Here is a 144,179-nt window from a genome sequence, read left to right as displayed (position 1 = left end):
TGTCCCCTGGGCTTAGGACAGTGCTTGGCACACGGCAGATGCTCCATAAGAATGAGTTTCGTGAATGATGCAGCCATGCTGTGTGGTCGGCCGCTGTTCTTATTCTTGTTTCCCGAGGTCCCGTGTCACATGTTGTTTAGTGTGTGCTGACAGAGCCGCGTCCTCCTTTTGACTCAGAAAAATACACAAGACAATGTGGATCTTAGTTCTGGAAGTTTCATCACAAAAGTTCCATTTTTAAGTTAAAACCAGGCCTAATCTGCCCATGTTATGGACTCTCCTTTACAAAAACTATGAAATGAGTTTAAACATGAGGGCCAGGTTTCAAAGTAAAAAGTTTAATATTTATAATCAGGATTTTCTCAAGGCAGTGAGAATTTTGTGTACATGCACATGTAGTTGCTGCTTGAGGTCGTTTTATGTGGCTACGTGAGCTTTCAATTTACATGTAAAATATTACCAAACTGTCTACATCCGTGGATTTCTGACCTGCAGTGGATTTCGCCGTGTGGGCACAGAAAAGACCCACCTTTATTCCAGATTTTAACTCATGCGCAGAAGTAAGTTATTAAAGGAGTCAGGAGAGAAGAAAAAAAGAAATAGCTGTGCTTCTAATAGAAGAAAGCAAGCAAACGTTGATTCAATCAATTGATTTACTTTTAAGTAAGAGAACAGATGTTTTCCGTTAGGTCCCTGGTGGAAATTCAGTAGGCGCCAGTGATACTTTGGGACCAGTGGCTTCTGATAAAATGCGAAGCGAGGATCTGGGCTGTGCTTGCCGGACGGGCTTTTGCACCGCAGGCCTGTCCCTGTGCTGCGATCTTCCCTCCACCGGGAGCCAGCGCTCCCTTCTGTGTGCCCTGACGTTCTCTCTCGCTGCCCACTCACAGCTGCCCTGTATTTCTTACAGCAGGACATTTTGGTACTTTTGTGTTATTTTAAAATATCAATTGTAAAGAGTTCAATTCTCTACTCAGAGATGGCCGAGTCCCACAATTTCTGGCCCGGCAGAAACACCGGTGGTGTCTTCTGACCTTACTTGGGCTGCGGCCTCCTCTCTGAGCAGTTGAGCTCGAAGGGGGGTGAGGTGTTTGTCCCCTGATGCTGCCTTTATATCCTACCCCCAGCCTTGCCGTGGAAACATTAACCAGAGCCCCACTCACTAAAACTTCAAAGGCTTCCTCCAAAGGTTTCCAAGAGTCTACGTTCTCTAAAATGCCAGCTTTTCTTTTTCAGCTTCTTAAAAATCACTTGCGGTAATATGAGTCTCTTCCTTCTCATAAACACTCCCATTATGTTCGTATCCTTGGAATTGATTTGCCAAACATAATTTGTTCTAACGTTTTCAAATAATACCTCATCTTCTTTGCCATTCCTTTTTCCAAGTTAGCCACCCTCTCACCCATCATTTGACAAACAACTCTGCCAAAATGTAAACTCCTTACGATCGGGGAATGTATGTTCTGATTTTAGAGCCTGTGCAGAGAGTGGTTCCTAGCACATAGTGGGTGTGCAGTAAATTTTTGTTAAATGAAGTCAGATGTCTCTTCTATAATCACTTATTAGAACCCATGTTTAGGCAAGCCTGGCCCATCATAAATGTCCCACTGAGGAAATCAAGATAGCCAAATAGCCAAAGAAAATTTTTCCTTAGTCATATTTTCCGCAGTGAATTTTCCTCTTACCACCTAGGCATTTTTGTGCTGATAATCTTGGTCTGTATATCCGTTTGCTTACAATCAGTCTGTATTGGATGATAACAGCGCTGATAATCTCTAGAACTGCTGGCTATGTTTGTGTGGCGCTGGCAGGCAGAGGAAGCGTTTCACCATCCATCAGTTCTCACCCCATGGGGGGTAGAAGGAGTGACCACTTTCTGATGCCTCCCCAGAATAGGCTGCCACCTCCTAGGACCGCATCTCATTGTTTTACTACAGTATGCTTAATACCATTACGGGTGGTATTAAGACACACGGAAGCTCTTCCACGGTTCCTTTCCCAATGCAGCTACATTGGGTTTCTTCTGATCTTCACCGCCTGGTGTCATCCTTTAGCCTGTCCCCCAAACTAAAACATCTGCACTAGGAGCAGGAGAGCATTCCCGGAGCAGGAGCCTGAGGAATGCTTGTTTGAATGGAGCTAACTGCTTACCCTCCCCAAGGGGCAGAGGTGTTGATGGTTTCCATCAGTAATGACCTCATAGGAAAGCTGTGTGCGTCGCAAAAGCCACCACCACACCTGGGACCGATTCAGGGAGAAGCTGGAGTCTGGGTCTAAGTGACCGCTGAGACGGAACTACCCTGTCTCCAATCTGGGCTGTCTGTCGGCTCCTAGCAGATTGGGGAACAACATGGAAGAGTCTGTTTAAACCAAACCTTCCCTCTGCAAACAAAGAGCACCTGATTCCCCAGCCTTAAAATATTTTATGTGTATAATTCAGACATGTTAAAATAACTTTCCTCCTTAAAAAATCCCCACAATTAATTACTTATTAACTTATGCATGCATTCACTCATTAATCAACCCATGCTTGGCGACTGCGCGCTGTGAGGTAAACACTGAGAGGCAGCAGTGCCGGGGAGAGCAAGCCCAGACTCACCCCTGCCCACATGAAGCTTCTAGTCCATGAGAGAGAGAGACCTCAATCAAATAATCACACAGTTGGACAGAGATACATACTGTGAAGGGAGAGGATGTCATTCTTAGAAAGGATATAACAGAACAAATTTCACATAGGTTGGGTGGGGTCAGGGAAGGATTGTGTGAGCTACAACATTTGAAGGAAGAATGGACATTAACCAGGTGAAGGGGGTAGGGAGAACTTTCCAGGCACAGAGACCAGTGTGGGCAACGGGACCCTCTTGCAGGAGACAACGTGAAATATTCAGGAAATGTGCAAACAAGGTTCAGGGCAAATATGACTCAGATGAATCTTGAAGGGTCGGTAGGTGTAGACCAGGAAGATACTTTCTCTCTATCTTCCTCTTACGACCAGGCTGTTGTTTCAACTCCATTCCAGGGTCCCACTAAAATCCAACCCCAAGTGGAGGATGGGGAGACTCGATGAGCACACGACCATGGCTGAGCTTTTGCCTCTGCTTAGCACAGTGTAGGTAACAGTCCTTGATCTTATGAACCTCCAAAAGCAACAATAAACCCTTTCTCAGAATTGAGGAATACTAACTAGGTAGAGAGGAAATGTAGCCAGTTGGCTTATCAACTGTCTTCTTGTCATTGGGCTGGATCCTCAGCCCTTCATTATCTGGCTTGTCTCTGTGATTTATCCGTACTTTCTTCCACTCTTGCATGCTAACGTGCATTTCATCTCCAGCCTGAGCTACTTCCTGGTCTCAGAACCCTCCATGATATTCCAGTGCCAGCGTGTGCTGATGTCAGAGGTGAGCTGCCACTTGTCTCTTCCAGGTGAACCTCTTTCCACTGGCAAAGACTCAGTTTCACCACTGCTTGTTCTGTAAAGCCATCTCTGTCTCAGGGTTACCTATTTTCATCTCTATTTATGGACTTTCAAAGCACAGCCTAAGAAAATACGATTTGTTGAGCTGACTTCTCTGTGTGTCTTCCTCCACTGGATTCAGAACGGAGTAATATTGTTAGTGTCCTTAGCAAATCACATGGTACCGTCTACGTGACTTTGGCTCAGTAAATGCTTGTTGAAGAAACAAATATACAAATGAATTGAAGAAATAACGGTGGTCTCTGTGGCGTAGAAAACACTTGCCTAAAGACAGAAACAACGGGAAAGTTGTGCTCCTTATAGAAACTCTAGAATGGTACAGGTTTACTCTGGAACTCTGTACAATTTCTATGGGGATAGATACTTGTAAGTAAAATATACCTGCAATAAATTGATTACAGCATTATTCCTAAATGTTTACCCCTCCCTGTGTACACACACTTTACAATAAAACCTCGCGGCTCCTGTCATCAAGAGGTCAGGTGTATTTCCCCATCCTTTGGATCTGGGCGGCCTCATGACTTTCTTTACCAACAGAATTCTACTGAGCGCTGAGCCGAGACTTCCAGGAGCCTTGCACAGTTCTGCCTTGTCTCTTGGAATCCTGCACTCAGTGAGAGCAAACCGTATTGAGAAGGAATCCGGGCTATTCTGATGGAGGGTGAGAGACCATGTGGAACAGAGATCAACCATCCCAGCTGGGATCCCCCTGGACCAGCCAGTCCTCGGTGGACCTGCCAGCTGATGGCATGTGCAGGTGCCAGCCACGACCACTGGCGAGTTTGGCCCACGTCGCAACCAGCATCATCAGGAGCTAAATAAATGAATCTTTCAGGCCGCTAGACTATGGAGTAAAATTATGCAGAAAAATATTTCCCAGTGATTACCCATTTTTACCTTAACAGTTTATTTTTTAAATTTACAAAGTATTTATTGAGTACCTTCTATATGCAAACCACTGCTTTAGGCTTTAATGGGATACACGGGTAAGTACATATAGTCCCTGTCTGCAAAGAAACGTGATAAAACTCCTACGAGGAAGTGAACAAATGTATACGCAAGGTGAAGTGCTAAATTTGGGACAAGGTTCAGTGCAGCTTCAAGATGCTGCTACCTAATTGGTCGATGGTAGATTATCCACAGGAGGAAAGAGGGTGGAGTGACCCGAGAGCAGTGGAAGCTTCTTTGGAATCCGTTTCCAGCAGTGTGGTCCGAGGGCCTTCACTGCGAGCCGCAGCCGTCTCAGCCACCCAGTGTCCCCTACCGCTGAAGCCCTAAGTAGGACGAACTAACCAGACGTTGTCTATCATGTTTCGTAATCAGAAACAGTTCTCTCACAGTACAGATAAAATCATAATGCCTACTGATTTTTTATACACTGAAGAAATTTTTGTAAAAGTCCCACCACGATAAATTTCATTTCCAGTTGCTTCAAATACAAGTTCTAAGACTTTTTGCCTGAGGAAATATTGACTGATATAAAAAAAAAAAATGACTCTAATTTTGCAACAGATGCCAAATAGCTCAGAATTTCCACACACACTGGTATTCCAAGACTTGTTTTCAGTGAACAATATTTGTTCCCAGAATAATGGTGAACACGCAGTAGGGACTCCAAAATAGTTATTGACTTGAGTTAAAAACTTGCCCTTTTATCAGAAATGAAAGGGTGAACGTTTGACTGATTTCTTGTTTGTTTTGTGTTTCAGTAATTTTGTATGTATCCAGATGGATAAGGAATGGAATAGTCTGGCTTGATTAAATAGTCTGACTAATGAAATATTAATATTTATTTTATGCATTTTAGTTTACCTAATAAAGATAATGAGAATTCAGCAGAAATGCCAACTCTAAAACAATGGTTGAGCTTGACTTTTTGTACTAGCCATCAGGTTTCACTGCATAGTACTGCAGGCAATATACAGTACTAGGGATTTCTGGGTGTTTGAGTTCCATGTGAGTTTCCTACAAAAGATGTCACCTGTAATATTACACCTGTACAACAGGAAATCAAATTATAAGCAATCTTGAGATTTTTGCTTTTATTTTATTGTTTTCCATAGTAGCACAGGGTGCTTGATTGTCAAAATGGGAAGTTAATATGTAATGCAGAATGTCTCTTCCTGCACTGAAAAGAATTTATTTTCTCCAGATGTGTAACAAACCTTTTATATGTTTTTCTACTTTGTCTGTAACCATGTAGTCATACATACCACAAATATCAGGTTTTTTGAAAAGATTCATTTGGAATTAAAATGATCTAACAGAGAGAGAGTTCAAATGTAACTTAGCAGAAAGTCAAGTCAAATTATACACAGCCAGCTTAAAATTCAGGCCAAAGTAAAGGGATTTCTACCATTACAACATGGATTTGCAATAAGGGCATTTTGGTGAGTTGGAGGAAGGCAGGAAATCAAGAGCTATTTATATTATTTTGTGCAAAACATTTAAGATAAAAAATGTGAGTGCTGTACTGAAGTTAGGTAGACAGAGTGAGCCTTCAGGCACACCAGGTTGAAAAAATGCACAATGATCGTAATTACCTCTATGCTCAAGTTCGCGTAAGTAGAGGCAGCTGGAAACTTCACTCATCCAACCAGCTAACCAAGCAACCGCTCAATGCGGTATGTTCCCGAGGCGTTTAACACCCTGCGTGTCCCTAGCTTGCTCCCAGCCCACGACAGGTTAGTACAAAGCCAGAGGCCTTCGAGTACTCCGTTCGTGCATTTGAGTTCAGCTGAATTAAATGGTATATATGACCGAGCCACAAGTAGATGTGTGTCTTTAAGTCATTTCTTTAGCCTCTCTGGGGCTCTAAAATATGACAGCATTTTGATTTATAAAATTATAAATCTGTTTGAGTTCTGTAAATCATCAAAGTCAAAACATGGTCTTTGTTTTCTTTGGGATCAAGCATCCTTTTGAGTCAACAAAGGAAATAACCTGTACACTACCCAGGCTGTGCAGTTGTTCCATTTATTAGTGTATCACCTGGTATACCTTGAGGACAGGTAAGTCTTTAAAAAACTGAGTGTTGATTATTTGATACCTTGTGATTTCTTTCTCTCAGCATTTAAAGAGCATTATCAAGCATGGCCTCGACCATCTAGAAGGGCTTATTTGACTTTTGCTTTTCTTGAGAGGTCCCGTGATCTATACAGTAAGAGCCAATACTGACTGCTGTGATTGTTTGTGGATACGGTGCCTCATGGTTTTAATTAGAGTTATTTTATAGGTGTACTTTTTGGTGCATACAATGTGACCTTACCCTTTTTTAAAAAAAAATTCCTAGGAAGCTTTTGGAACAGAATGCTGGTAACATTAGCATGACTTGGAAGAAACTGCGCAGGACTCCCACATGCTATGAGAAGTGAACGGGGGATTAATGAAGTGACAGCATTTAAGATATGAGTGTTTTCTTAACGTGTTATCTAATCTGATGTGTGTGATAAACTTATAAGATAGATATAAATATCCCCATTCTGCAGGGGAGAAAAAATTCAGAGAGCTCTTGCTCATTCATCCATATATTCAGTATGTATTTATTAAATATCCACTCTAGGCCAGGCACTGCTCTAGGTATTGAAGAAAAAGCAGTAGGATGGTGGAAAGGGAATAAGATCCTTATTTCCCTAAAGTTGCTGTCTTGGGAGTGGTGATGGAAGGAGATAGGAGCATTAGAGAAGTAACAAATGCATGAACAAATCATTTCAGGTACTGTCAAGTGTTACAAAGACAGTATAGTGTAAGGTGAGACTGGCTGGGCAGGGGGTGGGGGCAATGCACATCAGAGGAGGCCTTGCTGAAGGGGTGACTTTTGAGTTGAGCTCTAACTTGTCTAAGTGAAATAACTAGGATTTAAACTTACTGTCTTAGTGTTCAATTCTTTAATAATCACATTTATTTTAATATTTGTATGGACATTAAAATATTAAAATGTCTATATTAATAACAGAAAAAAATTAAACACATTTATGAGTACCTATATCTGCCTCCTCTTGAGATTGTTATTGAGGTCAACTATGAAATGAAAGGAATGTAAAAACTACAAAGAATTATGTACACTAAAGCTTTCTCCTTTTTGTGAGCCACTGTAGTCTGGCGTGAGATGCATGATGAGAGAGATAAAAAATAAAAGGAATGAAATATGCATGCAATTTCCACAAAAAAATAAGGAGTGTAGTGATTTAGTTATAGAAAAAATATAATAAATAACATTTGTTGTTTTTCTACCCAAAACTGTCTCAAAGAGACAGGCTTCTAAAGATAAAAGTTAAAACCAATAATCTGCTACCCAATTAAAATGATGGTTAATATTTTATCATATATCTTTCTAAAATTTTTATGTTTATTTTCATAATCTAAATTCAGATTTATACATATAGACTTTTTTACTCAACGTTTTATTATGAGTCTTTCCCCATTTTGTTTAAGTTTCATGAAACATAATTTGTAATGGCCACAAAAGGGTCCATCATATGGCTATATACTATCGTATTTAATCATTCCACATGCTGAATATTTAGTTTCATTCAATTTTTTTGGCATTTTAAGTATTCTGAAATGATCTTCACACGTTTTCTTACGCTTGCTTGCCGCATAATGTTCTTAGGATAGATTTCTAGAAGTAAGATGACTGCCAAAAACCAGGAAATCCTCCTAGTCAAAAATAAGAACATTTCATTCACAAAGTTTCTGTGCAAAAGTTGCTGGGTAGTTTCAGGTTCTTTTGCAAAGCCAAGTTTGACATCCTGCTTTATCCTGGGCAACTTCGAAGTGATAGAATTACAAGTGACAGTCTCTGCCCAGTGGGATCTGACAGTCTAAACTTATCAAGTCTGTTGGTTATTTGTCCAATATTTAACACTTTTAAACCAACATTTGAGTCCATGTCCAATGATAATTGATATTCTAGAGTAATACTGAGACATGGCAAATCCTGATCAGTCATCAAAAATGAATAAATTATGTTCAATAGAATTTTTGTATTATGTCTTGGTAATAGTGTATACTATTTATTTAGAATTGTATTTATAATTTTCTAACTTTTTAAAAATAATGGTTCCTTTGTGTCTGTATGATACCTTTGATTATTCGTAATAGTCATTTGATCATAAAAGCCTAGGCCCTAAATTGAGGTTTAACAAGAGTTTATTACATAGTATAATGCATTTTATTCCTACTTAATGAAAAAGAAGTATTAGATGAGTCATACCTCCATTCTATGCCATTTTACTTTTCCCCGAATGAACTGTTTTCAACTTTATTTAAAACATTCTTTATTTATATTGAAGTCTGTCAGAATAGCTGTGGAGGCTGTCAAATGGCCTTAAGGGATCAGCAAATTATAATTTAGCTGAAAAATGACAATTTTAGCAGATCAGTCTTCCCTCTGGAGGCTAAAAAATATGCATCAACTACACTAAGAAGAGGGATGTTTATTTGAAACCTATCCAAACAGTGTGAAACCCTAGATGGAATCTTGAAGAAAAGGGATTTTTCCACAGATTTCTACTCTTTTCTTTTTCACTTTTAGATGTTCTAGGAACACAGTATTAAACAGCCCATTTGGTTTTCCTGCCTAGGGTGAAAACAGAGAAACAAATGGTGTTAATAAGGGAAAGAAAAATAAACAGGGAAGACTTTATTAGAAATAATTTGAATTTGGCTGATATTTATATTTAGGAGAGATAGGCAAGAGAGAGTATTGTATCTTACATGAGGTCTATTTAGAATCATTTTTGATGTATAAAAGAATTAAAATACATGAAATTTAACTTTACACAGAAGATGAAATAAAGCAAGTGCAAATTGTCCCATATAATCTTTATTCTTTATCAGTTTTCATTAGGTGGTGGTAAATGCGTAATTCACTCAACAAGCTTATCTCCAAGTGTAGCTAGAGGAGAAATAATTTCCTTTAAAAGAGCCTATTTTACATTCCAGATTTCTTTCAAAGTCCAAATTGAACAGAAGCTTAGTTCTTAAAAGTAAGCCACGTCGCGTGATGGAACAGCTACCGAAGTGGGATTTTGAATTGCAGTTTTCCACTTACTGATTTGGGACATCAGGAAAGTAAAATCATGTGTCTGGAGCCATTATCTCCCTCTCTTTATAAAATGATACGGTTGGAGTGCATAATTTACCTTAAAGATCACTTCTATTTTCCCCTTAAAAAATTTAGACCCTAAAATGTATAGTCACTGGCTACATCTTTTTCCCATCTCCTTATTCTTTCTCTCTCCTTTCCCCAATTTTTTAAAATTTACAATTGTGATTGTGTTTGATGCCTCAAAAAAAGGTAGAAAAATTAATTAAACTGAAGTCCTCTCTTCCCTGTTGATTCTCCTTATACCAGAAAGTAGAGACTGTCTTTTGTCTCATTTGCACCTTCGCACAAGGGCAGTTGTTTTTGTGCCTAAGGGGATTCCCAGCCCTGTTTTTAACTGACCGACCCATGTCTTTACAGGCCGGAACACTGTAGAGAGAACAGACAGATGCAGTGAAGGATCACCGAGTCTCTGCTGCTTCATCTGTAGGTGCGGGGGGCTTCTGAGGTCGTTCGTCCAGATTCTAAATCTTAGGTCAGAATCCTCATTCTCAGTGTTTCACATATTTCTAATCAGATTTCCACTAGGAACTGGGAAAAATAAATAAATAAAAACGAAGATGTGACTGTGATCCTGCGGGGCACCTGGAGCTGCCAGCATCCCCAGTCGTCCTTCCGCGCACCTGTCCCCTGGGGCTCCGCCCGGGTCCCCAGACAGCGCTGCGGGTCGTCACTTGCCGCTAGAGGGCGGTGCCGGCCTCCCGCAGCGAAGGCCAGGAGGGTCTCGGGGCGTGTCCCGCCCGCAGTTCGTGCTGTTGGGTGCAACTAACTGCACACTGGGGAGTTATGAATTGTCCACTACGTGCGGGCTCTGTTAGGAGCGACCCGAACGCAGCTGATGATGCTATGCACGGGAATTATTTAGCATGACCTCCCATTCCTGGATTTAAATCAGCTGCTCCACAGACACACAGATTCCTGCTTTTGGGGCATAGCTCAGTAGGTCCAAGTTTCCCCGCTGTCTCCTCTTTAAAGACGTTGCAGTCAGCGTCGGTCTGTAAGTGCAGAGGGCAAACGTAGAAAATAGGGTGATGGTATTTGAGGTGCTTTGTTCAGGCTCTTCTATTCCCACAGAGCCTGCAACTCTTCTTCAGTTTTCTGTCATGGGGACTCGTGCTCTCGTTAGGCATTAGGCCTTCTAAACCACACCACTGAGCTATAGTTTTTTCTTTTTCTTTATTTTCTTTCTTTTTTTTTTTTTTTGAGACAGAGTGTCGCTTTGTTGCCTGGGCTAGAGTGAGTGCCCTGGCATCAGCCTCGCTCACAGCAACCTCAAACTCCTGGGCTCAAGCCATCCTCCTGCCTCAGCCTCCCGAGTAGCTGGGACTACAGGCATGCGCCACAGTGCCCAGCTAATTTTTTTTTTCTATATATATTTTAGTTGGCCAGATAATTTCTTTCTGTTTTTAGTAGAGACAGGGTCTCGCTCTTGCTCAGCCTGGTCTCGAACTCCTGACCTCGAGCAATCCTCCCTCCTCGGCCTCCCAGAGTGCTAGGATTATAGGCATGAACCACCGCGCCCGGCCAGCTGTAGTTTTTTCTACTAAAAATATTTATTGTTTGCACATAGTATGAAAGGTACTGTGTTTTGATTTTGAGCTTCAAGAATTCACTTATTTTAAATATTACCTGAAAGAGGTCATGCTAGAGTATGGATTCCAATTCATATTTGTTTGTTGGGGCTCATGTGCCTTTTTGATTGTAGCTCAATGAACTATTTTTCTTGGATCAGCTTTGGCTGTGCAGGCAGAAAGAGCTAACATTTGTTGAACACCTACTGTATACAAGGGTTTTGTGTATGTATTTGATGTTCACAGCAACCCCTGAGGTAGGAATTGCTTGTCATCTCCATTTTACTGATGAGGAAGCTGAGGTTCAGAGCTTAAATAACTTGCTCAAGGCCACGTGGCTTACAGGAGAGAGAGAGGGCTGGGGTTAGAATTTCCGTCTGCGTTTCCCCGAAGCCTGTGTTTTTTCCTAGGTATCCGCTTGCCTGTGTGGTATACATACTAGAATCGCTGCCTCCTTCTCTCGCCCCTCCTAGTTCTCTTTCCCCTGCCTGGCATCCTTGCATCAGATACTTTCAGAAGGTGATGACTTCTGATTTTTACTATTTTAGTCTGCTGTTTGGATGAGAAAGCAGCCTGACCCCAGTGCATTCGCTAGCGTGGTCGAATGTCCGTTACACAAGGTCTGGCACCGAGTCCGTGTTTGGCCGTTAGTGTGCCCTCCACGCCTGCTTCCAGCTACCGGAAACTCTGAAGCTAAAGGGCCCTCGGATTACTCTGCTCCGGCTGCGGCTGGCATTCCGCATCCTTTCTGCTCGGGGGTGAGCGACCCAGAAATCCAACCAGCCCCTGGGTTTTCAGGACGCCAGAGCCTCAGCATCAGGGCTGTCAAGTCGTGATCATTTCCATGGCATCTGCCATGGGAGAAGAGGAAAGGGACAAAAGTGAGAAAACTGGGGGCAGGAGGAGAACAACAGTTGGTCTCATTTCTCAGTGTGTCTGTCGTGCCCATTCTGCTTGGTGAAAGTGCCTGATGTTTAGACGAGATCGGGCGCGTTCAGGGTGGTATGGCCGTAGACAAGTGCCCGATGCTTAATGCTCCTTTCCATCTGCCCTCTGTGCGGGTTAGGAGGACTCAGGTAAGCTTTTCCGCGTCACTGTTTTCTCTAGCTGGCTCAAAGGCATGTGGAACAGGACCGCAATGAGAAGCCTTGCTACTGAGTTTTGGTATGTTTTTCTAAAAGAACATTCTGGGCTTCAGTTGTTACTCTGAGAGAATGTTTTGGATTTCATTTGTTACTTTAAGAGAACATTCTGGATTTGGACACCGGGCAAATAAAAAGTTCTTCAACTGTGTTGACTTTCATTACCATGTCACGATTTTTTCATGGAGAGAAACGTGGAGTAATGAGAAAACATGACATAATAGGAAAAGCACAGAAAACTTGAGTCATGGCTCTGATAATAGCTGTATGAGTTTTAATAATTCTGGGGCTTAGTTTCCTTACGTGTAAGTGAGGTTGCACTGATACCTCTGTGGAAGTAGGTTCAGTGAGAAGGTGAAAATTAAAGGAAATATGGTCTAAATATGTGGTTCTTTCCTTTCAAGCATACTCACGTTTTACTTCTGTCCAGTGCTGTGTCGGTTGAGTGTCAGCGTGGTCTTAGGATTGTTGTCCCCTTGAACACTCCTTCTCTGTCATCACCATTCATCTCTGAAGCCTAACACGACCCACACACCCATCGCTTCCCTGCATTTCCACTCATCTGATTCTACTTGCAGGGAAGAAGAAAAGAAATGCGTATGGTGAAAATAAATGACAAGATCATTTAGAGGATTATAATGGTAGTGAAATCCCAAAACTCTACTGGCTGGGTGGGGGCATGCTCCTGTTTCTCTGTCAAATAGCAATTTGTTTAGTAATCTCTCTGAACTCTGGGGTGGGGGGTGTATAAAACACACTTGCACATGGCTTTCTAAACAAAAACTGGGAGGAGAACTGAACAAATTCAGGGTGTTCTGCAGCACAGCTTCAGAAAACAGCACCCCAGAAGCTGGAAAGAACCTGCCTGTGTATTTGGAACTTGTTGCCTAGAAGGGAAAAGAGGGATAATTTAGCAAAAGGGGAGGCTTCATCGTTATGCTTGACTTTCATTCGACCATTTCTTTCCTTTTGCATGAAGTCAGAATAATGTTAGCTTTTAACATGCTAGTTCTGTGCTCTGTCATGCAAATAAATACAGTAATACAGTATTTAGCATAAGCTAGTTGCCTGACACTCATTATGAAATCATTACACTTGCAGTTACCAAAGTGTAGCTTTCCTTTTTGAAAAACATGGAGATTTTTTTTTAACCCATTTCAGACCGGAGAGACACCTCAGTTTTTATATCTGTTGCTGGCTTTTGTCCAGATGTCGTGTGAAGAATTTATTAATATTACTATAATACTTCTGAGGACTGTGGAATGCACATTCTCGGCAGATTTTTTAAGCTCTGTGGGAGGAAGGGGAAAAAGCAGAGAAGACGGTGTGATGGAATTCTGGTCTCTGCAGGAGGGAGGAAGGGAACTTTCTTTATGCCACTCTTTCATGCTGAGACTCTCCACCGCAGGGTCGGGGCATCCTGACACGGTATTAAATCCCTGGATCCTCATACAGGCTACTCATATCTTGCCAATGGCTTAGAATTTAATAAGAATTTTAAAAATGTATTTGTGACAATGAAAAAGTAGAGACTAATATATTTCATAAATACATTTCTTGGGGGAGCCAGTATTCTTTTGGTAAAGTACTTTTATAATGCACATCATTTCTTTTTTTGTTACAGATATTTTGGAATGTTACTTATCATCCCCTCTAAATATAATAAAAGTTATGTTTCCTATTTTTTTAAGTTCTTAAAGTAATGGTAAGACAGATATAACTAGTAAATAGAAGACATTGGGAGTAGTTTCCAAAGTTTTTAATGAGAATTTGCTACCATGCTTACCCATCTAAGAATTTTTCATTCGGAACTTAATCACCAAATTCTAAAGTCTTTGCCTAGTCCTTTCTCTTTGACTTATTGCCAGCATTTGTTGGAGTTTTCCTCCTCTTTCTTATGAAAACCTCACTTTTCCTTTGGCTTCTGTAGCATGTTCCTCTCTAGATGTGCTGATCATTTAGCTGCTGCATCTCACCTCCCAGAGGGCCTTTCCTACTCTGTCCTGTGAGGCTGGGCATGGAGCTCTAGTCTCCTAGATTCCCTTATCCTCTGGCTCCGTGAGGTTCTGCCAGGAGGGGGCACCAAGGAGAGATTGGAAGGGAGAGAAGAGAGAGAGGACTTCCTTCCTGTTTTTCCAGTTTCTAGCAGCATTGCTGCAGCAACTGCAGGCAGTTGTCTCTAGGCTTCAGCTTCTTTTGCCACCACCAGCCTCAGCCTCTCTGGGTAACCGGAGCATGGTCCCTTGAAGGCTGGAGTGTGAGATGCCCCAGGGTTCTCTCACTCCCTGGACATACCCTCCTGGCATCTGCTGCACAATGTCCCCTCCACACCATTCCTGTCACCTGTCAGAGCAGCTCCACCATCCCCAGCCTGCAGATCTGAGGACCAGCTTGAAGCAGCTCTGCCCGCAAGACTGAGCCCCAACTCCTTGGGCCCCTCCTCCAACTCCTAGGTGCTGGCAATGCAACCTCTGCTTTGTTCTCCCAGCCCCAGGGACAGTGGCTGCTTCCTGTGGTTACTGATCTCTGGGTAGCCTGAGCATCCTCTTCTGTCCTTGCAGCTATCTAATACCTATTAACCAATTTCCTGTACGAGATCCCACTTTAGAAATACCTAACGCATTTTCTGTTTTCCTCAGTGGACCAGTAGTTCTCTCCTTGCTCTACCTCCTTTACTGGATCTTTTTGCTTCTGACACCCAGGTTTCTCTTCTTTCTATTTGGCTATTTGTATACACTTTCTGCATCAGAGAGGTGATACATTTCCTCAGCTTCAAACATCGCATCTCCGCCAGCTTATACGATCAGCTGTTTACTCGGCATTTCTGCTGAGATTTCCTATCAACGCATCACATTTAATATGCCCCAACTAGAACCCTCTTCTGTATACATTTCCATGCTTCACCATGTGTCCCCCTTCAGACTAGCTTTTTTCCATCAGTGGCACCTCAGTAGTCCCAGCTAGGGACACTCATAACTGTAGAATTTTTGAATTCCTCTTCTTATTAGACCCTCATATTCAATAATAATAGTGTCATCTAGATTATTCTTTTACACTATATTTTGCATTTGTCCTTTCCTTCCCCTCTACCAACCACTACCACCACCCTACTTGAGATCCTCATCAGCCCCACTCTCTGATGACTAAAATACAGTCCGTATGGTTTACACGTTTCCACGATTATTCTCATCTATACACTGCTGCTAGACCACTTTTCATAGACCCTGAAGTCCCTTTCTACAAACCCTCAGTGATTCCCTCGGCCCACAAGATAAAGTCCAAGCCCCTCAGCTGGAAATCCCCCCTAAATAAAATGTTTGGCTTTCTCTGTCACCATTCCCCACAATTACAGCCATTCCCCCTTATCCAAGGTTTTGCTTTCCTTGCTTTCAGTTACTTGCGGTCAACTGCGGTCCAAAAATATCAAATGGAAATTCCAGAAATAACCAATTCACACATTTAAAACTGTGCTCTGTCCTGAGTAGTGTGATGAAGCAGTGTGCTGGGCTGCCCCTTTCCCCCTGGGGTGAGGACCGTCGTTGTCGGCGTATCCACACTGCACGCTGCTCACCCGCTGGTCACTTGGTAGCCGGCCGTGTTACCACACTGACCCTAGCATGTCGCAGTGCTCTTGTCCACATAACTCGTATTTTCCTTAATAGCCCCGAACCGCAAGAGTAGTGATGCTGGCAATTCAGATACGCCAGAGAAAGCTGATCAAGTACTTTCTTTAAGTCAAAAGGGAAAAGTTCCAGACTTAAGAAAAAGATCGTATGCTGAGGTTGCTAAGACCCATGGTAAGAACAAATCTTCAGTCCATATAGCTCTGAAGACGGGAAAAGAGATTCAAGCCAGTTTCACTGTCGCACCTCAGACTGCGAGAGTGACGGCCACAGCGCGTGGCAAGTGCTCAGTTACGACGGGAGAGGCATTAAACCTGGGAGCTGCAGGCAGGAAGAGCAAATGTGGGCAGAGGACGGCACTCAGGTTCGGTGCGGCTCGAGGTTCCAGGCATCCACGGGGGTCTTGGAACCTATCGCTGAGGATAAGGGGGACTGCCGTAGATCTCTAGGAAAATTGGTTTGCTCTGTGACTTCCTACTTTCTCTCTCCTCACCTCTCTGTATAATACAGTGCACTCAATTCAGCAAAGCTCTGCTTCGTGAATCCTTCCAAGGACATGCTGGACAGAACTAATCTCTCCCACGAGGGGCTTTTTTGTATCACTTACTTGGCACTAATGTGAGCTGTGTGCAGTATTACAGTGAGAGAAGAGGAAAGTGCGTATTGAACAGCCACCCGAGTATTGCCCAGCCAGTCATGTCTGATCCTTAGACCTATCTATCCAGTGTTAGGTCAGTTGACTGACAGCCAGAAAGACCTCTGACCTAACAGTTTGGTTAGGATTCTTGACCCTGATACAACTTTTTTTAAAAATCCTGAAATCACTGAACTGATCAGCTATGTTATTTTAATGTTTTCTCAGAAGTGTAACTTATTAGTAACCCATGTTATTTCTCATTTCTGACGTTATGGAAGTTTGTGCTCTATCCTTCATAATTCTAAAATTTTTTTCTTTTATCAAGAGTTCTGGATTAAATAAGAAAACATAACAAAAGCCGATGTTAATTTTAGTACTTCTTAAAGACATAAAATATTTTCGGGAAGTCTTGTCTTAGAAAATTTCTCTGCCATATGTCTCCCTCTCCTTCCCTCCCCCCTCTCCTCCTTTCTTCCTTGTCTCCTTCTATCCTATCTTCCTACCCCCTTTCCTTCCTTCTTTCCACATATTTTGTAGTAATTCTTGCTTTTGAAAGCCAAGACTCTGACTGTCGGATTTCATGATTAAATCTGATAATGTCAAATTTCATAATTCACACATTGACTGCCACACTAGAGCAAAAAGTTTTTCCTTGGGGCCACAGTGTTTTATTACAAAAATAGAATAAGAACTTCTAAAACAAAATGATCCTTTCTAATTTAATGAAAAAATTTATTGTTTTTTATTGTTTTCTGTGCGTGAGTTATATGCAACTTGAAAAATAGCTCACGGGGCTCCCGACATGTGAGTTACATATGATTCACAAGGCCTCAGGCCCAAAACTAGCATGAGTTAAATACAACTCACATGGCAGTTAATGTGTTAAATTTGACCTATCAGATAAATGTCAGGTTTAACAGCATACAGAGACCCTTAGTGCTTCAAAGAATAAAGGTCTACAGAGAACAGTTGTGAGAATATATTATAGAAAGAACACCAACAAAAATACTGCTTTGCCCATACATTCTTGAATGGCTTTTTATAATCAAACCCTCAGCATTGTACACACAAGCAGAGGGAATACTTACATAGGGAAGGCTTCTAAGTAACAGGAAGGAAATCTTGAACTCTGTAGATTAGGGAGAAATATGGAAATAACATTTTAGTATTTTTCTTTCATAGAGCTGTATAATTGTAGAATTTTAATACAATTCACAAAAACTACTTGAACTCCCGTTATGTATAAGGATAGTTAGAGCAGAGGCAGTAGTCCTCATGGATGGCAACTCTACACCTCCCATAGTATCTATTTTTACAATTAATATTTTGAAAGTCAGGATGATCTAAGTATGTCTAATAACTGGGTAATATAATTGTTAACTTATATAAACATGTTTAATAATTAATGAGCCCAATGATACCAGAATCCTCAATAAATATATAAATGAACAAAAAAACTGTCATGTTTTTCTGTTTGATTTTCCTTGGATAAGGAGAGTAAATGATAAATAGTTTTCTCAATAAAACCTTTCATATACTTGAAATTAACCCATAAGTCTATTCATAGAGTGAACATATTCCCTGTTTTCCTGCCAAGCGTACTGTGGGCCTGTCGTCTTGGCAAAATGTGTAACAGCCGCTCTCTGCTTTCTGCCTGAAAAGTTTTTCAGATTTAAAAATCTGGAAATTATGTGGTTAACCTGTCTCTTAATCTTCTCTCATTCAAGCCAAATAATCCAATATTTAATCCCATCTTTTTAGCACCATCTTCATTGTTTTTCTCTAAATCATCTCTACTGATTCTGAGGCAGGTTGTAATTTTCAGCCCGTAACATCAAAGCTAAAACTACCTGCTTTCAAAGATAGAGTCAGATCCAATATTGAAATCTGTCATCAAGGAGCAATTGCACGAGCGGGAGTGGTTTTAAGAGTGACAGTACCTGGAGGGATATAGAAAGCATGCTGCCGCCACGTTTATGATAAGCAAATGAATTCTAGTTTAAGAAACCAAATACCACCCATTTCAATTCCCATCAGAGGTTCAATTAGAAATAGAATAATTCTTTGCTTCCTGCCCTGTGCTGTCATGTTGTTATGGGCCATGCACTGTTTAAACAGCTGCAGTTTCACCTCAGGGGTGACTAAATTGCATGGGTGATGTTGATCTCTGTATGGAGCTAAAGCTGAGAAGAAACTTGATCATTTGCAGAATGACTTAGGAACTGGGAGTAAGTGATGCTGTCTGTTTGAGGATAATGAGTTAGGAAAGTCTAGAGACCATGAAGTCTTCGTACCATTTTGCTCAGTAAACTTAATGTCGGATTTTCTCTTTTCAGTACAAACCAAGAATGAAAACCAGCATAGACGCAAATGTACAAATAGTAAATTTTCAAAAAACACGAAGAAAACAAAAATAAAATATGAACACTCAGACTCACATTTGAGTCTCTGGTACGAGGAAGTGGGAAGATGTCACTTGTTTTCTTTTTCTGCAGTTTTCCATTTTTCTTTTCTAACCCTGCCTCTGTTCCTGTCACGCACGTTCACTACACTTGTGCATGACCCAACGCTGGCTCCTCATCTTCGTGTTTCTTTAGCCCTGCAGTTCTGACATTTTACGGTGCGTGACACAGCTGGAGGGCTTGCGAGACACAGATTGCAGGGCCCCCCTCCCCGAATGTTTGAGTCCTCAAGCCTGGAGTGGAGCCCCAGGTAATACTGATCCCGCCGGTCTGAGCAACCACACTTTGAAAACCAGTGGTTTAGCAGTTTGGCGACCTACTGAACGCCACCTGCAAAAGTGAGCTGTTCAGAAGAAGCAGGAATGAATTATTTGGGAAGTGCGAATGAAAGAGAAGCACTGGCTCCCTCCATCGGGCCCACGACAGGCTGGTCACCACCTTTCCCTCCATAACCTCCTCCATGGAACCTGTCTCCTCCTTCCAAACGCAGGGGCTAGGGCGTCAGGACTCGAAGCATCTGGGAGCAAAGCTGTGTTCCTGTTGTCTGGGTTTGTTGATCTACCAAGTAAATTCGTGGATTCGAGACTATTAAATCAGAGTAACTTTGTAACGGTTGGAGTTTAAATGTCTGGTGATGGAATAAAAACTGTTGTGAATGTAACAAAGATTAACCCAACCTTTGTAGGTGATGGTACAGAAGATGGTTTTTCCGAGAATACCGCGTAGATAAGGCACAGGAACCGTGTTCCTGCTTCAGCCGGCATATTACTTGAAGGTTTTGCTGCGGTGTGTGTTTCAAAGTGTTCACTTTATTCCTGCCTACGGACTCTGCCTTTGGTTTATGTTTCTTTTTATTTGCTACATTCTACTCTGTATTTCTCTTCTTTTGGTCAGTCTCCTTTCATCTCAGTATGTAATAATCTCCACATTTTTTACTTATAAATTTTTTACTTATGCTACCTCTATTTTATTTACCTTCAGTGCTCAATGATTCTTTCATCATCACTCTGTCTCTTCTCTTTCTTCTCCTCCACTCATATCTATTTCAGAATCTTTTTACAATATAATGGATACCTAGCTTTATTTTTCTTTCTTTTTAGCTGCAATTCATCTTGTTCAATAAAATGTTTCGGGACGTCTTTCAATGAGATACACAAAACCCAGACATAGATGTATAAATTAGAAAGTCAAAGCCATGAAAAACATAAAAGAAAAAAACAAATTCTGGGTAAATGTAGAACAAAAAATATGTATTGTAAAAACTTAAATAGTTATAAACTTTTAATTAATAAATTTAACTCTGAATTTCTTGGTAGTTGAAGCAGAAGGAGCGACGACACACTAATTGTTTAGAAGGTCAAGTGCAAAGGCCCATGTCTTGAATGGGTCTTCATCTAGGGGACTCTGGGTGATGCAGGGGATTGCATTTTAATAGCATTATTAAGTAACCATAATTGCCATTTCATAAACCTTTTTTAGGGCATCCATTAATGTAAGCTGAGGGCCAAGTACAACCAAGTAAATATCTTGTCAGAGGGTAGGAGGGTAAGAAAATATGGTCTAAATAGGAAACATCTTGATAGCACATCATGATTTAGGGGTTAAAAGCATGGATGTCTAACGAGAGACATGCATTTCACTTTTCAAAAACAACTTCCAGAAATAAAATTCCTTTCAAATGGCTTCTGATGGAAGTTATCTGGCAAACAGTTTGGAAGTATGTTCTCTGGCAAGGAACAGTTTTTTGTTACTGATTAAGGACAGACTCTGTATTTTAAAAATCAACCAACTGAGCAGGAGAGTTGGCAACCTCTTGTGAAAATTAGACCAAAAATCAACACCACTTCTTGAACAGATGGTCATCCGCTCTCTACTTTGAGGTGGGCCAGTAGGGTAGGCAGTTCTAAGAGTTCACTGAGGAAACAGCTTCTGTCTTCTTTTAGCATGTGAATGAGTGAATCATTGCCTCTAAAGTTCTTCACCATACCATGTGACAGAGATTATTTAGACTGGAACATTCTCAAAGCATAAGTTACCAGCCTATGGCTATAGAAAAAAAATCTCATCAAATGCACCAATAGAACATTGCTTTTTAAGAAATTAATTTCCTTGGTGAATCTGCCAGGATAAATTCATGAGAAATGTACACTTAAGTAACCAAATAAGTTGATTATCTTGTTATATGCTGTTGCTGTTACCAGTTACATTTGGAAACATAACCTATCCAAATAATAATTTTTTAAGTGAATGATTTTAAGCAAGTCTTTCTGGTAATAGTTGGCAAACAGAACCAATTTTTCCTTGAGAGCCCTGATAGTTCGTGACATATAGTCATGTCATAAGCATATACAAGAAACTTTCTATTTTTAATATTGGACATATTTGTGCTAATTGAAGAAATAAATGAAATATGTAAAACCAAGTGGGTAGAATAAAAATACAGAAAGCTTTAGTGCCCTTTAAAGTTGTTATATGACTAGTGAGTAGGCTACTGCTCCCAACTGTTACTCTCCCAGCAGAGCTATGGCTCTTGCAGTAGATCTTATACAGAGTACCAGGACTGGTTCCAGGGTATCAGTTAGCTGGTATTGACATCGGTTTTTGCCCAGAGTAAAAGGCTGAATAAAAGTCAACAAAAATATGTTATTCTGGACAGACTTTGTTACAAATGAACTTAGGCAAGCAAATGATTCAACCAACTTTATAACATTGGTCCTTAATAGAATAATCTTGCCCCAGATCTGTTATTTCTGTTATAAAATATTGATCCAAGAAGTAACGTATTTGTAATTTGTTAAGGAGAAAACTGGAGTGGCATTTGAGACAAAATGCATATTATAATGATATCTCATTTCAGAAATACTATGACTTGCACCTCTTTTGCTGCAATTCTCTGCCTCTCTCTCTCTCTCTCTCTCTCTTTCTCTCTCTCTCTCTCTATATATATATACACACACACATACATACGTATTTTACTTTTCTAATCTAAGAAAAGTATTGTTCTGTTAATGGAACAAGGAATTCTTGATTATAAGGGAGTTAAAGAGTTCGATTGACGGTGCCTAAGAAGTGGAATGCTTCTCCTTTCTTCTTTTCCACTGTAGTGCAAAAGAAAATTCCACTGCACTCATTTAATGATAACCAAATGTCACTGAAGCTTTGGATATATGTGAATTATACCCAAATACTCGTGCATAGAGGGAAATAAATTTTAGCATATTTTAAGAACATGACACACACACAGAGACATCATGAAAATTACTGGGATCAACGCTGAGGTAGGTACACTTATTTTCAAAACAAGACCAAAGATGGAAGAGCTGAAAAATAATGTTTTGCTCAATAGAAAAACTATAAAAGATACAAAATGTATTAAGTTTTTCGACTCTGAATGTACCCTCTTGTGCTCTTTATACACATTTTATATATATTGCTACTTTAGTAATTTACACAAAACATGTTTTTTCTTTTGAGCAATTGTAAGTATCCTCTTTTCCCCATAAGATGACTTGAGTAGTTAATTTAACTTAAGAATAAATGATGTGTACTTAGTGCAAATAAACTTTTCCCTGCCTTTATGTATCTGTCTCAGATGAGCCTAAGGAGGACTGCACATGAGTGAGACTCAAAAAAAAAAAAAAAAAAAGTCTTGCATCAATGTCTTCTCCAAAGGTGATGTATAAATAAGTAAATAAAAAGCAAAGTCTCTCCTTCTGTATTGACTAGATGTAGAATGGGCTATCCGGGTTCTAGAGACCCCAAGAGATCTACAGAGTCAGCAGATTTACTAATCAGATTGAGAATTCCTCATCCCAGCCCCTTCATTGCCTCCTTCCTAGCTCTGTAACAAATCTGTATGTGCAGACGAACATTTGTGCGATCGTCTTCTGCAAACTTGGAAAGACTCAGAAACTCTCCCTTTCTCTGAGGTCGTCTCTTGGGATGCGTTTCTTTTCCTCTCCTGTCTCTGAGATGTGAATTTCCTGCATAATCCTACCTACCACTTGATCCTTCCCTCCTTGAATTGAAACCCAAGCACGCGCTAGCAGACTAAAGATTTGATTTGGCATGTAGCCCATGTACTGGTGTTGTGAGTGACATTTCTCCTAGAGCTCGCTGGCTTCGAAACCATTCGTTACATACCAGAGTACACAGCTCACACTGCATCGTTTTTATCTAGGAAATTCTGTTGTTTATATCTGCAGGTAAGTGAGCCCATCATGCTCGTGTTCGTCTACAGTACACCGTGTGCTTTCGTGCAGAAATGCCCTGGAATGCGTTGGATTCAAATACAGTTTTTCATTGTTACGTTGACAAATATGCCTTACCATTAAAGCCAGAGATCTTAGTAACTTATGTCACTCTCTAGAGTTTAAAAAGGTCAAATAATCTTGTATGCATCTGAAAGGAAGGAAGATCACATTAGCACGTTTATTTACTTTATTTTGGACTACATATACATATAATATTTACATGTGAACTAGCATTAATTTGGATGGAATTTTTTTTCATAGGATACTCATTTAAAATCAACTAGTTTTATAAAATTATTGGTTCTATTCATAATTTAAAGTATGTTTTAAAAGAGTGATGGCCAAAGAATACAAGGTCTCTTTTTGGGGTAATGAAAATGTTCTAAAATTGATTGTGGTGGTGGTTGAACAACTATGAATATACTGAAAATCATTGAATTGTATACTTCAAAGGGATGAATTGTATGATATGTGACTTATAAATCAATAAAGCTGTCACAAAGAAATAAAAATAAAAAAATAAAAGAATGATTCAGATATAAAGTCACAACCACTATCATGCAATTCTCTCTGATGGGATGTCTAAAATTGATTTGTTTGGCCTTAAGGAGCCACTTAAAAGTTTTAAATTATATGATTTGTAGCTTTGAGCTCTTAGAAACATCTGTGTGCCTCAGAGAAATTACGGTGAAGAAGGTTAATCTTGTTTCACTGTCTAAATCCATCAGTCTCTAAGAGGCACATGTATAAGTCATAGTTTCTATATTGCTAATTGTGTACCACATTATTTAGAACTGAGACCTTCAATATAAATGCTAGAGCTGGGTAAATATTTCATTTTGTATGATGTAAACCTCAGAAGAGTATAAAGTATTTCTTAACAGGCAGTATGGAATAGTAGTAAGCACCGGGGTTTCTATTTAAATCAGATTTCAGCATAACGACTGTATCAGATATAGAACTTCATTACCGATACCTATTTTTTCCCCCTTTGCCTTCGATTACAAAAAGATCCAAGTCGAGACCCTTATGTTCTGTGAATGCTCGTACACTACTGATTGCCAAACTCTTAATTTTGAAAAAAATAGTGGATTCTTTAAGTATCCGTGTCTAATTTCTTTTAATTCAACAAGTGGTCACTATCTTTGTTTTGTGTGGTTTGTAACAGAATAACCGAAACTGGGTAATTTATAAAATAATGGAATTTATACCTCACAGTGGTGAAGGCTGAGGCGGCCAGGGTTGAGGGGCAGGGTCTGGGGACGGCCTTGCTGGTGGGACCTAAAGAATCCCGAAGTGGTGCAGGGCTGAGCGTGTTGAGGGCAATCTCAGATCTCTCTCTCTTGTGTTGTAAAGCCACAGTTCCCCTCCCATGATAACCAGTTGATCCATTGGCCCATAAAGCCACTACTCCGTGAGTGGATTAATCCGTTTATGAGGGCAGGGCCCTCATGATCCGATCACCCCTTAAAGGGCCCACCTCTTCATGCTGCCCCCTTGGGGATCACACTTCAACATGAGTTTTGGAGGAGACATTCAAACCATCGCAGTCATTGAGTTCATTCCATATTCCAGGCAACATTCTCAGTTTGTGAGTTACAGACAGGAGTAAGTCGTGGTCCCTGACATCCCATAAAAGAAACAAACATGTATTCAACTAATTAATGCAATAAGGACTCTACTGAAGATATTAATAAATCACTGTAGGAGCATGTGGGAGAAAGTATTCATTTTCTTAGGTACTGAGTATTTAAGATGATTCTTAAAGGATAAAATGTGTGAGCTTCATTTTGTTAGGAATTAGAACTTTCTTTGGTCAGATGAGCAAATGTAAAGCCGTTCTAGTAAAACTGGATAAGAAAAGATATGAAAAACTTTTAAGTCCATTATCTTGTACAAGCAATATTAAGCATCTCGGTATGGTTAGAGTGTAGGGAATGTGGTAGGGAGAGGTGTTTGTTGAATAAATTAATTAATTAATAAGGAGTGACATAAATTGGGGAATGCGAATGAACGGATACTTCAGTTAATCCAGTGAAGACTACATGGATCCACTAAAGATTGTAACTAAGATAATGAAAGGACCAGATTGTGTTTTGGAAACCCTAGTAGGCTATCTGGAGGCAACTTGGAGAAGAAAGATACAAGGGAACTGGAAACTAAGTGATACAATTTGTTTTTGCCAAAATTATCAAAATAAATAAAATGTGTAGTTTCTGTCTAGATTAAGCACATAGTTGTGGTTAGAGGCATTTTGGTAGATTTATATGGTGCCTTTTTACAAAGAGAAGCTACTTCTCTTGTCTTTTAATCTTTTCAGATTTTATGTCAATGCAGTAAGGAGAATGGTATTTGCCCCCTTATCTGCCTCCCATCATTGGAATGGCTCAGAACATATTATTTATCAGAGGCTTTGAAGTCTTTGAAGGGGAATGCCATAAGGTTCATAGAGTGTTACTGTCCCTTTTGATCAGAGACTCGCCACGTTTGTATTATTTATGTTACTTCTGAACGAGGTCCTACAAGATACCAGCTATTGCCTCATAGTTTATATAGAAGTTTTTCTTTCTTAAGTGAATTAGAAGGTCATTTCCTGGGATCTAGTCTAGCAGCAAATGTTGCCTATAGGCAAAATTTCTTAGATGTCAGTAAGACCATCAATTCCTGTAATAACAATCTACTGGCAAATTCCTGGCTCTTGGTGGTGTTTTACCATGAGCATATAAATATTCTCCTACAGTGGAAAATGTTATCTTTCTGGAAAAGTGTTTTGGCTTTAGTAAGGATTTATATTTCCTTCTAGAATGCTTATTAACCATACTGTCCTGAACATCCCTGCTGTTCACACCTTTCAAATCATAATCTGTCGTAATGAAGCCGTGTTTCTGGGCCCATCCTATATGTCCTGGCTTTTAAATGAAGCAGATCACAGTCACTTTGGCCTGTTAAAGTAAGGCATCTTTGATTTGCTGGAAGGAAAAACTGGAGAGAGTCAAGAGGGTTTGGTTCTGTTTTTAATGTGACAACACTTTGGCTAGAATTTCTTCTTTTCCATTTCTGACTCAAATAAAAATATCCTTCCTTTCAATACCCAAAGTTTGAAGAAATTTTAAGAATGAAATATTATAACCAGGCACTTTTGCTCTGCAGCAGCCCTAAAATTGTTTGTTTTTACTCTGCTCCAAGTCATTTAAAAACTCTAAAAATGAAGGCATAAAGTTTTAATTTATTGTTTAGGTATGTGTCGTTCAGAAGTGCAGTGTTTCCTCAAACATTACAAGTTCAGTGTTATAAATTACAACACGTTGTTATGAAGTAAGATTTTAAGCTTCAGACGGTTTGATTTTATGTTGTAACTAAATACATCTCAACAAGTATTTAACTCTTTAGAACTAAGTTTGAAAAGAAATATTTATACGTCTGTGCACATGCCTCTATTTAGATGTGTATGTAGATGTACGTGGGATTTCAAAGTATGTCAACAAGGTGCACCACTTTCCCACAGTGTAAGCTTGAACTAAGCTAAAATAAGGAATCATTGTATAGCATTAGCCCTCTGCTTTGGCTGCTTTTTATTCACTTCTTTATTTAATAAACATTTTTGAGCCCCCACTTCCTACCGTGCGCTATTCTGTACTTAAGCAATGATAAGTTAGGGGGATAGTAGAAAATACCGTTGAAATTTTTCATTAAACTTTTTTTTTCAAAATTTATTCATTTTTAGTTGACAAAAATTATATATATTTATCATAATTGAGCTAATTAACATATGTATCACCTCACATATGTGTTAAACCATTTTTAAGTCTACACAGTTTATAGTAAACCAAAATACATCAAAACTCAAGTTACTCTGTATCTGTCAAACTGTAAACCAATGGAAAATAAGAAACCATTAAGCATTTGTTTTGGAGTATTGATTCAACATTAGGTATTCAATGGAATTTTCATGACAAGATGACTATGATATAATGAGTTTATCTACAAATAAAAAATTACTTACACCCAATAAGGTAATGTTCTGATTGTACTGATATTTGTTATAACCAAGACTTTGCTGCATTTTGAACATTTTGTCATAAATATTGTCAGACATAAACAAAAGTAGGTAGAATAGTAAAACGAACTCCCTGTACTCACAAGCTACGCATCACTGATTTAAACATCAGTTTTTCCCAAGGTGTGTGTGTTGTGGGGGAGAGGGGAGTGGGTGTCATAGTATATCTATGTGCATAGTATAATACTCCATCTGGGGTTCTTGGGGCGGCATCTAACATTTACTAGCTTAAACCTTGTTGGCTCAAAGCATCTGAAAAAATTTTTTGAATTTAGGTTGCAAATGCAACCGCCCAGTGGGGATTAGTCCTCTGGTTGATAATGACCTTCAGCGCTTACATCACCACCAACACTTGAATAGGCAAAGCAAAGCAGGAAGGGGAGTGTGCTTAGTCCAGGATTAGTGTGATTAAAGCAAACCTGTTCTGCTTGTTTTATTCATCTGGTTGTTTGTAGATGCACAAGGAAAGTGAAAAATAGCTCCCATTATGAACAACAAAAGCACATTTACCCACTACCCCACTCTCTTCCATGTTAGTGCTGAGTGTCCTAACTGTAGTACTGGTGTGTGATTGGAATGCCACCATTTCCACACCATTTCAGGACAGAGTAGGAGTTTGAGTTGCTCTGTTCCTGTATTCTCCCCGGAGCTCCTTGTCACCAAACACAGGCATGTAAATGACATTTGGGCATAGGGGAGGGCATCCTCTACTGGCCTTTGACAGACACGGCCCCATTCACCCCACCCCTAGCCTGTGACAGCCACCATTCTACCCTGTGTTCCTGTGAGTTTCACTTTTTTTGAAATCTCTATATGAGATCATATGGCACTTGTCTTTTCTCTCTGATTTTTTTTTTACTTAGTACATTCCCCTTAAGTTTCATCCATGTTGTCCTAAATGGCTGAGTAAGATTCCATTGTGTGTCTACAGGTAGACAGATGTGGACATAGATGTCTATATATAGATATCACATTTTTTAATGTATTCGTTCATAGATAAACACTTAGGTTGTTTCCATTTCATGGCCGCTGTTAGAAATGCTGCAATAGATACAGGAGTGCAGTTATTTCTTTGAGATATTGATTTTGTTTTTCTAGGATATGTACCCAGAAATAGTATTGCTAGATATTTTAGTAGTTCCATTTTTAATGTTTAAGGAAGCTCTATACTGTTTTTTATAATGGAAATCATTCCCAGCAACAGTGCACAAGGGTTCTCTTTTCTCCACATCCTTGCCTACACTGTCTCGTCTTTTCGATAATACCATTCTAACAGGTGTGAGATAATATCTCTTTGTAGTTTTGATTTACATTTTCTTGATGAGTTGAGCACCTTTTCATGTACCTGTTGGCCATTTATATTATTCCCCTAGAAAAGTATGTATTCATGTTATTTTCTCATTTTTTAAAATAGGATTATTTATCTTGCTATTGAGTGTTACGAGTTTCTTATATATTTTGGATATTAACTTCTTATCAGATATGTGGTTTGCAAAATATTTTCTCCCATTCTGTGTTCTATAGATGAGATTTTCATTTTCTTAATTGTTTCCATTGCTGTGCAGAAGGTTTTCAGTTTGATGTAGTTTTGCTTAATTTGCTTTCTTTACCTGTGTTTTTCGTGTCACATCCAAAAATCATTGCCATGAGCAATGTCACAGAGCTTTTTCCCTATGCTTTCTTCTAGGACTTTTACTGTTTTAGGTTTTACATTTAGGTCTTTTATTCATTTTGAGTTTATTTTTGTGTATGATGTAAAAATTTCAAATGTAAATAGTAAGCAAATATTCAGAAATGGTTTGGAAACTTCTTTCACGATACTGGGAGTTAAAGGAGGTGCATCCAGATCTGATTCAGCATAGACAGTGACGCTGATTTCATTTAAAATGTCTCTTTTGGAGTAAATGTATCAAAATTGGAAAGGTAGAGGGCACAAGAGAATATTATCCTGCGGTCTTAAGAACTGTTGCAGTTAGCAAACAAGGGAGATTTAGCCACCGAATCTCACAGAGAAAATTGCTCAAATACTGATACCATTATTAAAAATTCTCTTCTTGAATCTTCTGTTAGGAATCCAAAGAATAAAATAAGAAAAGTAGTTTCTAATAAAAGTCATCACAGCTTTATTCCGAGTCTGTCAGTTGCTTAGAGTTGTTTAGAAAGTCGTCGTCACCTCAGCGGATGCTGCTGGGTACCTCGAGGTACTTCCTTGTACAAGACTGGCTTTGAAAACTGTGACTGCCACTCACTCATCAATTAAAGCAATCCACATAATGGCAAAGCACACAAGGCGAATACTACAGTATTCTCAGAAACAATGACTAACAATTGCAGGATGTAAGTGGGAAAAGTGCCATTGATGATAATGCAGGAGCTTTTAATCCTTGGAAGAGAGGACAATTATAGTATCTCCCGCTACCTTCCGCCTTTCCGCGTGACCCCGCCACCCGTGCATGGGAACACTATGGCTTCCTCCAGAACAGTTGCATTCGGTTTGATCACGAAGAAAACCTCTCCCATGCAGATCCCCCACTTCCTCCCCTCTGATGTGCAGACCTTTCACAGCGTTTCTGTGCATTGTTGCCTCCTCCTCACCGAGGCTGTTGGGACACACTTCAAACACCCGGTTCCGAGGGGCCCAAAACTGGCGAGGGGGTCGGGGGAAGGAAGGGAAATCAAGTCAACGCCAGCCACACAAGAAAACACTGTGGGAGGTGGCGGTAGTGCTGCTGGAGGAGGAGTAATTTTCACTGAGCCAAATGAAATGGTACCCGAAAGAAATGTTTCGTTCATTATAAAGAGAAAAACTGATTCAGGAGTTAGACTAAGACTTTAAATTTGTGAAAGTGCATAAATAAAAAAAGTGTTAAGAGAATAATTTGGGGTGTGAAAGTGAAGGCTAAAAAGATGTGGAGATGCCATTAACTTCCCTGAGGTTTTCAGAGGCTCTGAATTTGCAATTTTAACCCACCCAGACGGTAGACGTTTAGTATTAGGACAAGAGACAGCAGTGGCTGGGACTCTCATGTGGCTGTATTCATTCTGCTGTAAAAACCTACGTATGAAATTTCTCTCAGTGACATATTCTCTGTAATTAAAACAACATATTAAATATGTACAGCATAATGGCAGATTGTTTTTAAACAGGAGGCTTTTCAAGGTTGACTGCAGGGCGTCAGCTACTCTTTAAGTTAAAATAATGTTTGACAGGTCAGTAATGAGACATAAAAGGTTTTTTTTTTAAACCAGACAATTTTGTACAAATAAAGGGGCAGAAGCAGAAACATCAAAGCTCAGGAACTGTATACATTGCACCAAAGCATTAGCAGTTTCTGTTCTCTTTAAAATTTCGACATATGTTGTGTAGTGTGGTTAGAGCTATTAAGGAAATACAACTGCTTTCCGGGCAGTTCTTTTACCACTCACATCTTCCCAGGTCACGTGAAGGCTGCTTTGAAGTTTCCCAGGAGTAAGGCAAGGTGTTGCTGTGCTTTGCTGGGCAGGGTAAGTGCCAGCAGAGACTGCTCATTAAGGCATGCAACATCTCTCAATTAGCGATCTATCAATTAAGTGGTATTTGTTCTTCATTTAAATGGCATTTTGATTTTTTAATACCGGAATTCCAAGAGAAATCTTATGTCCTCTGTAGTCTTCTCAGTTCTCTGGCTGAGAACTTCTGTCAGAGTTGAGGAGCGTTGCAAGTTCGTATTGGCAGGTTGACCGTCCAATTTAAAAATACCTGGGAAGTACCTCCCAGTTAGGAGGTGAAACTCCACAGAGAGTTGGAAGAAATTTCTCATGACTGTTACGTTTTTCTGATTGATCCTTTATTATTTGATGGGAAGTTTTTCATCTAGCTTCAGCAAGTGATCTGAAGGAGCTCTTGGATGAAATAAGATAGGCGTGATCATTTCTGAAATTAAGTTTGAACACATGGCGGAAACGCTTCTGTAGAGGAATGCTTCTTAAAGTATGGTATTGCTTAAGGGACAGGGAGACCCTTCGGTTTTCCCATAATTTTAACTATTTTCCTGAGCCTGATTTCTGGAACCAAGATGTTCCTTGAATAGTTAACATCCATCATCATGTAGCAGAAGGAGCATGGACTTTAAAACCAGACAGATGCCGATGTGTCCCCACCCTCCACCCCTCACCACCTGGGAGACTCTGAGAAAGTCTGTTAACTTCTCTGGGCCTTGGGTTTCTCATCTGCAAAATTGGAATAATGATACCAATTTATGGAGGTTTGTTATAGAAATTAAAGTGCAATTTATATAAACTTTTAATATTAAACAAGTACCAGTTTCTCTATTCCATCTTCACCAGAAGGAGGACTGATTGGAACGTCATCCCTTTGGAGCCAGAAAGGAGCATGTTCAAGATTATGAAAAGGCCAGCGATCCTTTCTCTTTATATTAGATGTTTATTTTAGTAGTTTGAAAACCTGTCATTCCAAAGGCTTGAATGTTGGAATCAGAACAAATGAGTAAAGGGATTATGTGGACTCATCTCTTTCTGCTGCTTCTTGCTATTTCTAACCCCCACTCCCACCACGGTCTAAAAGTGAGCTATTTCTGGGATCAATGTGAGCACATCAAAGGTGAGCACAGATTCTTTAAGTTCAGCGTGTCCAGAGCTGCACTTAGGATCTTTGGCTGCCATCACCAGATGCCCAACGCCTAATAAAAAGCTGGGATTTATCCTAGCCATCCTTTCTGACACTCCCTACAATCAACCCTCCTCCGAGAACTTTTACTGGTACCTTTAAATAGTACTGGTTGTTCCTTTCTCTCCTCTTTAGGCTCTATTTAGGCTTTGGTGCTCTTCAGTTCTTTCCTAGGTTAGTGTCAAGGCCTTTTGATGATGTCTTTTGTTCTGGTCTCAATATCACCCAAATGCAAGGCTAAGTACGTAACTCCCCTGCTTAGCACACTAGATGTCTGTCCATAGCATTAAAAAGTCAAGTCTGAATTCCTCAGTGTGGCGAATCAGGCCCTCGGTGATGTGGCCCCAGCCGGCTGCAGCAGTATTTCCTGCCAGGCCTCCCCTTGTTTCCCGACCTTCACCCCCACTGAATAACTGCTCGTCCTGCTATGAAATCTACAGCTCTGCACAGGATGTTCCCTGTACTTGGATCTCACTTCAGCCTGTCCTGACTGTCACTGTTTACCACTCCCTGATCTTCAAAACCAGGAAGAATTAATCATTCCCTTCTCTGGACTCTCTGAATCCTGTACAGACCTCTGTGATTGCAGTCACCCTATTGGATTAGATGTACGTCCCTTCCCTGGACTGTGTGTGAGCTCCATGAACAGTGAACGTATCTGTTCATCTCTGTGCTCTCAGGCTGTTGTGCTACTAAGGTGTTACGGGTATTACTGAAGGCTGGTTGAACAGCTGAATTCAGGATACAGAATCAGGTTACTTGGATGTTGTGGCAGCAGAAGAAAGAGATAGATGTGATGAGCTCAAGCCACATTTGCAACAAACTAGATACTATTCAGGGTGATTTTGGTGTGGTAATTTTATATCATGAAAACCCATCAGTAGTTTAAAAAGAATAGCGAGAAAATTTAATGGCAATCATATATATTGCTTCAAATGTCAGTGACTTGAACCTTGAACATTTAGAGCCATTGTACAGTTAGGGTGCGGTTCACGTTTTGTAACAAATAGACTCCAAATTGCCATGGGTTAAGGAAAATAGTAGTGCATTTCTCACGATTCCATTATAAAAGTGTTTGTAAAATATCAAGAGGGGGAGGAGGAAGGATTAATTAAACAATGGAACGGAGGGAGGCCTTGCAAAGGAATTCATGACTGTGTTGAAACTTGAAAGATGCTTAGGACTTCAACAGCTCAAAAAAGTCAGGAAAAAGACATGCTTGGTAGAGGCGCTAGCACGAGGAAAGCAGAGTCGCGAACACATGCAGTGTCCCTGGGATGCAAATAGTCTGGAACAGTGAAGTGGGAACGCAGCGAGCGATGAGACTGAACAGGTGGGTGGGAATCACACTGTGAAAGCCCCAGACACGGTGAGCTGACTATTTGGATTTATGGGACGTCTATATCTGATGTCCCGAATGAGAAGCTACGCGAGGTATTTGATCCAAGGTGTGATGTGACTCTAGCTACACTGTAGAAGGACCCTTCAGACAGTAACGGGCAAGGAGGAATGGTCTCCGTACAGTCACATGGTGCCCTGCTCATTCCTGTAGTGTGTAACCTGGGAAAGGGGGTTCGGTGTACTGTTAGATTTTTCTAAATGCGGATAGAGAAGAGAGTTACTTGTGTAGCACAGCATGAGTGAAAGCTGGAGTGGGCGCCTTCGCGTTTACAACCCCATTCAAACATCAAAACACCTGAGGGGGAAAAAGTTCAGAAAGCGACGGGTCTCCTTCTCGGCCAGAGAAGAGCAGGATATAATTATCTTTATCAAAGGAGACGCACCAGAAGTTGAATGGCTCGCTTAAAACCCAAGCAAACTCAAAGTGTACGGCCCTAAACTGGATGCCCCCAGCCTATCCACAAAAAACGATTTGGCTGTGCACTGTTTCCTTGGGGGTGGGGGAAAGAACAGAGTATGCATTTCTTCACACATCTAAAGATTCCTTTGAACTCACTCTACTTATATCCCTACACACTTTTATTTGAAGGCTGCAGTGCCCACAGATCCAGGCAGATAATTTACATTTTTATATAAGCAATTTTGAACAATTTTTTTTTTTCTCTGTATTTTTGGTCAAAATTTTGGGTCAGAGAGGAGTGAGTCATAGACTCATAAAAGAGACATTTCGGTCATCCATGATGTGACTCTAACTCTGAGCCTGTAACACATTTCAGATTTTACTTGGTTATATTTTACCATCCAGATCCATAGTGTATTCTGCCAGGTTAGAGAAATTTAGTGGATATTACTCTTACCTTTCATCTTCTTTCAAATGGAACATTATTTCCCAAAGAAGAGATTGAAGCCCATGAGTTCAAGAAAGGAAACATCACTATAGAAGGATCACGGTGAATTTTACAAAACTAGACCTGTAAGCAAGTTAGGATTTGACCGTATGGAAGAAATGCAGAGATATTGCTAGTACTAATAGAATGGGTAGGGTATGGGAGAGCAAGCACACATTCGTTTATTCTTCCCAGACGTTCACGAAGTGCTTGCTGGGTGTTCAACATGGAGCTGGGGCCTTAGTAGATCTTAAGGAACAATGAAAGAGAAATCAGGAAATGTAAGTGAGATGTAGAATGTGCAGGGCCTCACGTAGCTAGTTAACGCATTTGTAATTTGTCTTGGAGGCAATAATGAATCACCCAAGAGAGCATCGTGTTTGAAAGATTAATCCAGAAGCGCTGCCAGACAGCTGGAGAGGGAAGAGAGAGAAGGCAGGAGGGCAGTTAAGGGAGGCTCTTGTATTAGTCTAAGCACAGGGGAGCGAGGCTCTGGTGGGTTGATGACAGAGATGAAAAGGAATGGAAAATCGAGAGGTATAGGCCAAGAAAGAACAGAAGATATTGGTTACAATGGTGGATATGATGGAGGAAAAAGAAAAACATTTTAGAGGGGGCATTTTTGCTAAATTACTCTTTATTGTAATATCTACAGTGACACATTCAAGACATAGGAATTTCCTTTTCTCTTATGTTTTCATTACTTGTTATGTCTAATGAGGTATAGAATATTTAAGAACATGACTGGTCATCTAGAGAAACACATGAAAATTTAAATGTAGAAAAATAAGTTTCCTTTCATGTCAGTCTATGAAAGGAACACAAGAAAATATATTGAAAATAAAAGTATTATAAACAGTTTCCCACTGTAAATAGGAGGCAAAGTTTTATTAATCCACATACAGGAATCAAACATTAGTTCAGAGATTATTTTTAAATAATTCCCAGAAGATGTATGAATATATTATTTGCTTGAGTCTTGACTACATAAGATTTTAGAGGAAGATTCTCATACCAAGATGGTTTATAAGGACAAAATTAGTGACAGTAAGTCAAATACTAGGACAAAGATACTTGTGTTAGGTCAAAAGGCTTATGCCTTTCTGCTGAGCTATCATCATAAATAGCTGACTTAAAATTGAGTGTTGCCTGCGATGAAAAGTGTGAAAATCAGACCTTTTCCATAAGAGCCGTGAGGATTACCTTACCACAGTCATTTGAGAAACGTGGAGCTTCTGGTCTCGGAGAGAGGAAGTTGGTCAGGAGCACAGTGGGGCTTGGGTCGGGAAAGGGTCGGCGGGTGAGCAGGCCTGCTCCTTTGCAGCAGGAAGCAGGCAGGCGTGCTTGGGGCCGCAGACAGCCACGGGCACCGGCCTTTGTCTGAACCAGCTCACGTCCTCTTTGACACAGCACCACCTCCACCCCAGATGAGCTGTATTCTCTCATCGCGCCTTGCGTTTCTTGCTCCTTTATAGCCTTTATCAGGATTAGTAATTGTACCTTTCTGTGCTTACGAAACGCCTGTCTCTCCCCGCTGGGCTCTGAGCGTGACAGTGGCAGAGCGGAAGGGCCACATCTGTTCTGCTCACGACCGTCTTCCCAGCACAACCATGGGGTCCGGCACAGACTTATCCCCCGTAACTATTAATTGATAGATTAATGTCGGACACTCTGACTCCTCCACCCATCTCTTAAACTTCTAATTGGAAAATTAGATGAAAATGATCAAAATTAGGTCATAAATACTGATCATTTTGAAGACTCTCAGTGCTCAAATGTCGGAGAGCAGCATGAGGAAATTAAAGCAGAAAATATCAATATTGTAAGGGCTCCTCGATGAACAAGTTATCCACGATGAAAAGAGATCCAGAAAGAACTGTGAAAATACACACTAATCTGTTTAATCTATTTCATGAAGGTAGTAAAATTAGTGAAAATTAAAAGTAAAACATTTGAGCTGTGGGGAGAGCCATGCTATCTCCAGAAGGGACATTATACTTGATCACATCACATACTCCCTCGAAAGGAAATGCACACGTGACCGTGGGCGGAGGACTCACTCAAAGTGTCACCTATTTTCACTTTCAAAAGCCTTCAACAGTGTTCTGCGTTGAGAGCCACTGGGAAAAAATTGTGTCGCTGTGGGACTGGGGAAAAATGTTTTGTCACAAAGAGGAAATTGGCTGAGAAATAGGAAATAAAGGGCGGTGATAAACGGGCACTTTCTTGCTGGAAAAGGTAAACAGTGAGGGTCTCAGATGTCGGGGCTGATAATGAGTTTTGTTTAACGTTTCAACCAGTGATTTGTAAAAGGAAAAAGGCCGCTGGAATTTTCGCCTCTGAAGATTGCGTGAGTCTTTTAGGTAAGGAAATAAAGACGAAATGGCTACGCTGAAGAAAGACTTTGCATGCTGCGTGTGAGGAACCACTTAAAAGTAAAGAACTTCTTTCTTTTCATTGCAGTATTAGAAAAGAGATCGTGTAACATGGTAAATAATTCAGACAGCACAAAGTGATATAATATGAGTCCTTCGAAGTGGCGCTGGCTCTCCCCTGAGGCTGTGGGTTCCCTGTCCCTGGAAATGGACAAGCTATGGCTGAGACGGCCTTGGGCCAGGGGCCCGGCAGAAAAATACACACGCTGGAAAGAGGGCTCTAGCGTCATCTTATCTTAGGCTTGTTAGGACGGAGAAGTCAAATGGGGATATAGCTGACAGCTAGTTGGGTCCCTGCAGCAATGTGCATAGTTCGTGGACCCGGAGAACCTGCTCGAGTGTCTCTGGTTATGGAGAACTCACTGCACTCAGTGGTGCAGCATCCAGAGTGGGGAAAGATGGTCTCCAAAATTCCTTTCACTTCGAAGTTTTTATGATCGAGACATTCAGAAATGTTGGTATTTCCTATCCAAATTGGAGCAAAATAATACTGCTGATCAAATTGCTGTAATATTGTTAATTTTAGGGGCTTAATTTTGCAGAAGAAATGAGACTAGAGAAGATTTAGTTGATCACAAATTACTATTGCTTGAGAAAACTATGCAAGATCAAGAAATAGTTTAAAGAAAAAATGTTTTAAGCAATAACTCCTGGTTTCCTATCATGATTATCCATATTTCATGTTTATAATGTCTTCTCCACCTGTTTACTCACAGTAATTTCTTCATCTAGTCAAATACATTCCATATACACTTTATTTTATTTACAGTTGCCTTTTTTGTGTGTGATTCTTTCACATGTACAAACTTATTTTCTCATCTGGAATTTATATAAATTAGTAAAATGCTTAAGTACTAAGCAAAATTTTAAAAAAGGAAACATTTCGCAGATATAAAAATTGAAGCCATTTTTTTCTTGTGATTTTCTTAGGATTTTGCCAAGAGCCTGGGGTGGTACATCATAATAATTTAGTTTAGAAGACACTTACCAAGAGTGTATCTAATATTTTTACCAATTTATATTGAGATGTGTGTTTTCAATGTGGGCAATCTTCCAAATGCCTGATTAAATTTGTTGGAAGTTTTGTTTGCTAAAGCATTTCACATCCTGGGAAAATTAAACCAAATATGTTGTTTTTCTTTGTCCTCCACTGAGCCATGCAAAGTTAAACAGCGCTTTAAAAAAAAAGAAAGAAACAAACAAAAAAATCTGGATAAATCCCTTCTAAATCACATTGACCTTTTCTAGGCATTTTTTTCTATGTCTTGGCAGAGACTGACTCTATCCTTCTCTTTTCCTAGGTACACTCTGTGTGGTCCACGTCCTGTTGGCCGTTCCATTCTCTGAAATGACAATATCTTTGGACTGCAGTAGCTTAAAAAGCATTAATTCCCAGTCATTGGAAATAACCTACATTTCACTCAAGGCAAAGAAATCGTTCCTGCTTTCCGATATTTGAGCTTTATGACTGCCGATTTAAGGCAACGCAAATCCTGGAAGGTGAGAAGAACTTTCCCTGGGAACCGTTTCTCCATGTGCGGCTTTTCCGCCGCCCCCGGCTCCCTGTCCCCGGCCAGCCTCTCGGCACGTTCTCCTCTCGGGCCGCGCTGGGGGAAGTAGGAGAAGGGCGTGAGGGTGGAGAAGGAGTTTATTTTAGGCAAATTTAATCAAGCGGTGAACTTTTTTTTTTTTACTTTTTGTACGTTGGGAAAAATAATTCACTTTAGAATGACAGAATTTTGGAACTGGAACTAAGGTTTAGAGATTTTCAGTTTAACAGATGATGAAACAAAGTTTTGGACCTTTCTGCTTTTTCCCTTTACAGCTTACCTCCTTTTTGGGGGGGGAAAAAAAGGAGATGACTTTGCAGTGGTCTCAAAATAAAATGCGGTGCCCTTCAGTGTACAGGATTTGGGAGTAGCAGGCTGCTTGGAAGAGAAGAAAACTTCCCGATTAAGAGTAAAATAGACAATTTTCCAGACTTCACTCAGACATCTAATGGGAAGAAAGCCTCTAATTCAAATGTTCTGAGTTGGAGTTGCTTTTCTGGCTTCCTCTCTTTTCCATATTCAAATAAATCAGACCAACATATCATCTTGACTGTGAGTATATGAACTCTATGGTAAGCACGTCACTAATCGCAGGAAGCCCATTCTCTGTAATTTATGAATGTGCCACCGCAAAGCTCACATTTCTCTATAAGCTGACACAAATTGCCCCCCAGGGCTCTAACTGACAGAATTCGGTCCATTCGACTTTTCTGTACCTTGAGTGGATGCCCTGCCAAATATAAGAGCAATGCCTTTATCTCTCTTTTGTCTTATTTAGCAAGGTTGTCTGTATTCTTTGTTGTCCAAATACCCTATTCAAGACGGTATAGTACTGAAAATTATTTACTAAACATTTACTACATGGTGGGTAATTTACCTATTATCTCTTTCAGTGACTTAACCAACCTAAGGGTTAGATATCCCCACTTACCAGGTGAGGAGAGGGAGACTCGGGCTAAGCTAATTATCCTGTGTCTTACTGTGAGTAAGTGGTGGAGACTGCAGAGATATACATTGTTATAGTGTATATAATGTTATATATTTCTGTGTCCTCTAATTAATGCTTAGAACTTTGCAGCTATTAGGGATATCTGCTATCATGGTAAAACAGAGATTATACATTCATAGAGACCTAAGCTCAAATACTAGCTTCTTTTGGACAAGTTATTCAAATCCAGGGAAACTCGATTAAGTAAGACCAACTGTCTCGAAGCATATTCCCTAGAAGCAGAACTTACAGCAGGGGTTTCGTGTGCTTTATAGAGGATATTCTGTCCAGGGACAAGTCGGGGAGGAGAGCAGGGCAGAGAGTGGGAAGAGTGGAGGAAGGATGAGGTCTCAGGGAAGGTCTAGCCTCGTCCGATCCTCCAGACACTGAGAATGCACTTGGTGGTGGTGTTGCCCCACTGAGGGAAGGGGCAGGGCTTCTGTACCTCTTCGTTAGTCAGTCGTTGGCCAACCACAGCAAAAGGCTGGCGTAACCTCTTCACAGGCAGCTTCTGGCAAGTTGGCTGCTGTCAACCAAGGGCAGTTTTCCTAAAACAGTGGCAGGTGGAAACCACCAGTCCACGTAATTCCCCGTGTCTGGGGATGAGCGTTTCAGCAGGATAAGATGCGTAGGGTGGGCCTTCAAACGTCCTTCATATCACCTTTGACTGAGGGTCTCCTACACGCCATTTACTGTATCCCTCAGCCCGAAGGAACTCAGAATGTAATAGGAGGAAAAATGAGTTTGACTGGGGTCAGACTCGAAGTATAGTTATGATGTGATGGTGTGTTTTGCATGCCTAGAAGATGGAGAGGGGAAGAAGAAAGAGAGGGATGGTCCAAGGGGCCAGTGAGGAGCCAAGTGCAACTGAATGATGGAAGGGAGTGACCTTGAGGTGCCTCTTGGAGACTGTCTAGAAGTTAGTGGATGAGGTGGGAAAGGTAAGAACAGTGTAAACAGAAGAGGCTGGACAAAGCACGGTGACTTTAGGGGCCAGCATTAGAGCTCTAGCATGATTGGCATTTGTGAGGATAGGGCAGAAGATGAGGCTGGAGAGAGAAACAAGAGCTACTTCGTGAGAGGTTCTTTTGATTTGTGCCTAATGGTGGAACTTAATCCTGAGGACATGGGAATGCTGAAAAAAAGTATTGGTAGTCTTAGGTCTATGTTTGCCACATTTATAATAGTAATTACTTATTACTCATAGACATTACGTATAGACACGTTGCTCTGTAATTGGATTTGTGCAATGTTGCCAAGTTGGTTTATACTTTGTTTTTCCCACCTTCACTTTCCTGGGAATATATGCAACACAGAATGGTCTGACCATGCTAACACAGATGATTAATGTCCATTAAGGGTAATTCTGAGGATGGCATAAGGAAGAACACTGCCTTATTCTCCATGGCAGCAAAAGCGTGGTTTGGAGCATGACTGGCCCAGGCTTGCAGAGGCGGGTAGTGGGTTCTCTTCCAGGCCTCTCCGAGCCAGGGCTCCCCCTGACGCTTGCTCCTGAGTCTCAACGGTTGCTCCACCTCCTCTGCAAGCCCCCTGGCTGCGAGACTCCTAACTTGCTAACTTACTCTGCTGTGTCTCAAACCCATGGTTCACGTCGTGGAACACCAGTAGACTTTAGGGTGGAGGCCAGCTTATTCATTTTTGCTCCTGGTCACCATTGTTGTCTCTCCACTTTGATACTTTGTCCTTTTCCTGTCATAGAATCGTATCGCTTTTCCATGTTGCCTCTCGGTGGAGCCGGTCCTCTGTGGACTGAGTGCACCTCCCCTGAATTCCAGCCAAGGTGCGTGTTAGAAATGCTCTTCCGAAAGGGTTGCAGAGCAGTGGGAAACAGAAGCGCAAGTCCAGTGTTCAGTAACGGACGTATGCAAACAAAGTTCCTAACAGCACTGTTTATAATAGCAAAACCTGGAAACAACCCAAATGCCCTTTGGGTGGGGGGACGAATAACGAGGGTATAGTCGCACAATGGATTATTGTATAGCTGTCAAATTAATAGATTACAGTCCCACCCAGAAATAAAGCCACATAATATCAAGTATAAAAAGTCAGTCCCAAAAGTGTATATATAGCATGACACCATTTTCATGTTAAAAACAAAAAATAAACATTTTAAGAATATATATATATGTAATAAAACCATATAAAAAAGCAAGGGACAAATGAAATAGGATCTGAGATGGTGGTTACCTTGGATGGGGGAAGCGCAGGGATGGTAGGGGGAGGTGCCTGGATGTATGTCAAGATCCCAGCTTTTATTTTGAATGGTAAGTTTATGTGTGATTTATTATATCATTGAAAATAAATGAAAATTGTTAACTACACGAAAGAGGGTCAGTTTGGACCAATGACGAGAATGTATCAGGAGCCAAGGATTGTCATTAAACTCATTCTGTGTACCTGAAACCCAAAACAAAAATCATAGGTAACTTTTGTAGTTACCTATGGAGATAAAGGAGAAGCAATACGCATGGCAGGAGTTGTTTGGAGAATTAAGTGAGACATACTCTGATTAGTAAGTATCAAGTTCTAACTACAAATTCAGCTGTGAAAAAAAAAACTGTTGCCTTTTGTTATCTTTTTAAAATCAGCTGAAATTGGACTCCTGGCTTGAAGCGACTTTAACTTGAGTTATCAGTGAGGTCTACTCCTCTCTGCAGCCCGCTCCCCCGTCAGGCTTGCGCCAAGTGTCTTCTAGAGCAGAAGAGAGCTGGGGTCCTGCTGTTCCCTGGTGAGGAGTCCTTTACCCTCATCTGAGTGGTCCCTTGAGCCGGGACAGCGTCACAGCTTTTTAGCTGAGTTGGGAATGGGAGTGAATCTTTGGCAAGACTGGGAACCCTCATCCTTACAGTTAGGCCTTATACGTGTATGACACAGCCGTCTCTCTCTGAGGCCTTGCCGGTTGGATATTCTTGTCCTCTTTCTACTTTTTGGGAATCTTATCTCTCCCTTATTATCTACAGAGTCATTCTCCTTCCCTCTGGAATACCCAGTACATTCTCTTCAATGATTTTAGTTTTTTTTTCCAAAATATAGGAAGACTGACTTCCAGAAGCTTCTGCTTTATGGCCTGAAAATGTACGTAAGGTAGGGAAATGGAAAAGGAAAAAATGTAGGGAGGAGAAACACAAATATTTTAGTAAATTTTCCTGTCCGAATGTTAGGCACCGGTCACAGGGGCTCAGTGAGAGTTCCTGACCTGCCTCCATCCCCAAGCTAGTGACAAAAAGTATGGGTGTTTGTTCCCCGATTGGCTCGGGAAATCATACCTCAACATTTGAAAGAGATTTCAGCTGGACACCGGAGAAAAGTCTAGTCTCGCTATTCTCATGTTTGCCTCTTCCAACTGTGCTCTGCTTTCTACAGAGCAAAACTGGCAACCTGTGTGTATATTACTACATCTAAGGATTGATCAAGAAAAATGTCCTGACTGATAACTAGGAAGTAGAAGGTGAGAAAGTACCATTTTTGCTTGGCAAGAAGAAACCTCAGTCCAAGAAGAATTAGCACATGCTTTAGAAGTGCCTGTGTGTTTCCAAGGGGGGCACGGTCCACTCAGTTCCCTTTTCTAGGCTGAGACGGGATGCATGTTCGCTAGTCCAAGGAAGAGGAAGTGTGCTTCCTTGGAGTGGGACTTGGGACATCTGCGTATGCCTTGGAGACAGCCTACCCGCCCCTCCCCTTCCCTGCCACACTTAACAAAATAGGAACCTAGCTTAATGCTCAGTCTTCCTTTGCTCTCCAATGATTCAGGTAAGCAGACGACATAAGGCGGTCTTCTACCTTAAAAGAGCAATGGTTTAATCTTAGAGAAGTCATTCTGCACAACAGACTGTCCGTTCAGGAAAAAGTTCCTTTGCCTCTGAGCAGTCCCCCGGGAGTCACAACTATTCACTACAAGCATCCCCTGAGTGATCAGCGACCCCAGCCAGTTTGTCCAGATGGCCCTAGCCTATCACTGGGTGTTGCAATGACACAAAAAGAAAGCATGCCTTGTGTTGGCTGATTTGGAAATGGATCTCTGTTATGGAGATAAATATAGAACACTTATCAGGTTACTAATCTGCCATTGAACGCGGGCCTCAAAGGAAAGTCATAATCATGCTTGTCGTGCCTGTCTTCAAAGGCTGTCACAAATATAGCTAATGAATTACAAAAGCACCTGCCTCCACCTTCATTGGCTTCCCTTTGTCTGCTTTTCTTTGTCTTTTGAAAATGATATCAACTGATTTCATCATAATGTGATGGTGATACTGAGTCTAATATTAATGAGTATTAGAACATTGAGAGCTAGTCTTAGTTACAAGCACCAAAGCATATTTCTTATTTGTTCAAAAAAGCCCAGGCTTGAAAAATGAGATCAAGGATTAGAAATCAGAAATAGTGATTTCTGATCTGTGTTATCAACATTAACCTTGTATCAGTTTTTTCTGTCTTCTTTTTTTTTTTCAGTTCAGCTAGCAATTTATGGCAATTGAAAATTCATCTATTTTATCTATAGCTCACTACAAACATTTTTGAATGAATAAATTAAAATATGCATTCAGATATCTGAAAACTATCTCAAACATGTGTAAAGCTTATCTTTTTTTAGTCTTACATAAAAAGTCTCCATAATTTTAATTAATGATTCATTTCAAATTATTTTTAAAATTTATTTTTTTGGTTAAAGATTGAAAATAATGAATTACCACCTCCTGCATAAAACTATTTGATATCATTTAAAATTATTATTAGACCACTCTAGAGACTTATTAGCTGACTGTCTCCTTGCTTTCAACCTTTTTTCCTTGATCTCATTTTTCAATTAGAAAGATGGGAGGCGTTTATACTTAGGAAATGTGAGAGAGAAGGTCAGTTCATGGAAGATTTAGGTAAGAATCTACATAGAAAGGAGAACCAGAACACTGGTAGAGGAGCCAAAGGAAGGAACGAAGGAATGAGTGTCACTGGTAGTAAGGTGCCTATAGGCTAGTAAAGAGCACAGAGCTATGTTTTGTTACTGGACTACAGTGGATGTCATAAGATCTAAATGGGATTAAATATTTGGGGAAAATGATTGTAATTTAATATAATTAAAAAGAAAAAAAAGACTCTGAAAAACCTTTTTTAAAAAAAGCATTTATTTTTAGAGCAGACACTTTTGAAATCTTTATCCAAAGTAAAAAATAGTTTTTAAGAGGAAAAAATTTGTGTATTTTATATAATTTCTCTAATTATCTACGTGACTGTATATTTGCTTTCTGTTTATTCAGGAAAAATCTTCATTCTCTTTAGACAGAAGAGTAAACCCAGTAAATGTTATATTATTTCAAAAGTATCAGTTATACTTTTAGGATGCAATCACTTTATTTTGATATGCCACACTCTAAACACTGTATTTTCCTTGTGATACAATGAAAGTCAGGGTGGGCTTTGGAAAAAAAAAAAAAAGTGAAACTTTCAGAAAGCACATTTGCTGTTGATTATCAGAATGTGTCAGATTCGTGTGTGGGGAAGAGGAAAGGGTGGATGGTGGGTAGTCGCATGATCTATTAATAAGAAACAGTTTGATGCAGTGCATCACTAAAGCACGGCTGATTCTGAAGCCAAAAGCCACACATGCTTAGCTTTCCCCCAGCTTTAGAGCCAGGCCCCGTGCACTCAGTACAGGAACTGGAACATTATTCTTTGAAAGCAAAGCCAGTGTTTAGAAAATTTGAAATTGAGCTAACAACATAGCATATAGAAGTCACACAGGATGTTATTTTAAACGGTAATGCAGAAACGTCAGTTCATTTGATATCTTTATTTGTTACATGTGGGCTTGAAGAAAGCATGTTATGTACATTTTTGCTTTATGGATATTCTGTTACAGGGTATTTTCAACTTTCAGGGAAGTTTGAGGTCCATCAAAGAGACACATTCTGTACTGAACAGTTTTTGGAGCTTCGAAAAAGAACATAGAATGATTTCTCTAACGTCTTCCTTCCCCTGGAACAATATATATTTAAAAATGTCACTCAGGAGTCATTCCGAAAGGATGCCTAACTGGGAGAATCACATACCTGAACTGAAATGATTGTACAACTTAAATATCTATCTCATCTTCTATCAACTTGCCCCTTCTCCGTTGTACATAAGTCAAAGATTTGAACACGCAGTTGGATCCCAAGGAAGAGTTGTGCAATATCCAGAGGCAATAAATATCACATTTAATTGATTGCATTTGACTAATGCTTATGCTGTCCTCTAAACACTAGGGTCTAAATATCTCACGTGATCCATACTCTACCCTGACATTTTCTCTGTTTATTTCATTACCAGTTTTATTTGACTACTCCCAAATGTTAAGTCAGATGGCTAATTGGTGACCTTTCACTAATTGATTGGCTGTTTTTTTTTTTTTTTTTTGAGACAGAGTCTCACTCTGTTGTCCAGTCTATAGTGCCATGGCATCAGCCTAGCTCATAGCAACCTCGAACTCCTGGGCTCAAATGATCCTCCTGCCTCAGCCTCTTGAGTAGCTGAGACTACAGGCACACACCACCACTCCTGGCTAATTTTTTCTATTTTTAGTAGAGAGGGGGGTCTCACTTTGCTCAGGCTGGTTTCAAACTCGTGAGCTCAAGTGAGCCTCCTGCCTCGGCCTCCCAGAGTGCTGGGACTATAGGCCTGAGCCACTTCGTCCAGCCTGATTAGCTGTTGTAAAAGGGGAAAAAATGGAATGTGAAGTTTTAAATCAATGACACATGCTTTCATGTTCACAATAGTCTGGAGATTATACATGTCTGTCGTGTATAAAATACATAAAAAGAATAAAAATATTAGTTGAATTTTTTGTCTTCATTCTACAGATAAGCAGAAAACTCTTTTGCATATACCACTGATACAAAGCAATCCTTGGTACCCTTTCTTGGAATTGTTTCTAAGAAGAAGAAGATGAAGAAGAATAAGAAGACCAAACTTTTCTTTAACAAAAAGGTAAAAATATGGAGAAAGGACTTTAATTTTATCAGTTTACAAAGTAGAAAGAAAAGTCCATGAGCTAGATGTTACAGCTGTAGGTATAGTGTCTTAGTCTGTTTGTGCTGCTATAATAAAATACTTTAGACTGGATAATTTATAAAGAATAGAAATTTATTCTTCATGGTTCGGGAGGCTGTGAAGCCCAAGATCAAGGTGCCGGCAGGTTCGGTGTCTGGTGGGGTGTCCAGGGTGGTGCCTGTTGTGTCCTCCAGAGGTGAGGAGCACTCTGTCCCCACGTGCTGAAGGGAACAGAAGGGCAAAAAAGGGCCTGAGCAACTTCCCTCCAGCACTTTCATAGGACACGAATTTGTTCACGATGGCAGAGCCCTCATGACTCGATCACTTCTCAAAGGCCTCTCAATACCACCGTAGTGAGGAGGACTGAGGGACACCTGGACCATAGCAGATGGGGAAATTCTGTCATTTAGGGGAGGGTCCCCAAAGCGTGATGGCGGCGGTTTTGCGTCTCGACTGTGGCCGCGGTGCACGAGCGGCCAGGCTGTGTTGGAGATGGCGTATTGCAACTTCTGTCTGCTCCCGTTTAAGTGAAAGGACCTGTCGGTATGGACACTCCCAAACAGGCGACGGGCTGTTTAAAACATTATGTTATTTCTAAACTTCATTACCCTCCATAAAGACTTCTGTAGGACCACAGCTTTTTCAAAATTGTGAAAGTAAACAGGAACATATTTGAAGTGGAAAGATTTTATAACTATATGTATTTCAAAAATTAAAGCACACACCTTTCCAAATGGCTTCATTTATTTAAAAAAAATGAACAAAACTAAAGATAATGAGCAAATTTTATTTTAAAAAATTATTTCAAGCTACTTAGTATCCTGAAAGTTCTCTACCCTTTCTGAAGTATCCTGAACTTCCCCATAATACTTACCTGAATTGAAAATTCGATATTTACTTGTTCATTTCCTTATTTAGGTCAACTAAAACTTTAGCAGAGTCTAAGATCATGCCTTCTTGCTCACTGTTGTGCTTCTGGCACTAAGTGACTAATTGATTATTTTTGAACAAATAAAGGAACGAGTGCTGTTGTATCACTGGAAATGTTGATGTTAGAAAAATTCCTTTACTCTCCTCTTCAGGCTATTAAATGTCAATACGTGAGTTATGAGATTCCCTTAAGCGTTATTCTCTGTGCTAAAGGGAAGATCTGCAGAGTATCTGAACACTGTCCACAAGCCAGGGCAGCTGCGACGACTTTATAGCTCATTCTAGTCGGGATGGATACTTGAGAGGCAGCCCTCCTTGCTAAAGGAGAGTTCAAACATACGAAATTAGAAATACTAAGTTTTTAGTATTAAATCTGTCTGTTGTACGATTATTTCTCTTGTGCAGAAATGTCCCCCTCCCTATGAAATTAAAAATACAATAACAACATACAAAAAATTTCAAGTTGTGTTCCATGAAATTCTGGAGGTTGGGCGATAATTGAAAGAGCTTCGTTGAACGGTGTGGTCATGAAAGACATGCTTTAGCAACACCACCGTGGAGACCTGATCCGGACAAGGAAAGCGCATGGGGGATAGCAAATAAAACTGTCTTCTCTGGATGGAGGAATTTAGAGTTGCATTAGGGAAGCAGCGACTAATTTATGACAAGTATTTGGAGAAGAGATAGTCTGTCACAATAAATGTATCTTTCTTGTTTTCTTGAGAGGAAGCAAGCTGTTTTATGGAGTTTCCTGGAATCCTTAGAAATAGCAGGAAGGGAAATGTTTCGGTTATTCATGGCATGCTTTATTCCTGCAGGCCGAGCAGGTCAAATATTTGCAGGTGAAACTGAAAAACTCCACAAATTATTGGACATTGAGCGCTGTGGGCATGATTCACACCCACAGCTTGTAGCACTCACGTCCTGGGCTTTGGCTTCAACTCGTGCCTGACTTCAGCCACACTTAGAGTCTGACAATTATGTAGGTCAAGCACAGAAGGGAGGAGAGCAGAGTACTGGGTAACCTGACAATACTTGCAGTGAGTGCTTGCGTTCCTCCTGTACATAAAAAATGGCAGAATTCACACTTCAAGTTCCTGGATCACCCTGCTCCTATTCACCGTTCAGACGATTCCGCCTGAACAGTCCCCCATATCTTTTTTCCTGACCCCCATTAAATTTAATCCCAGACTTTGAGGGAGCTTCTGAAGGCAAGTGTGTCTGGGGCTCCAAGCTCATCCTCTAAGTGAGCTGGAAAAGTATCAGTTACTTGCAAGGTTGTGATGAAGACTAAGAAAATGCAGCACTTAGTGAAAAACCTGGGACACGACGGACACCCCATAAATGGTAGCCTATAAAATCAGAGATACCGAGACCCACATCTATTTTGTTTGAAATAGTCTCGTAACGATACTATCCTAACATGCCTTTTTCCTTATTTTCAGTTCCTTCAGTGATCCTGCGAGTAATATGTGAAAAGATTTTTACCTTGTATTTGTTCTGCCGTCATACGATGTGTTTTTCCAGTGTGTTTATGAGCTCGCTCAGGTTGAGAAATAATTAACCAACGTCCCTATTCTCACCTATTCTCAGAGGCTGTCTTGGGCACACAGTAGGAGAGCATGTGTGTAGACTTTGAAAAACGGTTTTGAAAGTCAATTTTCAATAGTTAAAGGCATGTCCCTGATCACGCATCAAAAGTGGGACGGCTTAAATAAACAGTTTTCACTCTCTGCTGGAAACAAACGTGCAGGATCAGTTCATGGACGGTATTTGTCGGATTCGGATCCTTTCGGAAGATATGGAGGAAAATAATGCTTCATAATGACTCAATTCAATTTAAAATTGATTTGAAAGTCTCTCTCTCTGGTTATTACAATTGTTGGGGTTCCTGACCCCCCTCCTCCTCTAATGACCGTGATTTCTGGCCCCTTGCACTTCGCCTTTATTTCTTGCCAAGGAATAAAATCAAACCCTGCTGTGACGATCCTTTTTCATTTTTTTTTTCCACCAAGTATTGTCTTTTCAGACTACGGAAAGTGAAGTGGGAGAAAGTAAAGTTTTGGTTGGACTGTTCATCTCTGATTTCTTCTCCTCTGGGACATTTTTCCTATGCCCTCCCTCCTTCAAATTTCTATAAATAATTATTCGTGATTATTCATGTTCTGTGCTAGCTCTGCACTCTGCACACATTGTTAATCTTTCACGTTGCCCCACTGTCCTGTAACTTATTTCCTTGCATCCCTGCGTCCCTTCTGAGACTGAGACCGAGGGCTGCCTAAAGGTAATGACTGTGCTGTGACATCTCTGTGTCCTGAACTGCTGCTCAGATACATGTGTGGCAGTTATTTATTGACCTGAACTGTAGAGTTCTTAGGTCATTACTGTTACTTTTAATTAACATGTTTTAAAAATATGTCTACATTTCCACTTCACAAGTGAACAGTGATAACTACTTCACTAAGCCATAATTTTGAAAAATTGTCTTTGTAATAAGTTCACATTTCCTAACTTGAAAAGACATTGTTGCGATGTCTTTTAGTCCCTAGACCCTTGACAATGAATTACCTCTGCTTCCCATGCAGCTTTAAGATCTTGGTGAAAAGTTTCTTGTCTGGTTCTGCCTTTTCTGATTAATGTTTTCCTGCTGGGTGTGTATAAGTTATTTACTTCTCCTATAATGACACATTGTGTCCAACCATATAGTACCTTCTACCTAAGTTGTTATATAAATATCCTAGATTTAATTACCCCTGAGGAATTGGTATGATGTTTAAAAGATTTATGTTCTCCCTGTTGTTCCTCTCATAAATAAGTTTAGCAAATATAGAAAGGATGTTCTGTGGAATATTGTGTACTATGTTTTTAAATACTATCTATCTAAATCTGCATCTATCACTCATTCAGTATTTATCTTGCTTTATTGTCTCCCTTGTAAGTATAGAAAAAACTTAGTGTGAACATTGTAAAAAGTTTATGAAGTGGAAAATTAAAGTATAAAAATTGAAAATAAGGGATAGAGATAAATAAAGTTCACTTATTAATTTATATGTTTTCACCTTCATCTGCTCTCCTACTCCCCCAAATTAAGGTAAACAAAAACATAGTAAAATTATATGATCACCTTTACAGATGCAGAAAAACCATTTGCAACACTCAACCAAATACCATTCATGTTAAAAAAAAATACTCAGTAAAGTGGGAATTTATTAATGCATATGTGTGTGTATGTATATGTGTCTCTATGTATATGTGTGTCTGTGTATATGTGTGTGTAGGTGTATGTATATGTGTGTGTAGGGGCGTGTGTGTGTATGTGTGTGTGTGTATGTGTGTGTGTTTATGCCTCACAATCCTGGATTGAGTTTCCCTTGAGAATATATGTAGTTTCAAATCGTTTTGCTTTTGTTCTTGTTACTTTAGAAAATTTTCTTATAGTTTTTAGTATTTGATTTATTCTGTTGCTTGGGTTTCTTATTTAGGGAAAACTATTATAAGTATGTTGGATCTTCTTTTCCTATCTTCCATATTATTATTTTTTATTTTTTAAAACTCTTTTTACTTTTTAAAATTTCTTTTGATTTTTCTAATTTCCCTCCTTTCCATCTTATATTTATCCTAAAGCATTATATGTTTTATGTTTAAAGCATTTTATGTTCTTTCCAGTTTAATCTTTATTTCTGAAATGATTTTTCATATTCATATCACTTTTCAAATCTTTTTTTCCCTTGGAACATATGATTAGAGCTTTTTAAATTCTGATTTATGATGCACTTTCTTATTTTCAATATTTTTCTTAATTTGTTTTAGCATGTTTTGAAATATATTACTTTTTATATGTGTTTTTGGGCATTGCTTTATGGCTTGCTTATACTGATGCTATTCTAGCACTTCCTTTCTTTTTACTTATATTAAATTTATATGTGACTGGACCAATATCTTTTCTGGTTGCCCATTTCTAAGTCAAATAAGTTTTTGTTTGCTATCGAAGAGAGAGTTGGTCCAGAATAAACTTTTCTAGCCTCATTGCTCTTGGAAGACCTTCTTCTGTTGTTTTCATGAAATGATTTTAAAATGGCCTCATATTTTTGAGATCTGCTTCCTCCTCTTCTATTATTTGGAATTTTTTTCTTTTGTTCTTGCTGTCCCTGAACTGCTCAATTTGGATTCCATTCACAACAGTTTCTCCTCACCAAAGGGCTTTGTTTCCTGATTAGGCTACAGAACCCATTCCCCTCTTATTTTGTCTATTCTCAGATTGGCTGTGTTCTTTCCAACCTGTGTTTCTCCAGCCTGTTGGAGATTTGAGTGTTTGTTTATTTGCAGAGCCCCATTGCTTTCCTTCAAATTTCCACTTTCATAGAAACTGATATTATATGGGCCTTTGTAACTATTGGGGATTATGTTCACTCACCTTTTCACCTAATTTTACTATAAATGTTGTGTATATGTGTGTGCACACATATGTGTGTCTTTGGTTTTGTTATCCTCATATCTTTTTCTGGTTTTATATAGCACTACAGGAAGTGGAAAAACTACACCATTGTGTATTCCCAAATTCTACCTTCCGATTTTTACCTATGGGATTTTTGAATGATAACCCCCCTACCGCATTGTGTTAGGGCTGCTTTGTTTGATAGTTTATCTCAAGCGGTGGAACAAGGGGTAAGGTCAGGCTGGAGTGAGCGAGGAGAGAAACAGCTTGTTGAAATAGTTTTTGAAAGAACCAGGACAAAAAGTTGCAAACGTTATTAGGGTGATGGGAAGTCACAAGAACTAGGGGACAAGTATGGAAATTCTTAGATTTTGTTGCATTTATTTTTTTCAGGTAACCAGAGAAAGACAGAGGATAAAGGGGCAGTAAATGAGATCAAGTAGGTATTGTTAATTTCCAATGCATTCTGCCCATTCGTTGGATGATCTGCAGCATTGTATGCCTGCCTTTGTTTCTGAGTAATTTGAAACAGCTTTACAACGCCACATGAACAGCCTCTGCATAGACCCTGACAAAGGAAGATGGCCCTTGTGAGTCTAGTTGGATAAGGGAAAATTGTTTGAAGTTTTTCCTTTTTTAATGTTGGCAATCTAATATTTGAGTAGTATTGCAACGTTTTCATGGGAAGAGTAGGTGATGCCATTCATTCGTCTCCATCCAGTAACACTGGTATAGGAAAACTCTTTAAACTCTTTTCTCCAGAAACATGGCTTTGTAGTAATCTCTAGCTCATCTTTGTTACCACGATAAGTGTGCATTACTGCTCTCTGCTGCATGAGGTAGAACCTCCCAGTCTTTTAGACTAATAACTGTGTAAGATTATTAATTTTTTTAATCCCATTACTAACAGTTAACAAGAACTCTTGTTGTCAGAGAATGATACCATGATGGTTGCAATTTCCATCTCCCACATATGTGGATTTACTTAGGGGCATTACTTAGAATGGTTTCCTTAGAGACATTTTAACATTAAACGGCCACTGAAACAGAAAATCAGATGATTGTATCTGCTTTGTTCAGGCAGTGCTTTACAAGTGAGTGACAGACATCATACACATTACTTTATAATTAGTGGTCTTGGGCCATATCTACACTTGGTTCAACAAAAGGAAGAGTTTGGACTGCAACAAACATAACTTTGAGTTGCAGTTTACAGCTATGGGCTTCTTTAATGAACAACCTCCTTAAATTATGCTAGTATGCAGGAGAAAAACGAAGTAATTCAGTGAATTTGGAAGTAACGCTTAGAAGGTTCTAAATGTATGTTGCCTTATGTTGGAAAGGATCCCAGTTTGCACACCACTGGCCCCAATACCGACTAGCTCCAGCGTTAACTGGTGGGGGGAAATACACTCAAAATTTAAAACAAAAGAAATAGTTTCAAGCTTTGAATACTTCCATACATGCTAAGAAATATTTATACAATACATTTTGATATTATATAAAACATAAATTGACCAAGGATTGAGAATTTCATTTTTTAATTAAAATGTTTATTAATTATTAATTTAAAAAATTATATTAATTAGCTAAAAAAAATTTTAAATATTGGTTGGTTTTAGAGAGCAAGGCTACCACAGCTTTAGCTGTATTATGTAAGCAGTTGTTATGTTTTAGGAAATACTATTTGATTTTTGGTATATATAAATCTGCACATATATTCTTAACACTAATAACCAAAATACATTTCATGAATTTCAGAAAGAACAACAACAAAAAACTGAACTAAATTTGAGCTTATTCATACTCAGATTTCTTGATAATTTGAACACTAAGTGGTCAAGGGCACATATATTAAAAATGATTTCATTAGCAGTTTCAATGAAATTAGTCCTCTGTTTTCACGTTTATCACTGTCTTGAATTTATTAAAGGTACTATGATTCCAAGTGACTATTATAATAATTTACTGAGTAAATTGAACAAATCAAATTAAATAATGGACAAATTAAGTTAGTAACAGAACAACCTGATGATTGCTAGATCACTTTATGTTTGATTGTCACTTCCTTTTTCTTTGATCTGCAATGAATTTTTTCTATCGTATACTCATGTGTTTTATTGTTTCCAGCTTTCACTAACTAGGTACTTTTTTAAAATGTAGAAATGGCCTTATCTTCTGGGAAAATTGCTTGTATTCTGTGTTTTCTTTTCCAGGACCCCAGTGGAATCTTGACAATCCCATTCAGACTCAGTTGGCTTCAAATGTAGCCACAAGTCACACACACAGGGAAGGTGAGGAAATTAATATCATTAACACAGATTCGGAAGTAAATGATGATAGAAAGAATTAAATAATGTTTTCAAGTGAACATATAACACAACTCCCCCGTTAAGTTTGGAAATTCTAAGAGAGTGCTGTATGTCTTTTGTACAGAAATGTTACACTTTTCCTAAATGTTCGATGCACTACGTCTATAAATCCACCTATTACGAACTGAATTGCACCCTGTGTACCTCTGCCAAATTCATAAGCTGCAACACTAACTCCTAGTACCTCCGGATATAACCATAGTTGGAGATAAATGTCTTTAAAGAGGTAATTAAGTTAAAATAAGGTGTTTAGGGTGCACCCTAATCCAGTATGACTGGTATTCTTACAAGGGAAAATTTGAATGCAGACCAAGGGACCCAGCTGAGAACACAGTGAGAAGGTGTCACCTGCAAGCCAACGAGAGAGGCCTCGGAAGAAACCAAATCTATTGACACCTTGATTTTGGACTTCGGGCCTCCAGAATGGTGAGGAAATAAATTTCTGTTGTTTAAGCAAACAGATCTGTAGTATTTTGTTACGGCAGACCTAGCAGTCTAACACATCACCTTATAGCAGCAGGCCATTTTAAGTTTTCTGTTCTATGATCATTTAGTCCGAAGAATTTTACTACATTAGGCAAAGCTGCAATACATGTACTCACGTACTCATATTTTTTGTGTTATTTGTAGCCCTTTACCAAGTGTTTATCTTGGTTCCTTCAGAGAAATTTGTGTTGGGCCCCGCTGCAAGGATGCAAAGCCACCTCCAACTTTTTCTGATGTCTCCCCTTTTCTCCACAGTATCGGCATAACTGGGCATCTGTACCTACAAATGAGGACCTGCTGTCCTGCAGGCTACTCTTTGCTCAGTGTTATTTCAATATTGGATTGTACATTCGTGTTTTAAAGGTATGAACTGTGGGAGATAGAGAAGAGATAATACATGTATTCAACAAACCTGGCACATAGCAGGTTTGATTATTTTTTATTGCCATATATTACAAGCCAGTTACCTATAAAATTCCTGAAGCTGATTGCAGTTTAGTATCTTGACTTTCTCTTATCCCAAACTATTTTTGAGCTTAGGTATTATAAACTATTCGTAGAGTCTCAAAATTAGGACCTACTACAAATTAATCTCCCAGAGATGAATTAAACACATTTTACATTTTTTATTACCACGCCCAGTTATGCTTCAAACACAGATTTTGAATTGCCACTTAGGAACGTATTTCCTTATGTTTTGCAAATAGTTTTCCCATTATTTTTAATTTGTATCAATTTATTTTATATGTGGTATGAGTATAGTTAGGTTCAGGTAACCAGGGATAACTACATTGTACCATGACTTGACTAGCTGCCCTTCATTTTTTAATATTCACTACAAATCATCAAATTATTTCTGACTGAATAAATTACCATATTTTCAATAGTTTCCCCTTTTGAGTAACATTCATTTTGGAAATAATCTGTAATAATAACAGAGTAGAAAGCAATCCATCCTGTTGTTGGCAGTTTGAAGGCTCACAGCACATTTTGTCCAACTCACTGTGGCTTCTAAATCTGAGCAGTTAAGAGTTGCTTAAAACCAACCAGCCAAAAAACACGATCCTTCCAAATAAAAACAATAACAAAAACAGGCACTTAAAAATTAATGTTGCTGGATCCCTGTCCTCTGAGGTCTAATTAAAAATACTCTAGCTCTCAACTTCCTTATGAGACCACTGCAGAACCTCAGAGATCTAAGGAACAGAGCCAGGAAACCACCACTGGTCCAGACCATCTAAAAGTTGTTTGTTTTGTTGTTCATCAAGATGAGATTTCTTGCAATTGATCCTCACTCAAGAATTAAACCTATTTCTCTTTCATTGCCAAGCATTACTTGTTACTTTAGTACTATTTCCAAAGATGAATCTTGAAACAGCCTGCCAGAACTCAACAATGAGAAAATACCAAGAAGGGCATGTTGTGTACAGAACCAACAGAAATTGTGTATCATAAAGGGAAAGGTTTGGTATTAAACATTTGGCGACTGTTTCTAACTCCAACTCCACCTCCACACGCAAGAATCAGTAGAAGTGTATCTGCCTGCGTTTTAGATTATGTTACTTGAATTTTATTTTTATGCCTTCGGTTCAGGCTCAAGGGGGAGATGTGTTCAGTAATCTTCTTTCCTTTAGGTGGCAGGGAAAGTATTGAGAAGATGACTGATTTATCAAGGTTCAGAAAAGAAGCCATTGACTGAGCACTTCCGATGTTTCTGATTGATTTACTGTGAAATGCCCTGAACCGTCTCACTTGTGCATGTTTGTGTCAAGCGCAGCTAGTGACTCAAATGTAAGTGACAAGGTATTTTCTCATTACTGGTCCCGTTGTCTGTGACCACGGTCCCCAACCCCAGGGCCACAGACTGGTGCGGGTCTGGGGCCTGGTAGAGCTCTGCTTCCACTGTCCTCCCTCGCCCAAAACACCCCCGCCCCCGTCCGTGGAAAAACTGTCTTCTGTGAAACTTGGGAAAGGGGCAGGGCTCACAGCAAGAGGTGAGCTGAGGGCAAGCAAGGGAAGCTTTACCTGCATTTAGAGCCGCTCCTCATGGCCCGCATCACCACGTGAGCTCTGCCCTCCTCCCCCGTGGAAAAATTGGCTTTTGTGAAACTGGTCCCTGGTGCCAAGAAGGTTGAAGACCACTGTCTGTGAGATCTCAGCAGGATGCAGTTAACAACTGAAACTAACACAGGGATCAAATAGGAGATGCTGTTTTTCATGTCTGGTATGGAAATTGTTCCCATTAAGAAACAAGAGATTTTCCCAATACCAGTGCTAGCTTACATTTGCTACAAATTATTTAAAATGTAATTGATGGCAGCAAGTGATACTGTTGTTGTTTAGGCTGAGTGAGAAACATAAACCTCTTATGTGATAAAATCCAAAGCTGGAGTACCACCAGAATACAGAATGAGGCAGCTTGGTTTACTGTAGAGAGGGGAAATCCACATAACCTTATTTTCCAGATCGTTAACGCTCATCAAGATTCAGCCATACGATGATGATCTTTCATGTCTATTCTGTGTGTGCAAGATGATTTGGGGTCCTATGAGACCTGCTAGAAAGTAATCTCCCTTCCCAAGTTCACCATAATGAAATACTGCTATTCTTACTGACCTAAACTGACCATCACCAGGATCATTTCTTTGGGCTCAACCACAAATATATTCGTATTGTCGCTGTGTACACTATTAAAATCCCCATGTAAATTCTGGCGAAAGGAAAGCACTCTGGGAGATATCTTTAATCCTTTTTATTCCCATAGACACATGAACTCAAGGCAGCTTGGAAGTTGCAGGTATCCTGGGAGAAACCAGACTCTGAGACTGGCAGCATTCCGCAGTGGGTAAAAACAGAGGAAGACTCAGAGAGGAGCTAGAAGCAGATTTCAGTGAGTCAGGGCCTAGAGAGTGGGCCAGGGCTACAAGCCTCTTTAGGGCCAAGGCCCCCACTCACTCACCTCTGTGTCCTCAAGGTCCTGCACTTCATTAATGTGCGATGAGTGCGTGAACAACTGCTGCACAGACTAACATGGGAGGTATTCGCTAATGCAGGGAGAGAGAGAATGGGATGAAAAATAGTGAGTCTCAGCAACCAGGAATAAAGTGACAAGTTGTACACTTATCTACCCTTCAGGGTTAAATATGCAGAAGGAAACCAGGATCCAGAAACAACTGCTGAGAAAGTTTTGGCTTTTCTATAGAACCAGAATGACCCCACAGCTAAAGGAGCAAAGAGAAGAGGGAATGTATGGCCAAAGGAAGTGTTCAGAGAGGTATGTTTTTCTGAACAAGAGGGTCCTAGTCCCTACTTCTGAACAGTCTTGATTTTATATATTTGCTCCCTAATCATGTTCTTACAAATGGCATAAAATCTGTTTTTCTAAGTAAAATAGGAGGCTTGTGTCTTTATAGTTAGGAAAACACACAAGGCAAAAACACATGTAGGATTATGACAGTTGTCTGAAGGATTATGTTTATTTGCAGTTAGTTGATTTTGTGTATGCATATCTACTTGTCACGTATGGGTTGTGTGTGTCTATTTCTGTCTGTCAAACAATTTTACAGAAAGCTTTTGGGTCATGAATGAAATTAGCTTTTGCCTGCTTTTTAGCCTAAAGTGTAGTGGTGTATGCTTTACCATTTGATTCCATAGCGTGATTTTGTTTTCTATGGGAGAATGTTTGTGCAAGTACATTTTATCCGAACTTTGACTTTAACTGTATTTGGGAAAGTTTGCCTTTGGAGCCTGTGTGTAGTGGTGTGTGAGCCCCTGAGATACTCTCTTCATGATGCTGCTCAGAGCTGACAGTAAATGCTCTGTGTTTGACATTTCTGTTTAGCAGTACAGGTGGGTAAAGTTACACCTGTGTGTGTGGGATGTTATTTTGACTCTAAAGAAGGAAGAGACAGAAATAGGCAAAGCATCTGCGGATTTTCTCTTGGTTCATCTGAGTTTGTCCCTCAACATGTGAACAAATCTATAACCTTCCAAGTGGCTGTGGAGTGATTTTTTTGCCTACATATTTAGCTATATTTTGTCTTTTCCTTTTGTTCTAAAATGTTCTTCGAAAATATCTGAACCAGTAGGTTCCTAACTTGATTTCCTCCGTCTCTGTAACGCTTCCTGATTGGCAAATCAGGAAGAAGGCAAAAGGTACACCCTTTTGTAAGTCTAGGCTCTGAGTCCCAAGTACTTATTTGTAGAGTACGGGTCAGTTTCCTTGCCTTCTACTAGTGTCTGCAATGACTCGCTTAACCTAACACACTTACAAATCTATGACTGGGCATATATATATATAAATTTATATGTGCATGTATAGGTATGTACATAATCTGTATATGTACATTATACACATATAATCAGGTCAGGACAGAAACATTTGTAAAACCGGAGCTGTCTCGGAAAGAGCAGCTCCAAGTACACTCTTTAGACCTCGGCGTTGTTCGAGGAAGATGAAGGAGTCACTAACGTTCTCACTTAGCTACGCGTTAAACTTGTGCCCCCAGACGTGCTGGTGTGTGCCAGGATCGGGTGTGACAGCTGAGGAACCCTGGGTCCATAGTTAAAGAGGACACTGCTAGTGTCCTCCTCTTGCGGCTGGCCGTCGCCGTGTAACTCCAGGTCGTGGCTTAACGCTTGGGTTTCTCCCCTCCGGGACGTTTGTGCCTGCGAGGGAGAAATGCAACGACGTTCCGGCAACCCCTTGCTTTGCAAGTCCGGCTCGGCGGTCGGACCTCGCCGGGACAGCTCGCCCCTGCGCGCGCCTGCAGCTGCCACGGGCGCCCCCAAGCGCCCGCGCCTCCCGGTCCCGCCCGAGCCGGCTCCGACCTTCGCCAAAGCGACCCGGCCCCGGGGAGCCGCGGGGACTGGCAGGAGAGGCGACCCTTGCAATCCCCAGGGGCCAGGGGACGGGAAACTGAGGGAGGCAGGACCTGGAAGGCCGTCTGTCCCTGCCCATTCCCGCCTGGGGGTTCCTGTCTGCAAAGGGGGCAGGGGCGCGGTGCGCTAACGGTGCGCAGTCAAGCTGCGAGATCCAAACCCTTGAACCCCACGCGGGACACCCGGGGTGCCCCGTCACTGCAGACCCTCAGCGACTGGACGCTGTGTGTGCTGCGGTCGGGGTGGAGGAGGAGGACAAAAAGAGCCAGACGCCCCCGGGGGGAGAACAGGCTCATCTTCCCCCTGCTTTGGTCTCTGCTCTCCTTCCAGAGCCTCCGGCCGCATCCCCCGGGCGCCCCCGCGCACCTGCCTGGCGCCAGCCTCACGCACCCACCGGGGCGCGGGCTAAGCCGAAACCCGCGCGCACGCGGGACGCGGGAGCTGCCGCGGGCTCTTCCCGCTCCCGGGGAGTCGGGGGCCGGGGCGGGCGCGGGGGCCACGGCGCGGGGGACAGCCGGCCTCTCTCTCCGCGGCCGCGGCCGCCCCTCCCGTGCAGAGAGGCCCCTCCACTCGCCCGAGCTGTTGCCAGGAACTGGGAGCCCCCAGCCTCCTCTGGGGCGAACCCCACTTTCCAGCAGTTGGGGGGGCGAGGAGGGGAGCGGCAGGGCAGGGGAGGGGCGGTCAGGAGCGCAGGGGGGCGAGGAGCGTGTTCGCTCTTTGTCACTCTGGCCCTGGGGGCGGAGGGAAGCAGACCCGCTGCGGGAAGCTATAAAAGGCGAAGAGGGCGGGCGAGAGCGGGGAGCGCGGGAGCGCGGCCGCAGTCCGCTCGGCACCGCTGCGCCTCCGGCCGCGAGGGTCGCCCCGGGTGCGGTTGCGCGCGTGGGGACTCGGGTCGCCTCCGCCCTCGGGGGTCCCATCGGGGCAGCGCCTGATCCCTCCCCGTAGCGCCTGCTGCCGACCCCGAGACGGAGCGCCGGGGTCCTGCAAAGGTGCATCGCCGCGGGTGGAAAAGGAGGGGCGAGGAAAGCCGCCGGGTCCGGAGCAGACCCCGTGCGACCCCCTGACCGGCCAGGAGGGGACTGACCCGCGGGGATTTCGGCGGCCGGAGCGGTGCGCCCCGCGGGCCGGGTCTTGCTGCACCCCGAGTCCCCCCGGGCGAGCGGGCCCCGCGCCTTTGGTCGCTGCCGGTGGCCGCGGGACGTCCCGCCCGGCGGAGAAGCGGGTGTCGCCGGGTCGCGCAAGCTTCCGGCCCGAGGCGTGAGACCGCGTTCGCCCGAGCCTGGGGCTCAGAAGCAGGAAGGGCTGCGGGACGGGAACAGAGCCTGCGTGCCCCCGCGCCCCCGGCCAGGGCCCGCGCTGGGGTCCTCCCCCGCGCCTTGCATCCGCAGCCCCGCGCCGCGCGCCGCCCCAGGGACTGCTCGCCGGGAGATGGCCGCGCGGGTGCGGGGCGGGGAGCCGTCCCGCTGCCTGCTCCTCCTGGCCGCGGTGCTGGTGGCGGAGAGCGCGCAGGCCGGCAGCCCGCGGGCCAAACCCAACTCCATCAAGTCCTCCCTGGGCGGGGAAGCGCCTGCCCAGGCCGCCAACCGCTCTGCGGGCGCGTACCAAGGACCGGCTTTCGGCGGCAGCAAGAAGGGCAAGCACCTGGGGCAGGTAGGAAACGTCCCTCCGCTCCCCCCCAGTGCGCTCCTCGGCCGGGAGCGGCGGGGCCGGCGCTCTTACGCCCGCGGTTGTCCCCGCGCCCCGCGGCTTTCGGAGAGGTGGCCCCGGGTGTGGCGCGGGGCTGCGCGGGTCCCCGCGGGGGGCTGCGCGGACGGGGCGGGTCGGGGGTCCGCCTCACCTCCGCTTCGGGCCGTGGGCACGTGCGGAGCTTTGGTGCGCTCCTGCGGGGGAACGGCCGGAATGGCCATTCCGTTTACCAGTGGTGAGCATGTTAGGGTGACTGGTGCGTGCCCGGCGCGGTGCCAGGCGCGGCCGCGTCCCGCCCTGGAAATGCGGCCGTCGGGGCTCGGGGCGGTGGGCGGTCAGGTCCGCATCCCGGGGCTTAACCGTCGCAGTTTGCAGCCCGGAGGGAGGATTTACCCGCTTTCAGCTTCTCCCTCCCTCTCGGCCACTGTCCCCCTTCAGAGAAGCGAGGTCACAGGTGGGAAACGACTCCAGCAGGCACGCACTTCTCACGTAGGATTGCGAGTGAACCGCCCGTGGGAAGCAAAGTGACGAGGTGACAATGACAGTGTAGCAGGTGCCCGAGAGACAGAGCAAGGACGCGTTTTTAAGAGCGGGAACTTTCCACAGGCGTCTCTGTCTTTGTCGCACAGACGGTGACAGTCACTTGCGAGCAGTTACACAGACAGACACGCAGAGGCGCGAGCGCGCAGTGGCCGGGAGAGGGGGCTCCGAGGGCGCCCGCTGGGGACAGCCCCCTCCCGCTGCCGCCACCTCGCAGGGCACAAGTGTCACCGGCAGCCCGCGCCCCTGGAGTCCTCCGCTGTCCTGCCCTGGCCCAGGCGACAGGGCGAAGGGTGACAGCGACGGCCGGTCCCGGGTGGACAACGAGAGGACTCCGGCCCGGGCCTGGCCCCTGCTGCCCTCTCGCGAGGGTGGACACTACTGCTCTTGCAGTTTTGCTAGTTTTGCGGTTCCAGAACGCTTCCCAGCGCTTTGAAATGTCACCTGTTTCAGCTGTCCTTTCCAAAGCATCACAGGGTCTGCAATCAAAGAGTTTTTTTTTTTTAAGTCTCAAGGAAACTAAGACGCCAGACGTGCACGTATATACATGGCCAACCGCCGCACACACGCACACACGTGCACGTGCCGACGCGACCGCTCTCACTCCCTTTTCCTCTCCCCGGGGAGACCCTGCATTCTGCAGAGCCATGGGCCCAGCCGTCTGCGGAGGCCCCTCGTGAGTGGGGGCAAGAGTTGCAAAGAAGGGGCGCTGCAGCCCAAATCATAGGACTTCCCTAGTGCCGCTGACTTCTGCGTTTGCAGTTGAAGAGAACCTACCCGTGTAGACACCCCAAGCAGACAAGGATGGACTCAAAGATCCTTTGAGATTCCTCTGGATTCTAACCCATGTATATTTTGGGGATCTTTATGTAGCACTTTTTATTTCTGTCTCAACAGTGGCCCCCGACCCTTGATATTCCTCTGTCAATAATCAGTTATGTAAGCACTGTCACTAGCCAGTGTCACCCCGAGTAGGCTGCGGGAGGTGTCTCTGAGCTCAGCTTGGTCTACATGTTTGGGTAACATATCTGTATGTAAATGAGTATGACACATGCTTACTTTGCTGTCCCTCCAAACATCGACTTTGTTATGCGTCCTAACGAGTTTACCACTTGCATCTCTTCCATTCAAGGATTGATTTATTTATTTTGCAAATGAGTTGAGTTTCTGACATGCCCTCCATAATTGAGCAGTTCTGTGGAATATATTCCATTATATGTACTTACCTGGAGTACCGGATGGTTAAAATGTGATGATAGGTTTGTGAGCAAATTGTAACTTATTGGTGATAACAGTAAAACGAAACAAATGTTGGGTTGAATAGCAGGATAGTTGGCAAATGGGATAGTTTTATTTTGTAGATGCTACCTTTCACTCGGGTAGCAGATGATCTAAAAATGTGTGTTGTTACGAAGAAACCAATAGAAAAATCTCTTTGGAGTAGGAAAAGGAATTCTTTGGATACTTACGAGTCTCTTTATCTTCTTAATTCTACCAGTCAAGTGGCTGCCACCAAAATTCTTAGTACTCTTATTTTCAGGAATGGAATGGAAATTAGACATGTTATTCAAGGGAAGCTGTTGCTTTCTTTTACAGAGAAGATCTCTAGAGTTGCAATGTAGCTGAGCTGAATTTTTAAACATCATAATAGCAAAATATGATTGCGAAGACTGAAGGCAAAGTGCAGCTGGTCGTGCGAGGCAATTAGGCAGTATCACCCTGAAACATCATAGTCTGATTCCCCCCATTCCCTCCACCCTTGATTGACAGTGTTGAAATATGTGCCTTTCAGGGACACAGGAGCAAGAAACTGTAGGATGCAACTTCAAGCAGGTAGATTAGAAGCTTAGTCTTTGGTCGTCTTCTTCTGAAATGGCAATTGAATAATTGTCTATTTTAATTTTTCAGGATAGAGAATTAAAATGAAAATTTTATTGCCCTTGCAGAAGAAGTTCTTGAAGAGATTTAATAATTCATTAACCTATAAGAGTAAAAATGAGAGGAAATGTCCTCCAAGGTTGTCTTGAGGTTTGCCTGATTTCACATGCAGAGAAACATTCTTATTTATAGGAATTCTACTTGTTCCATAGGCAAGGTGTATTATTCGTAATATCACTCCTAGAAAATGTGCCCTTGAATTTTAGGAAAGATTTACAAGACCCAGAGAGAAAATGCACTAGTCTTCAGAGGTGTTACAATTCTCATTTTTAGGTTTGATTTCAAAGATGGGTTATGGTAGAAACTGACATAGAAAAGTAAGAGTGGTGGTATTCAGGTGATTGATACAGAATTAGCGAAAATAATTTTGCTGAGTTATTCACCACAGTATTTTAATTTGCCCTTCCGTTTGCAGTTATTACTAATGGGTTTTAAAAAGTAGTGTGTGTATGTACTGTGTATGTATATGGGGTTAATTAAGTTGCAGGACTGTTGCCAATAATATGTAAATATTTACATATTTAAATATTTATATATTTCAGTTCCTAAGGAGACTATTTCAAATGTTCTAAATCAAAAGTAATTTCAAACCAAATCTTCAATATCATGTGGATAAATGTATTTTTATTAAATACCAAAATATTTAATCAAGTATTTTGCTCCATATCATCTCTGGAGTTCAAGTTACTGACTTTCATGAAACCTGTTCAAAAAAAATTTAAAAATTTAAGCAATTAAGAAAACAACTTTGCAATTCACAAGTTTTTGTGTGTAAAGGAAAAACCTTTTGGATTTGTATCTGTAATTACTTATTTTCCTCTTCACTCCTTGCTTTGTCTTTTTTGAGACTGGCAGATGAATTTAATTTGAATTCAATCTGTGGCATTTTGAAATTCTTTAACAGTGGTGAGTAGAACAGTGACAAATAAATGATATTTTAAATGTAGATTAGCTTCCTGGAATGTGTTTCTAAAAAGAAGCTGAAACTGGTTTAAGGTAAATTCAGATTCCATGATTTTCTAATATAACTTGAACACTTGAAGGCCAGCAGTTTGGATGAAGTTATGTTGTGAGAAAAGAATTGTTGACATTTATTGAAACAGAAACTTAAAAGAGGTTAGAGAGCACTAATATTTGTAGACTGAATTTGTAGATTGCATTTTCTGCGGTATCTGTTTGTAGGCACATTCATGAAAGTGTGCACTGAAACTGTGTACTCTGTTTTCTGTAGGTGGCCTTTTCACTTTGTGAAATTATTCATGCCTTTTTTTTTCTCTAACCTCAGCCCAACTTTCTCCTGCGAGAGAGTAAATAATCTGCTAGCCTCTCTGGACATCAACTGACACGAAACATAAGAGGGAAAGCAAATAATTTTTAAGATCAAATTTTCCAAAATAATAGAAAAGATTTTGAAACAATCTACATTAAGGTTCCTGTTCTTTCACTATGAATTACGGAGAATTGAGAGTTGATACAAATGGAAGGTTACATCATGAATAGCAAGAAAAATATTTCAATGGTAATCCAAACATGCCCATCTATTATTTTTGTGCTACGCTAGAGAGAGCAACAGGACAGGTTACTTAAACTCACTCCAGCTGTAACTCTGACCCTGTCATAGTCTTTAGTATTCCCCTCTGATACCAATTTTCACCCCCTCTTCTCCTTTCCAGGATGTTTCAAATCTTATCATTTTTAAGGTGCATAAGGCCATATCATAGTATATTCTGTTCTAGGAGAATATTGATGCTTCCTCTCTTCTTCCTTACACAATCATTTAAATGTACGTTAAAATTACCTGTTACGTTTTAGAGAAAATGTATAAATCTTAATATACTTACCATTTTAGATTCATTCTCTTAAAGCTGTTCATTCTTTGGTATTGAGGTAACACCACAATGAATTATAATTTTATTTAAGCTTGTGATTTTCTGACAGCCCATTAGAGCTGTTTTATTTCATTATGCCTCTGGTCTCTTATCTATAAAAAGAAGATAAACTTGCTTGCAGTTATTTATCTGATCATTGAAAAGATTTATGTTATATATTTGTGTCTGCCTGAGCCTCTTTTTTAAAAAAGAACCTCTGCCTGTCTTTTTTTAAAAATCGGAGGCAAAAATCAAAAGAAAATAGGATTAATAATAACTAATGGATTGATTTTGGCATTGGGTAACATTGCTTTAAGATTACCTAGGAAGATAAAATATGGAATGCATCACAAACATTTAGTGTTACTATTTAAGGTAAGCAGAGGTCAATTTTCTCTTCCTCCTCTGTCCACTTTCGCTGAGAACAAGAGCAGAATGACATATTTTTCTGTAATTGTTGGCCTTGTTAGGACAAATATAAACCATTTTCCCAGAGAGGTCAAGTAATATAACATTTGAGAGGTATTTTTTCCTTTTCTTTGTAATGGGGAATTGAATTAGAGCAACTTTTAAGGCAGAGAGATTTCAATATCATATCTAAATTGTGGTATTTTAACCCAAGTAATTAGTTTATGTAGCACTAAGAACAGAACCGCTGCTCTAACACTTATTCCACAACCACTGAACCTGTACAACAGAGTGTATATGTGGGATCTTAATACTAGTTTAAATATACTTATGTGCTTCAAATAATGAATGCACAAATAAAATCAGTAAAAAACACAAAAGTCATTTTTTAAAAAGTCACTTATCCATCCCTCATAGTCATATGAAAGGGACAAATATACATCAAATATCCCTCTAAATATTTTGCAGTATCTAATTTAAAATAAACAAAACAATCTAGAACAGAAAGAAACTAAATCTAAACCAAAATTTTAAAAAATCAATGAGTGAATAAGTACATTAATTGCCAAAACAAATCAGAGCATCACAATTCAGGGAAGTCACTTCTCAAAGTCGATCTGTCCAAACCTTTCCTAAGAGATGCCAAGTTATAGTTTTTCGTGTGTAGTGAGAATGTTCTTTCTTCAGGGGACTGGAAGAAATGAGTGACCTTCAGATGTAATTTCCTTAACACTGGCTTGCAAGTAGCTATGGCGCACGTTAGATTACAGTAAGTGGTACCATTGGCTGATCATTCCCTCTGTCAGGCCCAGAACCAAATGCTCCACTTGCATTAACTCTTGATTCTCCAGGCAGCCCTTTGAAGCAAACCCTAGTATCATCCTTGTATTATAAATGGCGAAACATTTGATAAATAATAAAGACGTTAGTTTTCCTGAGACAGAGAGAGGTTATGCAGTTTGTACCAGTAAGTGAGGAAAGATGGAAGTCCAAACCCAAGCAATCGAATTGTTAGAACCTATGTACTTAACCAGCAGACTGTGTTGCTACAATATGCTTATTCTGGATTTAAGAGCGAACATGCACTTTTCTTTTACTCTTCCCTATTGTATTTTGTAATGACACGGGAATAACCCTAGCTCCAGTAAAAGCCACAACAAAACCCAAACCCTCTGTTGCTGCCAACCACTACTCGGAGCAGCCCAAAGTGTGTTAGTGCTTCGTGGATACAAGGGCAGGCAGCATGGCCATACATCACTTTCATCCCTGCCTCTGCCTGCTTCCCTGCCACGGGGCTTCACTGTCAGCAGCGAAACACGCACACGCAACACATGCACATACGTACACACATGCATACGCACACATACACACACCCACCCTTGTCCTCTTTCTCATTAAATTACAGTGTTGCCCTACCCAGAAAGGGATCTCATTGCATAAAGCCTATTTACTCTTCTTTTCTCCTACCAACAAGCACACATTCCCCTGAGCCCATCTCCCTGCGTCCGAGTGCTGCCCCGTGCTCACAGCCAGTCAGAGGCCCAGGCCTTCTCAATGGCTTCTCAGTCATGGCTCCAAGTTGGTCCAAGTGGCATCATTTACACTGTGATCAGATACGGGAAAACTGTCTAGGCTCAGAGCCTGCTTTTGCTTTTTCCTTTGACCCCTCCTAACCACCTTACAGAAAATCAGATGATCTGTATCAGTGTTTTAGCAGGACAGTTTCCCAACAGGTTTTAAATTCCAGCTCACTGCTGACTAGCTTAATGTCTTTGGAAATAACAGTCTGAGTCTTTTTTTTTTTTTATGTCTGTAACATTTGGATAACAATAATAGCAACCATACTAGTAATAATACTTAACTCACTGGGCAATAGTGAGGATCACATGATATAACATATATGAGAAAACTTTGAAAAGTGCGCCTAGTTATTGTGCTGATGTCATTATTACCACGGCCATTATAGAAATAAGTAAAGGCAAATGCTTTTGCACCAAATAAGAAATGGCTGCTTAATCTTCTCCAGCAAGTGGGGCAGGGGGTAACTAAACTAACACATATGATGCAGATGAAGGAAACAAATAAACTTAATTACCCCAAGGCTAAGAATTGTAAAACAAACCAAGACAAAATGAACAGACACACGTACTGTCACATTTCTCATATTGAATAGTGACATTAAGGGGGATGGTAAGTCACTGTTGTCTTGTGGAAAATGAGCAGATTAACACCCAATTGAGTAATTGGTGAAATTATGGAAAGGACACAGAAGCAAGGCTATACCAGACATTAAAAGTATAATCACAACGAGTAGAGGTCTTATCAACCAAGGCAGTATTAATTATTTAGCCACAGGAACCAAAATAATGGAACAACATGTTAGAGTCTGCTGCCATTAATTTGATATTTTGCAAAGTAAGATAACCCCTGCAAAGACAAGATTCTTAATACTTTCTACCCAGTGCATAGGCCCAGATAGCTTGCTGGGAATTTGCAAGGCTGACAAGCCTCTTTGAGCATCGGCTGTCTCTTCCAGGACTCAGAAATTGGGCTCTCATTATTTCCATCCCATTCCCTTTACTTTCTTCCCCCCCCCCCCCCATTTCGAGTTACGTTTTCATGATTCGAGTGAATTGGAAATATTTTAATAATGTTAAATTGAGAGAGAAAATCATCTCATGGAAGCATGCGGGAAATTTTTTTCAACATTTATTAGATGCAAACTTTTTGCCAGTGTTTCTATTGGGTAATGGACTAAAAAACTTCATCCAAATGGGAGGGGAGAGGGAAGAATTATCATTTAAAATCACTTGAAATTACAGTTGCATTCAGATAATGGTTTTCATTTGCTTCTTTAATATTATGCTATTTCCGTTTTCTTCTCGGGCTCATTCCTGTTTATTTTCTCCACCGAATCCTCTACAACTATCTTCCTACAACGTGGCATTTCCTCAAGCTCTCTCCCCAGCCCTCCTTTCTTTCTGTTCCACTCTCTCTCCTTCATTGGTATAATTTTCCTTCTTTGAAATCATTTGCCACATATGCATAGATCTACCTTTATCTTTACAAGGTTTTCAGCCTCGTTTCTCGCTCAACTGTTTTGGAAATCCTGCCAGAAACAACAGCAGCAGCAGCAGCAGCAACAAAAAAAGCCTCTATAATAAAAATTAAACCTTTTATCTCTAACCTCAGATCGTCAGGAGTCAGGCAACCCAGGCTTTATGATTTCTCATAGCTGTCAAAAGAGCCTGTAGACTGATGCAGACTATGAGAACAAAGTCTGATTGTCCCAAATTGTCCCCATGCTCTGGACTATTCCTTCTCTCACTGGTGATGAATGAACACTGTGTAGGTTCTCATGAAAACAGGTTCTTTTTGTTTCTTTAACCCTACTTATTTGAATGCTTAGGGTTTAAATGGCCTTCAATTTTTTTTCTCTCTTGCGGACCTACTGTTAGAGGAACTCATGTCTGATTAGAAGGTGCACGTAACTATGATTTAAGCTCAAAATGTTACGTATTATAATAAGCACATGCATATTTTAAACAATAGATAATACTTACCTCTATATCGTGAACTGTGTATTAAAGAGTATTTTTTTTGCTAGTTGCTACTTTATCGATTATATATTGATTTTCAGTGTGAAAAACTCCCTTCATATTTATTTTCAACCTGATAGACTCTTAAAAATGCTTGAAGATTTAATAACCAAGTAAGAGGATTCTTCAAATGTGCTTAACAGTTATTATTCAAGATAGAGAGCTTTATACAAAGGGCCAAAAGAAACTTTTATTATCTAAAAGTTTCAAGAAGTTATACAGTGGACTAAAATAGACACAGTTAGACCTAGGAGACACATCAGAAATTACCTAATTTAACTTGTTCATTCTGCACATGAGGGAACCAGACTGGGCGATGTTTCCCATTCTGCCTGATGTATGTACTACACGTACTCAGTGCCTGTAAAAAACAAATTCTCGCCTTTCAAACAATCGAAAGCAATGCTTTCTATTAAACAAACTCTGTGGAAGAATTAAGTTCAGTTGTCTTGAGTTGATTAAAAAGCTGGTGGTAGATAAATTATATGTAGAGCTCTTTTTCAGCTCTACATTTGTGTATGTCACAATATATTATCAAACATTACAATGTTGTGATGACATCCATGTCAGTGGGTTTGAAATAAAATAAAGAAGTGGCTTGGACTGCAATTGTCTTTGCTCACTTTTTCAGTCCTGATGACTTTAAGGACATGATTAGCAGGAAGCGCAGCTGGACAATCCACACTGGAGTGTCAGGGGCACACGCAAGAAGGGACAAAAGCAGTGGCTGGCAGGCTGCTGAGAGTGAGGACAGTTTGACCTTTCTCCAAACATCATCTGCAATGGAGGCCAATGACTTTAATTTTTTTCTGACAGAAAAATGTATTTCACATTCTAATCCAGTGTGCCACCCCTGCACCCACACACACTCCTGAAAAAAATGTTCCAAAAATAAATATTCTTATGATGGAAACATAGCATGACATTTCAAACTTTTAGTCTTTTCCTTCTGCTCTGTATTATTGTATTATCTGTTATTTTCTTCTCTTTTCTTTCTTTCTTTCTTTTTTTTTTTTGAATGCCAGTCATGACTCATCGAACTGATTGATCCCAACCTGCAGTTTGGATACCACTGACCCGTTAGGCTGCTGCCCTGGCCTGGCAGGGACCTCGGGGCTCTGTGACTGGAGATGAGAAGCATTTTAGGAAGACGCTCTCGGAATGAGCCCCAGGGAGGGCTTCGTGTAGGTCAGCATCCATCCTCTCAGACCCCTCCCGCTTTTCCTTCTGCATCTCTGTGTCATCCTCCGGCCTCGGTGGGATGGGGGGATCTTTCCCTGGGGATGCACTTGACCTCTTCCTCTTTCTCCGCTTACACGAGTAAGTGAGCTGTAACTATGGGGCAGCTGATATTTTCATGTTTCCGGCATGTTAAATCTGGATCTCCTGTCCCACGTTAGAATTGTGCCCTCTGGGTGTGTGCCCCGTACACCACCGTCGTGTATTTGTAAGAACACGCCATTAAGACGTTTGCAATTTCTACGTGGGAGAGCCGGTGAATCTGAACGAGCACTGGATATCGATTCAGTTGAAGACCTGGTTAGACTATTTCTTTTTTCAATATGCTGGACCTCAAAGAAATCACCTAAAATATCTAAGCCTTACTTTTCTCATCAGTAAAATGGTTATCATAATAGTACTGTCTTTCTCTATGTCTTTGCAAACCATAAAACGTTGCTTATTTGTATTAATATCATTACAGGTTGTTTTATAAAAAACGAAAATAAGACCTTTCCACCCTGAATTTATGAAGGACAAGTCTGAATTAGACAGTTAGAATAAACTCAAGCATAATTTAAAATTCTGGAATCATGAATTCAGTTTCTGTTTAGATAGATTACTTTTAAAAAATATATAGGCAGAGAGACTGAAAGTGGAAGATTTTTATGGTTTGTTTTTCCTTCTTTTGCCTATTTGGTTTGATTTTTCTTGGATTTCTTCAAAAAGTTTATTATCGGTAGTAAGACTTTCACATTTCTGATAAAAATTTAGTTTAGTTTTTATTCTTGCAGGCTACAGGTAGCTCTCTTGTCTGCTATTCTAATATCCTACCTATGAGAGAAAAATCGTCTGCCTTTTTTCCCCAATCATGCCTGGGAAATGTGCTACTCTATATATTTTACATATAGTTAATATATACACACATACATGCACACTATTTTTATATTTTATATATACGCACTATATATTTTTGAAATATCTTGGAAAGGCAGGGTAAAGGTGTCAACAATAAAAATCAATGTATTTTTAACATTCTTAAACTAAGCTTGGGGGTCATACTTTGGACACAGTATAGGTTACAGGGTCAGAAAGGACAAAGTCCAAAGAAGTAGCCAATTGTGAGACCAATTTGTATCGATGTGCAACCACATGGACTGGGACAGAGGAAATACCCTTTTATCAAAAACTTTTCAAACAGGAAAGTGAGTATTTTTCAAAGCTGTTGAAAATGCATTCTTGTATCGCTAAGCAGGCATTTCCTACTGAACACAGTAATAACTCTGATTATTCATGTTACATGTGCAAAAATCTCAGAGTAGTAAATATCGTGAATATCTATGTAATATATATATGACTATCATATAGTGTTCAGTGAACCAGTGTGATTCTTTTAAATTATTATTAATAGACTTTAATTGTTAGAGCAGTTTTATTTTAGGTTGGAAAAAAATTGAGCTGAAAGTATATAGTGTGTTCCCCTGCATTCCCTCACTTTCCCTCTCTGCCAGTTTCCGCTGTAACTTGTCTTATTGTGGTAAATTTGTTACAGCTGATGAGTCAGTATGGGTACATTGTTATTAACTAACATCCATAGTTTACATTAGGGTTCACTGTGTTGTGCATTCTATAGATTTTGACGAACATATAATGGCATGTATCCATCAAACCATACTCAGTGCAATTCCCTGAAGCCCAGTCTGGTGACACAGGTTACTTTATGTACGACTTGTTAGTTAAAATGCACACACACACACACACACACGCACACACATGGCGCGAGCGAAGTCTGTAGGAAGTTGTTTTTTTATGAGTTGACTGTTTTAGATTCCACATATAAGTGAGAACATGCATCATATATCTTTCTGTGCCTGGCTTGCTTTAATTATTCTACATTGTATTCATAAGCTGTAACATCATTTGTGCACCATAAATTTATATACAATTTCTAAATTGTCAATGCACGGTAAAGGTTTTTTTAACTTAATTTTTTTTAAAAGGCAAATATATTCTATTAAAATTTCAGAGAAAAGACTCAACTGCTTAACTCAGTAAAAATGTTTTTTCAATTGTTCAAATTAATACAATGCTTCCAAAATACTCTTTGGAAATCCTTGTAAATTTCCTTGTTTGCCTATTTGCCTTGCTGCTATCTTCCCGACATTCTTCAGAGGAAATGGCTTTTTAACAAGAAAAATCCTCTTGAAACTATATTTCCAAGGGGGTTTGGGCCACAGCAGCTGCAATGCATTGTAACTGAATTTCAGTCTCTGTTGGTTCTCGTTGTTAAAAGCACAAATGACCAATACTCAGGGCTTCTACCACAGCCAGCCCAGTGATTGATCACAAATTGGATTGGAGTGTGTACTATAAATGTTCTTGTTAGAAAATACAAGTTTTCAACACAAAATAGTAACTGTGGCCTGGAACTTACAAAATTAAGTAAGACCTAAAAATACAACCCTGCTTCTTAGTAGCCATCAATCAGGAATAGCGTAGCCCAACCTCACCACTAATTTTGTTTCTGGAACTAACCAGAGTGGACGCTCTGATGGTCGTGTTCTGGATTTTTCAGGGACTATTTAAAATATCTTAGGAAACCGAAGGAGAGGGAGGATCCAAAGCAATGAGCACATGATGGATTTCAAATCTGTGCTATCAGACTTAAGAATTGCACACTCAGTGAAGTGCCCATAGCAATCATTGTAGTGGGATTTAACATAAGGGTTTGCAGCAAGATACTCTGCAGTTAAGATATATGGAAAGGAAAGGAAGAGCGTGATTCACTGGTCATGTTCTTCCAAAAATCACAAACAAAATCAAGTAGGATAAATACAGTCCAAATCATAGTCATTGCTTCTCTGACATTAAATGTGGTATCGCTGTAACTCTCCAATATATTCCTAGCAATATCTTACTTCCAGCATTAGTGTGGTTGGATATCTGAGTAATGCTTGTGGTTGGATATCTGAGTAATACTTATGGTTGGATATCTGAGTAAGTCTTGCTCCTAGAAGACAGGAACAGCTACCATTTGGTGAGCACCTACTATATGCCAGAAATTTTATGTTATCTTACTTAATCTCGATATCCTACGAGCTTCTGCCACGTGCAGGGTACTCAGAAAATATTTAGAGGAGGAGGCAGGCAGGAAGGAAGGAAGATGCAAGAAAAGTAATCAGATAGGTTGAAACAAGCTCAACTTTTGCTGTCAGCTTCAAAGTCAAAATTATTTGATTTCAGTTTTAATATAGTATAATTTTGCCTTGCTTAGTGAAATGGGAAAGCACTTAAGTTTTGTTTTTTATTTTTGTTTTAGTGAAAGTGAATGAGATTGTTTTCTTCATACTGGGTTTTTATTTTGTTTTAGGAGGTTAACAACTTAGAGTACTATGCCTATAAACTCTGGGAACATTGTTGAAGTTCTTCCTGTCTTGGAGGAGGAAATGAAAAATTACTATAATCTTCAAGGGTAGCAGGTGTAAATCTCTTTTAAAAATAAAACAACAGACAAAAATAAAACAAAAAAACCCTACTAACAAAAAATAACGTTTTAAATACCTGATAATTACTAACAGTTACTAAAAGGTAGCAAATTGCTAAACAGGGACTCAGCCCCCAGAATTGCAAAGAAGTGAGCGTCAGTTTATACTTTTCTAGATATCAGTTTTAGCAGGGGGAAAAAGGCAGTTAATACCAATGGTTCACTAGAACTTGGATTGTCCACAATGACCAGATTTTCATCGATCAGGACAAGGTGTGGGCCAAATACCCCATTACGTTTTAGAAGGGATGGGGCAGAGAGATATTCCCTTGTTGGTCTGATTGTCGCAAACCCAGCCACAGGAACGTAGAGCATTTTTGGAATGTGCACATGCTTAACACCTGGAACTTTCTGAGAGTTGGAGTCATACTTCATCAGTCACCAGAGTGAAAAGCCAAATGCCGATCTAAAGGAGAACTTCTGAGGCAATTCTTCTGGAGTTAGCAATGTACCCTGCTTGTCATCGCTCAGACATTAGCCTTTAATCCCCTCTTCCTAAAATTGCTTATTTTAAAATGTGAGAAAGGCTAAGGATGTCACAGCCGAGCTGTGAGCTTTCTCTTTTAAGAATCCCAAGCGTCGAGCCCATCCTCAGAAGCTGGCATCGCATGTGCGGAGCAGATGGCGCTGTGCAGTGCTGGCCGGCCCACACGCACAGCTGGGCGGTCTGGCACCCAGGTGTCCTGATTTGGACCCTTCCGAAATTCTGACACCACACTCTCCGCCCCTGGGGAGTATGACTTGGCTGCACTGTTGTCCAGTGACGGCAGATATACCGGCCTAACAATAACAGCTCGGACTGAGGTGATGACATAACCCGCTGACTCCGAGCGAGCTGAGATCGAGGGTGTATGGTTTGTTCTAAGAGTCTGCGCCAACCTTTTGGTTTTGATTTCCTCTTTTAGATGGCATCTTGTCATCCGTGTTTCCTCCCTTCACCTCTCCGAATTCTGAGTGCTTCTAAGAAGGGTGGGAACATCCCACCGTGAGAAAAACTGTTGCAGTAACCAAACAAACAAAGCTGGAAACTGCAGGAAAATGAGTGGCTTTTCTAATCATCGGTAGATCCTGGGCAACCACGTTCCAGAGTTAAGTGGTGTCCAAGCATTTAGAAATGAAGAAAACTAGACAAATTCATTAACCTTTTCACAGCATTTGACAAGAACTACTGTGAAAGTAAAAGGGGATTTCAAAAGTGTAGGCAACAAGGAGGCAATGCAGTCGCTGTTCCTTCTGCATCATCTTTTACATAATCATTTCCGTCTCTCCAAAAATATTTCTCAGTGCAGAGCCCAGATGTTTTGAAGTTTTCTTTTTTTTTTTTTAAGAAAGCAATATTTAAAAACTTTCCCATTCCTTTCTATCTTAGGAACAGCTGCTTCTAACAACTGCTTATAATGAGTATAATAAATAGGAAAAACAATAGTGGGAATACATGAGGTGAGTAGATTGTACCACAGTGTAGAGCTTTAGATTATGTCCTTGCGCAGCCTCTGATTCTGTCTCTGTCACAAGCACACAGTTTTGAAAACTGTGTCTCATGTATCGAAACCTACTCATTCAAGTATGCTCTGCAAAATCAGTGGCCCTGTCTTGAGATAAACAGATGTAATTACGCAGCTCAAGAGGAAACTAAAAATGTATTACCCGGAAGTGATTTTATCCCACTGTGTCAGGTCACTTCTACCATTTCCATTAATCTAAAAGGAATTATATAGTATTGAAGAGGTATTCTGATTTTCAAAAAGCGAAGGTTTATTCTATAGAGTGATGAGGTTGATATTGATTCTGGTTTATGACACAGAGCAGATTATAAAATTAAGTACTTGAGAAAGTAGAGATACCAAAGAAACAATGCAGGTTTACTCAGGATAACCACACCAAATTAATTTTATAATTTTTTGAACAGGGAGGCTGGCATCAGTACGATGTTTAGTCCTCGCCCTCTGTAGTCACTCCCTTTGGGATTTAATGATCATCTGGATCTAAATACCCCTGTATGCCAATGACTCTCATATTTACAACTCTAAGCAAAATCCTTCTCTTGAACTTCAGATGATTATATACAAGTGCCCACGTGACATTTCCATTAATGGGTATTTCATACCGCCCATACCCAAATCCCATCTTTTCCCCTTTCCAACCCTACTGTTTCCATGGTTTCCCCATCTCAATTGATGGTAAGTCCACTCTTCTAATTGCTCAACCAAAAGCTCTGGATTCATCCATAACTTTTCTCTTTCCTTCCTGCCCACATTCAGCCATCAGGAAAGCCCCTCAGCTAAGCCCCTTAGCTCTCATTTCAAAATATATATTTAAATCCCAAAAGGCTTTCCTGTAAAGGAATAACAGTATCTCATGGAAAGATAGTTAAAAATGCGGGGATGGGCACACTTACCACTTTCACTCAAACGGAACAAAAGCAATTTACATAACTAAAACATTTGAACACCCGTACGTAATATTCTGAAATAAAAAAGGAAAAAAAAGAACAGTTAACCAAGAAAAAGAAAAAGAAAAGAAAAGGGAAAAAAACAGTAGCTCACAGAAAAATAATTCAGAAATTTAAATCAGGCTGAACAGAATACACGCAGGGCAGAGCAGAAGCAGACCTTCCTAGGGAAATAGCTTCACAGAAATGTGAGAACCATCTTTATTTTGTAGTCTAGGGTCTGTTTCATCAGTCTACATATAGAACATTAAGAAAATTGGCATCTTAGAAACCAATTAAATCATCACGTCTGCCGCTGCCAGGGCAGGAAAAAGTACTAAAGTAGCATTTGTTAACCATATCCCGTAAACACAAAAATCACTTTACAGATCCCGTCCTTCGTTAGTAAAAATGGAAATCCTCAAACATTGTTTTTAGTGACTAGATAATAGCAGAATCTATACATTAGACCTGTTTTCTTAATATCATCCGATTTTTTTTAGCTTTTCTTTCTGCTGTGGCACACAGATAGCAAGCGGTGGATGCCAAGCAGACAAGCAGAGTTTCCATGATGTTCTCTAATGGTCTTACGGTGAGATGTGACTTAGCTCTACAAACTCAGACTTTCAGATAACTTTGCTGTAGTTTGACTCTATGGAAAATCAGGCCCTATTTGTTGTTTAGGGTTAGGAAAAATGATATCACACAGGTGTCATGCTATTGTCACCACATCATTTATCATAGGTCCCGATTTTTATCATGAATCTTAAATTCTTCTCCTTTAATTTTCACTCATATTACCAGTATGCTTCATCTATCACAGTGGTACACAGACATTTGAGGGAACCTGTATTTGACTTTAACAACTAAAAGCATCCTAGTTTGCCTAAATTTCAGGTGATTTCTGTGATCCCATTAACAGAAATTAATATTTGTGTTTCAAGAAAAATGAAAAATGCAAAGCTACACTAATTAACACTGTGATATGACAAATTAACCAATGGAACAGACTAGAGAGCCCAGATACAGATTGAGACATAAATCAGCCGAAGAAGTAGGATCTGTTTAAAAAGTGATGCTGGAAAAAATTGGGTATCCATGTGGGAAAAAAGTGATATTAGAGCACTACCTTATTAAATAAAAAAAATTAATTTCATAAAGATTAGCATTTTAAAAGTAAGAATACTGGCTTATCTAATGCACCATAAAGAAAATAGAAAACAGGCCACTAACTGGGAAATGTATCTAGCACGTATAGCCAATCCAAGTCCTGTATGACTAATGATTAGTGTTTAGAATATGTAACAAATCCCTATAATTCAATAAGGAATTACCAGGGAGATAAACAATCCAATAAAAATGGGTAAAACACGTGAAAAGCATTTGACAGAAGAGTAAAATAGTGCCAATAGATATTTGAAGAGAGCCTCAATCTTATTAGTAGCAGAAAAATGCAAATTAAGATATTGGTCTTCCATTTTATAACATGAGATTATCAAAAATTAAGAATGTCCACCATACCAAGCATGTAGGTGCATACGCGGAACTTTAATATGTGGTTCGTGGGCGGGGGGGGGGGGGATCACTACAACCATTTGGCGACATCTTGTAATTCGGAACATTCGTATACAACTATGGTCTAGCAATTCTACTAAGAATAAAACCCCAGAGAAATGTCTGAGCACGTGCACGGGAAGACACGTATGAAATGGACGGTAACAGCGTGGCTTGCCATATGTTGCATCCTTTTCACATGACAGCTCTCTGCCCTTCCTTCCTTAGTAACATCTCCTTCTGGCTATAGCCTGGAATGTTTTTTCCGGTTTCAAAGACCCATGCGATTAGATTCTGTAATTCCATATTAATCCCAGATATTCCAAAATGATCTTCCCATCCTAAAGCCTCAATCACATTTGCAAAGTTTGTTTTACCATAAAAGATAATATACTCAGAGGCTCTAGGGATTAGGATGTGAATATCTTTGGGGGACTATCATTCTGCCTACTATAACGTGCACCCTTTAAGCAGTTGTTTGGTTTGCCACATCTATAATTTATAGAATTATAGAATTGTATAGCAAGGCAAAATTTTAAATTGTATTAATAGTATTTTTGTAGCAACTGCATCTGCAGTGAATTAAGAAGAGTACAATGACTTGTAGTTAATGGTAGAAGAGATGTTATAGATACTTAATTGAAACTCTGTTCTAAATCGTCTTTGAACATTTCTTAGGAAGATGTCATTGTGAATCCTAGCATAGGTCTACTGATAATAACCAACACAGTTAGGCATTTTTGTTTTCCCTATACTGGAAGAGATCACTAGAATTGTGATCTGGAGCGAGCACCAGATGGAGTAGTTAGAAGAAGAAAAATGCGTATCTCTAAACACTTAACTGACAGTGAAGTGAGATGCCCACAGTATGAAGCGCTTTGTCACTGAGACTGAGTAATGCAGCGGCGTGTTTACATACCCAGTCCCTCCCTGACTTTGATTACACGGTCTGGAGTGGCGAGCTTAATTTAAATTGTTCTTTTTCGTGACTTCTGTCTCACTGATTCTTGCTCTCTTTTTCTCTCTGTCTCTTCTCTGTCTCCTTTCTCTCCCTTCCTTCTCTTTTTCAGTCCATATAGTGTTATGAATATAAATGGTTCTGAACCATATTGCTTCATCAATTTTAATTTCGACCATCTCTCGTAAAACAGCGGTAAATAAAACAATTAGGAAATATAAACTCCATCCTGATGAGTTTTTGCCCGACTAGTAGTTCAGTTTGGAATGCGAGATTCACATAACCTCTACAGCGGTGCTTCTTAAATGCGCATATAAATTATCGGAGATTTTATTATGATGAAAATTCTGATTTTGATGAAAATTCTGATTTTGCAGGTCTGGAGTGAAGCCTAATATTTTAAATTTTAATAATGCCCCAGGTGATGTGGTGATGCCAGACCCAGTCCTGAGACAGGTTAGTTTTACCCTACTGAAGATAGGTTGTTGCCATGGTAATCCTGCTCTGCAGGAAAGGAAGATGCAGGTCCAGGCACTGGGTGTATGTTCTTGGCTGAGGAATCAAAGGGGTGAAACAACCAAATCTAAGACAGAATCCGTGCAAGGCAGCACTGCAGGACGGCGCTGCTGAGCCTTGGCTGGCCCTGGGTGCAGTGAAGGTACAGGCTGTCGGGAGCGCTGGGCCTCTCCAGCCCTCCAGGAGTGCACTGTGGAGACCACTGTTGTCCCCAGCATCTGGGAAGTGCGTCATGAGCACAGTGTTAGGACCCAAAGGGTGGTGGACTGTGCCTGGGCAGAGCGATGCCAGAGGAAACTCTGGTGCAGGTCTGTCGTGGGCCTGATGTGCAAATTTGTCATCTGATTCGGGTATGGGGATAGAAGACGGAAGCTTCTGGTAGCTGGTTTCCTCTGAGTGTCCCTCAGGATAGCTGGCACAAACGGGAGAATGACATGTGAAAATGAAGCAGAGATCTGCAAGGGAAGGGCCACCAAAGATTGCCAGCAAACGAGCGGAAACTAAGGGAGAGGTATAGAGCAGATCCCCGTCCGACTCCTTCGGAAAGAGCCAGTCCCATCACCGCCTTTTAATTAGCAAGGTGCCGTGGACTTGAGCCAGGAAGAATCTTTCGGTCTTGTCATAATCCTGGGGAAGGTGCCATAAATCATTTACTATTAGTGATCTATGGAATATGATTACTTACCTGACGCTATATTAAGGATTTTATATTTGTTATCTAATTTGCCAAGAGATGGGCATTCTCCCCATTTTACAGAAAAGGAAGTGGAGATGAGAAAAGTCAAGTGATTTGCCCAAGGTCACACAGTTTGTAAGTAGCACAGCTGAATTCAAGCACGTCTACGTTATTCCAGGACCTGAACTTCATTAAGTTGCCGTGCTGACTACTTAGACAGGGACTAGACCCAGAACCCCAGGTCTAGTCGATAGAATATTAGAGTGAGATTGATTTTTAATTTTTTACACCATTCTTCAGCCATATCACGTTTGCTTTTCACTCAGCATTTGATCAGTGACTCGGGGTTCTCTTTTTGCTTTTCTTTTTCGTTTTGGGAGTAGAAGTCATTGAGCCAGCAAAGCAGAGGTATGTGAAACCCTCCAGCAGATAAACATTTTCCATTCACATTTTGAAGAAAATAGGAAATCCGAAATAAAAGAACGCAAATGGCAAACACTGCAAAGCCATTTATTCGTAAAAATAAATTTTTGGTGAAGAAGTCTTTCATTTAGAAATTAGATCCAACTTCTGCTTACGGAAAAAGCAAGTACAAGACGGGGAGACCCAATAGGTCTGCTGACTATATAGCCACACGGTGATACTTAAGAGTTCAACAACACAAAAATGTAGATTTCGAAGATTTTAACAATTTGTTTGCATATCGTGCACTGTGAAATCAGGCATTGTAAGGAAACAGTCTCACAGCTAGTTCAGAATGATATAATTCAGGACAGATTTTTTTTTTTTTTTTCTCTAACACATGGTTTTGAAATTGAAGATTTCTTCTCTTTGAAGGAAGATGGAAAAGTCATTATGTACCAAGTGCAAAAAAATTAAGTTTGGAGTAAGATTTTCATGGAACGTAACATTTCACTTCCTGCTTAACTTTGATTGAGTGCGTGTATTTCTTGTCAGCAAAGACCAGCCCGTTTTCCAGGGTTGAGGTCTGTGTAGTCTAACCAGAGTAATATAATGATAAGACTTTCATAGCCCGAAGGACAATAATTTATTTCTGTTGTTAATTCAGAATGCTTATTTTTCTTAATTATTCTAGAAATTATCTCTAATGCATAGTTGCGTGCCTTTCCTTGTGGGAAACTTAATAGTCTTTCATTCTCTTGGGTTAAAATATAATTATTCATTCTTTTGCACATACAACATACTGTCTTCTATGAGCAAGACAACTGACTGAATGTGAGAGATGACAAGCCCTGGTCTTTGCCCTCTAGGATTCTATAACCTGCAAATAATCTGCGATACGGCGGTAGAATAAGAATGAGAAGGCTCTGTTCTTTACTGAGCACCGGACACCTTCCAGGTTTGGGGCTAAGAGCTTTAAATATATTGTCTTATTTAATCCTTAGAACAATCAGTACTAGTTGATTTAAACTCCAGTTCTGTTGCCCATAAAGCTATTTCCTTAATTTCATCCTGAAAGTAAGAATATCCTCACATGAGAGTTAAATTATTTAGAAAATTCTTAGAAGAGGAAAGGCTTTAGGATTATAAAATCTTTATTAATTTCCTGGGATTGCTGTAACAAAGTACCATAAAACCAGGTGATTTAAAGCCACAGAAACCTATTCTCTCGCAGTTCTGGAGGGGAGAAGTCTGAAATTAAGGTGCGAGCAGAACCGTGTTCTCTCGGAAGACTCCAGGGAAGGGTCCTTCCTTGCTTCTTCCTAGCTTCTGTTGGTCGTGGGCAATTCTTGGCACTGCTTGGCTTTGCGTGTCGCTTTGTATGTTGTACAGATTGGTGATGCTGGAAAGTGAAAATGCCTGGTCTCCTTGGGGACGTTTCTGAGCTGAGAGCAGCAGTGATTTGCTTGGTCACTTGTTTGTCAGCAGAGAGAGGAGCCCGGTCCCCCTGACACGGTGAGAAGTGAAAAGAGTTAACCCACGGACAAGTCGTCCCTACTTTTTCCCTCCCAGGGAGCCTCAGGGCTATCAACTTGGAACAAGTTACAGTCAGTACAGTTCGAGGAGGTGTGGAGTTGAGAATATTTACCTTGACTCTGACGGGCTTTAAGGTAGTGAGATCTAAACTTCCTGGCTCCATGGCCATGAACAAGAGACTTGATTCAAATTCCAGTTTTTTCACCTGTAAAATGCAGCTAATAAAACATTGCAGGAAGATCTTATGAGATTATGCATAGAGACTGGCATCCTGCCTGATACGTAAACGCCCCTAATAGTTTGTTCTATTTCTTTGTCTTTTGGCTGACGTGGATATGCTATTTTATGAAGGGACCGCAACTGGGGACATCTGGAGTAGGGCCCCTTCAGTTAACGTGTAGGATAGGAGAACAGCAACATGGAGACAGATTAGCATGTAGCAGACCAGAGTGGTGCTAAATAGTTACCAAATGTGTATAAAAAATTGACGTGTGCAGGTTTCAGTTGCCCTTTTGCTGTTTAAATAGAAGCCTCCACAATGAGTAATGTTTCAGGTGCTAAAAGTAGTTCAGTGTCTAGTGTCACAAAATTGATGGTGCGAATTTTTCTTAGATTAAAAAACCCATAATCATTTGGTCCAAATGTTGTAAACAGCATTCTTTAGTCTAATTGAAACGAGTGCTATATTGTTGATGAATTAAACAGAAACATTGTAATTTAATCTCTAGACATTAACATCATTTCAAAACCACTGAACTGTGTTTTTAAGTTTACAATACTGGCAACGAAGAATCCATAGTAAAAGCAAAAATTGCCATTAATCAAGGACTAAGCTTCTTAAAAATAAGAATGGATTAGACTTACAGCAAATCTTAAGTCCAATACATGGTTTTAATGGGTTTTTATTGTTAATTATTCATAAAAGTATGCATTGTTTTAAATATTCCAGTCTGTTGATGTTTATGTTATATTTTATCACCCCTTTACACACTTTTCCTCTTCTCCAATAACGTATGCTCTTATCACCTCCTTCTGTATTTCTTTTCACATTACATATTTCATTATCACAGTTATTCATTTTCTTAGTGATAAGATTTCAAAACAGTTCCCTTCCTTTCACAGACTGTTATTTCTACCATAATTACTTTAAGAGTGGAAGTCTTGGCAAATTTAAAATGTTCCAGTTTCTAGTTAAAATTTATATTATATGTATGTCTATAGGATATTAAATTTAAAAGAGGAAAAAATACAAAAAAATTAGCTTAGATTTTTTTAAGTTAGCTATTTGGTTTTTTGTTATATAGCCTTGTCCTTTCTAACTAGAGAAATAAAAATTGAATTAGAGAAAAATACACACACATATGCACACGTATATGTATATTTTATAAAGATTTTATTTATAGAGTCACTACTAATGCCTTCTTAAAACCCTGCAACCTGCAGTTACCCAGGCCTGGCTGCTGTGTGATTTACATACTTCAATTGTGATACTCACAGCCACCCTGGAAAGTAAGCGTAGAGTTATCATCAGGAATGTAAAGTAACTTGCCTAAGAACACAAAAACTAGGCTGCGGGCTCAGCATATTAATCTAGGTCTTTCTGATCTCAAAGTTTGTATACTTTCCTGAAGCCAATTCCTGTTCTGTCTTTTCTTTTTCAAAAAAAAAAAAAAAAAAAACACACATAAAGTGGATGATTCTAATGCATTACTTTACATCCACGTTAATTGATTGACTCCCATTTTTAATGCCTCAGTTGTTCCTCTGAACAGTTTTCAGATAGTTTTCAGGGACCTGTTTTTATCAGTTGTACAGTCACATACTTATGATCAATTTCTGAGCTACCTTGAAAGTATTTGAAATTTTATTGCCGCAAATGTAATCATTCTAATATAGTTCTCAATAGGAAGTACTCTTTTATGTTTTCTGTAATAAGCACAATAAAACTGATTTTTCTTTCTAAAAAGAATTGGGGCAATTTTTCCGATTAACTATAACTATTCAGATAAGGCTCATTTTAAGAAAATCTGACAACAAATCTATTAAACATACACTTCTGGAAAGTATTATTGTTACATTAGAGAACTATTCCTTTTACATGGGAACTCACTGAAGATGTTCGTTTAAAATACTATAATTTTTTAAATCACTAGTCTTTTTTGACAAGAGCTACTGAATTCAATGAGGTTATTATAAATGCTTGTTGGCATTCATCCAGGAGATTGTTTTGGAACGAACGTTGACTGGTTGTCCTCAGCAGAGTAAGGGAAGGCAGGTGTGCAAATGCACCTTCATGGCTTTGAGTAACCGAAGTGACCGTAACAATGTGATACAGAGATGTGGGTACACTACTTTCTTGCAGAAGAAAGTGAAGCAAAATAACTCGTTTTGGAGCCAGATTGAGGGCTACCGGATTTTGAGGTTGAAACACAGTGAACTAGATAAACCCAGCACACTTAAAATAGATTTAAAAATACGATTCGTTTCTTTTGTGGGAAAACAAGGTGTGCTGGCAACTGAGAAGAAAAGGAAGAGTCCCGGGGCTCGGCTGTTTCGCGCTTTCCGTGGCAGTTGTGTAGCATTCTCCTGCCGGGCCTGCTCCCAGAGGGTGTTTCATGTGGCGCGTGAGCCCCGGATCGTCCTTGTTCTCGAACAGTTCTGACAGCTTGAAGGCTGTAATTCCAGAAACAGGAGCTTGATGTTAAGCATCTGCACATGTTCTCCATTATTTCCTCCAGAAGAAAACAATAGTTGGGTAACATTCCACTCTCATGGAATCCATTTTCACTAAATAGGTACATTTAGTCAGTTGTAATTTGGTAGACCGTAAAAGAGAGAGAGAAAAAAAAGAAGTTATTTAAAATGAGAATGGCAAGTGTGAGCCTGTTACAACGTTTCTGAGGAACCGATTACACATACATGGATAATTGCAAACCTGAGTATTTATTTCAGTGTACCTGAAGTCTTGGAGGTGGTTGAGAAAAAAACTAAGGTCACCAGGAACTTTATCATGGATGTTTTGGTTTGTGGACTTAATATATTCGTGTCCCCGTTAACTTGTTATGGATGAAATTGCAAAGAAGTTTTCCAGTTGACACAGTAAGAAGAGTTCAACTCGAAGGAAACAGAGAAACGTATCGCTTGAGTGCCTGACTGATTGGCTCCAGATAGTCTTGTTGACAATGTTGGGGATCCCCGACATTTGAGGAGAAATTGAATATTTTTGCAGATTGCATAAGTATGATCTGTGTATTCCACAAAGACACACAACATCTGGCGGGCAAAAAATCTGAAAACCACTTTACAGGATAAGTGAATAAAATAACTGAAACTTTTTAACAAGGAAAGAATGTCTAGCAACACTTTAAAGCGTTGATATGGAGCAAATCATTCATTCATTCGTTTATTCACTTACTTACTTCATAAACATTTACTGGGAGCCTGCTACACGTCAGGCCCTGTGCCGGATGTGAGGATAGAGATAGAGTTTCTGTGATGGGAATAGTTACTCTTTGTAACAGGAGAAAGAACCGAGACTAGTGGTGGGCATGAAAGAGATTCAAACTTGAGTTTTGCAAGAAGTAAAACTTTGTAAACATCAGAGATTTCATAAAAACAAATTGATTTGAGTTATAAAACTCACCGGGAGTGTTCTAAAGGCAGGGCATACTTAATATATGATAGTTTAGTGATGAAACTTTCTAAGCTTCATCTCATCTCAAGGATTTATTTTTACAATGGTATGTAGTTTACTTTTAGTCAAATTAAAGTTAGGTTTTCAGAGTTCGCCTTGGCCTACAGAGAGAGGCTGTACTAGGTGTCAGACATTTTTCAGAGAAGCAGGAAACAAACCTACCAGTTGTACTCCTGCCACAACTGCCTGGGAAAAGAGAAAGCCAGGCTGGTGCAGCTGTTTTTCCTCGTCCTTCTACTTTTTAGACTAGCAAACCAGGTCACCAAGGGAACTGTGGAAACCTGTCTCTATCCGCTGGCCCTGTAATTTTATGCGTGAGGTTAATCACCAGACATCACCCTTTCTTTGATTTCTTAGGGCAAGAGAGGGTAGTTGAGGCCTTCAAGACCTGTCAGCTTCAGAATCTATGTGATTTCATGTGGTTTCCCTCAGAACTCTAGACTCAAAAGAACTTCATTCAAAACTAACCTTACAGTCTGTTTGTCTAGGAGAGGTTGCTCAGTTACCTTTCCTGGAATCAGAATAAAATCCCAATCTGAACACTTAAGAAAGGTCTAAGTTTGTAGGTTTTTCCTTTGAGTCACATAGTCTATGTTTTTCATAAATCGAATGGTATGCTATTTTTAAAATCTGATCTACACATCTTGGTAGGTGCGGACAGTTTTATGTCTGGACACTGTGGTCATTTAAGAGATTCTGTAACTCTGAAGACCCACAATGAAAATATATGTTGCCAATACACATTCTCTTTGATTTCCATTACAAATGAAAGACTTCCCAAGCAGACTATTTTGTTACTGGTATTTTTTTTCAATTCTTCAGGACTATTTTTTCTTCTTCAAGCCCTCTCAATATCATAGCATTAAGAGTTTAAGACAGATACTCACATGGCTGATTAGGTAAAAATACGGAAGCAAAATCTCTTTTGGATTTCTCACGGAGAAAGAGTACTTTAAAGTTAGGGTCTTGTTCCTCAGTGAACTCATTCTGTATGGGGGAATAATTTGCTTTCCTTCTACATTATGTAAGATTCTGTAAATTCATATTGAATTTATTTTTAAAAAATCCCTTTAGCAAAAAGTGAACAAGAAAGAGTAAAATAAATTTGTTCTGTGTATCTTATTTCATGACAAACAGAATATCCACTGATATTTTTATCTAATACTGATACTTTTATCTAATCTGAAAATTAAAAAAAATACTAACATCAAACGGGAAATTGATAAAATTTCTGAGATAAAGTTTCAATTTTAACTTATAATTCTTTATATTTTTTTGTTCACCAAACCATGTAAGTCTTATATAAAGTAATTTAGGAAAAAGAATTCACTTCTCTATTCAACATATTTCCAATAATGTCTATAGCTAGGGAGAAATGAAATAAAAGGATTAACATTCCATACATTTTAACTTCTGACATTAATTCTTCAAAGAAGTTACTTTAGAAAATGACATTAGGAATATCACTAACCCTAACATAATATTTAATGTTATTCTAGAAACATAAAAGACAAATTGGATTACGGGAAATTAATATTTTAGGTAACAGTTCTAGTATTATATATATAATTAGTACTGTTAGTAGTATTATCTATAACCCGTGAAACCATATTTTTATAAAGTAACCTGCCAGTCTTGAGAAATCTTCTGTGGTAGAATAACAGCTTCTTTTACTAGAAAAATGAGTGAGGAAATGAGTCCCCCCATCTCCCTGAAACTTGGTCCAACAGGACCCCTTGCAGTCGGCAGTCGCCCCCTCGTGGCAGGTGGGGGGGCACATTTCCTGCAGGAGCAGATGAAGGGGGATGGGCCCGTGGTAGCCATTAAAGTGCTCACTGATTAACACTTGTATTATTACTCTGTTACTCTTCTATTATTTACACAGACAAAGTTACAGTATTGAATTATAAAACAGAAAAAAAGAATTTGTCTCTACTCCGCAATAGCAGATTCACTCCGTATAACCTACCCTTTGAATTATTTAATTTAGAATTATTATAAACTTTAATTGTGAACTTGTCCTGAGGCTCATTTGTGTATGTGTGTGTGCATGTGTGTGTGTGTGTGTGTGTGTGTGTGTGTGTGAGAGTGACTGTTTCGAATGACTTCTTGCTGGAAGAAAGAGGGATGCACGTCTAAATCCTAAATCAAAGTTATATAAATAGACCCAGAAAAATTAAGTGAATATAAGCAAACTTTCAGATGTGTTGTAGACACTTTGGTCTTCAGAAATACCAATGCGTGGGCATTGCATGCAGACTCCGCAAGCTTGGCTTTTGTCGCCAAGGGGTCCTTGGCAGGCTGGTCACAGCCCGGAGCTGAAGCTAAACGGCCTTGCTTGGTGAAAGGGAAGGACAATGTGTGCACTTAATAGGGGGGAGGCTGCTAAATACAGAGTCTGCTGGCAGTTGACGTAAACCACAAAATTCTCTTTAAGTTCTTCAAACCAAAATACTTCAACCAGAGGCAAAAAAATAAAAAAAAAGAAAAAGAAAAAAAAAAAAAGAAACAAAATACTTCAACCAGTAGATAAGGTTACCATGCATGATATTATTGTGCTGCAGGCCTTTTCCCCCCTCCGAGTTAATATCTTTGTTTTGATTTTGGCTGGGGAAGTTCCTTTGTTGGTCAGCCACAGCATTTCCATTAACTCACATAAATTCCCCATCTCACGACTCCTGCCAGTTTTCTCCCTGCCCAAACAGGATAGCTACCATTAGCAGCGTTGCATGAAACATCTGAAATTAAAATTATTTTTCCCGCAGCTTCCGACCACTGGCTTGTGAATAACTTCAGTATTATTCACAATGTTCGTAATCGGAGCAATGAATTTGGGAAGATTTTTTTTACTTTAAGTAGGAACTAAAACTTGATATATTATATTAGAAATTTAAAAAATATTTTTAAAAATAAAGGGAGTGCCAAAGTTGCTTCAGAGATTACTTTTTGATCTTGTGGAATCTAGTTTGCCTCTTTCGGCTGCCAGGAGCAGTGGCTACTGAGCTTGCAGGGCCTCCCCCTTCAAGTCCTAAAGGCAGAGAGTTACCCGTTAGGCCTCGTTAGGCTAATCCAGCAATCCAGTCGGTCAGCGGTCCAGGTAGCCAAGTACCTATTAGTTGTTAAGCAAATCAGTGCTCATGTATCCTATGGCAATGACTACATGGATAAAGGTAGCTGGTATTTTACAGTTTAAATAAACTAGATAAATAATTTTATTACTAGGATCATTAGGAAACCTCCATTTATTGAGCATTTTACCATGTGCCAGGCATGGGGCCACATGCTTCACATACATCATCTCTGGAGCTCCCGAAAACAACCCAGAGGTAAATATTACTCAAGTTTACAGATTTACAGGCATGGCTCCTTGCAACATTAGCACAGGGCTATATGGTCCCCAGTGGAAAAACCGGGAATTAAGGAGGACCAGAGGCTGCGCTCTGAACCACTGCTTCATGCTAGTTATTCGAATCCTGGCTACATCCAGGTCAGCCAGGATTTGGGGAGAGTAGAAATTAACAAACTTCTTGGCACTTGAACTGGCTTCTGATTCAGATGAACTCAGACAGAGGTCCACACTGGTTCTGTGCAGTGTCCATGTGGGATCCTCATGTCACTAGAAGATCCCCGTTCAGTCCTCATGTAACTCTGTTGCTTCCTCGGAAGGCACAGGGACACCCGTGGAGGTCCCAGTTAGACATGTAGGTGACAACAGCAGCAACAGGCCCAGAGAGTTTTCATCTTCAGCCAGGCTCCGTCCTGAGTGCTCTCCACGCAGTATCACATTTAATCTTCCCAACAACACTCGAGGGTAAGTTCCAATGTTCTGGGGGCAGAGTATGGTGGAGGGAGAGTTTTCTACTCAAATATATGTGTGAAATGCTACCTACCCTCTTCTTTTCAACAATTCACATTTCACCTTAGCTTAGTAAAGGTTCTGAGTTCTGCAGTAAAGAAACTCGCTTTTGTTCCGGCCAGGACAGCCTGCATTTACTTAATAACATACCCCCTGTCTTCACTAACGCCTGTCAGTATCTCACAGAGCACGAGTTGAGGATTGCTGCTCCAGACCTTCAATAATAGCCTGTATCCGGAAGCAAACCTTCAGTGCGGGGAGGAGGGGAGGAGGGCAGCAGGGAAGAGGGGCGTTATTCTAGCAAGTCTGGAGACGACACTGGGAGACAGTGTGGGCTCAGATAAGCAAAGTTGCATTCCACGTGCCAATCATGAAGTTGTTGGCCAACGCAGAAACAAATACAGAAAAACTTCGTAACTTAACCCCAGGTTAGCACTTGATGAACCCAAACTTTTCAGCATTTCTGCTCTATCCTAATGCAAATCTTTTCTCTAACAGTATAGCGATTGTAAGATTTAGGGCAGTGCCGCTCCGTGTATGTTACTGCTAATGGTAGGGTAGATCTGTTCAGGCGGAGGTAATCTTGTTATGTTTTCTTCAACAGTGTTGTTCTTTCCCAGCCTGCTGTGCACCTCCCAGCTCTGAGGAAACTGTCAGCAAGTGACGTTCATTCAAAATCTGATCACCTTTCTTGATTCCTGGGATCCCTTTTACAGGTTAATGTTAAAACGCAGCAAACGGAAGGGCTGCCAGGGAGGGCAAAGGAACAACCAGAGTGAGGACCCAGGTGGTAAAATGAGTCAGGAAATCAGTTGTCCCTGGAGTTCAGAGTCTGGAGCTGATGATGTAGGCCAAGGGGCTATAAGGCCTTCAAAAATTCTGAGCTGCAGCCTCAATGATGAGTGGCATTTGGAAAAGTCTAGACATAGAACAGTGGTATTTTGGTGTGTATACATTCTTGCTTACGAGTGTGTGTGTGTGTGTGTCTGTCTGTGTGTGTGTGTGTGTGTGTGTGTGTGTGTGTGTGTGGTGGAGGCCAAGCTAAAGGAGTCAGCCTGCAACAAAAGCGCTGTGGTCAACTGGGCCTGTGTTTTGCAGGCAGCAGTGACTTGATCTGGCTGTAGGGAACTGCTCGTGTGTGTATGTTCACATGCAGAAATGTGGGTTCAATTCAAGCTGTGATGCTCTTGGAAGACCAGCTCAAGATTGGGAACTTGGTCATCAAAAGAGAGTGGCAGAAAGTTCCTGAGTAGTAGGATGACACAGAAAGTGGTCTCTTAGGAAGAATCGCCCGGTGGTGATCTGGGGGGTTAATCTGGGAAGAAAGAGAAGGCAGAGGAACTCACAGCAGGCAAGAGCGCGGAGCGCAGCCTGGTGAGGACCAGGATGCCCGTCGCAGAGCGCGGAACTGAAAGGAAGGATCCGAACAATGACTGGCCGTGAGGGAGAAGACAGGTGTAGAAGAACACAGGTGTACACACCTGGGCAATTCCCAAAATGGAGGCTGAAATAATTAACTGAAACAAAATTTTATCTATGCAGCACATTGATTTTTGTCAATATACTAAATAACTACACTATTAATTTAAAGAGACTCATTGTTTCATATAAAATGTAATATTTCAGTAATTATCAGCTAAAATTCTTTTCACAAAATATCTACATTGGAAGGGCATTCTTCCTTTGCACAAGTTTTATACTCACAGAACAAAAATATTTGCCCTAAAAAATAAACAACCGGATGCCTGCTCTATTTAACATCCTCCCTTCTAAGTCTGCGCTATAGGTTTCAGTTTTCTTATGGCCATCATTTTCTGTTGTATGTGCAGGAGGCAAAGGGAAAAAGATGGACAGGTCGTCTTTATTTTGAGCACTGAGTGTGTTTTCCACGTGCCCTTCTTGGCCTTCTCCGTCTGTCCTGGGTCCCCGAAAACTGACCCGTAGGAAGTGCATCAAAGGCTCCGCTTGCCTCTGGTACCAGTTGAGCTTGGTCAGCGGGAGACGCCAGCAGGAGCTTGAAGGGTGGGAGGGGACGCAGTGGTGTTTTGGGGAGAGCCCGTTCTGCATCTCTTTCCCCAAGGCTGCCTTCAGTGACATCGTGTCGTTAGCTTATAATCAGCCATGGTAGGAAAATTTACACCACGTCAATGGGCAGATGCTACAGAGCAGGGTTTTGTTTCTGGAAAGTCAGATTAGCAGCCCGGCACTAGGGGAGTGCGGTTCCGGCTGCTTGTCCTTTCGTTCCCTCTGCGCTCGGCCATCTCGGGTGGTTGTGTGTCTCAGCTAAAGGGGTACGGAGGGAGCTCTGTCTCTGCAGCTGACCCTGTCCCCTGTCCCCTGTCCCCTTCCAGCTTAACGGAGATGCTGTAACTCCCATGATGGCATGACTGAGAAACTAAATTTTGCATTTAATTTAGTCAAAATTCATTAACTAAAATTAAAATTTAAAAACAAAAACAATATAAAATATTTTTAGATTAAACACAACCTTATTATTTTGGTGGGACTGTATTTGACGTAAGGATTTACTATTTGAACAAAAATGGGCTGCAAGTATAAAATACACAGCAGATTTAAAAGATCTAATATAAAAAAATGGAAAAAAATTTTTACTCATAACTTTTTATGTTAATTTCCTATTAAAATAATATTTGGGGTATGTTGCATTAAATTAAATATATTATTAAGACTAATTTTACCTTTTTTAATGTGTTTACTAGAAAATTTTAAATTACTATGTGGCCTCCACAGTGGGTAGAGCCACTGTAAACCTGGCCCAGCAGCTCCTCTGGGACCCAAACTGATGCCACCAAAACCCAAAACAAAACCATGTATTGTGACGAATCCATTTTACTCCTTGTGAGCTAAATCACTACATTTTTAAAGAGAAAAGAAACAGGCTTCTTTCAGGGGATACATTCCGTGGGCTAAGTGTTACCCAGGCGATAGTTGGCTTCTAGTAGTGTTTCCTAAACAATTAATAGAATTTCATAGTGTGCTCTAGTGGACTAATCCTCCAAAGTGTTCCCCAAATGGAAGGAAATATTGGTATTTTTAAGTAGCTACCATATGCCAGACAATTTCTGGATAGGTTACAACCCTCCCAATAATCCTGATAAACAGAAATGTTTTGAGATTTCGCAGACTGGGAAACTGAGGCACGAAGACATTGCCTGCTCCAGTCACGCAGTTGGTGGCCAGAGGCCACAGTCAAGACCAGCTTTGCTTGACTTCATAGTCTAGGATCTTTCTAGCACACTGTGCAATAAATATTCCTTACTCGAAGGCATTTTAAACAAAATATATGGGAGGAATGGTGTTGATTTTACTAGATACTGATTTTAAAACTTTCCTCAAAACGTAGGTGGTCTTTAGCGTGCCTTCTCCCGCCCACGCCAGTGCCTCGGACCACATTCCACCTCTTCCTTGACCCCAGGGGTAACCACCTGGAAGCAGACCTGGAAGGGACCAGAGCTCACAACACCTCCATGCAAAGTTGCTTCTCAAGGTGGCTTGTCAGGTCACCTGCAGGGAGGGGTGAGCAGAGGGTTGGTGGACTCGGGCCGGTTTGGGCATCCGACATTGAGCTGAGCCTGGCTCCCACTACCCCCAGTCTCACTGCCCCCCAGCCCTGATCCGTAATCCCAGTGCTCTTTGGACCGTGGGACAGTCGTGTTTCCCCTTTTAAGGACACTGGGAAAGGAGGAAAGGAGAGGCTCAGAGATACGAACTGTACCCGAGTAACGAATGGGACGGAGGCTCTCCACCTCGGGTGGGAAACTTCCCAGTGCTGCCTCCTGTGCCTGTTTCCCCTCTAGACAGAATCGGATCCTCCCGCGTTTGACCGGGCCTCACAGTGTGGTTCTTCATGGGAGTGCGGAAGCGATGTTTACACATATGTTAGCACGCGTTGCACTGGACTTCACTCATCCTCCCTTGCTAAACGGGTGTGAAATAAAAATATATTTTTTTTAATGCAGGTAGGCCCTGTGCTTGAACCCATGTTAAGTCCAGAATTGTGCACAGCTGTGTGACATTAAACACTGAAAGGAGAGTAACAGGAACCTCCAGGATCACTGCAAAATTGGTCATGGTTTTGTACTCCTAATTTAGTGCAAGGAATCCTTTGGGTGCATAATAAATACCGACGGTCGGATTAAATGTAACAAAGCAAGGGTCACTTCCTCCTATGTCCATTTCATATTTTTGGCCCGATCTAATGTTACTGTGTGACTGCCTCGATATCCTCCCACGTGAACGCCTTTGAAAACAGAAGCAGCGTTACTTGGGGTTCAGAAGCAGAGCTTGGAATGAGGCTGACGGCAGTTCAGCGTGTCGGCTCAGTGCTGTGACTGTGGCCTCCCCCGCTCCGTGTCCTCGCCTGCAGGACGGCGGAAGCAGCATGCCAGTTGGGGTTTCTCACGTGCAAGCCACAGAAATCAGTTCTGACACAACTAACATTTTTTACAAAGGAATTTATTGTAAGAATATGAGGTAGCTAAAGGGATCAAATGGAGGACTGAACTGGACCTCAGAGGAGTTCGAGCCCTTGGAGCACCGGGGTTCTAGAAAACAAGAAATGATGGGCATTATTAGGGAGCCACAACTAGGTTGAAGAGCTCATCAAATTGCATCCTTAGGCCTCTCTGCTTACGGTGCAAACTCCCCAGAAAGGGTCTGAGCGGCCAGTTGGGATCCTGCGTCCCCTTCCTTGGCCAGGGGAGGGCAGGAGGCAGGGTGCCCTGGCTGACAAACGGCAGGCGATGCCGAAGGCCACGTTCTCACACCACAGTGGTGTCACCAGGGGGACACGGGTGTGGGACAAGCCAAGGACACTGAAGTGTGTTACAGACTCCCGACTTACAGAGTCATTCTGCTGCCCAAAGGAGATAACTGACAAAGGCACACAGTGACAGCACTTACAAGTTATTAATAAAGATAATTTTTAAAGTCATCATTAGAAAGTTCATAATCCAGTTTATTCTTCTCCACTAAGAATGAGCATGTTCTCAAAGAGCATATTTTATTGACACACATACATACATATATATTTGAATAAATATATTTTCGTAGCAGTCCCTTCGATTTTATTGAAAATTTCACTAACAGGACATTGGAACGTCTTGCTATCTAACTAGGTGGGGATGCATGGAAAACAAAACAAGCGGCAATTGTATCCCAAATCGTTGGCACGCAATTACTTAATTCAAAAATCCGCCTTTGCTGTCTCAAACATAAGCCAACAATAAAGCCCACGCCGTCTATTTTAGTTATGGTAAATCGTAGTCGTATGTGGTCGTGATTATGGCTAATTGTGGGATAAAGGGTTTAATTTTAGAGTATGAATGAAATATACTCTTGTTGACATTTTGTGCATGACAGTCTGGGAACAATAGGGGAGAGCCAGCCGCTATTTGATATAAATCCCCCTACAGAGAGAATAATAAAGAACAATAAATCAAGGATTCTGATTGTTAATGATGGTTTTGGAAGCCTGGTCTCTGCATATTTAGAATGTACCAGCTGCTTCAAATTAGGAAGACTGTAGCCTCTTCTGACATGAGTTCATTGATGATGGGGGTGTGTGAGTGAGAATAAATCCCTCCAGTTATGTGTAAAAAGAAAAATCTAGAATACTTCCCTAAACTGTTAGTGTATAGAGGAATATAGTCTGTGGTAAACTGCCATTCTATGCTAAGATTGCCAATCTTACATTAAAATCTGTAAGTTTTTAAACAACGTTAAGAGAGAATTTGTGTAGCCCTTGGTCTGAAGTTGCTTATGGACTGACTGCATGTCAATGCCAAGATCTTAAAAGGAATTGACTCTGTGTTTTTTTTAGACTTGTGCTTTCACTTCACAACAGATAACGTCTCCCGTTAAAACTAAACGCTTAGCCCTGTCAAAGCAAGTCCTCAGACAATTAAGTGAGACTCAAAGTTATTCTCCGCCTCGGAAATCTTTAGCAAAAGGCAAAATATTTATACGTAACGCAGAGGAAGTGGAGTATGCCCTTTGCCTCCATAACCAGTCTCGAGAGAAATTCCTAATGCATTGATGGTGACCATTCAGCAACAAGAAATAGTGCCTGCGAAAACGTTTCGGAGATACCTATAAATAAATATATGTCAAAGGGAATTAAAAATTGTGCCGTTTTATAACTGCACTGTGTGCAGTACACTAGGTATTAGAGTGAATCTGAGTTTGCCAGAGTAGCGGTGCCATTTTCCATTTCCCCAACAGCGTATGAGTGATTCAGTTCTGCAACCTCACTAGCACTTGGGATCTCTATTTGTTTTGTTTTTTAATTTAGCCATTCTGATAGGTATGTACTGGTACCTCCTTGTGGTTTTAATTTCCATTTCCCTAATAACCGCTGATTATCTTCAGGTGAATTTCTCCGTCTGTGTATCTTCTGAGATGAAATGCCTCTTCATGTCTTTGTCCTATTTTCTAATTGCATTATTTGTCTTTTTGCTATTGAGTAGTGAGATTTCTTCGTATATTCTGGATATTAGACCTTTGTCACCTTGTGGTTCGCAAACATTTTCTCTCGCTCTGCCACCTGTCTTTTAATCTTTTTTTAAAAAGAGTCTTTAACACAGCAGAAGTGTTTACTTCTGGTGAAATCCAGTTTATCATTTTTTCTTTCTTTCTTTCTTTTTTTTTTTTTTGGATTGCACTTTGGGTATCCAGTCAAAGAACTCCTTGCCAAAGCGTTTCCTATTTTTTCTAAAAGTTTTATAATTTTATGTTTACATTGAGCTCTATGATTTATTTATTCATTTTGAGGTAATGTTTATATTAGGTGTGAGACTTGACTTAGGCCGAGTTTCTTTGTATCTTTCTTTCTTGTTTGGCCCATGTGTATCCAGTTGCTCTTACACCATGGAAAAGACGACTGTGTTTGCTTCATTGGGTTTTTTTTTAATTATCGTAAAATGATGCTCTTTCTTCTTTCCTCCCTTGAAAAATCAATATATCCCTCCCCCTTCGCTCTCCTGCTCAGTCACACACTTGCACCCCTGCTTTACGTAATCTATAGTATCTTCGCCATAAATTAAAGTATCTTTCTATAAATTTAGATTCAGCACTTTCGTGCTCCGGGATTTCATGCTTAGTGTGTATATGGAAAGCATGAATTTACATTTTCTTACATATTTACCAAATACCTAAATTGGCATTTCACTGGTCAAGTTCTGTACTTTCATGATTGTCACAGTAATTAATGAGCAAAAGAGAGATTAAGGCAGGTAAAATATTTTCAGTCCTCTCTTTGTTGTACAAAGTACCCAGCATCAGCAGCCCCGATTCATTTGAGTTCATTTCCGTTCTGGTTTATTAGGAGCACAAGAAACTAGGGAATGAGGCAGGGGTGACTTTCTAGTTAGTGAAAGTGGTCAGGAGAGCACTAACAGGCAGATTCTGCCTGTTTCTTCTTCCTTCCCTCCCTCTCTTCTTCCTTTCCTCTCTCCCTCCAGTCTTCTTTCTTCCTCCCTTCTTGCGTTTCATCCTCCCTCTTTCCTTCATTCCTTCTACAAATACTGAGTAGTGTACAAAACACTCGGGTCTTTGCTTTTATGGAAGTTCTAGTCTGGTGAAAGACAAAGAAAATAAACAAGTAAATAAATGAAATAATCAGAGATTGGAATTAGGTTTTATTGTCATACATTGAAAACTCCAAATCTTGGACTGCTATGTCAATTATAATATTAGAATTACAAAATATGTCATTGGAGGGATATTACTGTTAAATTCATCGACAGTATTTTATTGATTCACCCAATGTTTATAGAGGACATGAACATTGAAAGCATTGCCCTAGTTGCCGCTGTACCCTCAAAGAAAAAAGTTGCATAATTTCTGAAATCTAGGAATTTATAATTTAGCTGGAGAGATAAGATTATACGTAAACACATAAATATATTTAAGAAGTGTCACATAAATAAGATGAATGATAAATAAAGGTAAAACAAAAATGGTTCCGTGAGGAGGAAAAATCTCTTTTCTCTGGATTGATCATGGAAAGCATCCTCGAGAAACATCCGAGAGATGGGCTTCGCCGTCAACCTCAAAAGGTGGAGAGGCTTTCAGCTAGTCAGAGATCACAGGGGAGACACAGGGCAGTGAGGAAAAGGTGATTGACCTAAGAAAGGCTCAGTATGGGGACAGAAGGAGGCTCCTCTGTTTCAGGGAATGATAGAAATACCGGTTTGAGATTATAGCTGAAAAGTAGGAGATTTAAAATACAAAGAGACCAAACACACAGCGACACATGCCTATTTGTACTTAGACCTTATACTCAGGACTGCTTTAACTAGTACAGGGGAATGTTTTCATTTGTGTAGTTGCTTTTTAAGTTGTTAGACTGAAGAAAGGATAAATTGTAATATTTTATAAAAAAAAGTCTTTATGTTCCCAATTAAAGGCCAGGGATATTTATTTGCATAATGTGTCAATATGAAATCACAATAATTTTATTGTTAATTCTCTTTTTCTTCAGTTCAGACTACTTCTTTAAGTACCCCAAGTGCACAATTTTCTTTACTCTGAGTCCATCTTTTTTTTTTTTTTTTTGCGATATAGGCTGGACTCTGAGAATTAAATAGCAGAGTCAATAGCAGACGTGTGTGTATGTACACACCTATGTATCGGTATATGTCAATATATGTAAATATATAAGTACATAGATATTATAGATCTATAACCATACATTCTAAGTTGAAATTACTAATACTAGTGCCTCAGAACGTACCGAGTTTCAAATCATCCTGATAGAGAAAAAACATACTGAAACAAAATAAACACATCTAGCTATACAGCAATCACCTTGTTAAAATTAAAACATTATTTCAGAGCTCTGAGAGCATCCTATTTGGGAGAAGCTTTCTGTGTTATAGATTGGTGTAGCAGTAACTGTAATACATGCCCCAAAATGAAGTTTCACGTGCAGGTTTGCGGATGAGTAATTTAAGACTTACGGGAGTAAACTATTTAAAGTGACTAGTTTCATTAATTGTCCCCTTATGAATCTACTTGAGCACTGATAAAGATCATATGTGGTTCAGTATCGTGGCCGAACAAACACACACACACCTGAATACTGTGATGTATGGAAACAGACAGGAGATGCATCCGTGCACGGGAGCAGCGAGTTTGGGTAGTCGAGGTAGGAAGGCTGGGAACAGCGGGAACAGCGCGGCGTTGGCGTGTGTGTTACATACTTAGCAGCGCCCGTCCCGAACACGTGCAGGCCCTCATGGTTTGGCCATGGTTAGCTACACTGTCCAGCCGTGATGTGGGGCTCTTTCTAGGGTAAGTCCTGAATGTGTAATTACCGTGGAGTGGCCTATTTATGGTCCGCAGGAGGATACCTGGCTGGGTTTGTTCCCCACAGTTATTAAATCTTAGCTGCAGTTAAAATCCAAGATACAGAATGACTTTGCACAAGATGACAGGATGCTTCCTACACTCTTCCTGTCTTTGAAAAAAATTATATTAAGTAGTCTGATTAGAACTCAGGGAATGGAAACAATGTGCTTGAAAAATCTGAGTTTTGAGTCATATGAACTTGCCTTCCAATCCTGTATCTTTATTTAACCTTCGTTAGCCTACGTTTAGTTTTTTGCCCCACAGACAAAGCAATATGTACCTTCTGTGATCATTGTGAGCAGTAAATAGAATAATAGATGCAAATATACTAATATAATACTCAACAGCTGTTGGACAACCACGATCCCTCATCCTCCGACACCAAATTTCCTCTCAATCCCCTGTCACCCATCAAGAAATTAATAAGAGAATTTCAGAGTTTTATAAATTCTAAAATAAGAAAAAACTTTGAGTGTTTTCTTATTGAAGAGTAATGCTAATTCGTGACAAGAAAGCGATAGCTTCTCATATATTGGTACCTAGTGGGGAAAAGCCTGCTACGATTCTAAGAACTTTATATATGTTATTAATCCTTACATTAATAAATATTCTATCTGATAGATATTATCACAAGCATTTTTGCATATGCTTATCATAATAATGAAGAAAAATGTAACAACATATATTGGCTTTATAACAAGAATGCAAGTTCTGCATGAATAAGACATGTTTTATCCTTCTTATATTTTAACAATACTTTGCACGTAATAAGTAGTCAAGAAATATTAGTTGATTTTTTTTTTTTTACTTGAGACTTTGATTGTTACATCTACAAAGACAATGACATCCTAGACACTCTCTCCTTCTTAGATTTCAGTACTCGTCAAGAAGCTGGGTAGTAAAGATCTAGCTAGGTAATAAATGAAGAAACAAGAGTTTTGCTTTGCGACTGGTGAACAAGCAATAAATTTGCTTCTGTAAATTGATTTGCTCATCTGCATAAAAGTGTGGGTGTGAAGGAGAGGGAGGAGAGAAAGGTGGAAGGGGGAGAAAGGAAGGAGATGACACGATTCTCTAAGTTTCAGGCACAAGAAATTACCAGTAAATTATCCTTGAAGTGGTCAGATTGCATCTCAAGAGGTTGCACTGGAAAAGGGATCCTAGCAAACATTTATTATGGCATTGCCGGCCTGTGGCCCTCACCTGCCTGGACTCAGTAACCAGTATGACAAATAAACGCTGCTCCGCTGCTCCGTCACAGTCACCTAGAGTACCAAAGAAAGTAGTGTCAGGTGGCTGCATCTGGATCATTTTCAGGGGTGGAAAATAAAATAATGAGGATGCCAACGGGGCCACCCACTGCAGAATGTGGGTGACCAAACGAGCCAGCGGAACCTCTAATGAGTATTTATTCCAAAGGACTCCGCGTGTAAACCACTTCCAGACCGATGTGTTGCCAGGCCCAGAGGATTACGTCTCTCAGTGGCTTTTGTTGGTCAGCAGCCAAGGCATCTAGGAACAAAGCAGGGGTCTCGCTGTTACACATATCAAGAATATTACTTTCAGGCAAGAAGAATGCAGGAATGGATCAAAGAACACTGTAAAATAGATGGAAGGCAGTGGAAATAGGTCATAACAGCATCGTTCGTTCACACTCTGGATGCAGGGCGACTTTATTTGCTTAAGCATTATTTTCCAGAAGGCTTTAAAGCATCGCTTAGCGTTTATGTGGTGTGGCCTGCATTACAGGTAGTTGTGTGCATGTCTTTGGTTTTGATGATCTTGGAGGCAGGGCCCTCTCTGCTCTGTCCCCTCAGAGTGCCATTAAGCCGTAGTTCTTCCCTCCTCCAGCACTAAGCAGAGTGCAGATATAAGCTGTTTAATAATTAGTTTTGACATACATTAAATAGAATTATGTGGCTACTATTGTTTTAATAATACAAAAAGCATGAGAAGGAAAATAACATGGTTTTCTTTTAGGAAGGAAAAATTCATAATACAAAGAAATCGCACGTCTAGAGGGAATAGTTCAGCATCACTTGGAAAGTCAATGTTTGGGTTTATCCTGACTCATGGAACCCCGTATGTCACAGACTAATGACATCTCCAAAGCAGTGCCAATGACAGAGTGCACACGGAAAACCACATTCTTTATGTGTTTACCCAGAAAGAACACAAAGCAAAGAAACATCTGCACCCTGTGACAAAAGTCAGCGCTAGCATAGATTCTAAGGTGGTCACCCAAACAAACGTTTACCCCAGCAAAGCAAAGCGAAGCAAAATAGAGCAAAACCTAATTCAGTATTTTAGAAGTTTAAAACATAACAACAGAAGTTATTTGATTGCTTTTTTTGTGTTTCCAAGTAGTCGTGTCGACATTTTGGAAACGTCTCCTCTCTGGTCCTTCTCAAGGAAGGGTTGCATTCAGAAGCAAGATTTATGAGGAAACACGGTCAAACGTGAATGGTGGCTGCCAGGTCCCCCTTCTTGAGGTCCAAGGGGACCATACGGGTTTCAGGTGCTGACCCGCTCGCTCTGCCTGCATTGGATTTTCCCAGTGACGGCAATGCTGGTTTTGTCGTGGCTCTCACAGTCTGTGGGTGCAGCGGGCCCCGTGCAGTTACGGCAGTTCACAGACCCCACCACGGCAGTGGAAATAAGACTGAATTTTGACCCAAAACAGGGAGCACTTGTTGGGTCAGTCATTGGAGAAGTTCCATGACAGCAACGGGGACTGGCAATGGAGTTGGGGGGGAGGAGGTGTTCGTGTAACCACAGTAATATTGACAGTGGTGACAATGATAGGTATTGTTGAGTACCTGCACTGTGCCAAGCAGGTTGGTAAGAATCTCACCTACGTCATCTTACCAAATCTTTAGAGCAATAATGGCAAAAACAGATAGCCATTTACTGTCTTTCAGACCCATTATTACTGCAGGTTTGCGGTCATATACGTATCCTGAAAGCGTCTACAATGTTGCCTTATTACGTATCTTTTTAACGAAACAACCCCATCTAGTGCCAGAAAGTGTTCTCATTTCTTTACATTAATTAATACTTTCGATCTTCACAATAGCCTCATGAAGTAGCTGGCAATGTTGGTCCTATTTTACAAATGTGATATCTGAGGTTAAATAGATAGTTAAAGGCCGTGCATGTTGTAAGCAGTAGGACTGGGATTCAGATCCAGGCTACCCGGTGTGACTGTGCTGAGGTTTGACCCAAGCTCAGAATACATGTTCTGATAAAAAAATAATGACAGTGGTTGGGTTTTCATAAACTTTTATCCCAGCCCGTAATAGCCCTGAAACTGGGTATTAAGGGTCTCTCTCCTTTGGTTCCCATCCAGCTCTGTAGTTCTCCAGTTCTTCTGCACCCGGGCTCGGGGGTCCCACCGATGTGCGCTGAGAGGAAGGTCGGGAGTACGAGGGTGGTGGGGAGCTCTGGCCAGCTTCAGCTCCCGGGGACATTTCTGTCCTCTAGGGCTCCGCGTCTTCCTTGGATCAGCCCCTGTACTTTGCTCCCACCAGTCAATTCCAAATACATTTTTTTTTCCTTTCTGCTTTCATTAGTTTAGAAAGCAGAATCTTTCTCACACCTGAAGCAAGCCCTCCAGGTAAATATCGAAAGCCTTCGAAGGTTATGTGGTCAGGGACTAAAGAGAAATAGGGAGGGCTGAAACCACATCAGCGGGGACAACATACTCCCACTTGCTTCTTTCTATTTCAGACACTGTCCTTCTCCCCATTGCCACTTAAATTCTATGCTTGCTGCAAGTCGTTGATTGATTTTCGGAGTAAAATTGTTTTGTGCAGTTCTGGAGTTGGCGTGGGGCTGGATTTCCGAGTGGAGGGCTGGAAGCACAGAGGTGACAGCCCTGGGGAGAGAAGCGTTCCTGCCACTGAGAGAGCTGGTCTTGGGCAGGGGGCCAGGAGGACAGTCCCAGAAGGTGGGAGCCCCTGGGAGGAGCCTGCATGAGGAGAGAGGAGAGAGGTTTCCAAACTGGGGCCTAGAAGTTTTGAGCAAAAGCAGAGCTGGGGAGGCCGGGCTTCAATTCTGAGCAAAGATTGAGAAACTGCTTCTTCGGGTTAATTGACTCATAGTGTAAAAGAAAAATGAAAAAGCATAAATCAGCTCCATCCACCAGGAACCTACCACTTGTCCTGATTCCAGAAAGAGCTGGAATGTCTTTTAGGCCAAATGCTAAAATTTCTGCTTCCTGAGGGTTTCCTTTTGTTTTACCCTGGGCGTGTCTCTAAACTGACCAGTTACGCTTCTGTGAAATCCACATTGGCAGCGTGGGGAAGGGACGAGGAATAGGACAGTGTGTCTTAAGGGAGTGTCTGTTTGTCTTCTCCCGAGTGGGGAAGTCAGTGGTATGAGCTCCTTTCCTCTTGACCTGGAGAACGACAAGCGGAGCACGCTCTTTAATTTTCTATAAGCCCCACGTGTGACAACTGCGAGGGAATCTAGCCAGCACAGTCAAACCCACGCCGCCCAGAGAGCCATATGGAAGACGAAAAATCAATTACTTCATTATGGAGTCCATTTTACGCATAAATCAAATTTCTACTATCTGTTGGGCATACCGTTTGACAGTAAATTTAATTAAAAGTGGACATAATATTTGCAATAATTTTGAGACTATATGGAACATGGTCCCATTATTTTGACTCTTACTTGAAATCTAATCACAATTAAGACCTTCCCAGTGGAGAAAAAAAATATATGAGATATATATACATGCTTGTATATATGTGTGCTTGTGTGAACACAAACACATACACACACACACACACACACACACACACACACGCTAATATGCTGGAGAGAGGGATGGTGTGTCCTATCACCTTAAGCAAGTTGCTTAATTATCCTGGATTTAGTGTCCCCATCTATAAAAATAGTGATAACAACCAAAATGAGACTACCTGGGAAGCTCTGGAGAGTTTGAGGAGCCACAGTAGTAGATGGGGGCTTGATTTGACTTAAATATCCCCAAATCTTACACCTCTACTATGTCTCACTCTCTGAGGCTTCCTTCCTTCCCTTCCTCCCTCCCTGCTTTCCTCCTTCCTTCCTTCCTTCCTCCTTCCCTCCTTCCTTCCCTCCCTCCCTCCCTCCTTCCTTCCTTCCTTCCTCCCTTCCTCCTTCCCTCCTTCCTTCCCTCCCTCCCTCCCTCCTTCCCTCCTTCCTTCCCTCCCTCCCTCCCTCCTTTCCTCCTTCCTTCCCTCCCTCCCTCCCTCCTTTCCTCCTTCCTTCCTTCCCTGGTTCCCTCCCTCCTTCCTTTTCTTGTAACAAATACTTGTCAGCTCCATTAAGTGTCAGGCACTGCGTGCTTGGTACCAAGTTTAACAAAACCCTCAGCAGGGAAGACAGGTCTGTGGCTAAGATGACGTCAGAAGCCTTCTTAAAACCCTTCTGTAACTTCCTGTTTCTCCCAGAACAGAGACGCATCTCTGGATGGTGGCTGAGCAGCCTCCCGTCACCCCGTCCCCACCCTGCTCTCCCCCCTCTGGCCCCATGCCTGCCTTTTCACCGTGCCGTGCCAGCCACAGGGACGGGACACAGCCCTTTCCACTTTCTGGCATTTTCCTCCACTTCGCTCTCCTCTTGGCGAGGTGACTCCTGGCCCCCTTCAGGCCTCAGCTCAGATGTCACTTCCCTGGGAAGACTTTCTCCGACCCTTAATCTGGCCCAGGATCTTGTGCTTTGTACTTCCCCACACGGTCCCCATTCTCCCAGAGCGCCTATCTAAGCTTGTCGTGTTTGTCTCACCGATTTCTGTCTGTTCAATCGAAGGGCAGGGTCTGTGAGAGCGAAGGAGTCTGTCCTCTCCCGGCACTGAGCAGCCGGGGCCCAGCACAGCGCCATGCCCGGTCTGTGCCGAGCACTCGGCGTGGATTAGCTGAGTGAATGAATGAATAATGGAATATATACATATTATGTATATACAGTAATATATACATAATATATATATAGCATACATATTGTTAAGAAATTGGCTCACATGATTGTGCAGCTGGCAAGTCCAAAACCCTTAGGTTGGAAACTCAGAATGAGTCAGTGTTTCGGTCTTAAGGCAGAATTTCTTCTCTGGGAAACCTCATGTTTTGTCCTTCAGGCCCTGTAACTGATTAGTGAGGCCCACCCATGTGATTAAGTCAACTGATTATATAGATATTAACCTCATCTAAAAAATGCCTTCCCAGCAACACCTGGGAAGCAAAAATGCCTTCCCAGCTGGGACTACAGGCATGCACCACCATGCCCGGCTAATTTTTTTCTATATATTTTTAGCTGTCCAGATAATTTCTTTCTATTTTTAGTAGAGATGGGGTCTCGCTCTTGCTCAGGCTGGTCTCGAACTCCTGAGCTCAAACGATCCTCCCGCCTCGGCCTCCCAGAGTGCTGGGATTACAGGCGTGAGCCACCGCGCCCGGCCTATAATTATGTTTTCTTCCTTTAGTTGCCTGCCTTTCAGTCACTTTGTTGTATACTGGTACGTTCCTCTAAGAGTCAGAAGGAGAAGAGAGTCCACCCATCCATGGACTTGAGCAGTGGATCAAGTACACAACACCCCTTTTGTAGTCTGGTGAAGCGTAGGGACCCCGTTGTCATATTAATGTTTAAATAAAATAATAGAACTAAAGGAACAGCATTTATACTGAAATACGAGTAACCAAATTTGTGATACAACAACATATGAGTTTATTTACATATTAAATAACAAAATCTAGTTGTAGGATTTAATAACTACCATTTTATTTTTTTAATTTTTAATTTTAACATTGTGGATACATAATAATTGTACTTATTTATGGGGTACATGTGATAATTTGATGCAAGCACACAATGTGTAATGATCAAATCAAGGTAACTGAGATACCCGTAACTTCAAGCATTTATCATTTCTTTGTGTTAGCAACATTCCAACTCCACTCTTTTAGTTATTTTGAAATATACAATGAATTAACTACAGCCTCCCAATTGTGCCACCAAACACTAGGTCTTATTCCTTCTAACTGTATTTTTCTATCCATTAACCATCTCTACTTTACCCTCCCGTCCTCACTACCCTTCCCAGCCCCTGGTAACCATCATTCTACTCTCTACCTCTATGAGTCCAGTTTTTTTTTTCAGCTCCCACACATATGAATGAGAGCGTGTGATATTAATATTTGTCTTTCTGTGCCTGGCTTATTTCACTTGACATAATTTCCTTCAGGTCCACCCATGCTGTTGCAAATGACAACAGTTCATTCTTTTTTTTTTGGCTGAGTAATACTCCATTGTGTATATGTACCACAGTTTCGCTATCCATTCATCCATGGGTGGATATTTAGGTTGATTCCATATCTTGGCTATGGTGAATAGTACGGCAATAAACATAGGAGTGCAGATATCTCTTTGATATAATTTATTTTCTTTTTCTTGGATATATACTTTGTACAGTGTGATTACTGGATCACATGGTAGTTCTGTTTTTAATTTTTTGAGGCACCCCCCCCATACTCTTATCAGCAGTGGCTGCAGTAATTCACATTCCCACCAACGTTGTACAAGGGTTACCCTTTCTCCTAATCCTTGCCAGGATCCCTTATTGCTTGTCTTTTTGACAAAAGCTGTTTTAACTGGGGTGAGATGATATCTCATTGTAGTTCTGATTTGCATTTCTCTGATGATTAGTGATGTTGAGAATTGTTTCATATACCTGTTGGCATTTCTATGTCTTTTTTAAAGAACTGTCACTTTAGATCTTTTGCTCATGTTTAAATCAGATTAATTTTTCTTTCCTGTTGAGTTGTTTGAGCTCATTATATATTCTGGCTGTTAATCCCTTGTAAAATGGATTGTTCGCAAATATTTTCTCCCATTTTGTGGGTTTCTTTTAAGTTTGTTGATTGCTTCCTTTGCTGTGAAGAAGCTTTTTAGTTTGATGTGATCCCATTTCTTCATTTTTGCTATTGTTGCCTGTGTTTTTGAGGTTTTACTGAAGAACTGTTTGCCCAGACCAATGTCCCTGGAGTGTTTCCTTCTAGTAGTTTCATAATTTCAGGTCTTAGAGTTAAGTCGTTAATTCATTTTGACTTGATTTTTGTATATGTGAAAGATAGGAGTCTAGTCATTCTTCTGCATATAGAAGTCCAGTTTTCCCAGCACCATTTATTGAAGAGACTGTCCTTTCCCCACTGCATGTTCTTGGCACTTTTGTAGAAAATGAGTTGACTGTAAATGTGTTGATTTATTTCTGGGTTCTCTGTTCTGTTCCATTGGTCTATGTCTCTGTTTTCATGCCAGTATCACACTGTTTCGGTTACTCTAGCTTTGCAGTGTAATTTGAAGTTAGGAATGTGATGCCTCCAGGTTGTTTTCTTTTTGCTCAGCATTGCTTTGGCTATTTTGAGTCTGTTGTGGTTTAATACAAATTTAAGGATCTTTTTATTTATATGAAAAATGTCCTTAATAACTATCATAATTTTTAAAATGGTATGAGTGGAAAAACTATTTTGAAATCCAGAAAGAACGGCAATGCAATGTGGACATATTTGTAATTTCTTGAACTTGTTGACAAACTTTATAGATACTTCTAATACCACTGTGATCCACTGCCTCCCTTCACAACTGAAGGACGTGGAGTTGGAGATTAGTGAAAATAAAGATGTCATGTTTTCCCAGTCAAGTGGAGAGACCTCCTTAAGAACCAGTCCAGTATTTGGTGAGAAAAAAAAAATGATAGTTTGACAAGCTAAGACTTGAGGATTATCTGTGGATTTATTTTCTCAAGCTTTGCCGTGATGACAAGTACAGTAATAATAGCAGTAGCTAACACTTAGAGAAGTTATTAAGTGTCAGACATTGTTCTAAGTGCTTTACATATGTCATATTATATCATGCTCAGAAAAGCTCCATGTGGTAAGACTTTTACAGATGCACAGAGAGGTGAAGTACTTTGCCCAAAGACACACAGTTTTGCAAGTGGAAGAGCCAGGAACCAAACGGTACAAGATCTTTTAATCATAATTGACTGCTAGTTTCTTTGTATGTGCCTGAATTGTGCAGCAAATGATGAAAGGGCAGGACTATGTGAGAAAATTTTTTTAGAAGAAAAAGTTATGAAGCATATTTTGAATATATATGAATATGAATTTTCATAAAGCATTTATTATTGTCTATTTAACTTACAAGTGATTGTAACTAAATTGTTAATGCCAGAGGCACAAGAAAGAGAAAATCCATAAAACCATGTTTGCAAAAAAAAGTCTGTGATTCTTAACTATAACCAGACTTTTTAAAATTTGTACAGGCTATTGGTGGCTGCAGACTTAAGAGTTTGAAATTCTTTGTAAGGTCCAAACATTTTAAAATTTATTGTTCTATGATTGTTTGAAATCCTATAATCACTTTGTTATGAAAATATCAAGGTTTTAGAAGTGTTAATAAGATTAAAAATTTAGAAAAGTTAACATGGTGTTAAGACATGGCTACTATAATGAAATATTAAATATTTTTCAACTCTAAAAATTTTGTAAAAGAGACAAACAACTTTTCAATAGGGTCAAAACACTTTTTTTTCCCTAAAGTATTTATTAAATTTAGGATTACGATTCTAGAACACATGGAAATTTAGCCAATTTTTGATTTTCCAGAGAAAGGGGAGGTGATAAGGCAAGAGTATTCATACATAGTGTCAAACCAAAAGTAGTACTTAATATATACATCCTCCTTTATCAAAATATTAGTTAGCTTTTAATAAATAGATGAATACTTGAAAGAAATTAGTGTCTTCATGTGTTACCTTGTAAAAAGAGAAATTCAGATAAAAATGGGAAAGAAAAATCAAATGTTTGGATTGCCCTATGTAAGTATAGTTATAATGAATAATAAATATACAGTGACCGACCATATCATTAAACCATTTTCCTCAAGTCGAGTAGGCTTATTACAGCAGAACAAACAAACTGGTAGAAAAGAAGAAAATAGGAAAAATATAAACCAGCCCACTTCATTGTTCTTTTACAGTTTAATTACTCACTATTGTTAAGACTGACTTTGTAGGAAAAAATGAGTTTTTTAATTAATTATAAACAATTCCTCTAATTATAAAGTATAACTAACGCAAGGGAAAGTTTACAGATTTTATAACACTATGAATGTAATTGAAATATCCTTAAGTTTCAGGCAGTGTGTCTTAGAGATAGTTGACCATAAGTCATTGTTGATGAAATGGATATTTAGGTATCTAGCATGAAATGGATATACAGACATTTAAGGTTTCTTTCTTTACATAACCAGTTTCATGTTTTTTTGGTCTGAGTTTGCATATCTTAGTTTTCATATTAGTGAGCAAATTGTTTCAAAAATTGAAGATATGTTGAACAAACTCAGGAATGACATTTTAAAAATTACTTGAGCTTCACTGTGTGTAGGCTTAATTGAATGTCTGTACGCCCTGTGGGAGGCAGGGCAAGTAGGTTTCAGAAGGAACAAAAAGTAATTTGGTTAATGAATGCATGAATGAATAAGGAAATAAGAAAGGAGTGAACTTTTGCCAATCATAACTTTTCTCAATGTCCTTCAGTTTCACAAACTTCTATTATGAATTTGCTTGTATTTGAATTTTTATTCTATTCCTTATCAAGATATTTTATTTTATTTTTTTACTTTTTTTAATTATTATTTCAGCATATTGTGGGGGTACAAAAGTTTAGGTTACGTATATTGCCCTTGCTCCCCTACCCCCCCAGGTCAGAGCTTCAAGTGTGTCCATCCCCTAGACGGTGGGCATCTCACTCATTATGTATGTATACACCCCTCCCCTCCCCCCCCCACATCTGCCCGACACCCAATCAATGTTATTCCTAAATGTGCTCTTAGGTGATGATCAGTGAAACCAATTTGATGGTGAGTACATGTGGTGCTTATTTTTCCATTCTTGGGATACTTCACTTAGTAGAATGGGTTCCAACTCTATACAAGAGAACATAAGAGATTCTATATCCCCATTATTTCTTATAGCTGAGTAATACTCCATGGTATACATGTACCACGTTTTATTAATCCACTCATGTATTGATGGGCACTTGGGTTGTTTCCACATCTTTGCAATTGTGAATTGTGCTGCTGTAAACATTCGGGTGCAGGTGTCTTTTTTATAGAATGACTTTTGTTCTTCTGGGTATATGCCCAATAATGGGATTGCTGAATCGAATGGTAGGTCTACTCGTATCTGTTTAAGGTATCTCTGTATTACTTTCCACAGAGGTTGCACTAGTTTGCAGTCCCACCAGCAGTGTAGGAGTGTTCCTGTCTCTCCGCATCCACGCCAGCATGTATTGTTATGGGACTTTTTGGAGTTAAGTGATATCTCATTGTGGTTTTGATTTGCATTTCTCTGATAATTAGAGATGTTGAGCATTTTTTCATATGTTTGTTGGCCATTCTTCTCTCTTCTTTTGAAAAATCTCTGTTCATGTCCTTTGCCCACTTTTTGATAGGGTTGTTTTGATTTTTTTTCTTTTCCTGAGTTCTAAATAGATTCTAGTTATCAGTCCTTTATCGGATGTGTAGCATGCGAAAATTTTTTCCCGTTCTGTAGGTTGTCTGTTTACTCTCGTGACAGCTTCTTTGGCTGTGCAGAAGCTTTTTAATTCAGTCAGGTCCCATTTATTTGTTTTTGTTGTTGCTGTGATTGCCTTTGGGGTCTTCTTCATAAATTCTTTGCCTAGGCCAAGCGGCATATTTTATATTAAAAAATAAAAAAGTTTTGAAATTCCCTTTAAAATTTGATCATTCTGTTCCAGAAATGGAGTTACTTAGGAGAAGTTTACAAATTGGGAGTCCAGGTCCCACTTGATCTCTATATCCTCTTAGAAAATATTTGAAATAATAGACATAAAAAATCAAGTGGATTTCACAGATAAATGAATAGATTTACATGAAAGGGAAGGGGGTAATTTCCTTGTGTTGAGTACAGTGAGCCAACTATTTCTTAATGGCATGGAAGACCAATTTTCTAAGAATGAGATCAATCATTTATGTGAGGCAATCAGGCGCTCCTAAAAATGGCTTAATAAAGTCAATTTTTGTGATGTGGAGACGTGGGCTATTTCATTCCCAATCCACCAGAAAAACCCTTTTATATGTTTGGAATATTTTCTCATACAGGCAGATAAAGTCTTTCTTTGGACATCTTGTGATTTCAGAAAGTCAAACACAGTAATTGAACATATACGTTTTGTTTCCCAAAATATTGTCTGCTTGTTATGATCAAGAAAAGAAGTTTAAACATATGTCTTTGTGGTTTTTATATTCTTATATTAACCTTTCTTATCATTTTGTTTTATTTAAGGGATGGGGAGAATACTAGGAAAACTGAAACTATTAGGAATGAGGGCAGTTGGTTGACGTGTATACCAGTAATTAGAAGCAGCTGTGCTCAAGTGCGTAAGTTTTGCCCCCCTTGGTTAATTTTTACCAACTATATCCTTTGAAAATGTTGCTAGGCATGTGTGCATGAATTTAGACTGACTTCACAGCACCTACCATATATTCAGTACTGTAGGATTATTACTATTTACTTTATATGTGTGGGGGCGGGGTAGCTGTAACATGAATGAAGATTAATCGTAAAATATCACTCTTGTTTTTGAATGCAGATGCAAATGTTGTAAATTATAGGTAATGTGCAATCCGGGCATATTCTCATAGATCTCAACGTTTGCATCTATTTTTGATTGAGCCCGTTAGGAATGATTGTGAGTAGTATTGACACCCAAGCTTGGAATAGTTATTATAGTATTCTATTAATAATGATCTCAACAAAGATAAAGATAGTAAAACAGACCCTGTAATATAATCTATATATCTAATATACTTTTTAATATATATTATCATGCTATCAGTTATTTCTATCATCAGTCATAGAAATTGTAAAAACAACGTGTTGCAATCCAGACAATTCCGAATAAATGCTCACTTCTTTTACTTCGATTAACAGGGTCATAGAACTCTTGCTTTTTAAAAAAATGCTATATAAGGTATCACATTAACAAATATGGACTATAGTCTCTTAATTCTTAGATTAAATTATCTCTACAGTTCAGAATTGCTGATCCTCTTCTGTGCACCAGAAACCGTGTTGTACACTTAAAACCAGACGTGAGCAAAACCCCTTAGTTGCCCTTAGGAAGTTTCTAAACAACAATAGTAAAATTACAGCAAATTAACCTTTCAGTACATCTAGGTTTAGCTGCAGTTTTGCCAGAGGTTTCTATGGCATATCGCGTAATAATGATTTGATTCTTACTTTGTATTGCTAGAAGTGAGGGGGTGTGGTGAGTTCGCGTGTGATGTGATGTGTGTTGGCCGTAACTCCGTGCCGAGCAGGCAGTTCTCCGGCAGACACGCGGGGTGTGGCCCTGCCTTGGCCTCGTCACCAGAGCCAGCCAATGGGGCTGCTCAGACAATGTCTTTGCCTCACGTTGCTTTCAGGGAGTTTAGGCTGCAGAGCTACTTTATCTTTCCAACTTCTAAAAGAAAGAAAGGAAAATATGAGTAAAGAAGAGGGGCAAAAAAAAAAAAAGCCACTTGGACTTCAGCTTTTGAGAGGGCATGAGAACAACATTAAAAGAGAAAACAAAAGCCCATTACATTTCCAGTAAGTCATTATTTTTAAGATAATTAACATTAAAATCCAGCACACTATGTCTTGTTCACTAGTACTTGATTTATGAATAAAATAAATTTCCATTGAGAAGACATGGGAAGTTGCCTCATTGCACAATTTCCTCAGGCTCTGCAGTTGAAGCAAAGCAATGTTATTAATTATGCCCTTGTGAGGTCATAGATCCACAATGAGGAAACCCCTCCACATTGTCCACAAATGTTTCCATTCCAGCCCCTATAGACACGGTCTTGTTTTTCTTCTGCCATGGGTGGTTTCTGTATAGCATGAACTGCCAAAGACCTGCTTTTCTCTGTCACATAAAAACGGACATCTCTCAGATCTGATTAGGCTGTCATTTGAAATAACAGAGTAGTATATTGAACACTATATTGGGTCTTGATTAAAATGCAATTACAACAGTCATTTCATTTCCCTCTGTTATTTCCTAAGATAGATTTTAGATAGTCTAAATGGAAACTATAAGGAAGTATTAATAATATAATATCAGGCAAAATGAATCGATAAACAAAACAACAACTCAAAACTTTGAAATTCATATGCACAGTCCTAGGACTTTTAGATACTAGCTTACCTGTTAAATCTTTTGTCTGTGAAATTGTAGCTGGCACCGTGGTAACACTGGCTACATCTGGGAGAGGAGAGAACATTCCATCATTCAGGTTATTTTCTATTCTAGGTTTTTCATATAAATCCATGAGAGTAATAACCCTTTTATAATGCACTTTAAATAACATATTATGTCATTTGAGCACTCAGTGGTGTAGTAGGTAGGACAGTAGTTATTTGTATACTCGTGACTTGTGGAAAAGTGAGGCTTGGCCAGTGATTTGCAAAAGGCGGCACTCTACACTCTATCCAAGGCCTGGATTTTCCTCACCACACTACACAGCAGGACTTTAGAAAGAAAGAAAACTAGAACTTAGAAAACTAAGAAAGAACTTAAGAGAGATCAAAAACTTAAATTCACTAGAAGCATGAAGTAAATGGGTAGAGATTAGAAGCCTGAACTATTTGATCTTGTGACCTGAAAGTGTTAGGGCTGTGCTGTAGTGCCATCAGCTCTGTGCCCTATGATGCTATGATTCTGGAATGTCAGAGAAAGGCTGAAATGTTCCCCTTTCTTTGGGGCGATGCCCTGAATCTCACAGACTGCCTCACATGGACACAGAAAAAAAAAAAAATAGCCCAGTAGCCTCTGAGCTTCTGAGAGAAGGGTAGAAAGGGCGGAAAGCCTCAAAGATTTTTCCCTTTCCATCTGCAGGGTGAGAAGACTGATCTATAACCTTGGCAACTGTCAAAATGTAACCGACCTTCCAAGTGGTACTGGTTAAAGTCTTTTCTGTCTCCCTGCTCCTTTTTTTTTTTTAATTAATTAAGCACTTTTTTTTTCCTTAATGTAGACCAGAACCACTGGGAAGTTATGCACAGAGTTTACAGCAGAAGAGTGTTCTACCACTGCTTTCAATCTCTGCTATAAGCGAGGTTTTGTCTGTTTTATTTCTGTATAGAATGGTAAAATCCCATCTCTCCTTCGGAGCAGCGAACACATACAGTGATGGGGTGGGCCGGCAGTCGGTGCTGGTTGCCCTGGCAACAACATCTCACATCTTACACTAACATCTGGCGTTCTTAAGCTTAACAGCTGGTTGTCTACAGAAAACAATTTGAACAAGGAGTTGAAACACAAATGGGAATACCACAAAATAAAAGTGGTTACCTAGGAGGAATACCAAAAAATAACTAAGCTAAAGCAGGAAATGAGATGCAACTTGCAAAAGGCAGAAATATATCAGAGATTTAAAAACTAGATAAAAGAAAATAGCCCTAAAATATAAAATGAAGATTCTGTGTTTAAGTTTTGCATTAGTTTTATAAGCAAATTGACCAACACATGTTGAGCTGCTGAAAAATTAAATTTTGGAGAATTTGGACGAACAAAAACAGACTTTTTGAAATCTCTTCAAATCCTAACAGACGTGGCAAATGTGAGTCCCAGTTCAGTTAAACCTCTTGACCATTGATGGTAAGGTGTTTGAAGATTAGAAAATGCTTAAGCAGTTGATCAATAGCCTTTAATTTCTTATTTCTATTTATGAAATCTATTATATTATCATTGTATTTTAAGGCTTTGAGTCTGTTTCTACTTTGAGAAGGTTGTTTTTAATTTATGAACTCATTGAATACTTATTGACATTGAGGTAGCACTCACTTCAGATCCTAGCCTTACCTTGATGTGAGGAATTTTGTCATCAATATCACTTGTCATTTTAAAGGAGCCAGAATCTGATTACTTATGTTGAGTTAAATAACTGCCAATCTCACATCCCAATCTAAGAGTGGCCGCAAGAGGCTGGACTCTAGAAACACTTTGCAGACAGAGCTGACCAGATTTGCTAACGGATCTGAAGTTAGGAATGATGGAGAGGAATCCAGGATGGCTTCAAGGTTTCTGCCCTGAGCAACTGCCATTACAGACGTCCCATTTGCTGAGATGGGGAAGACGTGTGAAAAAGAAATAGAATAGCATTTATAATATCTGTGCAGCTCTCCAAAGGATCATCCCTAGCTGTAAGGATTTTAGCAGCTCTCCAAAGGATCATCCCTAGCTGTAAGGATTTTAGCAAAACATACATATCTACTGGGACCTTTTTGACTTTCCAATTTGTAACCGAATCACGAGGGTTGTGCAACACATGGCACATCTCACCCTGTCCAGGAGCCTTTGCAAGGGAGTCATCGCTCCCAAAGCACTTAACCAGAGCACGGCACGCGGGACACAGTCCATGGTGGTTATTACTAGAATTCTGTGTAATGTGGGGCTGTGTTAGTGATGATGCTATTAACATTCTGTCTAGGTGTCTAGCTTGTTCTAATAAAAAAACAATGAAAGGAAGTCAAATACTATTTCTGTAAAGCAAAAGACAAAGATTAATGATAGCTCCTGGGAATATGGTAAGTTTTGCATTAATTGCACAAGATAGCTTGTTAAAAATAAAACAAAAACTGACTTTTTAAAGCTGTTTTTCTTCATTCTGTGTATGAGAAACCAGAAGCCCCTGAATGTTAAGTGACAGGTGCAGAGTCTACATGCTGATTGGTGACAGAGTCAGGACTTGAGCCCCACATTCTGTCCCCCAATCCATAGCAACTTTGACCACAAAATGTTCTCTCTCCCATTTGAATCCAAAAACCATTTGTACAAAGATTCTGAGTGTGCAATCGACTGCTTTTTATATACATAAGAGCTCTAAGGTTTTCATCCTCCCCGATTCTTTGTGCCTTTACTTGATGTGTGGTAAGAAAATAAATAAAAACCATAGCAGGGTGACCAAAACGATCATCTTTTTACCCAAGGTAAAAAAAAAAAAAAATGAGTCAAAATAGCCACCCACCCACCAAGCAAAGATCTAGAAATGTGTGAGTAATCCCAGTCCCCTGGTACCGCGGGCTCTGCAGGTGTTTGTAACACACCCTCCACTGGGAAATGGTTTCCTGGTGTTGCTTTTGGTCCCAGTGTCACTGCATAAAGCAGAAAACCTCAGACATCAAAGGAAGAAACAAGATTAAAGGATCCCAGCACTTCAGACATTGTCAGCTCTACCGTTGGTTCTCCCGCAATGCTCCACGTCACCCAAGCCAAGCGACCGGGTGGGGGCACGCGGGTCTGGCGGGCAGATGTCGGAACACGTGCTGGCTGTTTTACAGGCCATCGTCCGTACACGGGTAGGCACAGGAGGGGATGGCAGAGAAAAGGGCCTGGGGTTGATTCTAAAACACTGGCTCCAACTTACGCAGAGCTGCGAGGGAGGACGGGATGTGTCAGACACTGCGGTCGGGGCGTTAAGAAGATCCTTGAGTGCAGCTAGACCAGGACACTGGCATGAAACCTGCCTGGGCTGAGGATTAACCTCTTCATACAGCTCTGCCCGTCATGTAAATCATACAGGTTCTGTGTACCTGGAAGTGCTCCAAGTACTACTAAAAGAAGCCCACTTGTCTTTGATATTAAGTAAACCAATTCATTAAACAAGCAGTTAATCACCAAAATACGCCAGGCACTGTGTCAGACCCAGGATGGGAAATATTAATACCTCCAGTTCTGATCTACAAACTCACACCATTTAGCAGTTTGCTCAGATGCGCTCTAAGAGATTACAGGCTCAGCTAGTTAAGTAAAAGGGCTGCCCTTCAGCGAGAAATCCGAGTCTAATCTACGTGGCGATTTTTAAGTGCTTTCACCTGCATGTTTTCATTTTGATGGTGATTAAATTTTAGAAAAACTGGTGAGGCAGAGAAAGCAAGCGCCTGCTAGAAGCCTGCTTTGCTTCAATATCTAACAATCCCTGAGTTAGCACAACCTCGGATCAGAACAGGAGGATGGGCGAGTCCTCGCACCATGGCTGCTCCCAGTGTGGTCGCTGGGTCGGCAACATCGTCCTCACCTGAGAATTGATGAAAAATTCAGATTCTTGGGCCCCACTACAGACCTACTGAGTCAGAGGCTTTGAAGGTGGAACCTCTGGTTTGGTAAAGAATTTAGAGTCAGAACTGGACACAGAACTTGGGTTTTCCAACACTTACTAACAGCACATCATTTAACGATCTCTGAGTCAACTCCCTCAACTGCAAAACGGAAGTGAATAATGCCTACCCGAACTGCTTGATGGGCTCAGAGTCTTATTTAGGAGGAATGGAAACGTTTAGGAACCGAATCAGAGGTCATGGTTGCACGACACTGTGAACATATGGAATGCCACCGAACAGTTCACTTGAAAATGATTAATTTTATGTTAGGCGAATTTTACATCAATAAATTTTTTAAAAATGCCTACTCAACTCACCTTCCGCATCCGATGATAGAAGGTATGTGAAGCTCTTTGCCAACCACAAGGTGCTGCACAGATGTGAGTTCGTGGGAGGCTGTTCCGAGAGTATCTATCCTGAGCGACGTTTATTCTTCCTGAAAAACAGAGAGCTCTGTCATTTCAATTTGACAGACACTTAGCAAGTGTTGCCCAACACTGTGGCATTTTAAAGAAAACACTTTATAGTACTTTTCAAGCAGCTGTCTCAGGGTGAAGTTGGGGTGGACGGAGGGTGGGGAGAGGGGACACTGGTCACAGCAGGTGTGGTGAGTGTTGCTGGTACCCAGAGATGCCACCTTCCGATGCTGCCCCTCAGGCCATATATACACCCCAGTTATTCTAGGATCAATCAGTCAATAACAGTCACGATACTGCACGTACCTAAAACATTTTCACTCAGACTGATGGTAGCAATTCCCTTTTCCCCTTGCGGTAGATTGTGAAGGGTCCAGCTTGTGTGGACCTCCCACCTCCCACTGTCAGGGGTCTTTGCAGCCTGAGAGAGAAGTTGCCCTTTCAGCCTCTCCCAGTAGCAGATGGAGACAGGAAGGGAGAATTCCGATCCCACAAAGCCAGGATGTGGCCCGCGCCTTGTGTAGAACAAGCGATTCGAGATTTTGTCTAGAGTTGGCTGCTCATCAGGGATTAGTTTTGAAGTTCTGTCTATGTTGCAGAAATTCTTCAGTGTTTTGTTTTTTTTTTTAATTTAATGGAAATGCCAAACATACACAAAAGTAAAAAGTGAACCGTGCATGCCTTACAGTTTTAAAAATTCCTAACTCATGGCTCAATCTCATTTCAGCCACACTCCCCAGCTCACCCCCTAGAGGTTATGTTATTTTATCCACACATATTTTAGATGTTTCTTCAAGACAAAAGAAGTTTTTAAAAATAGCTGCAATACTATAATCAAAACTAAAAATTAATAATTCCTTAAGATTATTAAATACACAACAGGTGGAATTGTTGAATGTTTACAATTTTGGAAATTACCAAAGACAGGTGATTACAATTAAAATCTGTGATTCGGAATAAGGAGCAGTGGTTGGCTTTTACTCATACGTAAAATGACACATAGATAAAGTACCAAGGCAAATTGTGCAATCATTTTGTAAACATTACATCTGCAAAATGTCTGTGGAGTTTCCAGGAGCCTCTTACTTTCAGGGTCTCATGAAAATACGTGCAGTCTGTAGAGAAGCCCCAGCAACCGTGGCATCTGTTAGCAGAAGGAATCTTTTTGGCTGGTGAGACGGTGAATCTAAGGATGCACGGCTGGGCTGAGGTTCTATGTGGAGTTACTGAACTCTAGCGAGAAATGTGAAACTCTCATCCTCACCACACCCAGGTTATGCACCCAAATTCCCAGACAATTTTTGTCTTATTTTCGGCAAAGCTTGTCCTCAATGAAAACCATACTGCACTATCACTGGAAACACATTTTTTTGCCTTGGATCGGGTATTGCTTGAGGACTCAGCAGTGAACCAGACAGACACCAGGACATGGGTGTGTTGGGTTATTACCCCATCTCTGTGCATCCCAGCGTGTTTCCCTAACCATGGAAGGATCCCATAGTTAGATAAACATGAACAGGACGCAACAAACACATGGATGTTAAATAAAGTTCTGTCTGGAGATCCCCAAACACGGGTTGGCAGTTTGTGACAGATAGAAGTAATTTGTTAATACTTAAGCAGTTCACTCCGTTGAAGACAAAAGGCTCTATGTACAGATGCTGTTCAGTATTAATATTAATTATTATTATGTAATCAATAACCGACTGGTGACTCCTCTAACTGATTCATTCCGTGAAACTGTGTTTTGGAGATCTGCGATTTCTTATTGGAAGGTTCTCAGAAAGCAGGACTGGAGTTTCTCGCAAACTTGCCGGTATTTATTAATGTTTCTATATAAGAAAGTCATTCTCGTGTTTCTTGGGAACGTCATTTGGAAGTTGTAAATAGTTTCCAAGGTGCCATTTACAAAAGTACAGCCCCAGTTCTCAGTACGATGGGATACGCAGTCTCACTCCCAGGGCCCCTTCCTGGCGTTTTCACGCCGTCCTGCTTCAGATCAAGCCGAGTGGATCCGTGTGCGTCAGTCAGTGCTGTGCTTCGGGAGGGAGGACAAAAAGCAGCACGTGACCAGGCGCTTACGGTTCCGCTCGGCCCTCAGACAGGAGCCTGACTAGTGCCGGGTACTGTAATAACAATCACGTCACTCAACGTGAGTATGGGAACGACTTGTTTGTGTGAGTACAGTTCTGGTGACCTCATTTAAAGCCAGGAACTGTTCAAGTCGGATGGTAACCCATCCTGTCTGATACCTGCTGTGCCCAGGTGTGCCGGGTCTTTCCTCTTCCTACAGAACAAGGGAATCCGATTACTGCAGGCTCTAGACTGTGCAGACGGAATGCAGAGTCTTGCAAGGATTGAACCTTTTCGGATACACAGTCTCTGCCTGGACTCAGAATATGTAGCAAACACGTAACTTAGGAAATTTAACCTAGAAGACAGAGTTCTTGTTGCTTGCCTCCTTGTCCAACTAATAGGCTCGTATCATCTTTCTACAAATATCAAATATGAATCCAGCTTAGGTGCAAGGAAGTCTTTTTGAAAATTTCTGTAAGTTTTTTTTTTTTTTTTTGAGACAGAGTCTCACTCTGTTACCCTGGCTAGAGTGCCGTGGCGTCAGCCTCGCTCACAGCAACCTCCAACTCCTGGGGGCTCAAGCGATCCTCCTGCCTCAGCCTCCCGAGTAACTGGGACTACAGGCATGCACCACCATGCCTGGCTAATTTTTTGTATATATATTTTTAGTTGTCCAGATCATTTCTTTCTATTTTTAGTAGAGACGGGGTCTCGCTCTTGCTCAGGCTGGTCTCGAACTCCTGACCTCAAGCGATCCTCCCGCCTCGGCCTCCCAGAGTGCTGGGATGACAGGCATGAGCCACCGCGCCCAGCCAAGAACCTGTCTACTCTTCACTCACCGTCACTGCTGTGCTCCAGGCCACCACCCGCTGATGTTACAGGAGAGTCCAAATTTTGAATAAAAATACAGAATTACAGATTGACCCTGACAAAGTTATACAAAAGCTCCATGAGCCAGCTGGCTAATGAAGTTTGCTTGCTGTGTTTGCCTAGACGTCCTATTCACCAAAACGGCACTCGAGTGGCACTGAGGCGGGACAGCTCCATCCCAGTCCCCGGGGAACGCCACTTCCTTGGCTGTGCTCCGCTCCCCTTTCCCACTCTGCCTCCCCCGGCTCCCATTTCAAAGCCCTGTATTTGCTGCAAAGCCGGCTGGAACGTGAGGCCAGACGTGGAGGTGTTGAAAGGAGTCAATGCCAGGACATCCGGAGGCCCTGGGTAACGAACAAGAGCCAAGAAAATACGCAGGAGCAATACAGAGGCGCATACTCATTGCACGGGCTGGAAGAACCAGTGAGGTGGAGGAAAAGTGACTGAAACCTGGAGACAGGCTTGCATTGTTTTCATCGGGTGACAAATCGTCTGAACGCTCTTGCACTGTGGAGCGTGTGCCGGTCACCACGCTGGAGCGGAGGCCCTGGGATGTGGGTGGTGTCGGGGACCAACGTGTCCAGCGTGGTCTTTCTGGGGATCACTGGCACACTGAGGACGTTATCATGAGATGCACCACGTTTCTGAGGCTGAGATTTGAACACCAGCGTCACACAAACCAAAGCATCTATCCTCTGGCTCATAATTCCCTCCAACTCCCTAGCAAAGCATTTAAGTAGAATATTTCGACAGAAATAGATTATCAGCCCAGGAGTGATGTCTTTATACCATGCTGTTGGCGAGACATAAATTCCCTTCGCCCTCATATGCCGACCCTCCCTTCCTCCTTCCCCCCAATAAGAATTTAAATTAGTTCCTGGAGGTGGGAGGCTGAGAAGCAGGTCCATGTGTGTGTTGAGATACTGATTATTTTTTGGAAAAGTATTTTATTTTAATAAACAACATGTGGTCGTATTATTATCAGAAAAATAAAAATAAAAATCCTCTCCAAGCACGGGCTTTTCAACTCAATTGTCTGGAAAAATGTCTGAAATAAATTGAGTAGCCTTGGATATTGTGAAATTTCATCTGTCAGGAAATCAAGTAACTCTTCTACCAGGAGGCTCTAACCCTGTCACTATGTTACAGGGACTCGGAGACTGGTCCAGGCTCTCTCAAACGTAGTTTGTCCTGAGGTTTGAAAGCCAGAGATGATTAAATTGACAATGTAAGTTTACTCGGAGCGCTCCTTGCGTGAACTGATAATGTAAGGTCTTCCTTATCAACATCAGCTGAACATTCCAAATAAATGAGAATGAGACACAGGCGGGGAACGCAGATTCTTACCTATGTCACAGGTCATCTACATACAGCTTGAGATGCCAAGAGAAGGTCTCAGCTGGAAAATGGAAAAGAACAAGGATAGTAAAATAACTGACTGTGTGGGATAATTTCCATTCCTTCCTCTTACTAACAGATAAGGTGGCAGATAACTTTGTTCAGGGAGTTAAAGTCCTTCATCCTGTTGTGATGTAACTTTGCAGCTAAGTCCCTCCATATCCCAGGTAGACATTTCTGGTCCTAGAATCTTCGCAGACTTGCGGTGGTTTTATTTTCTTCCAAATGGCAGAGGCAGAGGGTGATGAATGACTTAAGCAGAGCTCTGTGGTGGGACTGGCAGCCTCTTCCTTACTCTAGTTTTTTAATCAAAGGTTTCTTAGTCAGTTTCATCCTCGTGCAGATGGCTGTTGAGGAACATCGTACTCCACCCCTCCGGGTCATCATTTGGGGCAGGTGTTTCTCCAGTCTGTGCCTCCCCACAGCAGCACACCTGGAGCGACAAAACCCCGCCTGCCTTTCTGTTTACAGACTCTGGCCTCAAACGGGAACGTTTTAGAATTTTCAAGCAATATTTACATGGGGCTTAAAGTGTCTCCTCGAAACAGACATTAGAAGTCCTTTCACTACAGAATGAATATCGAGGGTTATATTTTGCTGTGTTTTTATCTACCTTCCCGACCGTAAAAGAACAATCTTTTATCTGCTTCCCTCAGCTGTTTCCTCAAAATCAGAATAGAATGTGGCCAGTGGCCATTGGCCTGTTAGTCTGCCCTAATTCCTGGAGGAAATGAAAGAGAATTAAACGAGATTAGAGAAGCAATGCAGATGAATGTTCTATAGTCAATGAAATCAGCCACGACAGTAAACATCACTCAATTAAGTAATTGTTGCAACAATGCATTGTGTGTGTGTGTGTGTGTGTGTGTGTGTGTGTGTGTGTATTTTAATGTATTGGTAGTCTGATTCTGCTAATAAGGTATAAAATTTATAAAGCAAAATTTTATTTTTATAAACTTAAAGGATATAAGTGCAATATTGTTACGGGGATATATTGTGTAGTGGTGACACCTGGGCTCTTAGTGTATCTATTAGAATAATGTTAGAAACTTCAGTCTGGATGCTTCACAAACCTCTTGGGAGAAGCCCTGACTCTAGTAAAATAAAATTATTCTAAGCTTTCTTAATATGAAATCATAAGGCATAAATTAGCAAGGAGTAAGAAATTTCACTTTGATCTTATAATAATATTTTCTTTTTAAATTGTATTAATTTTAATATGCATCTAGTGCGAATTATACAATGTTCTGAAAGGTTTACAGGTAACCTGAATTTTCTTCTTTCCTCTGTTCTCAATAACCCTGTCCACCTTCCCGTGGCTAAACCCCTTTATACATATCTTGGGTATATTTCCTGAGATAATGTTATACATATGTACATATTTTTACATGTGCATATCTGCAAGAATCTCATGCCTTCATTTCTAAACCCATGATGTTGTAAGTTTAAAATTACTCACTTCAGCTCATAAAAACATTAAACTCATGAGTGTTTACATTTGGCAAACAGACATATTCACTAACTGTGATCTATTCTGTAATCACAAAGCAGGTCTTTTCTAAACAGTAATTTGAAAGTATGATATCCTATCTTCCTGAATATCAATTTTTGCATTTTAAATGTAATTTGCATTGAAAAAGAAAACACTGATGTTATTACAAAGAACAGAAAATAATAAAAAACACACATAATCTATTTATCGTGCTTTATACGGGGAAGAAGAGTATTTGTTTTGTAAGGACTCCCAGTGTACAAGATACAAAGGAAACTGCCAAGTCAGGCCTGGCCAGCAAGACCCAGGTGTACAGCACACGAGGATGTGAGCCAGTCCGGCCATAATGGTGTGTTGACAGCTCTGAGTCCACGCTCTCCCCTCCCAAAGCACACTGGTGTGTTTGTTACGTGTTATTTTACTTTTTATACAGCTTTAGAAACTCTCAAGCCCACCCCTAAGCACAGTGGCTAAGTGCTAGGAGTGAAGATGAACCTCCCTGGGAATAGTTGTTGTCAGTGAGTTTCTTACCCAGACTCATGCTGTCCGAGAGCCAGCCCCTCACTTAGCCCCGTGTCTATCTGGAGACCCTGCTGGGTCCCCATCGTGTATAGACCAGGCATCGTCTAGATGATATGGAACAGGAGGTGTGACTCATCTTTGCAGCAATTCTGTATAGCAGTTTTCCTCTATCTTACCTTGTCATATGATCACGGGGACAATATTTGTTAAAAATACAGATTCCTGGACCCCATCTAGTCTTATAGAAATAAAACCTCTAGGAGTCTGTGAATAAGCAGTTTCTAAAGAAATCCCATGGAATGTTTATGACGAAGCAAGTAAGGAAACTCTACTGAATTTAGCAATTACATCAGTTTTATCAAGGAGGAAGCTGAGATTCAGTAACTTAGCTAAGAGTCGCACAAGAAATTAACTTTGGAGGCATAACTCCAACTGCAATATAACTCTAAAATTTGTCCTGCTGTGTAACTTTTCTGAAGGTCATGAGGTCAAGCAAATCTGTCAGGCGACATAGAATGAAAATTTGTATTATAGACAACATTGGATTTGCAAGAGACCTTACAATCGTGCCGTTTCTTCCCGTGTTTTGGTTAGGACAAATACACTCAACAATTACAGAATTATGAAGAACTTGATAACTTTACATTGTCCCCAACCCCTGTTGCAAAGCCTGAGATGCCGCTTCTAGAGCATGAATAATAAAAGGGTTTTATCCTACGTATTTTAAGTGAAGGAGGGGAGTGGGTCAAAACCGACAATAGTCCAGTGCCTGGAAAACCACACAGCTGAGATTTTGCTGGGTGCTAAGACTGAGTGGGAAAGCTCAGTTCTGCACGGTCACCCCGTGATCGACAGCAGTAATGTGCACGTTACAGTTAGAACGTGGTCTGTGCTCACAGTAGAGAACTTCCTAGAATCCTCTTTCTGCTTAACGACATACAGAGAACGGGGAAACTAACAGACCCCTGGAAGAAATCTATCCTTCCTAATTTATAATCCGGGAAATTGTAGTAGCTATTCTCTCAGCTCTGAACTTTTGTAATCAAAAGCCATTTTTCAAACTACTTCAGCTTTAAAATGAATGTACTCAAAGATTTTCCATGACGTGCACAGCTTGAGTTGTTATAGTGGAATCCATTTCCAGATCCTCAATTTCCGTGGTTCTTTTTTCTTAAAATTGTCCAGGAATATGCCTGGTATTACAATAATTCGTTTTGCTCTTTTATGGGTAGAAAAGGAGGTAACACCCTCTTGTATCCCAAATCTTAATGTACCGCATTAGCCAGAGATACAAAAACTATCTGGGGTCGGGCGGTATCTGCAGTCCCGGCTAGGGGGGTTAAGGTGCGGGAGGATTGCTGGAGGCCTGGAGTTCGAGGCTGCCGTGTGCTGTGAATCGCCACTGCATCCAGCCTGGGCAGCATGGTCAGACTCTATCTATAAAAAAATCTGTCATTTTGGATGACGGATTAAAGTAAAAATTTTGGGTGATGAATTAAAGTAAAATTTGGAATTATTGGTTTTAACAATGATATTCTTAATGATTGCTCAGAACATCTGAAACTCACCATGGTGCTTTATTTCCTCGTCTTATCGTTAATTCTTTCACAGTGAAACTTTGCCCCGGTTGGAAATTTTGGATGCAGAACATTAAAAATAGCGGTGATGACTTGTAGATTTTAAAATTTAACTAAATGTTTTCCAGACTATCCAGTTTTTCAAAGGAACATGCTCATGGATAAATATGCTGTGACTGATTTTAGGACCAGCGTGCTTTGATTAATAAAGCAGTTAAAAGGCATTTTATTGAATCATGTCAAATTACCATGCAAACACCATCTTATAAAATGTTTACTATATCATAGTAATAAAATAAGCTTAAACACATGCTGAGAAATTTTAGATGTCAAATGTGTAAAAGGATATATGTTTTTTTCAAAATTATTTTGGGGTAACAGACAAAATATTCACAGATCACTGAACTAGTTATGTCTAGATCATAGTTGGCATTCAGTAAATATAGGGTGAATAAATAAATATTTATTGAATATGGAATGAACACCCAAGCAGTTGTCCTAATGAAGCTATGACTGCACATTCAGAACATCACGAAATCGCTGAACTTTTCCCCCTCAAATTTAACACAGCTCAATCCTCCCTGGCCTCCCGTTCACGAATCCTCGAAGATGCACGTAGCACACCTCTCTCCCCTAGAGGTGACCGCAGATGGAGGAAGAGATGAGATTGCACAGGCTTGGGAGACGGGACACAACTGCACATGGCCACATTGAGTTATAGGTGCCCGAGCCTCCTACAGTTGCAATTTTAGTGTCTCATTTTGCAACGACCACCTTAAGGGTAGCGTATCTCGCGTGTTCTTGGAAATACAGCTCTATCATGCAGCATGTTGTAACGAAGGAAATTAATCCTTTCTCTGAGGACGTAGGGCAGTCCAGTCTGAGCTGGTTTCCCAAACGCAACTGTCAGCCTGCTGTGCTCGCAGGGACCCCAGCAAGGTTCCGCCCCAGCTCCGTGCAGGGACCTCCCTCTCTCCACTTGCCTCAGACGTTTTCCATTCCCACAGCTGGGTTTTCCCTGTGGGCCTTCTGCTGCCTGCCCCGCTGACGACTTATTCTTGCTCCAGAAAACCTTCTGAGATGGTTACAAACGGCGCTCGCGGGGACAAAGGATTGTCCTGATTAAAACAACAACAGAGCTAGGACGGTCTCGCGAGCATCCGGATGGGTGGCCGTCCCACACGGACACCACTCGCGATGCTCCTCTCTCTCTTCTTCCCCTCTCGTCACTGAACAGGAACAATATCATTATTTTGAAAACTTGAGAGTTAAACTAAGCTTTCAGTTGTGGCCAAAGGTCTATTCCGTGGTCAGGACAGCCCAGACACCTGAAACTACCTCTCGTCTCATTATTCTTGGGGATCTGATGACTTCGGCATTGCATTTGCGTGTCCTACCGGATGGGCAGTTCTTGAAAAATAAGAACAAACTGGCCCCTAAATATCAGTCTTGAATTAATAGGCCTTTTCTCCCTACAGGTTTGAGATTAATCGGGGGTGGAGGGGGGGAAGCTTAATTAGCTCAAATAAGATGGACTGGCTATATTTCATTTCTCTTTGTTCACTGGAATATTATTTCGTTATCATTATTGGCATGATGGCCTTTTGCTTAAAACACTGGTTTGCCCTGAGGTTAAGTGGACGTGAGACTGCTGTCAGGAAGCAGAACGAGAAAATGTTGTTTGCAGACTTGTCACCGTTTTCCTCAAGTATTCTGTCTTTCCAGCAGCTGCAGCCGGACCTGCTGTTGGTATTTATTTGGAGGCTTCTTGAAGGAGATGTTTGGCCAAGTTTAGTTTTTCAGTCTCTACATTCAGCACATAGGTCACTAGTTAATGACCTTACCTACGTGTGCATTAAGCCCTGGTAAATGCCCTTACTCATGGCACTTTACAGGGAGCTGGAAAGCCCGGGCAGAGCCCGCTGTCCCTAAATTCTGTGCCACTGAGGACACATTACTTATTCCCAGCAGTTACTTCACCTCCCTCCCCTTCTTTGCTAAAATTTTAAATAAATAATGATTCCGAATTAGCACAGAGGAAATGGACCTTTTTTTTTTAAAAAAAAAAGCCTTTTATACTAAAAAGAAAGGCTAATTTCTGATAGACTTTATTTTCAAGCTGTGTCCAATGTGTTTACTCTTTCTTTTAGTTCGTGTCACGATCATAGTAACTGGCACTGCTATTTGTGGAAACCACTCTATTTTTAGCCTAAGGGGGATTGGCCGAAAACGTCTTTGTCTTTTGGCCCGAGCATGGGTAGCTCTCAAACATCCTTAATTTATGGCCAATCGCCGGCTATTATTAGGTGTCCCGAATTAATTCATCTCCTAATTGTGACCAAGACCGAGTAATGAACCATTCTACATGAAAGCTGAGTGTCTCTGGATGCTCACGAAGCCAGATTTCTGATTCAACTGTGGGGCATTTCAGTGTGGGACAGGCATGCTACGGTCTCTCCCTAATTCCTTCTCTTGAGTCCCAGTGTCACACAGACTACTGTTGTTCCCAGAAAAGTTCTCTAGTCTGTTCACCTAAAGTCTGAGTAAATTAAGAGCCATGAAATCCCACTATTAAAAATTTCAAAAGCAGGTGAAATAAAAATCCGCCTTTTTATTCACCTCTAACCTAAGTACCAGATAAGCATAGTATTGATTTTGTTAAATGGCAACTGAGACTAAGGTACTCAAGCCCACTTCTTGTTGGTCACAAAACCATCATCAGATAGGACTAGGTAACAGCATTCGGAGGCCAAATTAAATAGAAAATAAAGATTTCCCGTGTGGAAATTTCTGAATAGCATCTTTATTAATGTGTATAATTCCCTCCAGCCGTCCCTTGGTTTCCACAGTTCTCATGTCTTCAGGATCCTCCATGACTGCCGTGGACCATGTCTCTCCCTCTCTGTCTCTCTCTCTCTCTCTCTGTCTCTCTCTCTCTCTCTCACCTGTGATGCCATGCTCAGACTCTTTAAAGGGATTATTGTGGGGAAAAACCCAATGGCAAGCTGCAGAACCCTCATACCTGAGTTGAAAATGCTTTAAAACCCTTTACTGAAAAATAATGCATGATGCTTGTTGAAACATGAAAATTGTTATGAATGAGTTAGATCCGTATTTTCTCCTGTTCCAAGTGTTCTGGCCGATGGTTCTCCAAGGGCAGCTTTATGGCTGAGCACATCTGAGCCGGGGACCTGGACTTCAGAAGGCAAAGCGTGCCCCCAAATACCCCTTGCTTTCCCTGAAACCTGCTTTCATAAACCTATTTCATCTCTTCTTGACTTTATTCCTACATAGAGGGTATTTATTGGATCCAGGAGTTTCCTAAGTAGACTAAAAGCTGTGTGATAAAACCTTGCCTTTCAGTTATTAAAATTTATTTTTTTAGGCCGGGCGCGGTGGCTCACGCCTGTAATCCTAGCTCTGGGAGGCCGAGGCGGGTGGATCGCTCGAGGTCAGGAGTTCGAGACCAGCCTGAGCAAGAGTGAGACCCCGTCTCTACCAAAAAAAATAGAAAGAAATTATCTGGCCAACTAAAAATATATATACAAAAAAAAATTAGCCGGGCATGGTGGCTCATGCCTGTAGTCCCAGCTACTCGGGAGGCTGAGGCAGGAGGATCGCTTAAGCCCAGGAGTCTGAGGTTGCTGTGAGCTAGGCTGATGCCACGGCACTCACTCTAGCCCGGGCAACAAAGTGAGACTCTGTCTCAAAAAAAAAAAATAAATAAATAAAATTTATTTTTTTAAATTTCCAAAGAAAGCATCCTGGTATTTATGTTCTGGGATTCTATTCCAAGTGCAGGTTCACAGTATCCATAACCTTTCAAATTTTAGAAAGTTGTCTGAGCATATTTTCCCTTCCTATGTCATCTTTAATAAAAGTTAATTAAAAGATATATTAAAGCATAATAAAACTACCTATCCTCTAACGTACTTTCTGTTTTGGACAGAGTGAGTGCCCCTCTATAAAACCTGAATTATGAGAATTTTACTGTGATCCAATGCAAGTAAAGCACTGCTGTGCATACCACTTTTTATAATATCATCTGCTCCAAATATTTGCCACTTTAATATTTTCCATTTCCCATCAGCTGAGAATGGGAAGATGGTGAGGCACTTTTCAGAGTTTTCTGCATCTATGCCCTGCTACTTTTAGCAAACAACTGTAATTAAAAAACTATTAATAACAACTAATAAATACCATAGCCTACCACGTAGACTACTTTTTAGGGTTAGAACCCAGCATCGTCCTATATTCAGAATCCCCTGGGCACTTGTTTGCGTTGTAAATAGCACTTCATGTTTTATGTGGCACATGTTTATTTCCGCTGAAAGAAAATGTCCTATTTTTGAGGAAGGAAAGAAACTCGTAAGACATCAAATGTTTCTTGCAAAACAATTTGATGAAATAAATGTAAATGAATCAGAAACATGTGAATGGTATTACAACTAAAATTAATGGGTTTAAATAGGAAGGGGGTAAATCGCTTGGGGGGACGAGTGTGGTAAGGCGGGAAGTGACATTTGTTTTGTTTTCATCAGTCCTGGATTCTTGAAAAATGGCCTAATACTCTGGGTTCAACCTCATTCAGATGCTTTCATGCCTAATGACGGAATTACAAAATGGGAAAATAATATGCAAATTCACTTTATAGCTTGATCTGGCTCCAATTATAATGTATGCATTCAACATTGCCACTACGCCATCCTGCAGAAAAATCACTTTCAATTGGGAGTGAGTGATTTTTTTTCCATGTAATTCTTTTAGGGGTAAACAAGAAATTGTAATAATGCTAAAATATATTTTTTTCCCTCAGATGCACACATAAATTTCACGTTTCCTTTTTCTAACTTAAGATGATCAGATCTAAATGGAAACCACATGGGGACTGAATCTGCACAGACGTACGCACAAGATGGGCAAGGGGAGGAAAGGCACCGGGAGAGAAGAAGGAGGAGGAGGGGGAGGAGGAGGAGGAGGAGGAGGAGGAGGGGAGGAGGAGGAGGAGGAGGAGGAGGAGGAGGAGGGGAGGAGGAGGAGGAGGAGGAGGAGGGGAGGAGGAGGAGGAGGAGGGGAGGGGGGGGGAGGGAGGGAGGGAAAAGGAATGAGTGACGCGTACAGAGTTCGGCTGTCAAACCTAATTCCACAGTAAAGCGCTCACATCCCACTAACCGAGAATCACGGAAACTTTATCCCATCACTTTATATTCATATCATCTACATACCTAAGACCAAGTACACGGATTCTTTTTATAGCTTGTATTTCTCAATTTAAAAAAAAAATCACGTGTTACTCTGAAAATCAGAAGGAAAAAAATGTGCAAACGAAAGAAAAGCCAACAGGTAAGTCTGTTGAATGAGAAGCGGAGCAGCTACGATGAATGAGCTTAAATTAGCAGCAGTGCAAGGTCATAACTGTTCCCAAGACCCCAACGTCACTCGTGAGGTTCCACTAATCAACAGAAAGACCGAATCCTCACTTGAAAGCTGTGTCAATGACAATATATGAGTCGTGTCAGTTTTATCTTTGTCGCCGTCAGCAGTCAGTATGAGGTCCTGAATAAGTGTCGCTGTGTCGCGTCTATGCTCAGAACATTCGGGACGGTCGTGTTTTGATGTGAGTGTAATGGGGTTTAATCCTTGGCTTTCGCTGTTGTTTCGCTTGGCGACAGGCCTACCCTTGCAGCAGCGACAAGGAGTGTGAGGTCGGGAGATACTGCCACAGTCCCCACCAAGGGGCGTCCGCCTGCATGGTGTGCCGGAGGAAAAAGAAGCGCTGTCACCGAGATGGCATGTGCTGCCCCGGGACCCGCTGCAATAACGGTAAGCGGGCTCCATCAGCTTCATGGGCCTCTGTCTTTCTCCTGCAGGAGCGCATCCTGCAGGTCACTCTCCCGAACCGTACGGGTTGGTGTTGGTGGGGCAAGGTGAGCTGGGTACCTCCCCGGTCTCAGTTGTCCTGGACTCCGATCACCTTCTACACGTGGTGATCTACGCTGGTCTAAGACACCCACCGCCACACTGAAGTGTCGCGTAGAAATAGCAAGATGTTCTCCTGCGACACACACGTTGGCGAACACGTGCAAACGAACCACAGACAGGAACCTGGTGTGAGTTAGTAACGCAGCTGTGGTCTCTCTTCCAGTTTCCCACCAAGGTGTTCTGTGACTCACTCTTAGGTGGTGGAGTGATCGGTTCCTCTAAGGAGAGACACGGTTCTACCCCCAGCCCGGATTCCCCCAATCTCAAGGAATTTATAGGCAGACAATTCAACGTTTCAGATGAAGAATCACAGACAGCACATGATAAAAAATAATTGCAGAAGATAATCAGAAATATACACTTAGTCCTACAGAACAACATAATTAGGCTTAGATTCCCACCCTGTTCCCGACCTTGGGCACAGATCTACGAGTACCCTGGACATGAGGTGAGGGAAGGAAAATCTCACACCATTAGAGAAGTTCACAGTGTAGACGAGGAGTATGTTGTTGATTAAGAAAGGAACCTGGGACCAGAAGATGTACGTCTGGTCCCGTGATTCGAAAATACTAATAGCTGACATGAATGTGATTCTTTGCTGTCATTATTCTAAGCATCTCACGTGTATTTTCAATAACGCAGTGAAATCAATGCTATTTTTATTCCTATTTTTGCCCAAGGTCATTTGATCTTGAGAGAGGCAAGATTCCAATCAAGGAAGCCTGGCTCCAGGGCCAAAGTTTGCTCTACTCAGTCTCAATAAACGAGTAAATGAAGGGATGGATGGATGGATGGATGGATGGATGGATAGATAGATAGATAGACAGATGGGAGATGGGCCTCCTACTTCACATCAGGAAAATGCTTGGGTAAGTGCTACGCTTGGTAGAGCTGAATTAGTCTAACCGCTGACATGCCCGTCCCCAGGCCTCTGCATCCCGGTCACAGAGAGCATCTTGACCCCTCACATCCCAGCCCTGGAAGGCACCCGGCACAGAGACCGCAACCACGGCCACTACTCAAACCACGACTTGGGGTGGCAGAACCTGGGAAGGCCACACGCCAAGATGTCACACATAAAAGGTGGGGCTTTCTGTAGTTCCATTCCTTATTTCTCTTTTTATAAAGAGGTGAAAGAAAAATACAGATAATTAATTCTATTGGTTTTGGAAAAAAAATGACTACGAAAAGTACCTTAATAGCAAAATTTTAACCAAATTTATTAATTCTGAGGATGCTAGAAATTTCGTGGAGATCTTAAATTGTCATATATATTGTGAGAATTGCAGGGCCTGGATAAGTCACGCCATTTTCTAAACAGGCTTTCCTTTTTACATGGAATTTGGAAGAAATCTCCTGTACAGATAGTTCTGTCACGTACGATAATGTCTTCTAAAATATAAATGAGAAAATGTTTACTGACACATGATTAAATCCTTAAGCTTTTGGGTCATCTTCTCACCTTTTCTGATTCAGAAACTTTATTTCACTAAACAACCAGATGATACACTGTCCATAAACGAGCTACCAAAAATATTTAGTTTATTGTGGCATTACGTATGGCCATCCAGTCTCCTTCCTTGTGTCAAAATATTTGAGAAACCTAATCACTAACAGTAAAATTTGAAAGCGTGAGATTATCGAAACCTAATACTCCCTGAAGTCCCAAATCCCTTCCCCATATCTCCTGTTTCTACTCCACCGAACTCACATGCATTCATGATTACGTGAGTATCTTTCCTTATTCCAACAGATACTATGTCACAGTACAGCTCCAAACTTACTAATAATTTTTATTTACTTATACATACAATTTTCTGATGGCAGATGGAAGAGATCTTATTTTGCATGGCTAGTGAGTTGGATTAGTTACACCTGGGCTGACGGATACCCTCCATCCCGGAGGTTGGCACAGTGTCGCCTGTGACCCAGTCTCTCCTGCCTCCTGGCTCTTGTTAAACTTGGTAGAATTGGAAACACAGACTCGCCCGTTCATTGCGGCTTCGTCTGTGGTGGTTTTTGCAGTAAAACAGCAGAACTGAGGATTGCGGCGGAGATCACGGGGCCTCACAACCCTGACATGTTTACAGTCCGGCACTTTGCAGAGAAGTTTGCCTGTGTTTGCTTTACATACATGACACATCCACCTGCCACGACGGGTGGGGCTAATCGTTTTTGGAACAAGACACCCAGATTTGTACCTCCGCGTATGTTTTATGATGAGTTCTCCGTGGCCCCTGAGGCTGTCTGCCCCCAGATGGGCTGATGGCCATTCCTGTTCTGCTCTGTCTCCCGGCCCTGTGTGGACAGAACGTCCTAGGGTCCCTGTCGGCTGCGGCTGGCGGGGTTTGGCCACGGGGGGAGACTAAGTGGCAGATCCTTCTACCTCCACCACTGTAGTTGGTGCTTCTGGCAAAGCCCTGTCTCCTCGCAGCTCTGGCCCCTGCCTCGTGGCCCGCTGGGGTCCCAGGCCAGCGATCCCAGCCCCAGTCCTGACACCTGCTCCTCGGGGTCCTGCCCCGACGCATGGCTTTCTGTGGCTGCCAATCTCCATATGGTCTCCCCCTCCTCTGATAACTCTTGCCTCTACTGCTCCCCATGTGACCAGCTCTCTGCATGAGATATCTCCCGTCTAAACACTCGAAGTTTCTATTATCCCGGCCAGACTATCTAACTGACACACGGTCTTAGGAATACCGGACAACTTCAGCCTTCTCCTTGAATCAGATGTTTGTTTAGACCTTCCAAGAAGGTATCAAATTAATTAATTTAAAACAATCTTTTTACTTTTTTTTTTTTTTTTTTGCACTCTCCTAGTAGGAAAAAAAAATAACGATCAGGGAAATATTTCAAAAGCAGATGATGACAAAGTAAAGATGAAGCAAAGTCCTGGCTCTTATTTAAATTTCACATTCAGATGGCAAATAATGGAAACAGATAACAGTGATTAGAGACAGAGCCAGTGATTAGAGAGAGAGCCAATGATTGATCAGAGAGAGCCAGTGATTGATCAGAGAGAGCCAATGATTGATCAGAGAGAGCCAATGATTGATCAGAGAGAGCCAATGATTGATCAGAGAGAGAGCCAATGATTGATCAGAGAGAGCCAATGATTGATCAGAGAGAGAGCCAATGATTGATCAGAGAGAGCCAATGATTGATCAGAGAGAGCCAATGATTGATCAGAGAGAGAGCCAACTGGTACGAAGTCAAGACTTTCCATTATAAATGGTACCATCATACAAGATAGTATAATATAAATATCTTATGTGCTTCTGCGTACAAAGTGGAATTGTTGTCCTAAGGCGTCACGGTAGTGTCTCTTGGCCGTCACCCTGCAGGGCACGAAGGGGACCCCTGCCTGCGCTCGTCAGACTGCGTGGAGGGGTTTTGCTGCGCGCGCCACTTCTGGACCAAAATCTGCAAGCCGGTGCTCCACCAGGGCGAAGTCTGCACCAAGCAGCGCAAGAAGGGCTCTCACGGGCTGGAAATTTTCCAGCGATGCGACTGTGCGAAGGGCCTGTCCTGCAAGGTCTGGAAGGACGCGACCTACTCCTCCAAGGCCAGACTCCACGTGTGCCAGAAAGTCTGACCACCGCCGAGGCGAGTCAGCACCAGCAGACTGTGAATCTGTGTATTTAATGCATTAGAGCATGGTGGGAAGTGACGTTTGGAATGCAAAAGCACGGCTAAAGTAAGAAATGGGGTGAGAATATAGATCACAGCAGGAGAAAAAGAATGAGAGAACCGAATAGATGAGAATGGGCGAAAAGGCAGCACAACCCGTGTGTTTCCATTATGCAACTGTTTTATGTAAATAATGTACACATTTGTGAAAACGCTATTATTAAAAAAAAAAAAAAGCACACAATGGAAATTACTGATGAATACCATGTGACTATCCAAGAGTTTAGGTTGTGCTAGAGGAGAGGTTTCCTTCAGATTGGAAATTGCCTATAAAAGTAACCTAAAAGCCATGTTTCTATTCAAGGTTATAATTTAACAGAATACTTTCAGTATACTTGGGCATACAGTAGGCTCCAAAATGAAAAACGTTGTTAAACAGGAAATAAAAACACGGAGCATAATTTGCAACACAGAATCACCTCTTAATTAGGAATACTAATTCTGCTCAATTAAAGGCCTTGGTAAATGAAAAAAAGTAGTCAGAAGTCAACATGTTTCAAATAATGTCAAAATAGTGGCAGGTGTTTTATCAAGAACTTAAGGGGGGGGGAAAGAACTTATTTTTCCACAAACTGCTATTGACATTTTTCAAAAGTTTAATTTTGCCTGTAATTAGTTAGAACTGGTATGAGACAAAAACAGTCCCTTCAGAGTCTAAATGAGTGACATCACATGTTTCTTTAACCTGTGTGATTCCTGCCCTGAATGCGTTTTATTTTCCATCAGTCGTGACTAGCACGATACTTGCACAGCGCAGAACGTTCGCAGATCACTAAAAATTTAAAGATGCTCAATAGATGTTGGAAACCGTCTAATGGAGAGATCATTGGGGTTTTTTATAGCTTTGCCATGGCCTATGTTTTCATAGATTAGACTAATAAATTTTGTTTTTTACATGCTCAGCAGTAACAGAGACTTGAGCTATAACAGCACTGCACTGAGGCCCAGCCCGAAAGTGGGGGAAACTCTGTCAGTTACCCAGGTTTTGGCAACACCCAGGTCGTATGTCTGCGGCACAAGGTGACTTTTCATCTTTAAAATCAGAACTGGCATGACAGAAATGAAGTATCTCCGTGGGCTTTGCTATCATAATATTTACTACACAGATGAATTCAGCGTGAGGTCACTTGCCCTTACTGTCCTCAAAATATTTATTTTATATTTTTGAGGTCCTAAAATAACCTTAATATAAGGAGCTGTCACGAAATGGACTCCCCGGGTAGACAGTGCAGTGAGGTTCCTTTGCCTGCCACAAGCTTCTCACTAACCAACGGCACCATCTGATTTTTTTTTTTGCCCCCAACTCTCCCTGCGACAGCTGTTTTATTGCCAAAGATACAGTTTCTGTTTTCTGAAGCCACTGAGGTTAAGAAATATAAATAGAATAACTTGTAAAATCTACATATTGCTAATCTTTAGAAACCCAAGTTTCTAAATTCTTTGAAAGAACTTTACTAGTTTTTTTTTTTACTTAACTCAGTTCTAAATATTGTGTCTAGAGCATAAAAGAAAAAGTTGTCTTATAGTTGTTACTTTAAACTTTCACAGGCTGCAAGTCACTCCTCAATTTTCTTTTATTTAAACTCCATCTGCAGTCTCCAATTTAAGTTGTCTAGGAGAAATTGAATTTCAGCCTGTGTCTCTATTAAGAATTTTAGCTTCCCACGCACATTTACTAGGATGGTTAAGATTTATGTTTTCCGCACGTCTGCAAAAGCAAAAATTATAAGCTGAATTATCCAAGAACTGAAGTTTGTACAAGCAGATCGCTGTAAGCTTGATGACGTGAGAATGGGACATTTCAGTCAAATGCCTCCTATACAGCAACTACATTTATGATCTGGTTTCTGCATTATTTCCCTTATGTTCGCCCTTTCAAAAATTATTATTTGAAGTAATTTATTTACAGGAAATGTTAATGAGATGTATTTTCTTATAGAGATATTTCTTACAGAAAGCTTTGTAGCAGAATATATTTGCAGCTATTGACTTTGTAATTTAGGGAAAATGTATAATAAGATAAAATATATTAAATGTTTTTCTTCCAAAATTTGCATTCAAAGTCCTTTGTATCTATCTTGCTATGGGAAAAACTTCCGTAGTATCGTAAATTCTCAGAGTTCAACTGGACGTGGTCTCATGTCACAGACTCAGTGGGAATCCTTTAGACGACATCACCATGAGGTGATTCCAAGAGGTTTCCTACTACCGAAGCTGACTTATTTCACAGCAAGATAGCTATAATTGCTAGAAAGTTATTTTTTTTCCAGTTAAACCAAAGTATTCTAGCTTGTGATTTCCACCCATTTATTCTTACTTTGCCTTCTGGAACATCATAGAACAAGGGTTCTGCACAAACCTCGTCACAATACTTGAAGACAGGTAGTATATTCCCCGTAATCGTCTCTCTAGGCTAAAAAGAACCGATGCTTAGGGTATTGGTTCGTTTCCATATGACATAAAGAAGCTACAAGATGCTTTTACCTGTGTTTGGAGACGCATGGAGCTACTTGGTCCTGAGTGGACTCAAAACCACTTCCTGGGAAATGGGTCTCTCCTCTCCTTCCTGAACCCAGAGATGCCGGGAACGTTTGACAGAGAGAACTTGCCAGACTAAGGATGGCTGTAAGCGCCCAGGCTGTACCGAGAGGAAACGCTGTGTGGCTTGTAGAATGGATTCAGTGTAGCTATGGCGGCGCAAGGAAGCGAAAACACCCCCATAGCAGGAGGTCAGAGTTGAGGCTACCTCAAGCACTGATGAAATCATTTCTGCATCATTTCAGTCTGTCACTAAGGGTACTACTATTAAATAGCTATTCACTACCTCAAATAGTGAACACTTATTAATATTTATTTCTAGTTAAAGTGTTCTATAACAGGCATATGGGCAAAATCAAAGTTCAGAGTCCTCAAGTTAATGGCTAAAATCTTCCTCCCTTTTTCCCCACATCCTGCTCTGTCTCACTCAGAGGGTTTCTAATGCCTGGGTGAGATGTGACCCCCCCCCCACGGCAGCTGTGGCCTGAACAGTGTCACTAGAATGACTGTTGGTCCAACAGGACCTCAGAAGTTCATCAGTTTGACAGTTTCTGATACAGCTCACTTTTAATACAGTCCAGTGAATTATTAGGACGCACAAGACAAAGCCGAAGATGCCATTTAGAAAACAAGCCGATTTCTGTTTCTCAGAGAAGATGTCTTAGGCAAAGTGCTGTTAGTCCACGTAGGACTTAGGGATGCCCTAAACCTTACCAGAGATGCAAGAAATGCAAGCGGAGAAAGATGGAGAAAAATCTTTGCTTTTGCTCTGCTAGAAATGCCAGCCAATCCTAAGCGAGTGTCTGCAACCCTTGGCCTACGAACTTAAACTTCCTTGGGAATCACATTGCAGCAAAACGTTAGATACGCCACTGTGTTTTACCATTCGGTGGGGATGGAGGAGAATCCACCGGTGTATTCTGTCTCCTTTTAGAGAGCGAGTGGCATTTGGGGCATTGCTGCCTTCATATAACATTGATCGAGTTTTAGAAATTTGCCACGGTCTTAGCCATGGGCTTCTGGAACATTCAGAGCACCACCGGCTTAGCTGAGAACAGGCTCGTCTCGGGGTGCGTGTCCACCGTATCTTGCGAGCTGATCTCTCTCAGGGCCGGGCCCAGCGGTGGCTTCCCCTGCTTCGCAGCGTGGAATCATCCGCTCCCTCGTCTCTGTGTTCTCTTCTAGCTGCACAAGCGCATCAACAGATTCCCGAACTAAAATCGCTACTGATACTTCCGAAAGTCATGTCATGAAAGGGCCACACTCCTGGGTGCTCCCAGCTTCGAGTCCCTCACTCGACACGGTCACCGAGCACCCCCTGTGCACCAGGCAGCTTTGCAGACATAGCAGGTGGAAGTCGAGAACGAAACCAGTTCCGCCCCCGCTCCCTTTTCTCCATTCCAGTTATGATCTAGGGCAACGGCTGGAAAGCAGAGAACGAAACAGCAAATGTGTCAGTCCTGCAGGAGACAGACAGGAGCACCGGGAAGAAAATTAAGGCAGAGGAAAGGGACAGAGGGAGATGGTTAGTTTTGTTGGAGAGTCTTAGGGAAGAGCTCTCTAAGGGGCAAAGAGCAGGAACCTGATGGAAGGGAATGGTCAGCAATGGAAGGGTCTGGGGAAGCCGACAGGCGGTGGAGGAGCAAGGCAAGCTCTTGCCACTGGGCTGAGGTTGGGACGGGGACAGATGATGGCGGAGAGAGGAGATGGGGCTGCAGTGGGAGCCGGTCAGACAGCGTCGGGCCTCATTGACAGTCATTAGCTCTGTCTGCAAAGAGACATGGAGCTGGGGAAGCTTTTGCACAGGGAGGTAAAATGAGCTGACAGGTGTCCGACGGATCCCCCGGCTGCTGTGTGGAGAACACACACTGCAGGGCATCCAGGCGAAAACTGCTGGTGGCTTTGGATTAGTGAGAGAAGGCGGAGGTTAAGGGAAGTTGTCGGATTCAGGGAACGCTGGCTGCACAGCTGAGTGGACTGAATGAAGACTGGGAAAGAAAGGGGTCTCTTCAGACTAGCATGAGAATCACAAACACAGGAAGAGACGTTGCTGATGAGAAAAGAAAAACTGGCCGGGCGCGGTGGCTCACGCCTGTCATCCCAGCACTCTGGGAGGCCGAGGCGGGAGGATCACTCGAGGTCAGGAGTTTGAGACCAGCCTGAGCAAGAGCGAGACCCCGTCTCTACTAAAAATAGAAAGAAATTATATGGACAGCTAAAAATATATATATAGAAAAAATTAGCCGGGCATGGTGGTGCATGCCTGTAGTCCCAGCTACTCGGGAGGCTGAGGCAGGAGGATCGCTTGAGCCCAGGAGTCTGAGGTTGCTGTGAGCGAGGCTGACGCCACGGCACTCACTCTAGCCCGGGCAACAGAGCGAGACTCTGTCTCAAAAACAAAGAAAAGAAAGCTAAAAAAATATCTTTTTCCTGTGCCATGCCCTTGTATAACATTTCACATATCAAGGAAGAATTGCCTTCAGCGGGTCACCAGCAATGCTTCGGAAAGTTGACCTTTGGAAGTCTCCCATCAGCCGTCTCGAGATCTTAAGACACTCTGGGAAGGAGGAATTGCAGGCACGAAAAGAGAGCTTGTTGGATGCACGAAGGGAACTGCTAAGAGACAAGTGAAAAGATGAAGGGGCGGCAGGAAAACCTGGAAAAGACAACGAACGGGGCAGAACACAGAGGCTGGGCAGACATTCACACGAGAGTCTGAGAGAGACGCACCAAGCAGGATGCTGGGAATCCCGAGAAGTGCTAATAAGCAGCTTCGATGTGATGCAGATGTCAGAGAGCGACAAGGAAAACCTGCAGGAAGAATTCTCTGCGGACTCACAGCGTTGCTTTAGCCAAGGGCGTAGCCCAGGCAACACCCCCGCTGACTCGGGCCAATTAATTGCATTAAAGGGCAGCTTGTCAGAGAGTCACAGCTCTCTCTGAGCATTAAGTCATCGTATACCGCCGGGCCTGGGGATTCTAAAGAAATAACCACATGCGAGTAATCGAAGTGCTTCCATGAGAATGCACTTGCTGTCATCCCTCTCACACATACGTCATGAGCACGTTTCTTGGAGATGCCACGGGCTGGTTTGATTTGCTCCACACCCTCCCGCCTCGCTGCACCTGCCGAGCCGTCATCGTTCCGCGTTTAACGGCCCCGCGTCTCTAGGGCCCGGGAGCAGATGGAGACCATCAGCTCAGCGAGCACTTGCAAAGGAGTCCAAGTCCTGCTTGAGCTCCTCAGACAGACCTTGAAACTGAGATTGCTTTATCTCCCGTTGCTTTTCCTGCCTTGCCTGTCACTCCTCCCAGCCGTGTTCTCGTCGGCTTCATTGCTCCCGTGCCCAGTGTCACGCCACACCTCCATCCCAGTGATGAGACAAAAGACAGCAAGGCCTATGGGCAGCCCCCTGGTTACTATGGTAACCTTCAACCATGGTTCCTATGGTAACCTTCAAGCTGGGTATCACACGCCCACGTCTTACAACCACCCAAGACCCAAACACAGCGATGCTGCCTTTCATGATGCCCGAGAGGAACACGCAGGACAGCCCTGTTGTACGTGTTTCGGGGGACCCGGAATTCTCTACGGGGGGTAAACTCTCCCACTACACCGTGGGCTTCAGTTCGAGACCATTAAAAACCACCGTGGAGAGCTGTGAGCCTGCTTTGCAAAACTGTCCTTGAACTAAGAGGGCAAGACGACATGAAAGTAGTCAGGATTCGCTTCCTCTGTGAGTGGGAAATTGCTTAAAACACTGTTTTAAGATTACGGAAGAAAAGGGATCGCTGTTATTTGATGGGGACAAAATAGCCCCAAGAGAGGCCGGATGGGTGCCAACAGCAGGATGGGGTGAAAAGATCGTGCATTTGAAAGAAATGGGCCGGCAGAGACGATTCCAGAACATGATCAGGGGACAGGGAATGTGTGGATTTTCCTTTTAGAGAAACATGTTTTAGTAGCCTTGACATAGGACACACCGAGGAGGCACTTGGAAGGATTGATTGGGTGAAAACCAGCTGTCAGGGCGGAGGCTTTCCAGAAAAATCGGTGATTTAGGGACTATCCAAAGAGTACTGTGCGCGTCCAACTTTCTCCTCTTGTTCTTCAGGTCACGTGACTGGGAATTCAACTCTGATCCCGTGGCCAGTTGGCCAGAAAGATCATTCATGAGGACTGTCCCACGGGGTGTAGACACAGTAGGATGATGATGATCTCACGTTCATACAGCACTTTTTGCTGTCAGAATGCCGTCGCTTCACTCTTCACCTTGAGCTTGTAATTCTCCCTCTCCAATGTCTGCTTGGCTTCATGGTGTCTCTGCATCGTCTCATGTTCTCCGAGCGATCTCTCCACGGTTAAGAGGGGTCGAGCCAGGGTTCGAGACCAGGACTGCGTGAGGCCAGAGGTTTCGCTCTTAACCGTCAGCTTTCGCTGCCCCATCAGGAATACCAGCCCCCTTCCTCCCACCCCAGCCCTTGGAAACTTCCACCCTTGTACTTTATGTGTCTATGATTTTAACTGTGTTGCACACTTCACGTGAGTCGAATCCTATGGTATTTGTCCTTCTGTGACTGGCACATCTTGCTTCACATGATACCCTTAAGGTTCACCCATGTGGTAGCAGGTGACAAGAGTTCCTTCTTTTAAAGGCTGCATAATATTCCCTTGTGTGCGTGTATCATGTGTTCTGTACCCATTCATCTGTCAGTAGACATTAGAGTTGCTTCTGCCTCAGGGCTTTGGTGAAGAACGCTATTAATACAAGAAACATGAGTGTATAAATATCTCCTTGGAAAAAAAAAAAAGAAAGAAAGAAATACCAGCCCCTTTCCGATGTGGGCGGATTCCGAGTCTGGCCTGCTGTCCCAGAGCACGAGTACCAGAGCCCATGCTGCAGGCCGCCTTCGGGAACCACTCCTTCGCTCTAAGCTTCGCTGATTACATCCTAAAGCAGTTTCCTAACTTCCTCTATAACCGCGGACGTCAGTGCTCACATTAGGATGAACAATCAATATGTCACTCTTTCCCCCTCTAGATATTCCTCGTTGTTGGTTTCTTTTCAGAGGACAAACTCAACCATCAGTTAGTATTTCAGACAACATTAACGAGAACAGCTTAAGGGTATATAACATTCTGTAGGCTGTAATGCACACAAATAAACACAGTGTCATTTGACATGTGGACAATTGTTGAAAAGTAATTTAAAAGTTCAAAATCTCACAAAAAGAAGGAAAGCAGGAATAGGATGTTTCAAAACAGGATTTGGGGAGTGCGTGGCTGGAATGAGCCTCAGGATGACTAACACGCTAAAATAGCAACTGAATCTCCACCCTGCCCCACCTTGCATTCTGCTGCGAGAACAGAGTTCAGAGTAGAAAATTAATCACCATGTCTTTGAAAACACTGTTATATTTTTAAGAGTCAGTTCAAGATCCTGCTTAACTTGTACTCTGCTCTGTGTCTCTTACCAAAATAGTATCTCTATTTAGATAATACACAGAGTTACTAAACATGAGAATGTGTACATCATTCTTTGCATACTTTTTTTTTTTTTAATGTCTAATCATCCTGTCGGGGAGACTGAAATGCAGACTGGGGGCCAGAGGAAGTGGAGGTGGAGATTTGCCCAAACTATGACCAATGTGCTTTGACTTTCACCATTTCTCAGCTAGAAATACTCCAATGTGTCCCATTCCCTTCAGAATAGCCTCAAAATCCCGGACGCTCTGGCCTGTCTTCTTGACCTGGGTTCATCTCTCCCTCCTTCTCTGGCTCCAGCCCTGCCAGGCTTGTTTTTCTTTCTGTTCCTTGAACCCAACTGGCTGGTTCCCACCAAGCTCATCCTTCTTTTAGGCCTTGAACGGTGTCCACATGCACCTCTGGACCTGAACTTCGCAGCGAAGGGTGTAAATGTCCACCGAGCAATTGCCTTTTCAAAAGGCCTCAACCCCTGTGGAAAGCATTATGGAGATACCTTAAACAGATCCAAGTAGACCTACCATTCAATCCAGCAATCCCATTATTGGGCATCTACCCAAAAGAACAAAAGTCATTCTATAAAAAAGACATCTGCACCCGAATGTGTATAGCAGCACAATTCACAATTGCAAAGATGTGGAAACAACCCAAGTGCCCATCAATCCATGAGTGGATTAGTAAATTGTGGTATATGTACACCATGGAGTATTACTCAGCTATAA

The 144,179-nt window shown here is 41.2% G+C and overlaps 1 protein-coding gene, 2 long non-coding RNA genes and 1 other non-coding gene across 5 annotated transcripts; 3 read left to right on the top strand and 1 right to left on the bottom strand.

Moving 5' to 3' along the window:
• Window positions 1–36,394: 36,394 nt before the first annotated feature.
• LOC123627730 lies at window positions 36,395–45,443 on the top strand. The gene is made up of 4 exons (XR_006731470.1): window positions 36,395–36,646; window positions 38,020–38,218; window positions 38,620–38,820; window positions 45,132–45,443. It is a non-coding gene; the product is annotated as an uncharacterized LOC123627730 (long non-coding RNA).
• An 8,435-nt stretch (window positions 45,444–53,878) lies between these two features.
• Window positions 53,879–56,308, top strand: LOC123627729. 2 transcript variants are annotated; one of them, XR_006731469.1, is made up of 4 exons: window positions 53,879–53,959; window positions 54,346–54,463; window positions 54,779–54,886; window positions 56,158–56,308. It is a non-coding gene; the product is annotated as an uncharacterized LOC123627729 (long non-coding RNA). The 2 variants fall into 2 exon arrangements; XR_006731468.1 differs by having other exon boundaries at window positions 53,884–53,959; window positions 54,329–54,463.
• Window positions 56,309–60,827: 4,519 nt separating this feature from the next.
• On the top strand, window positions 60,828–137,484 carry DKK2 (dickkopf WNT signaling pathway inhibitor 2). Its single transcript, XM_045537424.1, has 4 exons — window positions 60,828–61,054; window positions 131,438–131,588; window positions 132,675–132,830; window positions 135,089–137,484. The coding sequence occupies exons 1-4, from the start codon at window positions 60,833–60,835 to the stop codon at window positions 135,337–135,339; spliced, it is 780 nt and encodes a 259-aa protein (XP_045393380.1). The 5' UTR covers window positions 60,828–60,832; the 3' UTR covers window positions 135,340–137,484.
• LOC123627799 lies at window positions 95,724–95,838 on the bottom strand. Its single transcript, XR_006731505.1, has one exon. It is a non-coding gene; the product is annotated as a U5 spliceosomal RNA (small nuclear RNA).
• Window positions 137,485–144,179: the final 6,695 nt, after the last annotated feature.

Source organism: Lemur catta, chromosome 26 (genome assembly GCF_020740605.2).
Source record: "Lemur catta isolate mLemCat1 chromosome 26, mLemCat1.pri, whole genome shotgun sequence".
Classification (NCBI taxonomy): domain Eukaryota; kingdom Metazoa; phylum Chordata; class Mammalia; order Primates; family Lemuridae; genus Lemur; species Lemur catta.
Note: the sequence above shows the minus strand (reverse complement) of the source record. Positions and strands in the feature narration are given on the sequence as shown.

What these genes read in the sequence shown, in the direction of transcription:
- DKK2 (XM_045537424.1), top strand. Translation starts at nt 60,833, where the DNA reads ATGGCCGCGCGGGTGCGGGGCGGGGAGCCGTCCCGCTGCCTGCTCCTC. An exon ending in AGGGCAAGCACCTGGGGCAG is followed by an intron (nt 61,055 to 131,437) that starts GTAGGAAACGTC and finishes GCTTGGCGACAG; the next exon opens with GCCTACCCTTGCAGCAGCGA. An exon ending in CGGGACCCGCTGCAATAACG is followed by an intron (nt 131,589 to 132,674) that starts GTAAGCGGGCTC and finishes GCCCGTCCCCAG; the next exon opens with GCCTCTGCATCCCGGTCACA.